General features: G+C 46.1%; 1 protein-coding gene across 1 annotated transcript; it reads right to left on the bottom strand.

Annotated features, from left to right (window-relative positions):
- Positions 1–56452: 56452 nt before the first annotated feature.
- Positions 56453–142013, bottom strand: BRINP1 (BMP/retinoic acid inducible neural specific 1). Its single transcript, XM_056505360.1, has 8 exons — positions 141619–142013; positions 113881–114148; positions 81298–81488; positions 75504–75673; positions 74158–74263; positions 67213–67449; positions 61823–62045; positions 56453–58202 (listed from the first exon to the last, which is right to left on the bottom strand). The coding sequence occupies exons 2-8, from the start codon at positions 114096–114098 to the stop codon at positions 57062–57064; spliced, it is 2286 nt and encodes a 761-aa protein (XP_056361335.1). The 5' UTR covers positions 114099–114148; positions 141619–142013; the 3' UTR covers positions 56453–57061.
- Between the last annotated feature and the right edge of the window lie 2166 nt (positions 142014–144179).

The following is a 144179-nucleotide window of genomic DNA, read 5'->3' as shown; positions in this document are numbered from 1 at the left end:
AGTGACTTGGGGAAAATCGAGTCACAGTCCAAAGCCTGCTTGGCAAAGCTGGCTGGAAGCATCCACTGTGGTGGCCTGCATGGCTCAGTAGTCCCTGCAAAGCAGGAAGCCTCATTTTTGCTGTTAAAGAGCAATGGAAGGGAAAAGAGAAAGAGAGAATGGAGCCAGGGAAAGGGAAGGAACCAAAACTGTGTTCACATGACAGAGCAGGAAAATCCTTATTCAAATAAACACCAAGGAAAATTCCTTGGGCCAACTTCAAAATTTTATCAGGTCTCAGGTCTATAGCTTGCCTTTTTTTTTTTTTTTTTTTCCCCTTGCTTATCTGCTTTATTCTAGCTATTCTAGCTTGCTTTCCCCCTCTTTTCTTTTCCTTGTTCCATTCCTTTTATGTGATCAGAGGCTGCAGGTCTCTTGTGTTTCCCAGAATCCTGGTTAAGATGTTGTTGGCGTCTGGAAGGCAGAGAATGGCAGGGGTCAGGAAGGCAATGAAACAGAAAAGTTGAATCATTCCTATTATTTGAGTCTTTCTGGGAAATGCAGACCATTGGGTTTTGTATTTCTGGGTTTTTTTTTTTACCCCTGAAATTTGCTTTCACCCAGGGAAATAGAGTTTGGGTCAAAGCACTGCAAAGAAGGTGATCTCATTGTTTGCTTCTGTTTTTTGGACCCAGACAGCTGGATGGAATCAGAGCCTCTAAGATGTTCCTGGCCAACAGAGAAGCTGCAGCATGATGTCCAAGACTTGAAAATAAAAACTCAACAGGGAAAAACGTGTTTTAGAAGAGCCCAAGCAATAAGATCCTCAACTGGTATTTGCAATCAGCCATGAGTAGAAATGCATCCAAAGCCACGTGTACTTATTTCTTAATTCTTGCTTCTCATATCAGTGCCATCATCAGTTATTTTCTATAACAAATTTTCCAGAGAAATGTCTCTCAGCAGCAGGTTGAATTCTTGATTACATCTGTTTCAGTATCAAACCATCCCAAGAACCCTTCTGAGATTGTGTTTTTCCCAGTGCATTATGGAAATGCAGAGCACCTTTTAATCAGGAGGGACATCTCTGTTTAGTTTGCAGACTTCAAAATTCCTTCTGTTCAAAATGCTGTGCTGCTACCTGAGTGAAACCAGAGATAAAACTCCAGCTAAGATCATGATTTCAGGAATCGGCAGGTAATTAATTTCTAAAACTTGAGACTGAGTAGTACATTTCCTTCGTGGTTTGATTTTTTTTAATCAGTTTTCTTAGAGAGTGAGCTTCATCTCCACTAATAACAAAAAAAGTAATGTATTTTTTGGAAGAGGATGGTGTCAGGACTAAAATACTCTGCTGGGGCCCTCTTGGCTCCTCTGCAGTCTCCTGCTGTGATCAGATTTGTTTAGGATATTCTCAGTCTGTGGGTCTAGAATTAGGAGACCAAGATCCAGAGAGGTTCAGTGAAAGTTCTAGAGGGTTGTTCAGTGTCCTGTCTTCAGGAGCTGAAGTGTTGGAGAAGGACCACAACCTCTCAGTGCTGACTTGCCCAAATGAGGCATTTCTCACATTGTCATTTTTTGCCTCTGAACTGGAATCCTAAAATAACAAATAGACAGTGGGGATGATCCAGTGATTCAACCATCAGCATCCACTGTAGTCACCCAAGATAGCTGATTCCATTAGCATCCATAAAAATACCAACCACTCCACGGGACAGCTTGGAAGCCAAAGAAATGTTCTCTTTATTGCAATTAAGCTGCCATTTGAGCCCTAGTTCTAATGCATGTCTGCTCCTTCATTCCTCATATGCACAAACTAAACTCCATTATTTCCCACCTTCCCAAATCAGGGTAAGTGTTTATCCAAGACATTTCTTCTCTCATTTTGCCCATGTGCAGCATATTTGTGTCAGAGCTGGGCCAAGGCAGCCCAGTGTCAATGACAGAGACCAATGCTCTTATCACATCACAGAACAAAGGAGAAAAGGCTGCTCAGGCTTAGATGTGGGATTTGGATTTTCCTGCCCAGACAAAGTACCTGGATTTAATGGCACAGAGCAGGGAAGAGTTCCACATACATCACCCCATCAGGAAAAGCTTCACTCTGCTCCTCTGTGCTTGCCCCTGTGTCAGTGAGGGATTGAATTAAGTGATGGAGGAAGGTGGATCTGCTCTGCAGTGCAAAGACCCAAAAATCAGATAATAATAGTAACTCCCAGTCCTGAATCTTTTCAGAAAAGCATTTACAAGCATCTTTCTGGAGCAGTAAAGATTTTTCTCTTTTTCTTCTTCTTTTTTTCCCCCCTTTTTCCTTTACTACAGAGAAATCTTTAACAAATAATCATTTTACACTGTACAGTTCATCAATAAAAGCAATAACATCAGGTTATGCAATAAATTAAATATGATGTGTAGTTGAAAGTAATCGTTCTTTCAGACATCAGCTTCTTGTCACATTAAGGGCTCTGGCAAACAGGTTTAATATTCGTGGAATGAACAGAATTATTGACAAGCAGAGGAGGAACTAGACAGCAAGTGAGCATCATATTAATTTTTCAAAGCTTGATATTGCTTTTCCTGCTGACAGTGCAACAAACTTCCAGGGCTGGCTTTTGCTGAAGTGAGGTTTGGTAGTGGTGGCTTGTTTCTCCTTGATCTTGGTTTTCTGCCATTCTGTCAAGCTGGAAGAGAGAAGGGAAAAGGGAGAAAAATTGTGGTGGCTCAGAGGTAAATGTGGTTTTATCTTTGGGTTTATTCTGGATAACTCAATTCAAGGTGAATTCAGACTAGCTCCAGTTCTGCCTTTTACTGTATCAATGGACATCTTTCATTACTTCAAAAATCAGTCCATAATTCCCATCACACTTCTAGAATTTAAATACTGCTCCTTGGCCTAGGGAATCTGGTGATTGAAATATTGGAGATTCTTTGGGACAGAGTTTCTCAGAAGGAGCAATTAAATCAGAGATGGAGGTACAAAGAGAGATCTCCTGGGTCATCTGAGCTTCCTGATATTTGGAACTGCTCAAGGGTTGTCCAGAAATGGAAATTGAAAACTGACCTTCCTGCAGTCCAAGTGGTTCATTGATGAAGTTGGAAATGCAGAAAGTGATGACAATTCACCTTTTTACCTAAGCATTCTCAAAGTGCTACAAAAACAGCTGAAGGGAAAAAAATAGCAAGTGTGAATGGCCACTCTGAGGCATGTGTTTTGTCTGAGGTGAGGTAAAAACAGGCACTGACATTTCTCTTTTCTCATATTTGAGCCCCAAACACCACTCCCTCCCTTTGCTTGTCTCATGGAATTTGTCACATAAAAAGATTTTAAAAGGTGTTAAAATATGTGTCTTTTTGTTGCTGGGCTATGGAGAGGCAGAGGAGAAGGTTTCTGTGGAGTGGTGGTCAGGGACTGTTCAGGTCAGAGGTGTTTTATAGAAATTGCCATTGGAGATTGACAAAGAGCATACATGGGACAAATATTTCCCAGAACAGCTCTCTGGGCTGCCTTTTCCATTGGGGATGGGATGGGATGGGATGGGATGGGATGGGATGGGATGGGATGGGATGGGATGGGATGGGATGGGATGGGATGGGATGGGATGGGATGGGATGGGATGGGATGGGATTGAGCTTGTCTGCAGCATATCTGACACAATGGATGAGATCTAATCTCATTAAATGAAATGCAAAGATCCTTGCAGGTGGCTGTTTGGGAATACTCTCCTTCATTAGGGTGGTCAGCACATTGTGTCTGAGCATTTTCCATAACCACAGGAACATGGGGAGGAGAAAATAGGTGGGAGGTGTGGGCAAAAGGCAGCTCTGGGCTGGTCAGTGATGCCCATGGGTTCTGTCCAGCCCTTTCTCTCCTCTCACCTCTGTGCAGAGCTCTGAGGATGTTTTAGAGCTGGCAAGATCATGGCTGCAGTGAGCTGGACAAGCTTTGCAACTTGGCACCACTGTCCCTTGATTGGGTGAGAACTCTTCTTTCAGAAGGGGATGGGTTTGCAGGCCTCATCAATTAACACCCAGGTCAGCTTTGTTCATCACACTGAGCTTTCATGGGCTGACCTTTGCACATGTGGCCAAATTTTCAGTGATGACCTCGTGTCTCTTCAAAGACCCATCACCACTGATCACCCTGGCCATAGATTCCTTTCAGCTGTGAAATGTGCCAGCTGCTTGTTTCCAGAATGACCCCATTTCTCCAAAGAAATGTCAGAGCATGAGAGAGCCAAAGGGGAGTGGGGAGAGAGCAGAGCTGTTCATCTGATCAGATCCACACATTCCCATGGGTGGAATCAAATCCAGACTCTGGAAGGGATTTCTTTTTTAATGAGAAGTGAGGGAATATGTGGGCCCCAGAAAGCTGGACAATGATGGATGTTGTCACCTTTAAGATTTGTCTGTGTATCCTTCCTCACTGCTCTCCTGGGATTTGTTTTGAGAATTTTTGTGACTCATTTGTACCCAAGACTGGAGAGATCATGGGGCTGAGAGAGTCCAGTAAAAAGGTCTCAAAAGCAATGGGAACATGTTCCTTTTTTACTTATGAGCATGTTCTGTCTCACACCCTCCATGCAGAAAAGAACCCAGAAGTGACAGGTATTAAAGGACCAAAAAGGAATCAAGATTCTTCTGAAAGTCTGAGAGAAAGTGGCAGAAGAGCTCACAAGAGAAATGTCAGCACAGGATCAGCCTTTGGTAATGAGCTGTTTTACAAAAGGTGGAAAATGGTAGAATTTCAGGCATCAGCTGTGTGTCCTAATGGTGCATCAGCCACCTAAAAGACCTTGGAAAATGGTGTTAGAGGCAGGTAACAGAATAAACACAGCAGCATGAAGATATTTGTATTTGAGGCAGAACCTGGAAAGAGGAAGCCTGGCAAGGGCTGCAGCATCCAGGGTGGGACTTTGCCAACAAATAAATTCCTCAGGCAATTCCTCAGAGCCACTGGGGAGGAAATTTCTGTCCTTGCAGTGAGAGAAAGCAGAGGGGGAGCTGATCAATGTGCTGAACCTGTGAGGCCATCCCAGCAGGACAAAGGCTTATGGCTTCAAAAGAGCTCAGCACTAAAAATGGGGCTGAAAGAGTCAAAATAGGAGCTGCAGGAAGCCTCTTGATAATCCAGACTAAAATATTAATAACCAGAAGTACAAATAAATCTTTGAATTGCTTTGGGTGGGTAAATTGCCTTTTCTAAGAAGTTCCTCTTTCTCTCCCTGCACAAGTGCCAGTGGGACAAAGCCAAAAGATTGGATTGTCATGAGTGAAAAGCAGAGAATTTTTAAACTTTTTATTTATTTTTTAAACCAAGCTCTTTCAAAGCTGCTGGTTATACCTGTCTTTAAATCCTGTGTGCACTATCTAATGATTTCACTCTTTTTCATGGCAGTTGAGGAAATCCTGCCATTCCCATCACTTGTGGTGCAGAGAAAGACAAAGAAACATGCAAAGAATGATGTGTGCATCTGCCAGGCTGTGAAGTGCATCTGAGAGTCCCACTAGGTACTTAACTATCTCTAAAAAACTGACAGCATTTAATTCCCCCAGAAGTCAGTGGAGATCCAGAACATGCATGTGGGTTCCTGAATCACAGAGCATCCTCTTCATCTAAGATGTGTTTGACTGCTGAAAGGATGGGAGTATTTCTCTAACAGTGATTAGAATTAGAAACAGGTCTGTTAAAGGAAAACAAAACAAAGTACAAACATTTGTGTTAAATCTTGCACAAATGATACCCCTGGGTTTCTTCCAGATTTTTCTTATTGTTAAAATAAATAATATTTGGGTTTATCCTCACACTTTGCCCATTCTATTGAACCAAGGTGCTATTTTTGAGTTAAAAGCATGCACACACAAAAAAAAAATGCAAATCCCACATTTCAAAGGCACCTTCCCCTTGGAATGGGATCTATTTTTGTCCCTGTGACTGTCTTGCACAGCCCTAATTGTCATGGCCTGCTCTGAAATCCACAGTACGTGCCTGTTGCCAGTGTATTTTTGGATTATTGCTCATTGTGATCAGCCTTTTGTGTTCCTCTTGATATGGGCCAAATTTTGACATGAGGTGTTGAATCACACACAATGTGGATCTTATATATGTCTCAAAGAAATCTTCCATTTTCTATTCCCCTGTACCTGAGCCAGCCCCTGGCAGAGTCTCCCCCATTTCCCAGACAGACAAGGGAAAGAAAACCACCTGAAACACATCAAAGAGCTGAAAAGCAACTCTTGAGCAGCTCAAAACAATTCATTTAATTATTATGATGAAATGTCTTAGGGAGTGCCTGCTTGGCTTTGTAGCTTCTGTTCTCATTTGTTTTGTGACAAAACTGAGCAAAGGAGAAGAGAAGAGAAGAGAAGAGAAGAGAAGAGAAGAGAAGAGAAGAGAAGAGAAGAGAAGAGAAGAGAAGAGAAGAGAAGAGAAGAGAAGAGAAGAGAAGAGAAGAGAAGAGAAGAGAAGAGAAGAGAAGAGAAGAGAAGAGAAGAGAAGAGAAGAGAAGAGAAGAGAAGAGAAGAGAAGAGAAGGAATCTTTTGAAACCATGGTCTCTGGGCTTGGGGGTGAAATATTTAATTTCTGCCCACGAAAAATAGTCATATCTGAGTGGGAATGCATTTTTAAAAAATTACCAGGAGATGATTAATTTTCTGAAGGCAAAATACATATTAGAAAACCTTCTAGGGAGTAATAGAGAGGGAAATGGGCACTTGATGTAATGGGATGGAAAACCCAAATAATCCCATATCTGCTGTAGGACTCGCTTTCCTGGAGTGCTTTCCCTACATCCCAGCCCTTGCTCTGGCACTGCTGCAGCTTCCAAATTTCAAAGGCCTGAATTCTGGGATGCTGAATGCAAAACGTCTGATATTGGTGTTGCTGCTTTCGTTCCAGCTCCTCATCAGGAAAATTTCCCTGACCTTCACACACAGGTGCCCTGGGATAGGTGGAGCAGGCAGGGGCTCCAGCCCTGCTCTTTAATCCACAGCCAGGCTGTCCCCTGAATTCCTGCAGACCTGTGCTTGCTCCTGGTGCTGAGCAGCTGTTTCACAAACTGTTGGGTTATTGGAGTTTTGTGGCCGTAATCACTTGGCTCTCTCAGAGCTGTCACCTGCAGATGAAAATGAAAAGCCTTGAAAATCAGGTGACAGCAAATGCAGCATGTCCAGGGATGTGTGTGAGCACAGAGCAGGGCAGGCTGCTGTCAGGAAGGTGTTACACACCCCAGAAATGGAGGGCTTGACACTGGAGGGTGTGTCTGGGAGAGGAGTGAGGAAACCCAGCCAAATGTTCTATTTTCTGTGATGGAGACCAAAACCCTTTGAAAGTGGGAATGTAATTGTTCAGTGGCCAAGGGCTCCTGGAACATTGTGTCTGCCTGTGCTGCATGCACAGTGCCATCACACAGAGGTCTTGGAACCACAGAGTCTGGGAATGGTTGGAAGGGAAATTTAAAGGTCATCCAGTCCCAGACACCTCCCACTGTCCCAGGCTGCTCCAAACCCCAGTGTCCAGCCTGGCCTTGGGCACTTCAGGGATCCACCTCATTGTAAAAATCTTCTTTGGGCTAAAGAACAGCAATTTGTGCAGTTCTGTCATGCAGGAGACCTGTGGAAGAAGGAGTTGTTGTTGAGAATAGAAGAAATCAGATTTACAGAGAAATGTGGTAAGGGGCAAATCTATGAAAATGTTCCCAGCTACTGTCACAGCAGCCTCTTGGATGGCTCCTGGTGTTATCAGAGATCCCATGGTAGTTTCCTCCTAGGAAGTGTTGTCTAAGGATGATTTTCTGCCTGCTACCTCTGAAGAGAATTCCTGACATCTTTCCCCAGACCCATGTTTCCTTTATGTGCAGCAGAGTGTGCAGACAGGCAGACCTCAGGCTTGACACAGGTGTCACTCTTTTAATGTCATTTTTATTAATGTCAATTACATTGTTTTATTTTGTACCTGTAGCAGAGCTGCTGTTGGTTTCCATCACAGGAGGGCCAATGCCATATTTCCATCCAGCTGAGAATCTTTGGCTGCATCAATGACTGGAATGGAGTTAATTTCTATTTACCCAGGAGATGGAAGGGGTAGAACTGAGCACAACAAGCTGAATCCTAGAATAGAAAAAGGCCACTGGAAAGGGAAAGAGTGCAAGGAGGAAAAGCTAACACCTCGGCCTCTGATTCTGTCTTTGCAGGTCCCTCAGGCAACATAACCATAAACAGTCTCTTCAAAAAATGTGAATGCTGTGCTCCCTTCTGACAGGTTTTTTTTTTCCCCAATTTCCTCCTGCCTTTACAAGTAGCTGAGGAAAAGAAATATTTAATGACAGGTTTTGATATTTTAATGTAGGCTCTTGGTTAAAACACCACAAATCTCTCTGTGGAAGGGCAAAACAGAATTACAAAGGAATGTGCTGCAGCAAGTGAGAAGTTTGTTGGAAAGGAAAGTGGAAAGAGGCAAAGCTGCGGAACTCATGGAGTATCTTCAGGTGGAAATCACCATTGACTCATTTCAGGAGCCCCCCTCCAGAGCTTGTTGGGGAGGAAAAGCCAGGCCAGTTTGGTGTTTTGCTTTTCACCTTTCTGTAAGAGCAGAGCAGAGCAGAGTTCCCTCCTCCATGATCTGGAGGGGATGTGTTCTTCTGGCAGGATCCCTTTCCTTGAAGAAATTCCTGCTGATGTCCACCCTGGCCCAACCTGAGGCCATTCTCTCTCCTCCTTGTCCCTGTGTCCAGAGCCACAAGGTTCCCCCTGAGCCTCCTTTTCTCCAGGATGAGCCCCTTTCCAGCTCCCTCAGCCTCTCCTGGTGCTCCAGCCCCTTCCCTGGACACTCTCCAGCCCCTCAATGTCCTTCTTGTCCTGAGTGTCCCAGAACTGGGCACAGCACTGGAGGTGTGACCCCACCAGTGCCCAGCACAGAGACAAAACCTAAGATGTGAAGTCCCCAACATGTCCCTGTCATAAAGGCCACATTCTCACTCATCCTGATCTACATTTGGGGTTGTTCTCTTGCCCAGGTGAGGGAGTTGTTCCCTGCACCCAGTGTATTGTGTCAGAGGCACCCATAGGAAGGGAACACAGAAAAATCCCATCCTTGAGCCACTGTGGAGCTCGAGCCATCCTGTGTGTCCTCACACACACAGCCTGCCACAGAGAGCACACAGTGCTGGGGCTGGCTCCACTGAACAGCATCCAAATTCAGCCAGGGATGCAGCACAGTGTCAGCCTGGAGCTTCTGGAGCCCAGGGAATGTGGCACTGAGGGGTCTGTGCAGAGACAGCCTGGGACTGGAGCCTTGGCCTGGCAGCTGCAGTGAATAGTTTATACTGCTCTCCCTCCCTCCCTGCTGGGTCTCAGCAGCAGTCTCCAGCCAACATAATTCTTTGTGAGTTACTTTCGTTAGCAAAACCTTTCACCCTATGAAGATGTTCTACTTAATTAGTAAAAGTTCAATTTTTTTGTCACCGACAGAGCTCCATACATCAACATGTCTGGAGAGTCATTAGCTGGAAAATTAATCAGGGTGGGTAACAGCTGAATAGAGTCAGAGCCCTTTATGTTCCTTCCCACATATCTGCCTCCAAGTTACGAACTTTTTCAAGGAGGGGTATCCAAAAGCCATCTCCAAATATCCAAGAGACCCATTGCTGGGGAGCAATGGAGTCAGGGGTGTCCCTGAGCCTGAAGGAAAGGATGAAAAACCAGAATCAACTTTGATCCACCTTGGCCAGAGAGGTGAGGAACTCCAGCTGAGGACTATGAAATGATGATGGAAGGCTGAGGTTTTCCTTCTACCTGCTCTGGGAACACACCAAACCAAGGTGCTTTTGTTCCCATGCATTCCCTGTGTATCCCTTGTGCAGGATTGCTGCCAGCAGAGTTTGCTACAGCCCATCGTGGCTCAGCCTTGGCTTCCTTCCCCATTGTGCATTTATTTTTGTTCAGGAAAACTCTGCTTGAGGTGTCTGCTGCAATTTCCTACAATGTCACCTTTTTCCAAGTGGGTTGACAGCCACAAGGAGTTCAAATAACCAATGGCTCAGCACAGATTTGCATGTCAGCTTCTTCTTGTTTTTTTTCACCTTTTTTTTCAGTTTATTCCCTTGCTATGGAGCCTGGGCTTTTTTTCTGGCAGCAGGAGCCCATCCATAACTGCACGCAGGTGGGGAATGTTTGCAGGAATCTTGGGATGGGTACATTGGTCTATGATTAATAAAATCTGGTGTTGTTCCTATCCCTTGAGCACAGGAGACTATACATGTGTCAGTCTCACAACACTTTTTCCTGCTTAACACTTCTTAAAATTAGCAGGGAAGTGTTGGTAGCAAGTTGTGGTGAAAAGCACTGATATCCTTTATTTACTTTCTGTTGCCATTATTATTATTTATTATTATTGTTATTATTATTATTTATTATTATTATTATTATTATTATTATTATTATTATTATTATTATTATTATTATTATTATTATTATGGGGAGCATAGTAGCTGTCTTTACAATTTGATTGGTAGCAAAGAGAAATTATTATGGACAATGCAAGTGACTACAATTTTGCTTAAAATTTTGCATAACTGATCACCAGACCACGTTAAAATTGAACTCCTCATGTTACATTTAATTTTTCTAGAGAGCAGAACCAGACAGCAAAGGAGGAAGGAAATATTTTGCCTGCACAAATATGTGTCTTCCCACTTTGTAATTTCCCTGCTCAGAAAGTGTCTGAGGAGGAAATTGCAGAGTCCTGGGAATGAGTTCCTGGCTCTGCTCTGCCTCCAGGACTTGCCAGTGCTTTGTTGCCTCTGCTGATGCTCATAACAAAACTGTGACATTCTGGAACTTTCTCTGACTAACAAGTGGCTCAGGGCCACCAGCTCTGTCCTCACACTCCTGTCCAGTGTGGTTAGCTGAGTGTCATCCCAAATGGGAAGTGATTTCCCTGCCACATCCCTGCTGGGGACGAGTCACACCCTGACAGAATGGCAAACACCAAGGCCTTGTCCCCAAGAGTGAGGCATGGGGCAAAAAATCCTGTCCTTGGTGTCTGATTGATTTATAAAGCTTGTTTTCTGTGTGTTTGTGAAGGGATAAAGGAGAAAAGAACAGTCTCATGCTTTAAAACTCCTTGATTCCTTGTAGTGGGGCCTCCTTTAGGAGCTCTTGTGCTTTCCTGGGCTAAACAAGGGGGTAAAACAAATGCTGAGTATTCACCCAAACCAAGAGAGATTATTCATTTCCCTGCCTCCCTTGTCATTCCTTCTGAAAACAGAAGGGAAATAGAATTTCTCTTTGGCTCAGTTGAAAATTTTTGTTTTCCATTAAGTATAAAGTTCTTTTCATCCTTGGGAATCCTTAAGCTCAAGACAAATACAATTTGGATAACAGAAAAACCCTGTTTTCTTTTGAAGAGGCTCTTCATTTCTAAAATGCCAGAATGGTATATTACCTGTCTTATTTGCTCTTGTTTCAGATTAGCTATTTGAGGGAGTCAAAACAAATTTGTGAAAATCTTTCTGCACCCTGAAATTACTTTTACAGCAAACAAAAAATTGGCCTCTAACATTATACCCAGCTATAGTTACAAAGATTTGTTTCAGGCTTTTCCTAAGCACGTTTCCCTCTTCAGTTTTTGTTAGCAAGGAAAGGAAAGCTCAGTTTCCAAATGATGTGGAGTTTCAGGCCACACATGGTCTGTAGTGTGGGAGAGCTGTTGGAATTCTGGTAATCTCACATATACAGGCAGAAAATGCCCCAATCCCCATCAAGGTCCCATTTTTAAAGCACTTAACCATGGACCATTAGCACTTTAAATGTGGTGCAGATCATCAGGGCTGATTTGGACAGGAGAATGAAATGGTATTGATTCAGGATTATGGCCAGGTAAAGACATCATCATGCTGTTTGTTTTGTGCTTGATGTTCATTAAATGAACTAATTTATGGATAGGATTAGTGTGATCTATAGAACAGAGGCCTGGAGTGGAAAGCAGTACCCTGAACTGCATGAACTGGAGATTGGATTAGGATTCAGAGGAAGAAAAGAAAAGGAAATATCGGTAGCCTGTGTACATTGGCCTGAATTCTACTGCAGTGAGGAAAAGATGGATTCTCATGAGCATAAATACACAACCTCAGGCTGCCAGTTTGGGTGGGATGGATCAGGAGAAGGTTCAGGTACAGAGCTGTAATTTGCTTCCCCCTGCACCCATAAATTAGCCCCAAATATCCCCAGTGTTCCTGTTCTCTCCTCTAAAACATCAGAACATTCTAGAACACAAACCAGAACAGCTTTCCCCCAAAGGTGCCCTGCTGCCATTTGGCTCTTGGGGTAGCCACTAATTTTCTCCCCTCCCCTGTGAACACAAATTTCACAATTGGTTTGGTATTTATTTGGGGAGCTGATGAGAACATATTTTAAATTACTACATCTCAATGGGGGAAAAAAGAAAAAAAAAAAAAAAAAAGTGAATTCTGTATATAAGGATTCCACAAGACACAGTAAATTGATTTGCAGCTTCTCTTCCCTTCTCCCACCCTCTGACAGTCAGCACCACTCCTGGGCAGGGGAATCCTGTGGTGTTGCTGTGAGTAGACCTTGACAGCCTAAGGGACAGTGGTGCTTGAGGGTTTAAAAACCAGCCTGTGCCTCAGGAGCCACATTTCCAGCCCCCCTTGTGTGATCTCTGCTGATCCCAGCTTTCCTTCTCCCATCTCACCTGCTCTGTGCTGAGCAACCATTTCAAGACAGGGATGGTCTCTTAGGGCCACAGTGGGAAGGACAAACCAGCCTTGATCTCATCAGAGGTGTCCAGTGTGGGATAACACAGTAGAGCAAGGCTCTCCATCCCCTTGCTCTTGGCTGAAGCTGAGACAGGAGTAAGCTGGTGTCATCAAGAGCCTTGGAAAACAAATCACTTTTGTTTTTGTTAAGTGCTGAACTTCTATAGTGAACACACTATAAGACAGGCAGGCAACCTGCTCAGGTAATTAAGACCCAGGGAAGGAAATAAAAAGGGTGAAGCTTCCACAGGAAGGCTGGAATAACTCACTAGTTATTAAATTCTAAAGAAATGCCAGCAAAGTCTCCCTTTCCTCCATCTCACAGCCCAGCATCATGCAGATATCACAGAGAAGGGAATCAGGTTTTCCCAAGTGTTTTACCTCTTCACTGCAGCATCTGCCCCAGGCATAGAGCACCCAGGCAATTTGATCCAATTTGTTAGCAAGAGATATCAGACTTCTCCATGGTGTCTTTAGTCTCCCAAGTTCCAGGACAAAAAAAACCTCTGAGTGCAATTCTGGAGCAAAAATGGCTCCAAGGCACCCAGGTTAGATGAATGTGCTTTAAAAGCATCTGTTAACTCTGTACTTCTATTCAGCTGTAAAAATTACTTCATATGCTGTGTGCAATGCCCATTTATAGGATTTCAGTACTTTGGTGGGTGGATGGAAGGAAGGATGCCTGGAGCATGCAGAGCACTGTGCTCAGCACATCTTGTAGTAATCCCTTGATTTCTTCTCAGCCTCTTCCCTACAGGGTGATGTCTGTGCAGGAGTCTGGGCCTGTGGTTTCCAAAGCAGCACTCATCCCCTGCTTGTTCACAAAACAGCCTGGAAGGGTTTGCTTGTGCTGCACTGGCCACAGAAGGCTTTGCAGACTCACATTTACCTGGTGGGCTCCCATCCCACCTTTAGTTTTCCAGCTGGTTCTGCCTGTTTTGTGGTGGGAGGGCTCCCAGGGGAGCCCAGCTGGCCAGCAGCTTTCCATCTGGGTGGCCCAAAGAGCCATGGAGGGGAGTGGGATGTTGCTGGTGCTGTGGAGCTGTAACCCTTGAGCCCACAGGGAGATGTGAAGAAGCCAATCCATGATCCCAGGGTGATCTGCTGCCCCAGCTCTCTCAGGACTCCTTCCACAAGCAAACATTTCACTGCCTCTCACCCGCCAAGGCTCAGTGGGCACTCGCCCCTTCCTGTTACAAATATCTTCAATTTGTTCCAGGTAACCCTCCCCACCAAAAATATTTCAAAAAGGCTCAACTGTTCTTTTTTTATTTACTACTCTCACTCCTCCTCATCATGCAAAACCAGAAGTAAATAAATGAACCCAAACTAAATTGTACACTCACACATGAGCAGCACAAAGGAGCCATGAACATAATCAGCAAAAAGCACTAACTCCAGAAGTCTTCCCTTCATGGGATGTGACATTGGAACAGCCACTGTCAAACAGTGCTCTGGGATGGGGCTGTTCCACCTCTCCCTCCCTCCATCCTCCTTTAAACCCTGGCCACCCTCTTTCCATGGCTCTCCTTGGCATCCCAGGGCTGTTTCCCTCTTCCTGCCTCTCCCTGTGCCCCCTGAGCTGCCCAGGATGTTTGGGATGGAAGGGGCACCTCTGCCCCTTGGGGGTGGAGGGAGTGCTGGGGGCTGAGCTGTTGTGGAGATGGCAGCAGGTGCTTCCTGGTGGAGGCTGTGCTGCCTAATTCGGGGCTTTGTGGCTGGAGACAGAACCCAAATCATTTCCAATTAGGAGGCTGCAGTGACAGCTGCTCTGAACAGGGCCTTCTCTCCCAGCTCCACGTTCAGCTGGGGCTGGATACCTGCATTTCCAGCACGGAGAGCTCAGCCTGGCCTTTATTAGAACAGCTTTTTCTTCCCCCTCTCATTAAGCCATTCCTCTCTTCCCACACAACACCACTTCTCATGAGGAATTTGGCAGTTGAAACATCCTTATCTCTCCCTCACCAAAATCCATCCATTTTCTCCTTTCTATATGCAGAATTTCATTTTCCTGTTGTGCTGTCCAGCTCCCCCTCTTCCCAGTTCCCCCATTACTTTTGCCTGCCCTGAGATGTATGGCCCTTGTCAGGCAGTTTGGGCCTGACCCAGGCAGCCAAAATCAGAAGAAAACCTGGTTTTATTTTGCCTGGGGAGAATTCATCACAGAAAGTGTCTCATTTAGGGAAATTAAGGATGAAGGAAAGGCAGAGCTGGAAATTTATTCTGGTTTGGTGTTAAAAATATATCTAAATACTGCTGTGTTAAAGGCTGATATTTTCTTTCCACTTTTCTTTCACTCTTGTCCAACCATATCACACAGTCCAGAGGCAGAATTTGGGAGAATTGGGCCCCTTGCTGGCTGGAAAATTCTGCCTGTGGTAGAGAGTGAAAAGGATAAGGAGCTGTTGAACAAGAAGACACGTCTCTCTCCATTCTGTGCCATAACTACTCATCAGAGGCAAATCTAATCCTAAAAATACAAACTAGACAAATCCTTTGGAAGGAGGAAGGGGAATATGCGGGTGCTGGCTTTAGTTATGACTCAGTTAAATCCTTGTTTGTTTGGAGACTGAGCCTCTTGAATCACAGCAGGGCTGAGCAAACCCAGAGCCAACCTTCAGTGTGCAGAGCCCTGGAGAGCCTCCTCCAGAACTGCTGGCTGCCCTCTCCAAGCACAGGGACCTGGGCTCTCCTGGGCTCCCTTTTCTGTCTCAGTGGAAAGTTTGTGGTTTCCTCAGGGAGGATTTCCAGGTGTTTTTTCTTATAGGGGAAGGCATCACTTGGCTACCCCACACCCATCCCAGTTTGCACCGTGGGCACCCAGGAGCTGCAGGGCAGGTTTGGATTCAGAATTCCTTCCTCTGCTGTAGAAACCCCACATCTGGAGGGAACCCAGGATCTCTGTCAAGAAACTCTTGGCCCAGGGGGACACCACCCATGTTGAGAAGGTGACACCAAGGGGAGGCCAGCTCCTACCTTGACACAGGGGATGCAAACAGCAGTGCTGGGCTGGGAACAAACCCTGCTGGTGCCAAATTCACTGGTACCTGCAAGAATTTTGACAGCAGCTTTTGGCACATGGTGTTTGTCTTGATCCCTTCATGGCTGTGCTCTTAATAGTGCTTTTCATTTTCCCTGGGATCCAAGAGGGAAGATTTTAGTCCGGGAGATTTTTCAGTGATATTGGGATGAGTGTTGTCTATTAATTCATGTGGAGCTCTTAGGTGCTCCAGAAGATAAGTGCCTTGTAAACACAGATAAATAGATCAGATTAGACCTTGACAGTGGTTCATGCAAAAGGCATTTTTATGTGCAAAAAATAATAACATTGTAGAGAAATAGCTGTTATTTGAAACCTTGGGCTAGAGCTTCCATAATTGATATTGTTGGAGGAAAGATGAAGCTAATGGAGAAGAGCTGCTGTGATTGCCCTTTTGTCATTCACTAATTCTTCCAGCAACCAAAGTGACATTACCCAGCTCCCATTTAGACCTCCAAGCAAGTGGCCACATTTTTCAGGAGTGCACAGCTCGATGAGCACTGAATCCTTTCACAACTCTCCTTGCCAGTGCTGTAATTGCAGGGATGAGGGAAGGGGAGTGATTTTGAAAACCTGCCCTCTCCTTTACACCCTGGCTGCTTGGAAATCTCAACCACAGCATGGCTTGGATAGAGGCATGGAAAATGTCATTGCCCTAGAATCTGGATGGATCCATGTCTCTGATGGAAATCTCATCCTCAGCAATTTCAAAAGCAGTGAAAGGAGAAGATTTTGGGTTCCTGTTATTATCAGCTCAATAAGAGTTCACCAAAACTTGAGTTTAACCCATTTAGACCCAAGCTTCCAACACATGGAAAGTTCCTTCAGTGGTGTAGGTTCACACCTTTCTAAGCTACAAATGATTCCAGCTACCCTGGATTTCAATTTATCCACACAAAAATAAAAACCAGAAGGGCAGAAATAAACACCTGAGTGATCTGGGGAATCCTGAAACAAACAGCAGTTTTGTTTCTCCAGCAAGTTACAATGAAGTACCAGCATCGCTCCCTCAGCCCCATCGCATTAGGTACAAAACACAAGTGCTTAAAAGCCAGGGGATGAATAATTAACAGCATCATACAACTTTTATTCCCTACATAAAGCATATAAAGGGTGAAATCCTGACCCACCCAAAGGCAACATCAAAGTTCTTCTGACTTTAGACGAACTTGTGTTTCACCTAAGTTTTGTCAAACACAGTGAAATGTGTCGTAAGATTCCTCCACAATCCTAATTCCCACCCCAGAGAGATAATTTTCTATCATCAATTCTTGAATTTAAACAGAAAACAAACCCTTTTTAAAAAATGTGAAACACACCTACCAAGTGAATGTTGATTTGAAGACAATATTATAGAAATCCCCTTTTTTTTTTTAGTATGAAAACAGCACATATTCACTTATTGCAAATTCAGTATCACTTAACAGTAATGGTACTTAGAAACTAACTAATGGTTAGTTTTTCTTTAAAAGAAAATGTTTGTACACCAAATTCAATGAAATAAAAATGCCACATAAAAGAGGAAAAAAAAATAAGAAAACAGGTTAAGCATAAGGTTGTTTTGTCAAAATAAAAAGTGCACTTCTTTGTACTCTGCTTAAAAACATATATTTATTATGTGGGCAGTATAGGTTTCAGGAGTCCTTAATCATTCATTTCCCTGTTTTTAATCGTGAGGGCTTTGCAAATGATGTGATAAGTAAGTACATTGTTGTCACTTAGCAACCTTAACTTGTCTCTGAAATGAGTTGTTTGTTTCTATAATAAATGAGACACTCAGATACCATGGAGATGAGCAGAGACCTTCTCTGCATTTCCAGAGCCCATCCTGGGAAATGGGATATTGCTTGGAGGGATGAGGTCCTCACACAGAGGAGCAGCTCCTCATTCCTGTCCACAGCACACCAAGGTGGGCACTGGCTGTGATTGTGCTGCTCTGAGGACAAGACTCATTCTCCTTTCGGGCAGAAAACTGGAATTTTGGCCTTAGCCATGGTCACCAGTGCCCAGGACATGGTGGGTTTGCAGCCAGCTCTCAGATGCTTTTCAGTGAGAAATTTCACACGAATTTTCACACTCCACTCTTGGAAAACAGCATCTTTTCATCTCCAGGCAGCCCTGCTAGAACCACACTGGGCCTATTCTTGGCCCCTGATTGCTCCTTTCTGCCCCTCTCCTGCTGTAACACAATCCAAGACCAGTTTGAGCACTGGAGGAAGATTCCTGCCCTCTGGGACATCCCTGATGAAGAACCTCCACTATGGTTCCTGCAGATGGAACTGATGCCACAGCTTGAGGGCTGTGTCTGGGGGAAGAGGAGAAAAGACAAATAGCAAGGCTGAGATAGAGCTCCCTCCCTCAAATCTGAGCTTCTGCTATCTGGGACTAAATTAAAGCACAAGGGTTAATAACCAATGCCTAAATATTTTAGGCAACTCTGTTCTCTTCTAAAGCTGTATTTAATTGTACAAGACTCCAGTAAATCCCTGGGCCCTGTTGATCTGCTAGGGTTCAGCTGATTTTTCCCAAATCTTCTCCTCCCTCACTCCTTTCCTGTATTTCCTGACTTTCACACAATCTGCTTGTATGGCTGTTACAGCTTCTTGACTTTAATCTTTTAAAGAAGGATGAACCACACAAACTTTCTTTTTGGTTTTAGAAATCACATCCATATTCATAATCCACTAATCATGTTTGATAAATCAGAATTCACTGTGAAACACTCTAACCCTTGGTGTTTCTTCACTTTTTAATCTCGCAGGGGAAGCAATCGTCGCTGCCAGGGGGCTGGGCTGGGCTGTCTCGGGTGTCTGCTTGACTCAGCTCCCTTGTTTGTACAATGCAGCTTGTGCTCCTGCATCTGAGCTATCATCTAAAAACATCATTAAGTCTTCAGCACTTCAGTGGCAAGAGGAATCTTCACAGTGTGAATCAAACAGCATCTTCTCAGTGGTGCTGGCCTGAGCCTGCAGCTCAGAGATTTCTTCTCACCCAGTGGTGTAACCACACTGAAACCTTGAGGTGCTTTGCTGCCAGGTCAGCAATGGGAAGAATTGCACCTGCAGCCAGAGAATAAACTGAGAGGTATTTGTAGGGATCAGCAGGGTGTGTTATTTTGCTGTGGTTGGTTTAACCAGGTGCAGTGTGTGGATAAGGGTGAGGAGGTGGCATTTCTGCCCCTCACATCACTTGGACAGGAATGTGCTTGTCTGTGTGTTTTCTAACTGTTTGCAAAATGGGATTTTTTGGCAACATGTAGGTAAGTGCAAGATTGGCTACATCACCTTGTTTTTGTACCTACCAGTCCATTAATCCTGAACTTTTCTTTAGAGGAGGAGTCTTCACATGAGTCCAGTTCCTCTGATCTATCCTGTCTGCTTCTCCTGCTGCCAGCTCCAAGAGGATCCCTTCTTCCCCACAGGCTGAGGCAGGACACAAGCAGCCCCCAGTGGGGGAAGGACAGTGACAAAGTGAAGTACTCCTGGCCACAAACCTCCTCCTGGGGATGATGTCAAGGTTCTGGCTCTGCTCCATGCACTGGAGCTGCTCTGCTTTCCCACAGTCCCAAGTTCTGGGCTCCCCTGCTTTCCCAAAGAAATATAGCTGTTATTTGCTGAAGCAGATTCTAAGCCTGCCACACTTAATAATTCAGTGGTGAACTTTCGAGCTGTGTGCAGGTTGAAAAATAACTTGCTTTAGTAAGTACAAAATCTCCATTTCTGCTGCCTGTGCTTCTCCTTCCCTCCTCCTCTTGCCCATGGCCTCAGCAGCCCCTGCAATCCAAACACTCCCCATTATTATATTTTGGAGCAAAAAGGAAAGGCAGGAGGGGGAGAAGAAATTCATTTCCTCTCTGTGGGATGTTTATTGTTTTTCCTGCTCTCAGCCATCCAAGGTCTCTGTCGTTTTACGTGATATTTTATAATGGGAACAGTTCTTGTGGGTACCAATGAGTTCATCTGCAGAGAACATGGAGCCTGGAGATTTAAATTTATGCCTCCCTGCCACAGATGTAATTGGGACTCCTGGGAGAGGAAACCCTGACAAGTGACACAAATAACCCCTGCCAGACCCCTCTCAAGTCCTGTAGCAGCAGGAACCCCAGGAGGATTTCCATGATCAAATTACACTTAAACAAATGTTCCAGCCTCTAGTAACTAAGGATGTCACTGCTGAAGGTCAACAAGGTGTGTGTATGACTTGATTGTTTGGTTTACTTCCCATTGCCTGCTCCCAGTCAAAGACCAGGAGCTGCAACACTGGCAAAACTGAACTCGAAGAAGCTGCAAAACTAATTAAAACTCGTTACTCCAATTGTCTAGGAATACATTTATTTAGGCCTTCCCTACCCCTCTAGCTATGCAGGCATAATTACACCAGCACTGTTTCCCTGAATATAAATGAATAAAATAAAGTACACACGTTTCCTCTCTTGTGAACTGAAATTTGGCAATGTCTGTGATATTCATTTGGGGAGCTGATAAAAACATTTTGAAGATGTCAGCATCTCAGTGGAAAAGAGGAGGTTAAGAAAGATTGATAGGCAGATAGATATGGATATGCAGATATATCCATAGATATAGATGTATAAAAATGATTTACAGTTTGCTTCTTTTCTCCCACCCTTTTGCAGTAAGCTTTTTAGGGAAACTACGTATTGTATAAATAGATGTAATTTCCATGGAGGAGGAAAAATAATTAATACTGATGTGTCAGCTGCCAGGGAATGTATTTCAGGTGCTACACTGCTTTAACTGTTGGTTAAAAGAGGAAAAGTCCCCATAACTGAGCCACAAACTGTGCTGGTGCAAAAGTTCTGTATTGACCTTGTTCAAAACACAAATAGCTCCTTTTGATAAAAATAGTGAGACAAAAATTCCAGATGTAATGCAAAAATCATGGGATGAAATTCTCAGACTGGGTTCAAACTCAAAGAATAAACAAGTTCATAATTATTGATTAAATTATTATTATTATTAGATGTTAATTTATTCTGGACTTCCTCCCAAAATGTGCTGGGTTTGAAACATAAATTTAGTTAGCACTGAGGTTTTTTTGTAAGCCCAAGGCCTGGGAGAGTCTGTAAGTTCCACAAAACTTGGTGGGACTCGGGAACTTCAGGAAGATTTTCTTAGGAAAAATCAGTGGTGGTGTCAAGGGGCTGCTTTGTCCCTTGTCCACTGTTTGTCAGTCACTGCCCTGGCTTTCCCTGGCATTCCCTGGCATTCCCTGGCATTCCTTGGCATTCCTTGGCATTCCCTGGCATTCCCTGGCATTCCCTGGCATTCCCTGGCATGCCCTGGCATTCCCTGGCATTCCTGGCATTCCTTGGCATTCCTTGGCATTCCCTGGCATTCCCTGGCATTCCTTGGCATTCCCTGGCATTCCTTGGCATTCCTGGCATTCCTGGCATTCCTTGGCATTCCTGGCTTTCCCTGGCATTCCCTGGTGCTCCCAGGCATTCCTGGCATTCCTGGCATTCCCTGGCATTCCTTGGCATTCCTGGCATTCCCTGGCATTCCTGGCATTCCCTGGTGCTCCCAGGCATTCCTGGCATTCCCTGGCATTCCCTGGCATTCCCTGGCATGCCCTGGCATTCCTGGCATTCCCTGGCATTCCTTGGCATTCCCTGGCATTCCTTGGCATTCCTTGGCATTCCCTGCATTCCCTGGTGCTCCCAGGCATTCCTGGCATTCCCTGGCATTCCTGGCATTCCCTGGCATTCCTTGGCATTCCTGGCATTCCTGGCATTCCCTGGCATGCCCTGGCATTCCCTGGCATTCCCTGGCATTCCTGGCATTCCCTGGCATTCCCTGGCATTCCCTGGCATTCCTGGCATTCCCTGGCATTCCTTGGCATTCCTGGCATTCCCTGGAAGTGCAAACATGCAAACCTCCCAGCAGCTGCTCCTGTGAAAGACAAAGCCCAGGGATTTTTTCCTGGCTGACATCCCAGGGGGTGGCAGGAAGGTCTCCAGCCTCACCCAGTGAATCCCAAAAACCTTTCTCAGGGTTCTGAGCTGTCCAGCAGGTGTGGCCATCCCCTGATGCCCTGCACAGCTCTCATCCTTCCTGACGTGCCCAACTTTTCCCAGTTTCCCCATTGCTCAGGGCCACTCTGTGCTACTGGTAACAATCACAGAATCTGACTTTTGTGTGTTACCCTGAGCTCACAATCACCAGCAGATTATTTAATTGCACGGCAAAATGTTCTCTTTAATCTTTTAGAATTAGTCATCTCTTCCTCAGTCATCTCTCTGTATTTTTGGTTAGATAGACTGAGAATCTTAATATATCAGTGACATTTATAGCACATGTTAATATTATAAAACGTCAGAGCTCTATTTGCAGAAATGAATACTGATGTGATGGCAGTGTTTTATTATGTCAATGACTTTTATTATAAATATGATAAAAACAGTGTCATCTTTTTTTTTTTTTTCCCCCCCCCAAATAAAAAATAAAACCACCAAATAATTTATCTCAAGGTTACTGCTGTGCTACCTGGTTAATTTAGTCAACAGCAGTGCTAAAAAAAATTCACCCTGCAATGGATTTTCACGTTGTGTGGTCATCTGATGGATGTTATCATTGACCTGAAGGTTTGTTTAGGATTAGAGCATGACAGCATGCACAGGAACAGGGCTCACACAGCAGCTTCATGGGGACACACAGCCAGCAGGTGAAACCTACTTTTAAGGGGATAATTCATCATTGCCAGAGAGTGAAAGGTGGCTGGGATGTCACAGAATCTCTGCTGCTGTTTCCAGGACTGCTGAAATTGCCAGCCTAAATCCCACTGCCCTGTCTGCACATGAGGCTCTTGAGGGGTTTCCCTGCTTGAGGCTCCCCTGAGCTCTGGGTGAGCCCATTTTGTGGGCTATAATCCCATTTTATTAATTAATCTTCATTACTACAGCTAGCATTTACTGTGGTGAGTAAATTGAACTTGTCACAACTGGTAGTAGCACTTCCAGACCCCCAAAAAATGGAAAATTCACAAAAAAATTAAGAGTTCATTATGAGGAAAGTGATATTTTATGCAAAAGATTAGTAAATAAGGAGAATTTCTATAAATTTCTGCTCTGTCTCTGTTTAAATTGCCTTACTGATCTTTGAAAATTGCAGGCCTATAAGAATAATCTTTAAAAGCAATCAAATATTAATGTGTTTAAAAGACAGAATGTGAAAGCCTGATTTGATTTACACAAAATAACATGACTCCAAGGGCTGGGATTTTTCAGAATAACAAGGAATATCGTGGAATTCCCTCCAAAGTGAAAAGCAGCCACAATAATGAAGAGGCACATCCATGGTCCCTGAGCTGACACACAGCACAATGAGGGATCTGTCCCCTGGGGAGAAGCACAGGGAGGATGGAGATTGCAGCACTGAGATGCTGTTGCTATGGTTAGTGGTGTGCAAGGCTTCAGGATTTTTATTTCTTTTAATTTAAACTTTTTTTTTTCCCCCTTCCTCCCCCTCCTGTTCTGCCCCTGAGCAAAGGGAAACCCAGGATTCCAATCCTTGCAGGAAAGTTGTCTGCTTTGGTTGGTGGCTGGGATTAGGTCAGGGAGAGGCTCTTGAAGATGCCTGTCATGCAGCAGTAGATAATAAACCCAGAGGGAAATTTAATTAGTGGCTGGTTTTAATGGCAGGCATCTCAATTGTGTGGTGAGACGCCCAGTCTGGATTTTCACAACTCCCTGGCGCTCAGAGCTGGCAGAGTCTCTGCTGGGAGGAGGAGGAGGGCACAGGCTCTGTGGTGGGCACTGCCTGGAAAGCTGAGGGGCTCAGGCCTCTTGAGACAGCAGCAAACTGAGCAGCTCTGGGCAGGGCAGCTCCTTCAGCTGCTCCTTGGATGAGAAACATCCCCAAAGTGCCTCTGCTCAGCTCAGCAACAGCAATCTCTGTGGGGACAGAAATTCCTGCTGGTGTCCAGTGCAGAGCTCCCACAGGGGCAGGGGTGGAGTGACCATCCCTTGGGACAGTGGGACAGGCTGGGCAGGACCCTCCTGCCCCACTCCTGAAGTGCTGCCAGGCTCCTCAGGTGTGTCCTGGTGTTTGTGGAGCTCACTGGGGACTGCAGTCACAGGGCTTCTCCCTTCCAGGTGACTGCAGGCAGAACAGCAGCTCTAGAAGAAAATGCTGCAGCTTCACTTTTCACTGTTTTCACGGTGTTTTTTCACTGTTCCACTGGGCTCTTGAGAAGGTTCTCAGACATCTGCAAGGCTCTGGAGGATGCAGTGATGAGCCCACTCATTCATAGCACTGCCCAGCTGCTCCCAGCAGCAAGGGGATGCAGTTTCCTGTGGCTGGACCAGCCAAATTGGTGGTGACCAGCTCATTTCATTGTTTAGTTTCTTCCATAAGGAGGGAGAGGGGATATAACCCTTCCTTCCTTGGATTGCAAATGGCTATGGGTAAACTCGAAGTAAGGAAGTTGTAGCAAGTTATTTACCTCTGGATTAAATGCCATGATGAAGAAGGATAAATTATGGTTTATTCAGAATATTTCCAAATTGGAAATACCTGATGGCCTTCCATTCCTCCTGCTCCCAGTATGACACCAATCTGAATCCCTCTCACTGCAACTTTCACAGGGGTCTTTTATTGGCATTTAAAGTGGAGTCTATAGAAACCCTTCTGTACAGCAGCCCTTTGCACTCAGGAGTTTAAAGGTGTACAAGAAATAAGGCTGGAAACAAGATCTCCTGAGGCATGTGTAGATTTTTAAGTCCCAAGCCCACTGTCACTTGGGCTGCTGAGGTCTGGTTACAGATCTGGCTGCAGAGGTGCTGCTGCTCTTGGAGCTGCTGTTCTTTAGCCCAGCTAAAGTTAGTATTGATGCAGTCCAGAGGGAGGAAGGGAGGGAATCTATCAATATTTCCTATAGCTCTGTATCTATCAATACACCTGTATATACCTGACCAGGTATCTAACCCTGAGTTTCTCTGCAATCCCCTCTGGACTCTTGCCTGGCTCCTCCCTTGGCAGTGGAGGATGCTCACCCTCCTTGTCCAGCTGCTCTTGCTGCTCACCAGGGAATTCCAGTCCTGTCCTCTCTGGGGCTGGGGTTTGTTTACATCTCCCTTCCCAGTGAGGTTTTTTACCTCCCATTTCCCCTAATCTCACGCTTCAGGAGCTGGCCACTGGGAGAGAGAAGGAATTCCCTTATGTGTGTGCTGGGATTTCAAAGCACAGTTCTGGAGAGCAGAGCTGAGCCTGAGGTCACCCAGGAGATGCCTTTAGTGAGCTCCAGAGAGAAAAGAGTGGTGTGATGGTGCATGTAATACCAGCAAAGCAGTGGAGCCTGAAGCAGAAGTGTCTTCCAGCTGGAATATAGAAAAGACTGGGTCTGAATGGCTGAAAGGGGGAAAGATGTGAGGGGCAGCTCAGGGAGGAGCTGAAGATGAAGGGCAGCCTGTGTTAGATGACAACATGGAAGAAACTATAAAATGACAGAAAATAGAACTATGGGATGAAATGAGCAGTCAGAGGGAATCTCTGAAAGGTCTTAATGCAAAGGCAAAACTGCCAAATCCATGATGTTGCTGATAAACATGAAGAGGGCAGGGAAGGAGTGAGGCATCTCAGGAACTGAGGGAAGGACTGGAAGAGAGGATTTTGAAGGAAAAAAATTCTGCACAGAGATGGTTGTGAAAACCAGAAGCATTGGCCTGAGGCAGAGAAGAAGGATAAAGGATGTAGGACCAAAGCACAGAGATGCAAGATTGATTTATGGAGAGAGGAGAGCCTGGGAGAGGAGGACAGCCAAGGGGAAACACTGGCAAGAGGAATTCATTTGAGGGAGAAGTAATGCCACAGACAGGGCAGCCTGCCAGATCTTGGTACTCTCTTCATTTTTGTTTGTCACTTTGCTGTAATTTCACCTCCATCTCCACAACCACCTTACTGAGCTCCTTAAGGATGACTCATTAAAAGGGGAGGAAAAAATGGAAAAAAGGGAAAAAAAACCCCAACAAAAACAATAACCATTTATTTATTATCTGTACTGAAAGGGCAAGATGTGTTTTTTATTTGGGCTTGAAAATACCTTTCAGAGCTCTGCTGGCATTTAATTTGTTTACTCCTTCTCTGGACTCTCACTTGCCTCTCTCTGCTCCTGTTGCTCACAGTTTCTCCTAAGTGGAAGCAAAGCCAATAATGGCCAGGTTGGAGGTGAACTTTTAAACCCACAATTTTTGAGCAGCTTCAGAAGGAAACAAATGGAAGGTGCTCAGGTATAATTTAGGAAATGGCTGGAGATGGATGTGTGTTTGGACCTGGAACAAGACAGGGAGACCGTGAACTTTGCTATAGCAGGAGGATTTTCTGCTACTTTGAAGAAGCCAGGAGTGCTGTCTCAGGGATTAAAAAGGATGTTAACAACATCTCCAGAGGTGTGATGGGCCCCAGGTGAAAGTGGCTGTCCCCTTCCTGGAGAGGTGACCTGGGCACTGTGGTGGCAGCGTGTGGCAATGAATGATGACAGCTTTATGAGCACATCTATAACTGTGAGGCTGAGCTCCTGGATGGCTCCAAATGGGAGTTTTAAATGCCATGAAACCAGCTGTGCAGCATTTTGTGTTGCACAAGAACAGCAGTGGGAAGGTCTGTGCCAGTTTCCAGTGTCAGGATGTGCATGAGGATGTGGGTGTGTGTGCTGTGGAGCTGGAAGTGCTGGAGATGCTCCCAAGCTCTCCCTGCTTCCCCAGGGAGAGGAAAGTGAAAAGGAGCTGCAAACACAGTGTCCTTTGAAAAGAGGAGCATCATTCCTGCTGGTCTTGTCCATAGAGATGGGGATCTGACAGAAAACTCTGCCTTCCTTGCAGCAGGGGTATCTGCAGAGCAGCCAGAGCTGCAGCATCTCCTGCTTTGGGCTCACTCAGCCTTTTCCTGGGGCTCCAGGGGTCTTGTTCCTATTAATGTAATTGGCAAACACATTGTTCAAATATTAGCAGTGGCAGCAAAGCCATTGTGTGGGACAAGGCAAGGCAAGCAGTGCCTTCACTCACAGCACTCAGAGCTGGGCACTGCTGCCAGGCCTGTCAGGTGCTGAATGTGATCCAGAAATGCTGCCTGAGCTCTCCAATCTTAGCCATTATTAATTTGACTGGGGATAAAACTACATTTAAAGGCCACTTTCTGCAGCTGAAAGCAAGTGAGAAAGCATTTGACATGACATTCATCTGCCTCAGGTGTAGTGATGAGGCAGAGCTGGGCTGAAGGAACCTTCCCATGGCCAATGTTTGCTGCATCCAACTCTCCCCTGGCTCCAGCATGTCATCCCAGGAAGATATGAAGCAGGAGAGCTGCAAAAAACTGTGAAAAGGTTTGAATCAGCAGCTTCCCCAGCACAGCAAAATGTCCTGATGGCTTTGCTGCTGCACCATGGTTAAGCAAGGCAGGAGTAAGGAGGGTTTGCAGGTTCTTTGTTGAATAGGACTTTGTGGGAAATGTTTATAGGAGTGAGCCAAATCCCACAACCCCACTGAAATCAATGGCATTTTATGCCAGGTATGAACAGGGTCAATATTTTTATGATGATGCCTTCACTGATATATTGTTTGCCTTAAAAAAATTGAATGAAAGTGATCGTAAAACTCAGGTTATGCTTAAGCTTCCAGACACGTGAATAATGCAGTTCCTATATGACAATAAAAAGGATGGAAGGAAGATCTTTTAAATTCTTTATTGATGAATTTAATGTAGCAGCTAACACCAAGTCAATGACACAATGAAGGGACTGAAGTTGCCAGGGCCACATCTGTGATTTGGGCCAGTGCAAGTCTTGAGGGTGATAATTTGGATCATTAACAATTCATCTCCCTGCTGAGGCTGTGAAAAGAAATGCCAATAAGATCATCCATGGCAAGAGGATTGGAATTAGATGATATTTAAAGTCCCTTCAAACCCAAACTGTTCTGTGATCACAGGGATCTCCAGGTTGCCTTCATGTAAATCAGAGTTCCAGTGAGAGGAAACTGGAGGGAGCATCCATGCCACTGAGATTAATGGGCATGCACTTCCTTACCATTGCCCTGCACACAGCAATCCCTGCACACAGCAGCTCCTCCTTCACCACTGCCCAATGGTCCCAGCTTGCTTTGATTTTTCAGATAAATCCCCTCTTCTTAAAGATGTACATTAAGGAAAAATTTTTGTTCTCTTTTTGGTCAGGAAAGCATGCACTGGTTCATTTTTTTTTCCTCTATATGCAGCTGGAGAAAAAACCCAACTCACAGCTTCCCACCATCATGATCCCAGCATATCCTAAAGATTTAAAATAGACAAGACACATAGATGAGAACTCCAAACAGGTTTGTAAAAACCTAATGCATTTTTTAGCCATTGTCACGCTGTTTGAACACGCAGAGCTGGGCACACTCTGGCTACAGCTGACATCTCTCCTGCTATAACTCTGCTGGAGCTGAGATGAGCTACATCAGCAGACAGCTTGGCCCATCATTTTTCTGGTGACCAGCGATTTCAAACATCACCTCTGAAGGCAGTGGGTGTTTGACCAGTGCTCCCTCTGCTCCCTCCCTGTGGACTGCTGGGAGCCTTGGCAATAGAGCCATGGAGATGGATTGTGCCTTTTCCACCCAGACCACACTTCCCAAATTACTGGCACTGAAGGAAAATCCACCCCAAGTTGTCTCTGCTTCATCTGTGTCACATCCTCCCTCTTCCATGGGTAAACTGAGCCATGGAGGGGACACCTGTACTTAAAAATATCAATAATAACAATACAGATTGCAACCCCAAACCCCACATCCTACTCACTGAAATAATTTTCTCCTTAAACTCAACCTTATGCTTTAGATGGAAGCCCATCTTTAAATGAGAAAGAAGCAAAACTGTGGTTTCAGCAGCCTTTCTGCTGGAATTAAAAACCCCAGAGCTTCTGTGTTCATTTAAAGTTTGTTAAAACTAATGGGGAAAAATAAGAGAACAAAAATCATTGCAGGAAGATTTTTTACTTCAATGTGCATAAATGCAAAGAGATTGATGGACTGATTTTGTTGGACTTTTTTTTATTCTGTTAATTAGGTATTTTGTTGTTTATTTAGCTTTACAAATACCCAAGTACAGCTTTGTAGCAGGATTTATATTACTCCCTAGGAAGCAGAAAGCTTGTGGGTCTAGAGAAATATTTTTATTTAACATTTATACCAGACCACAGACCTGATTCACATGCCAAATTTTTCCCCACTAAGATATTTCAATGTATCCAGAAGACTGATAGCAGAAAAAAGTTGAACAGAAATGAACAGAAATTTTGCTGCAAGAAAAAAAAAAAAAGTGATAGTTTGAAAATTAAAAAAAAATATTTTTAGCTAAAATCCTCCAGATATGTTATTTTGGCTCATGATAATGATATTTGGGGCATATGATTCTCTCCCACAGTCTTCAGAGTAGGACTTGTACCTGCCTACTTCAAAGGAAATCTTGAAGCAATTTCTGTGGCACTGGTATTTTTCAGCTGATTTTTTTTTTATTTTTTTTTATTTTTTTTTTTTTATTTTGATAGAAACCAACTACCACTTTGCAAATATTTTGATGGAAAATCCCTAGCAATTTCCCACAATTCAATGAACTCAATTATATTCCTTGCACGGTCTAAATTCCGTGAAAACCAGCATCCAGAATCTGTCTCCAGGGGAAATATGCACACATTTTTATTGGGTTTATTACACCTGGATCTTCCTTGGTCACGGCCCCTCTGATTTGTGCTGTTCCCAGAGATGACTGAGCTTTATTACAATTTTGGATGCTCCTCCTTTGGGTGTCCTGTTCATCCTGCAGACAGTGAACTGGAGAGGTGCAGGGAAACAGGAGAAGAGGAAGGATGGATTTTGAGGAGCATCATTTCAGATCCATGTCAGAATCCTGTGGCCACTCAGCCCTGAAAATGCTTTTGGCTCCCATTTCCCCATCCCACTGTTGTGAGCATCCATATTCATTCCTAACAGGCTGTCACTCTTTTTTCCTGCCTATATTTGCTGATATTCCTGTGCAAACATAGAAACAGGAAATCAGATGCTGCTGCAGATCCTGGAAAATCTGAGATGTTTCCAACAGGCTGCTGTTATCATCCCCACCCCCTTATTTTTTGGCACCAAAAGCCAACTAACCATGAAATAGCTGCTCCAGCCATTGGAAACTGAACACGTCTCACTCTCTATTTCCCTCCCTCCATGGCTCTGTTCATGTTGAGTTTTGATGAGCCTTACAGATATGTGCCCTTGGGTGATCCAAAGTTTATAAAATAACAATGAGATCCTCAAAGCAGCAGTAGGATAATGTTTGGTGAGGAAAACCAAACAAGAGACAATATAAAGGGAAGTGGGGGGAAAAGGGGAAATGGGAATAGAGGGATAGGCAAAAAAAATAGAGCAATGCAAAAATTAGAATGGGGGAAAGTCTAAAAGGGCAAAGTGAAGATGGAGGAGAAGGAATGGAGAAGATGAATGGGTGGGCTGAAGGAAGCAAAGGAAGGGGAAAGCTGGGTAAGGAGTGATGGAAGAGCTCCAGTGATGGGTTTGCAGGTGCATCTCAGCAGGTTGCCCCTGATGGGCTCTCTCAGGGACACAGCATGGCACCTGGGCTAATTTATGAAGGAAATGAAAAGGAAATGGACTTGTTATAATGAACACCATTAATTCACCTCTTCAGACTCCACTGTTTGAACACAGAGCATCAAACCTCTCAATTGTCATTTGTCTATTCCATTCTTCTCTGTTGCCTGGTGGGAAGGGCTGGTGAGCACAGACGCCCCCAAAAGGCTGCACAGCCACTAATTAGCATATATATTGTTTGTCCTGGTACAAATTTATAGCAAACAGCAATATTTTACACTCCAGTAAAGTTAATAAATGAGGATTTAGGCTATAAAAATTTCATGTTCTTTTGTGCAAAGGTCAATTATAAATAGTTAAGCTTAGATTCATCCAAAAGCTCTGGGCTTCAGCAGGGGAAGAACAGAATGTTTTTTGGTCACCCAGGTTGCAGCTGGACAAATGCCTCTTTCACAGTGCCTGAGACACCTCCCTGCAACAGCCCACTCATTTGTGGAGTGATTTTGGCTCTGAGGGGATGGATGTCCCATTTTAGAGAAAGAAAACACTCTGAAGTGTTGGAGGCAGGATCTCCTCAGCAAAGGTCACCCCAAACGGGCAGAGCTGTGAGTTTTGCAAGAGGCTGGAGAACAAAAAGAGGCCAGGCTTGAGCTGGGCTGCTCAGGGGCTTTCAAAGATGCCCCAGAACAGGGAGGGATGCTGATGTCTGCACTTGGTCAGGAGACAGAGCTCAGCAAGGAAGCCACCGCAGCTGTGACTGTCACGTTGGCTTTGCTTCATTTACAGCACCTGTTACCTGCCCCAGGTTTGTGTGGGGAGCAGCTGGTGAGGTGCCTCCCTCTGTCCTGTTCTGCATGAGCTGCCCTGCTCGTGTTCTCAGTGTGTCAGACCAGGAGCTGCTTGTTCTTGTGTGTCCAGCTACCCTTCTCATTTTGGCTCTAGTTATGTAACCTCCCAATTTTAAATTAAACTGGGAAACAATTTTGCAATTTCTTTTCATCTCAGGCCATAAAGGATGGCAAAATAATGGAGAGGGGGAAAGCATCTCTTCAGCTTAGATGTTTTCAGGACCCTTGTGTTCTTCAGCCAGTTAATTTCTGATCCCTCTGCTCCAAACCTTCATCCTCCATTTTGTCCATAGGTGAAGATGTTTACCCTTTGCACTTTTGAAATTACTTAAGTCAGAATGGAAAAATCTGCTGAAATTTAAGATACAGAACTTTTGTCACTTCCTCAAGCCCAAGGGAGATCATATTTATTAGGCTGTGCTATATTTGTGACTGGAGAGTGCACTTTCAGAAGATGTTTACACAGATTATTTCAGATATAACTCACTGGGTTTTTTGATATTTATATAAAGTTTGGTGAAGACTTCAAATACAGCCTGGATCTCATTATATAAGACCAAAGGTGCACAAGGAAAAATGACAAACCTTGTGACAGCACACACCTTCACAAGTTAGGAGAGGTCCTGCCAACCAGGAGTTGGCAAAGCAAAGAGAGCAGAAATATGACTGCAAAAGTCCAGGGAAAATTAATATGGTGATATTCTGCATTAAGAAGAGACTTGGATTAGGGTGATTCACTGACTGAGAAGGGAGCAGCCACTGTGATCCACATCAGCTCCTGAAGCTCCAGCTGTGCTGGTGTGGGCTGTTGATATACATAGCTTAGTTGTCCTTTCTCTCACCTGGATATATTAACTCCTGAGGAGTTCAAAATCTCATATGGATTCAGAAATTTGGAAGCTCAGGCCACTCTCATCAAAGCTTTCAATATTATTTTTTCTGTGAGTCAGAGGTGGATTCCAAACCCCCTCAGGAATTCACCTTTAATAAACACTTGTGGGGTGAGCTGGTGGAGAGCATCCAGCCAGGCCCTTGTTATTATATTTCCTCCTTGCTCAGTGCCTCTCTCACTCAAATATCTCTGAGCTGCAGGGGGCTGCTTGTGGAGATAGGGATCTTATTGCAATTAACTTCTCATCCAAATTAAAACCAGAGAGTTGTGTTCACCTTGCAGTGCTGTCTGTTCTTCATGGAGCAGAGTAAGGCCAGTGGTCCTTGGAAGTGACAAAGCTGGGAGGTGGAAATTCACTGTGGCACTATCTGAGAGGATAAAGGATCATTGAGCTATGGCAAAAACAAAGCTTGCCCTAATCCCCCACTGAATCCATAATCAAGCTTGGAAGCTTGGAATGCCTTCAGCCCCCCATCCTGGTGAGGAGGTGACAGAGCAAATGCCATCTGCAGCTGGCCAGAGCTACAGCAGAGCAAAACCCCAGAGCCATGGCACTGCCATGGGCACAGCTGGCCAGGGGAGCAGCAGAACAAAACCCCAGAGCCATGGCACTGCCCTGGGCACAGCTGGCCAGGGGAGCAGCAGAGCAAAACCCCAGAGCCATGGCACTGCCCTGGGCACAGCTGGCCAGGGGAGCAGCAGAACAAAACCCCAGAGCCATGGCACTGCCCTGGGCACAGCTGGCCAGGGGAGCAGCAGAGCAAAACCCCAGAGCCATGGCACTGCCCTGGGCACAGCTGGCCAGGAACTGCTGCAGAACAAAACCCCAGAGCCATGGCACTGCCCTGGGCACAGCTGGCCAGGAACTGCTGCAGAACAAAACCCCAGAGCCATGGCACTGCCCTGGGCACAGCTGGCCAGAGCTACAGCAGAGCAAAACCCCAGAGCCATGGCACTGCCATGGGCACAGCTGGCCAGAGCTACAGCAGAGCAAAACCCCAGAGCCATGGCACTGCCATGGGCACAGCTGGCCAGGGGAGCAGCAGAGCAAAACCCCAGAGCCATGGCACTGCCATGGGCACAGCTGGCCAGGAGTGCAGCAGAACAAAACCCCAGAGCCATGGCACTGCCCTGGGCACAGCTGGCCTGGGCAGCAGAGCAAAACCCCAGAGCCATGGCACTGCCACGGGCACAGCTGGCCAGGAACTGCAGCAGAACAAAACCCCAGAGCCATGGCACTGCCCTGGGCACAGCTGGCCAGGGGTGCAGCAGAACAAAACCCCAGAGCCATGGCATTGCCATGGGCAGAGCTGGCCAGAGCTACAGCAGAGCAAAACCCCAGAGCCATGGCACTGCCATGGGCACAGCTGGCCAGAGCTACAGCAGAGCAAAACCCCAGAGCCATGGCACTGCCCTGGGCACAGCTGGCCAGGGGAGCAGCAGAACAAAACCCCAGAGCCATGGCACTGCCCTGGGCACAGCTGGCCAGGGGAGCAGCAGAACAAAACCCCAGAGCCATGGCACTGCCCTGGGCACAGCTGGCCAGAGCTACAGCAGAGCAAAACCCCAGAGCCATGGCACTGCCCTGGGCACAGCTGGCCAGGAACTGCTGCAGAACAAAACCCCAGAGCCATGGCACTGCCCTGGGCACAGCTGGCCAGAGCTACAGCAGAGCAAAACCCCAGAGCCATGGCACTGCCATGGGCACAGCTGGCCAGGGGAGCAGCAGAGCAAAACCCCAGAGCCATGGCACTGCCATGGGCACAGCTGGCCAGGAGTGCAGCAGAACAAAACCCCAGAGCCATGGCACTGCCCTGGGCACAGCTGGCCAGGGCTGCAGCCAGGCTGGGCAATGCGATGATCAAATCCCTTTTCTCCTGGCAAAACCCATCCTGGGGCACCTGGGGCTGCTCCAGGTGTCCCCCCAGGCTCTGCTGTGCCCCTCTGCAGTGTGCTGCAGGACAGGCATTAACAACACCCAGCTGTCTGCCACAGCAACAGGTCCTTTGTGGCAGGTGCCAGTGGCAGCTTGAGGCAGTTCCCTCACTGGAGCAGGATTTGGCATCTCCAGGGGATGTGGAGGGGAGCCAGGCTGAGACAGCCCTGATCTGAGTCATGGAGTGACTTGCAGAATTCCTGTGACTCAGTAGCTGAAGGGGTTTGGGTTGCTGTTCCCAGGCTCATTCCCAAATCTTCTGCCACCACCAGCATCAGGAGCGCAGCCTCAGCATGTCCAGCAGCAAGGAGCCAGTGGTGGGGCTGCCCTGCATTGCTGCTCAGAAATCTAAATCACAAATGCTTCCCTTTGAAGCTCCCACCTACATGGCAGTAGAGGCATGGGCTCCAGGGTTTATTTTATGTTTTGCTTTTATTCCCATGTTTTCTTTCTTGTCTTCAAAAGGTGCTGCTCACAATGCAGAGGGAGGATCTATTTCTTAGTTTAAGAGGGAAAAATGTAAATGTGGAACAATACTTGACAAAATAAACCTGTAAGGGGGAATCTTCCAGCAGTGTTGCTTTTTGTTGCGAGTTATTATGTACACCTCCTGCTCTGATATTATTTTATAATTAAAAATACCACCATGCAGTAATAAAATAATTAAATACAAATATATTATTACATCTTTGCCTGTCTTAATGATGGACACCTTGGGCAGGGTAACCTGCAAGGCAGAGGCAGCTGGTGGCCCTGTTGGCTCTTGTCCCCTGTTCTGTCTGCTCATTTCTCTCTGCTGCAGGGCCATTTCCTTGGCCAAGAGCCACTGGCCTCCCAGCTGAGAGAGAAATCCGAGCACAGGAAGCAATTTATTGTCAAATAAAGACAACCTCTGACATCAGTTTCATTTCTTGTTTTTATTGACCCATTTCACGCATCTGAAGTCAATTTTCAGAGGCTGTCAGGGGCAGGTGTGCTCTTCTGTCCTGGTTAAGTGGCCTCACTTTGCAGGGCTCCCAGAGAGCACCAGCAGGCAGCATCACTGAGTCCAGGCTCAAACTCCTGGTGCCAGCTGCTGCTGCTTGTCCCTGGAGCCCAGGAGGGGACAGCCTTGGAGCCAGGCAGAGGAAAGCTGTGAGAGGCAAGCAGGAGGGGTGAGGACTGGAACTGGCTTAAGAATAAAGAATGGAAGCAAGAACACAGCTGGAGAATGGGATTTGCCCTGTCAGACCAGGACAGAAAAAAGTGACACAGAAGAAGAGGAGGGTAAGATGGTGTTAATATAAAATTGTGCTGCAGGGGATAGAGTTGGGGGAAGAAATGTTTATGGGAAGGAGAAAAGAGAGGAGGAAAAAAGAAGAAAATAAATGATGAATTAGTCTGAGGAAGACAAAGAAGCAAGAAAAAGTAAAGCAAAAAGGGTTTGTACTTCCTCCTGCAGCTGCTGGGTCCAGATTGTGATTTAACCTTTTGGGGCTGTGATTTAGAAGCTTTTCTTTTTCCCCTCCCACTGTCCCAGGTTGCTCAAGCTCTGTCCAGCCTGGCCATGGACACTTCCAGGGACCCAGGGGCAGCCCTGTGCCAGGCATCACCAGCCCCACAGGGAAGAATTTCTCCTTTTAGCAAATTTGGTCCATGGTTACATCCATTCCTGGGCCCTGAGAGCTGGGAGCCAGCCAGGGTTGATCAGAGACTCCAACTTTCTCCTGCTTCCTCACTTGAAATCACTACCTGCCACCTCAGGAGCTGCTGAAATATGTTCTCCACACCTCCTATGAGCTCCCACCCTCAGAAGCCTCCTTGGGTTTCTAATTTAACTCCTCCAGGGAGAGTGTGCCTGAAAGGAGGAAGCAGAAGCTTGCTAAATGAATCTCTTAATCACTGTCATTTTAGTCCTAAAAACCCAGCAAAAACAAAGGTATAATTTCTGCAGATAAATGGAAGTCCAGCAGTGAAATTCCCCTTCTGATCACATCCCTCTGGAGAAATCTTTCTTGATGAGCTGATTTTTTTACAAATGTAAAGCACATTTCCTTTGGTATTTTCCACATTCAGCAAGGTGAAAATGCTTATTTTCAGAAATGGCTTATTTCTGTGCAGGGAGAAAAGCTATGTGTGTCCAAGCTTTGAAACCTTGATTAAACATAACCACAGTGTTCTCAGGGGGAGCTGAGCCTAGGTTGTCTTGGTGGATCAGGTTTGAACCTGCTAAGACTGAGAGGACTTTTATGCTCCTGATGGTGTTAAAGTTGTCCCATGTTCCCAGCTGGTCAAAATGATGGTGCAACCAATATGAAATATCATAGTTAAATTAATCTGAATGAATAAAATGTGATTTATTCTGCATATTAAAGGGTCATAACACACTCAGGAGCCATGAGGCAGAAGGAACCCAGCTTTCTCCTCAGACTGGAGCTCACAGCATTTAACCATGTTCAAGGTTGGCTTGGGGTCCTGTGCCCCCCTGGTGAGTGAACTGTCCATGGTGAATCTGGGATTTTGGATAAACTGGCATAGATATTGTCTCCTTGCAGCTAATTGTCCTGAGATAAATCTCCTGCCTATAAAAGAAATAAGTGGTTTGTGAAGGAAAGGATGCAATGAAATAGCAGAGAGCTCAATAGTGCAGTGAGTTACCTGCAAATAAAGGATGAAATGCAGGAACTGAAAGCTGAGCCCCACCTTTCATCCATGCAGAGGGCTCCCCACACCAGGGGAATGTTCTCCCAGATCTGTGCAACAAAAGGAATGCAGAGAAGCCCCACCACCCTCTGCTTCCTCCCCCAGCTGGATTAAAATTGTGCATTCAGAAAGCGAGCCGGGATGGATTCCATGTAATAAATTCTGTTTGAAAGCTGGAAGGTTTGCAGCCAGCAGAGGAGGGAGGCTCTGGGACAGCCTTCAGCAAGAGGAGTGGGTGGCAGGCAGCAGCCTGATGGGTTTTATGATGAAGCTTGATCAGCTTTCGAGTGGGTTTGAGTGGAACAGTTGCCCAAGATAGCAGGGACTGGATGCTCTGACCTTTGAGGGCTCTTTCCATCACGTGTTCCCTGAAATTCCAGTGAAGTCATGGGGTATGACAGACATAATGCAATATTTTTTTTGTTTTGTGGAAAGTGCTTTAGTTTACACCAGCTGAGAACTGTCCTAGTGTGGCCAAAGCCAAGGCTGGCAACCTTTAAACCTTGACACGTGTGACAACACCTCAGTCCCCTCAGCCCTCACCTGGCTTCCTGACAATACCAAGGATAGCTTTATTCTGCAGGGCCTTTTTCTATTGTACAGATGCTAGAAATGGCCTATCTGGTGCCACATTCAAATAGATATTTCTCCCTTTGTCTGGCAATAAAAGATACCTTGAAAGAGCAAGGATGGTGGTGAGAGTGTCAGGTGAGGTCACAAAGCACAGACATTCCACAAAAGGGAAGAAAATAACAATGAGAAAATACCTCAAAATACTTTCCAGATATAGCAGCCTAATTAATACACCTATTGTTTGCACAGTGGCTGAACCTCCTTTTCCTGTGCTTGGAAATGACTGCTGGGGAATTAGAAGGATCTTGACTTTGTTTCTCAGCTTTAGCCCTAACAACCTGCTTTGATGGAGAAATGTGTATGAAATCAGGTGGCTGATACTCAGCATGGGAACTCTGGATTGTGTCAGAACCAACCAGCACAAAATAAACGTAGGATGCAGAGTACTAACAATGCAATGTCTATTTTATATATATCTATCTATATATATCTATAGATATATCTCACAGAGGGACAGTGTGCCCCAAGTCAGAGTGCTGGATGGACTACAAACAGAACAAAAAAGGCAACCTGCAGAACCTTACAATTCAACCATGTTATGGCAGGGAAAAAAAAATAATTCCACAAAAATATGTTTGGCAAATAAATGCAAAGAATTTCCCTTGTAGGAGGATAACTTGCCAAAAGGCAAAAAATTCTGAGTGAATTAGGAAGAATTTACAAAGCAAAATTATCCTGGTAAACCTGTGGCTAAAAGTTAACCAGAGCAGTGTCAGGTTCAGTGTCACTTCCCTCAGGGTGATGCTGAGCACGGGCAGTGGCTCTGTAGGGATGCATCAGTCTGGACAGGAACATCTCCCATCCTTCATCTCAGCAGAGCTCAGCTGTGTCCGTGTGTACCCACCCAGTTCTGCTGGGAGAGCACCAGTGGCTTTGTAGAACCTGCTGTTAAGCTTTGTAAGCCTTCCAGCTTTGCAGGGCTCTTTTCCCAGTTTCTGTGGTCAGCCAAAATGGCATCTGTTGTGCTGTTGTTCCTCTGGAGGCTGTCAGAGATCTGCTGTGCATGCACTGCTGGTTGAAACAGGCAGTGCTGGACTCATCCCTGTGCATGTCAGGATATAAAAAGAAGGATTTAGTTCAATAAAACCATAAAACAAGTTTGTCCAAGCTGCACAGGAATACAAGCCCAGTTGCAAATTTTTTGTGGATTAATTTATCCTAGAGGCAACGGCTCCAGGGTAAAAACATTCATGGTTTTTCTTGCTACCACTGAAAAGCACCTCTGTATCTGACATGGGATCAGAATTGAGGTGTCACTTCATCTTCCCCTGTGAATCCCAGAATTAGACAATGTTTTGGGTAAGAAACCTTAGAGATCATCTCATTCCCACTCCAGCCATGGCAGGGACACCTCCCACTGTCCCAGGCTGCTCCAGCCCCAGTGTCCAGCCTGGCCTTGGGCACTGCCAGGGATCCAGGGGCAGCCACAGCTGCTCTGGGCACCCTGTGCCAGCCCTGCCCACCCTCACAGGGGAGAATTCCTTCCTGTTATCCAATCTAACCCTCTGAAGGGGCAGGTTAGAACAGGGAAAGTGCCAGGTGAGTGGTCCCTGATTTGGCCCTGGAGGAGGGAATGGTGTCCCTGGACAGATGTCCTGCTCCAGCCAGCACACACACATTCTCTGTGCATCCCCGCTGCTGCTGAGGAAAGACTTGAAATGCTGTCTAAAACTGCACTTTTAAGAAACCTCAGCAGCTGCCCAAGGACAGGAGTACTTAATTGCTGTATCAGTGCATTCAAAGCTCCTCACTATCTCCCCATCACCCCAGCAGAACACGTATCATCCGTTTGTCCTTGGAAGCAGCCGTCCCCCTGCGCGGAGATTACAGCACTCCTGTGCCACATGAACCGTGCACAGCTCTTCTCCTCCTGCTCCCCCAAAGATATCATCCCCCTGCTTTCCCCCAGCCACCCCTGAGCTGCTTCTGTTCAATTTACAACGTTTGCACTCATTTGTTTTCCCTCAGACAGGCTTCAAGGCACTGCATCCAGTGACCTCTGGCAAAGGGATGGGAATAGCACACACTTTTATCCTGGCACCAGGCAGCAGCAGTGACAAATTGGTTTACTTTTCTGCCTGATGCTGGGGGTTCTGTGTAAGGAAAGGGGGTTTATTAGCCTGGACTTATGCATGTGAAATATGCTGTGTAAACTCTCTTCTCTGATGTTATTTAAAATATGTGTTTGGCCTTGTCTCTTACTGCCTTGAAATGCAGCGAGTTTTGCCCAAATGGATAGAAGATTCTGGTTGGAAATAAACTCATTATCATGATTTTTAATTTATTTTTTTTTAAATTTAACAGCTAAATATAAATGTTCCGTTGTGTATGGATGTATTCAGTTATGTTAGGGAAAAGAACAGCACATACATCCACACTTTCCAGCACAAAAATATCCAGCCATTTACCAGAGAAAAGAGATTAGGAGGTGTGCACAGCCACAAACATTTCTCCAAGCCTATGGGAACATTTTGGAAAGAAAGTACTGTTCCCACTTCTCTCCTTCTAGAGCGAGCAGAAATAACCCAGCAGATGGGGGATTCTGGGTGGTTCTTGGCAGCACACAGGGATAATAGCACTGAGTTTGGTTTCACTGCCAGCACTGCCCTGCCCTCCATGGGCACATCCACCTTTGGGAGAGTGGCAGAGGAAATAAAGCAGTGGAGATAACTTGTGTGGAATTCATAATACTGACCCTCTGCCTACTGATAAAGCACTAACAGGTGGCTCCTGTTGTCTTTGTTATGTTCATCACCGATTTAAATACCAAGGAAAGGTTACAACACTTGAGCTCTTTTCCTCAAGAGCCTGCAGAGCCATTTCCAAGAGGACACTGTGTGTGTGAATATTCATTTCTACCCTGGCTGGGCTTCTTGCTGTGGTTCTGAGGATGATCACAGTGCCCATCCCACCCTGGAGCACTATCACAGCACCATTTTCAGTGTTCCCATGTTGCTGCTATGTCCTGACCTCAAAAGGTCAGGCTCAATGCAGCCTCCCCAGAAAAATTCCATTAGTGTTCCCTCCTACACTCTTTTTTTTTTTTCATGGCTGATGTTATCTCCCGTTATCTTAATTACATGCTTTAAGGGTGCCTGCTGCACAGATCATTGATGGAGTTTGATGTTTGTTAATATCACATTGCATTATGAGAATCTGGTACATTAAGAGCTTGGTGTCTTTCCAAATTATTCTGAAGATATAAAAAAACCTTAATAAGCAGCCCACTTTAACTAATACAGACTAATAAGTTGGGAAGGCAGAGGGTGAGTTTGGGAACGTGTTTATTTGAAGGGTTTTAGGAAAATCATTTAAAGAGCCCTTGCACAAGACTTGCTGTTCAAGGTCAGGGTTAAATGTCAGGATTTGGGTTAGTTTGCTGGGGACACCACCAGTTTGTGGTCAGATCAAGTCTACCTTCCCACTTGTATTTCATTTTCCCAAAACAGCAATTTGTCTTTAAATACGAACACTTATCTAAATCAGATACAGATGGTTGTTTTTATCAAATGAATGCTGTTTTATCACTTTAAAAGCTTTTGTTCTTAGTCAAGTAAAGGCAGTGGGCAGCACTCCCTTGTTTTTGAAAGAAGAGCATATGCTTTTTAATTTGAAATGTAGCACTAATAGCATTATCCACAGGGGTATAGGCTGTGCTATTGTGGATTGTGGATAATGCATTTATACTCAAATATCCTTTATTCCCTCCTGAGTGAAAGAATTTAACAGCATATTGTATTATCATGCCATGGAGAATATAGTTTACTCCAAAAGTGAATTTTTTGACAGTATTAACTCTTCTTATAAGTCTGTGTTGAAAAAAACCAACAAACCTCAACCTATCATGAACAACGAGAAAGCACTGTTGAGGGGAGATCTGGAGATAAGGCAGACAAGAGCCAGAGACAGTTTCAGAACTGTCAGGCACATCCTTCTTTGCCTTTCCCAGTCCCTGCTCCCTTCTCACCAGGAGCTGGTGCTCGTGCTGCAGCAGTGCCACACTGGGGATGCAGCAGAATGGGGAGAAACAGGCTTGGGCTACACAAACTCAGCCCAGCTGGGACTTTCTGTGGCAAACTCCTTTTCCCCAGGGCTGGAAGACAAATGGTTTAATAACCCAGAATGCTGTGCTCTTTGCTTCTGCAAAGTTGACTCTGCATTCAGCCTCACTCAGGTATCTCCCACAACCTCCTGGGAAAATGCTGAACAAACAGAGATCACGGCTCGGACGCCCAGGGCTGGCCTTGCATTGTTTGCTTTTTATTATAAAGCTTATCTTGCTGTGTCATATGGTTAAAAACTGGAGCCTTGCCTCCAAGATAGCAGTGGGAAGGCAAGAAAAGCTTGTGTGCATTTGTCTTCAGGTCAGTTCTATAAATGAATATACTGATGCAGCCCTGAAAGAAAATGCATGGGAGAAACTGTGAGCAAGAGAAAGTCCTGACTTTGTTCCCATCATGTGGTTTTCTGGAAATGAAAAGTTTGGATCCTGCTCTCATGCTCTCACCAGAGGACTGGCTGTGCTCCAGTATTTGTGTGAAGTGCTGGACTGAATCCTTCCACTCAGAGACAAGGGAGTGTGACCACAGCCCAGCTGGAGGGGAAAACAAAACCAGGTCTTGCACCCTGTTCCCACCTGGATCTTGGGATATCCTAGTTAAGTCAGGAACGTGTAGCCAAACCTGTTAGAGCCATCAACATAGAATGAGGTGACAAAAGTTGAGGAGCTCAATGAAATGAAGGTAATGTCCAGGTGGGGCAGCAAAAGAGAGGGAAGAGGATTCTGGAGTCAAGCTGGACACTGAGTGTCCACCTACTGCTTTGAGGGAGGAAGCACAGGAGGAATTCCTGATGTCTCCCAGCCTGAACCTGAGCTGTTGGGCATCAATTACTCCAGACCTGGTTATGGCAGGACAGGAGGTCCATGCTGCAGCTCCACGTGCAGGGCTCTGCTGTCCATCCCAGTGCTTGTGAAGCACAGAAATAGCTGAGTGTCTTCAGCTAAGGGAGCTTTAATTTTACTCAGTTTTAGTCCTGTAAAAGTTTAAATCTCTAAGCAAGTGATCCAGCCCTCTTGTACAGGCTGTGAGGAGAAAGGGAGGAATCTCCAGAGCATGAGTCACCTCTTCTAAAGTACAGTGTCTGAAGTGGGTGGGATGAGTCATTCTCCAAAGGTAACAGTCTCTTTCTGGATTAAATGACTAGTTAAACTGAAAGCCTGACTTCGTGGTGGCAGAAGTTAGCCATCTTCAGTGTCACCAGCATTTGTCTCAAGTTTTTTTCACAATTAGAGCGAGGTGAGAAGGCTTTCTTCTCAGCTGATGGCACTTCAGTGGGCCGTTTTGTCCTTTCTCCTGGAATCTGAACATCTTTGCCCTTCAAAAATGGTGCTGAAATGGTTTGCTCAAGTTTCATAGAGTCAGAGAAATTAAAGGCTGTTGGAAACAGAAAGTCACTTGACCCATCCCTAATCCACAGACAGACCTGCAGTTCAGTTTTGTTATTCTTAATGTTTCCTTTCCCAACAGTCAGTAAGAAAATTTCAGTTGTTTTCAATGGGCTTTGATCCAAGCCTGCAGAGAGAGAAACAGAGGAAATTCAGCTGCAGAGGCAAATCAAGAGAGGGGAAAGGTAATGGCATGAGAGAGCTAAAAGACGTAATTGTGAGATGAGGGGAGAAAGGGGAGCAAAGAGAGGTGCTTTAAAGGCTGAGCAGAGGAGGAGCAGAGAGGCAGAGCTCAGTGGAGAGGAGATCTGGGCACGGAGAGAGGGACAAACTCCTACCCTTGAAACGCCTCTCTCCACCACTGCAGCATTTCTTCAGTTTGAAAGTGCCTAACTGCTCTTCAGTTTAATCATTGCTGCACTTTTGGGTATAAGATGAATAATTAAGCCTGGGAGTAGAATACAGCGAGTGTTAATAGGGCAGAAGGTACTGCAAAGTCCTTACAAAAAGCTGTGCTTGCAGCACGGAGTGGCTGCTGTTCTCTGCGTCCCCAATCACGGAGCGAGGAGCAGCAAAGTACTAAATTAAATGAAGTGCATCCCTATCCATTCTGCTGGACTCTTTTCCCCCTGTGTTTGCTACTGTTTCTTGCTAAATAATACCCTGTCTCTGGCAAAGGCTGAGCAGTGTAACTCTGAATTGTCCTCCCAAATCCAGCCAGGACTGACATCCTGCACATCCCTTCCTTCCATGCCTGCCCCTGAGGGCTCCCACAGGCACAGCCTTCTCCCTTTTGGAGCTCAATGTCTAGAGAAACTCATGGTGCCTTAAAGAGATAATTCAGTCTGAAGTGACAGCATTGTGGAATTCTTCTTCTTTGAGGAGCTTAAGATTTCTTCCCATGGAGAAATCTGACCGTGGTCAAATCTGGTCAGAAGACAAACTTGGAGCAGTAAATGCCACTTCATGGCATGACAGGCAGCAATTAAATGAGGTCTGAGAAGACCTCTGGGATGACCCTGCTCGAGCAGGGAGGCTGGGCCAGGTGACTCCACTGTGTCCCTCCCATTCTGTGGAGACCTGGGGCCATGCACACAGCAAGGGAAGGCAGAGCCAGGAAAAGCTGCACCTGGAATAAAGTCCAGCCATTCATCCAAGTGTAAAGCAAGAGATTGTGGTTTGCTGCTCTCTCTGCTCTCCTTCTGCAGTGTCTCCCTTTGCCTTAGCACCCTCTTCCTCAGACCAACCAAGCAGCAGCTCAAAGCACAGCAGTTCATATTGAATAACCCAAAATTCACTGAATTACCCAGGGACAGTGTGCAAGGAGTGCTGTTCACTCCTCTGGGAGGTCAGACCAGTGATGCAATGCTCCTCTTCCAGGTCTTCATCTTCCACACACACCCAATTAAACAGAGCTGTGTACATTAATCAAATTAGGTGGGGAGGAAGAAAGACAGATTGTTATTTTTAAATCCTTGGAAGATGTTTGGGAATGGGAGGTCATAAAAGTAAAGAGGGAGGTCGATAAATAGAAAGGAGGAAATTATTTTTAACCATTGCAGATAAGGTATTTTTAGAGCAATCACCTGAAAGCTCCCTGAACTACACAGAGTGATAAGCACAGCTCAAATCAGTGGCTGCAGCCTGGCTCAGACCCACCTTCCCTGGCTCCTTCAAAGTGAGTTTTCAGTGTAATGACTTCTTTATTTCCCTTTTTCTCCCACCTCCAGTCCTTCCTGCTGCCACTGAGGCACCTCCAAAAATCAGGTGCTTATATGGACATTTGAGGAGATCCCCAGTTGGTGCTAAGAGGGTATTTTTCCTCCTCTTTGATTGGTTTTTCATAATTTCTTTTTCTTGTTTTTGGTCTCCTCTCCTCTTCACAGGAGGTGGAAGGATGGCAAGCTGAGCCTCCCCAGGCCAACAAGTTGGAAAAAAAAACCAGAGGCTGACTTCCCTGGGGCAGGAGGACACAGCTTTGGCTGGGACATCCTGGACAGGGGCAGGAGCAGTGACTCCCCCTGTGCCACCAACCTCCCCTCTGGGGGCAGGGGACCCAGGCAGAGCTGCCTCAGGGGCCTGGGGGTGTTTGCCAGCCCTGGGAGATGAGGACAGCACTGGATTTTTAATTTTCTTTTCGCACACTCTGCCACACAGCTTCACCAATTATCCATGTCACACCTTGTCAGCAGGGAGATGGGATCAATACCATCATTTATCACAGTCTGGACAACAGTCCAGGCAAATTTAGATGTAGAGAAACAGCTTTGGGTCAGGATAAACTTAGGACAGGCCTCCCTAAAGCTGCAGACAAAAGACTGGGATGCACTAACTATACTGTGCATAAAACTCTTTTTTTGGCTCTCTGCTCTTCTAGAAAGGGCCAGATCTTCAAAATAATTCAGCATAAACCACTCGGTGCCATAATGTGTAAGCTGTGAATTTAAAACAGATCTTTTCTAAGGTAAGGGAAGATGTCCCAGTGTCTTCCTCAACCTGAATTAGCATTTTTCCTGCCAGGATGCCAAGCTTTTGAATGTGTCAATATGTTGACATGTTGCCATAGTTTGGGGAAAACAATGATTTTGGAGCCATCTTCCCATCTGCTGTGTGAATTAGATTGTCTTCCTGCATCCTGCTGGCCACTTCACTGAGAGCCACAGTGCTTCTGCCTTCGTGGTTTTCCAAGGAAAAGGAATTTTCTCTCTTTCAGGGATCAAAGTAAAGCATAGAAGATGCTGAAAGATAAATATTTGACTTTGAAACACGAAAAAAAAAAAAAAAAAGAAGAAGAGGATGAGCAGCATCATGGGAATAAATCTCTCAGGGTGTCCTGCAGATTGGTTGTACATTTGTATTGCAAAGACAGGAGCTGGGGATGTGGTGTGTGAAGATGTGGGTTTTACAAGAAAATAGAATCAGTTAGGAGACCTCTGGGAAATCACAGAATGTGTGTACACTTTATGGTTTGTATAAAATTAAATGGTTTTTTTTTCCTTTGAGATATTGATCCTTGTTCTTTTATTATTATTTATTATTACCATTTCTTTATTTTCACTCTCCTTTGATTATCCATGTCCTGGTCTTTCTGCTCTCTTGTTTGAATTGGGCCTCTTTAGGTGAAACAGGCCAATAACTCTAAACTCTTCTCTCTTATGCTCTGAATAATTATAGGTGTCCCAGGAAATCTGGCCTTCAGTAGAAATTTTGAGAAGGTTTTGAAAGATTTTATTAGAAAACACTTGGATCCTGCACAATTATCAGCTCTGAAAGGTGCTTTGCCCACCCCCTCCAGTGGAAGGGCTATTGATCATCTCACAAAGGCAAGGCAGGTACTCACAGAGAGGAGAGTTGAGGTTTGGTTGTCTTTTCAACATCAATGACAAAATTGCATCTAATGTTCACCTCATTCACCTTAACTCCAGTGGTCTGCACTAATTAAAGTGAAGCCAGCAGTGCTGGTTAATAAAGAACACTGTAATTCAGCTTGTGCTGGGCAGTGATTGCCACAAGAGGAAAACCTCAATAACTGATTTAAGAGATGGGCTTTGATTACCAGAAATATCTGGGGCTTTTGTCCCCTGATTGCAGAGCACACATTGCAAAACCCTGCCACCACCAATGCTCTAATGCCACACTCAAAATGCCTCCTCTGCCTTTCAAGTTGGGCTCCAGCTTGTCGAGTCGTGCTGTAAAACACTGCAGATGATCCTCATTGTCTTTGCTGTCTTTTGTTTTGCAGAAACACTGTTCAGCTTGGCCATGTGTGCCACCATCCTGCTCCCAGCCCTGCACCCTGAGCCAGCACATCCCACTCAGTAGCCAGCTCCTTTTGGAGCAGCCACCTTGCTCCCTCCAGCTGTAGTTTACAGGAAATTTTGCTGCTAGGTCTGTTTTGGATACCCATATGTCTGCCAGGTTTGGTTCTCTCTATCCAGGACAGGCTGTGCTCCTTCCTTCCCACCACAACCAGCCATCCCTGAGACCTGTCCTCTGTGCTGTGCCAGCAGGGCTGGGACACAACCTCCACTGAGGTGAAAAAACACACAAAAAATCATTTTCTAGAGCAGTGGAAGCCCAAGGGCAAGAGCCAATTTGGGTGAGGTGTGCTGTGTTGCCCTCATGGCTAATTCCCTCTCTGGAGCATGGAAATGTGTGGTGGAGAGCAGTTTTGTAGACTGCCTGATTATCAGGGTGGGAGATGGAAATATAGAAAACAACCCCGTGGGGTTTTCACCCCCTATCCCAGTCTGGAGCAGCACATTCCAGCTGTGTGGACAGGAGGCAGAGCAATCAAGGATCACTCCTTCCCCCAAGCCTCTCAGGAGCACTAAGAAAGGTCTACATGTAATCAGCCAGGCCAAGTTTTCACACCCCATTAGCCCAGATGGGATGAACTTCACTTCTCAACTCACTCTCTGCTGACAGAGCTGACCAATTCATTTTTCCCCAGCTGAACAGTTTTCTCTTACAGAAATGCAAATTCAGCAAAATATCATTTTTGTTGACATTTGTAATGGGAAATTATTGAAACACTTCATTTCCAGCTTAGCATTTGGCTGGTTCTGTCTCATCTGGCATGAAGTAATCAAAACCCAGCAGAGAAGCCCTTGCCTCTTAAATCACTCACCAAAGTTTCCCTTCAAGAATCTTGTCCTGAGATTCCTGAGATGAAATAAGATGGAAGGTTGCCTTTTACCCAAAACTTTGAGAATGCTGATTTCCATTTAGAACTTTAAAACTTCCCTTCTTGGAATGAAAGTATTGCTCCAGAAAGCAACGTTTCTAGGGAGAAAATGTGTCTTGCAGCAGCTGAATCACAGAAAGGATGGTTTGACTCAAGGCTTTTAAAGAATTAACAGTTGCCACAACAAGACTCCCTCTTATGCAGCCAAGGCAGTGCAGAGAGGAGCTGGTACAGGGAGTCCTGCGTGGTTCAGGCTTTTTATAGTGACAGATTTCTTTGCATAATGTATTTTGGGTGAAGCTTCAGGTTTATTTTGTACTTATCTGATGACAGAAAAGTATATGTTAAGTCTTTTAAAGAAAAAAAAAAAAAAGAGAAAGGTTTCTTAATCAGCTTATTACAGCCTTCCATGTCTAATAAAGCACTTATATGGCAGTAAACCTGGAATCCTACAGGAGGCTGCTGTAAAGTGACAGATTCAGGTCAGAGCTGTTCATGAGCAGCCAGATTGATTTGTGATGCATAACAATGGCAGAAATGGCATTATGGTTTTACAGGAGAGCACAGAAAGTTAGAACATGCCAGGGCATTAGAACAGCTGGGTATCCTGGTCTGAAATACCTTGCCTCTGGCCAATGCCTGAGATTTCAGATAAATTGGAGCTATTCCACAACTAGTCACACAGTAGATGTGGTTTTGGCTCCTCAGCTCCCTTCACCCTGGCAACAAAGCCAAAATTTCCCAGTTAACTATTGCTCCTTTAGGTACAGACTTTGAAAACCACAGACAAGGAATGGGTACAACCATGTCTGCAAGAGATGAATTTTTAGATTTTCCTTCCTTTCCCTCTGTCACTGCCTAATTCTGTGACCATGAGCAACTCTTTCAACATCTACTTCTGCCCTCTTTCTTGTTTCAAACAAATCCTTTTTAGAGCATGAGTTTGTTCTATCTGTGTCATCTGGTTGGCTTTTATGTTATTTCTTGTTCTGAATTTGTTGGCCTTTATTTTTATTAACTGGATTCTGTAATAAATGTACAAGTAATGCTGACCTGAAGGAAATGCTGCTCACTCTATCTAGATATCAGAGAGGTATAAAGCCACTTTCTGAATGGAATTATACTGGAATGGTAAAAGCAATGGCTCCTGTCCAACATTTCCAGGGCCAGCAAAAAAACACCCTAAAAAACAGATGAAGGACTGGTCCACCTTTATGGGACTGACCCTTGAAAACCTGCTGGGAACTTCAGATGGAGCCACATGCATCTTCCTCTTAATTAGTGCTCTTCAGAGAGACTTTGTGACACCAGTTCTCCTTTTTCTTACATCTCAGTAAAATGCCAGCTCCTCTGGGGTCTTGGTGTGTGATGGAGGTCCCTCAGTGCTACATCAGAGATATTAATTCTCATTAAGAAATGATGCAATCAGAGCTCATTTGGGCACGTGCTGTGCCCCTGTGATGGTTTATCTCAGGCTGAAAGGCTCTGTGCATCTTCCATCACAGCTGCTCAGGCTCAGCTCACCCAAGAGCTGCTGAGATGAACAAAGTAATTCAGGCTGGCCAGTTGGGTTTTTCATCTTGGGACTCGTGGGGCTGTACAGCCCTGAGATCTGAGATGCTCCCTGCACGTTACCAGTTATTGAGAACTCCAAATTCCAGCCAAAATGATATATGGGCATGACCTTAACTCTGAGGGGTTTGAACAGTCCCTTTGACTTTCATGCATCTGCCACCCACATTCAGACCCTCAGTGGTGCAACTCATCATGCTCAGCACCTTGCAGGACTGAGCCCTTCACTAATCCTCCTAAATCCAAGTCTATTGACTTTCAAAGCAACCTGCCAGGGTTCCTTATCTACATTTCCTGAACAAGCTGCTTGCTTAAGCTGAGCCCTTTTGCATTAGTCTTCAACCAGAGTTGATTTTGAGCAATGAGCATGATTAGATTTTCATATCAAGAGGGAATGAAAATCTGGAGATAGTTCACAAGTATCCTGGAGTGAAGCAGGAGTGATCTACCTTAATTGAGTAGCTTGTAAAAACACAAAAGGTCAGAATTAGTGTCTAAATCCAACTCAGGCAATATCCAGGTTTTTCTTTCTCACCCTGGATTGAATCTTAATGGAACCTTGAGTCTAAATGTCTTAGGGAGGTTTGAAAGCCAGATCTCAGCCCTTAGATGCCTGACATTTGTAGAATAGGATCCTGTCACCACATGGCAGAATAAGATTCAGTCCTAAACTACAGCACAACCCCACAAAGAGGGAGATGCTGAATGAGGTCAAGGAGCCTGCTCCAGAAAATAGACTCAAATAAGGATCGCTTCACCTCCAGGAAATTTCTGTTACTGGGGTCATTTTAACCCAAAATCAGGTGATGACTGTCTTTCAGGCTGGACCTGAGCATTTGGGATGTCAGGAGTCTGAAATAAAACCCACACTATGGCAGCACAGCATTGTACATCTTTGTCAAGGTCACTGGCACTGCCTGTGTGAGTGGGGCAGTCAGACACCTGAACTGGCTGTGGAAATAAAGCACACCTGGAATAACCATTCCCACTCTGACATTTTCCTCATCTTCATGCAAAGGCCAGGCTTAGGCCTGAGACTCCAGACAGACTCTGCTCACAGCTCTGTGCAGACTTTGCCACAGCAAGTCACTCTGTCCATTTTGGACTTCTTTTTCCTACTGTAAAATCAGAGCAATCCTAAACTGACCGTGTCTGTGTAAGAGACCTTGCATTAATTCAGTGTATGCCCAGGAATAAACACAATCAGACTTGGGATTGTCACAGAGCCCTCAAAATGTAGGTTAATAGAAAAATTAATAGATGTCTGTTAATAAGCTGAAAGATCAATAATATACACATATCAAAACTTTACCAAAAACTGTTTATAGAAACACAGAAGGTGTAATTGTGTTTCTGTCCTTTTGATGTCACAGTCACCTCACTGGAATTCAGCAGCACCATAATCCAGGTGTTCCTTCCTCTCTTCCTGGCAGCAGCTTTGAGAACTCCTGACCTTCAGCTCCCCTTGGCACTCCCTGCTTGAGGAGATGTGTGAGCATCTTGGAAAATCACCCCAGCTGAACCTCTCTTTCCTGCTTAGACAAATCTCTGTTCTAGACAACATGACTGACAGTATTAAAACACAGGGCTATCTCAGATTCTCAAAAAGTAATAACCCTCCCACATTTGTCAGTCAAGAAATCTTGAGTTTAATCTATTTTTTATAGCTAAAATTTCAGCCAAAATTATTCAGTTGGACATTTTCTACTAGAAGCTCTTGTGTAGTTAAAAATTAAGGTATCTCACAGCAATTTATCATTGGCTAAAACATTCCTAATAAACAAAATGAATTGGTGTGCTTTTCCCATTTCATTTTGCTTTTTTTTTTTTTTTTTTGTTCAATTTGATTTATTTGACTTTTTCAGCATTAAAATATTATTTTAAGCTGTGTTTGCATGATGTGTGTTATATATATATAAATAAAAATATTGAATGGGTTGGCCTTTGTTCATCACTGAGCCAAAACTGAAATGAGGAGGTGGCAAGAGCCAAGAGGGGCTGGGGGAGTGAAAGGAGTCCTCCCTGAGCACTGAGGTCACTATTCCAATTTCTTTTGTGCCTGCCTGTATCTCTTCAGGGTCACCTCACCAGATCTCACTCCTCCACAGATTCTGCTGCCATGGTGATTTTTTCCAGCTATACCTTTTGTAGTTCTCCTGGGGAGGAACCCATGGCCTGTTTGTTTTTTTTAAGGGCTCTACACAAAGTCAAATTTCCTTCTTGGCTTACAAGCAAGTGCTGGAGGTGCACAGGAGCCACCTGGAGATTGCACTGCTCAACAGATAAACACTCAGCATGGGGACACAAAGATGGGAAACAGTGCCTGGGGCTCTTCCTGGAGATGTCTTTAATATCCAAGGGGCAGAGACTTGGATAATTTGCCTTTTTTTCTTGTTACACTGAAGGAAGGTGTGGTTGAACAATATATTTCTACAAAGCACCCATCTTGTTCCAGTTAATTCAGGAGAAGGACTGAAGTGTCCAACAAGGCTTTATATAGTATTTTAGTCCTCACTGATTTCTATATGTATTTAATTCACAGATGAATAATAATTCTGGTGACATTAGGAGAAGTTTTAGATTAAGGCAAAGAAATTGTGAGGGTGACATAATTGATATGTGCATTTTTGGACAAGAAGTCTATAATTTGGCTCCAGCAGGGTTAATCAGGGTTAATCACAGACCATCCTCTGTGCCTGTGCTCTCAGACTGGCAGCACCTCCTCCTTGTGCCATTTCCTCCTTCCAGGGAGGGTAAATCCCCCAAGGGAAGTGCTTGAGGAGGCAGAGCACAGAGCTGGGGCTGAGCAGCCAGCCTGGGGATCTTGCTACACCCCTGAGCAGGAGGCACCATCTGCCAAACGTCCTCCTGAGCCATGCTTCAGCAAGTGGGCTAAAGAGCTAAAATGAACATCCCATCCGTGGCAGCTGAAGTCCATCACAGCTTGCTTACAGGATTCTGGCTCTGAAGGGAGGCTGGGCAGGTGGCCAAGAAGCCTCTCTTACTCGCCCATGTTTCTTTTTGGGGAAAGGGATTGGTGGCTTAGCATGGCCTGGGATGGCTTTAGGGAGCACTGGAGCTGCCTCACCCCAGGTGCAGCCCACCCAAGGTGCAAACTCCATTAATTGGATTTGCCAGGGCCTTGGGGCTGCTCTGACTTCTTCGAGGTCACTGGCAAAATGTACAATAGGGAAGGGAAGGGAAGGGAAGGGAAGGGAAGGGAAGGGAAGGGAAGGGAAGGGAAGGGAAGGGAAGGGAAGGGAAGGGAAGGGAAGGGAAGGGAAGGGAAGGGAAGGGAAGGGAAGGGAAGGGAAGGGAAGGGAAGGGAAGGGAAGGGAAGGGAAGGGAAGGGAAGGGAAGGGAAGGGAAGGGAAGGGAAGGGAAGGGAAGGGAAGGGAAGGGAAGGGAAGGGAAGGGAAGGGAAGGGAAGGGAAGGGAAGGGAAGGGGCAAGGAAATGGGGAAATTATCTCCATTCTTTATCTAATTCTCTGCTTGTTGTCCCCTCCCCTTTCTTGTCCACCTACTTCTCATCCCTTCAAGAGGACATTTCTCCAGAATGTGCTTGTTCTTGGAGCTGTGCAGGGTCACTGGGCCTGACTGGGGGGTCTCTGGGGCTGTGCCCTTTGCCTCTGAGGAGGCCAAAGCTGCTGAGGTCCAGATTCTTCCTGACAATTCCATGTGATAGCTAATTAATGGCATCCCCACGTTTCCATGGCAACTTCATGCTGTGCTCTTAGCCCTGATCCAAATGGACATTCTGCACACTCCTGAAGCCGTAGCATCAGCATGTTAATAAGACTTGCTGACGTCTTTTGCTTTCTGCCACACCGGCTGGTGAGTCTACATTTGAATAATTTAAAAAAGAGCAGATTTCTTAGGAAGCTCCCAATGAATTTCTGTCATGTGACTGGAGGAAAATGCTCTCAGAAGTCTTCTGCAACTGAAGGGAAGCAGGATTCTGCCCTGCCTGCTGCTTTTTCCATGCTTTGGCTTTGGGACACCTGTCATTGGCTTTTCTTTTTTTTTTTTCTCTGGGTTATTTGGAAGCTCCAGCTCTCATGTAGTCCCTAATTTAATGACAGCAAGGGACAAGGATCTGTCCTGAATTGGTAGGAGCATCTCTATTTTAGCTGAGCTGGACAATCTGATGGATTACTTCCTACCTCCTTCAGCCAAGGAAGGATTTTGTTCTCATACAGCCAGAGAATGGTTACTCTGACTTGAGAGTATGAGCATCCCTTTGATCATTAAACTCTACAACAATACCCACTGATCATGCAGGCTAGTGGGTCAGGTTTTATGGTGAAGGGGTTCTCTGAGTCCCACCCAATTCTGCTCTGTTAATTACCCTCCATTCCAGTCGTTCTCTTGTCAAACACATTTTTATGACCATCATTTCCTCAGGAGCCCATTAACCCCACTGTAGAACTGGTGTGGCCTCTCTGGGGGATCTGAACTGCTTCCTCTTGCTGAGATGTCAGATGGCTCCACATCTCCTACTGCCTGCAGAACAAATAAACCCAGCCTGGGGGATGTTTCTGGGTCTGGTTCACAGACTGCCCTGACCTGGGGAAGGGCTTTTGGGACTGAGCAGTGGAAGCAGAGCACATGCCCTGTTTGATTTACTTCCTAGCATCAAAAGCAATCATGCACATTTGATTGGCTTATTTGGGTTCTTTTCCATTTTCTCAATGAGCCCAAAATGGTGGTTGAGTTGCCAAAGAACTTCATCTTCCCTACCTTGAAGGACGTGGGAGTTTATTCTTGACATTTTTGCTGCATCCCTTCGCAAAATTTTGTGTAGCCACGTTGGAACGTGGCTCCACTTTGAGGTGTTGATGTTGTTGATGAGCCATCATATCCAGGGGAACCATCAGGTGAATTCCATCTGCTGACACCATGTCTGTGCCAAAACTCCTTCCCTCTCCTCACGCTCCAGCTTGCCCTTTCCCAGCCACGATGGCAATGTTACCTCACGTGCCTCTCTCAGCTCCACACCATCCACTCGGCTCTGGATGGGCCAGCCAGGATTTAATGTTGTGCTGGCACCCAAAACCTTGCTTAATGTTTGTGGAGTTGCCCCCATTGCTGAAGGCAGTAAATGCTGGGGGCTGCTCATCCCAAGGCATCATTAAAGATACATGAGGACAATTGATTTGAGGACAATTGATTTGATCCCTACCAGTGCCACAAGCACCAGGCGAGATTTAGGTAATGTGCTTCTGGTTACCCATGAGATCTGAGATTTAATTGCAACTTCTTTGGCTTCTACTCCCTAGACCTGGATTCTTATCTCAAAGGAAAGAATTTATCGAATTAATTTCGCTCTGTGTTGGCACAGCCACTATTCCCAGCCAGGAGCAAATGCCATCATTGCATGCAGGCTGCAGCCCAGGCTGCTCAGAAGCAGCAGTCAGTATTTTTAGAGCTATAACCATAGTTCTTTCAAGTGTCAGCTCTTTGGGTCATACATGTAATTTAAACAGTACATTTCTATTCCCTGCTTAGATGGATGTAACTGTCAGGAACATTATTTCTACTGATAATTACAAATTTGACATTCATTTCCCATGAATACTCTCTACTATTTGCTTAAAACTCACCTCCATGCATACGATTGCTGCCAAATGTTCTCTTATCAGAAAGCTGAGGCAGAAATGTCACATCTATAAAGAACACTCTTGGAATGGTGAGGCCTAATATGATTTTCTGCTACACAAAGCAAAGACCAAGCAAATGAAAAACAAACACTGGGAAAAATGGGCAGCCTGAGGCCTCTTGTGTGGACTGACCAGGGGAGAGAGCAATCTTGATACAAGGTAGGGAAAAAAAGCTACTGCTGAGGGAAATGTCCCTAAAAACATCCTTGCTGTTTAATTCACCCAGCTCTCCTTCTGATACCCATTCTTGGATAGACAGACTTTTGTGACTAATCCCCGTTTTTGGGGTTTTACTGATTGCCCAAATTGCTTCTCTTATGCCCTCAATTGGTAGCTCAGCAGGAGGGTTCAGTGAATGTATATTTTCCTTAAGGTATCCAGTTCCTTCTCAGGAAATTTGGATGAGAACAACCTAAATCATATGAATTAAACCTGAAAGCAGCCTTGATTGCCCAGGTCCCTGGTGTCACATAACCAACACCACAAAGCATTCAGGCCTTTCCAGAACTGATGTTGCTCTCAGAATCTCAGCCAAAATCTTCAAATAAAGTCAAAATTCCTACAAGACTATTTTGAACTCAGTTGAATCAAGATGTTTAATCTTGAGCCAAACCTGAATCTTGGTCTTTAGATCAGGACTGTGCCCCTTGCTCAGACCTGTTTTCCACAGGTTGCTCCTCCAGCTCTGGAAGCCATCAGGATCAGAGATTTATTTCTCCCTTTCTGGAGGGCAGGAATTCCAGGCTCTCACTAGCACTTCTCAATCAACTTCAACTAAAAAAAAGCCAGTGAAATTAAGAGAAACACCTCACTACTCACCTCCCACAGTGTTTAGGCTTCATCACCCAGCTCAGCTGATCCTGCATTCACACACTCCATTCAACATCCTATTTTTTGTTTAAATCCAAACACATGTCCACACACATTCCAAAAAATTTTACCATCTTTTGGTTATTTTAGTATTATTTTTTGATACTCAATTCTTTTTAATTTGGCTTTATCCTTGCAAACTCAGGATATGTTTGGTTGTTGTGCTCTTCCCTCCCACCCTTCCCTTTTACTAATTTTGCATATATTTTAATAAAATGTTCTCATATATTTGCTGTATTTTTTTTTTTTTGTGGACAAAGTGTAAGTGAGACAAGGATATTATTCACAGCCACAGAAACATAAGAAAGTAAAAAGGATTTTTCCCTCTTCCAGTGAACAAAAATGACCTATGTACCCTTCAGTGTTTCCAGGTTTCCTTGGAAATGTATTTTCCCTTGCATTGTGCTTTAGTTTTTGTGGTGATGAGGGTCACCCAGTGCTACTGGAAAACCCAGCACCTGAGGCAAAAAGACAAACTCAGCTTTGCCTTTATGGTTTTGGCTTTCTCTGCTTTAGGGACTACGTAGAAGGGCCTGAAAGATGAGTGAGTGAAGATTTACAGGTGCTGCTCCTCCTCTGGCACCAGCCCAGTGCAGGGCACAAACTGCAGGTCAAGCTAAACAACCCAACACACATCCCATTTTCCAGCATCTGCTGAGCTTCTGCCTCTGGTGAAACATCTTCCAAGATGGAAATCCCAAAGGGAGGACACCTGGGCCCTGCACCCACCCTCCATCTTTTCTGAGGAGGGATCAGTTTTACTCCCCAAGGACTGCCATCCCCTCCTGTCCTCCAGCAAAGCTCAGCACAGGCTGCAGGAATAACTCAACATAAATCTGGCATAAATCTCAACAGAAGAAATATCTTTTATCTTTAACCATTTACTCCCAGTATAGGAATAATGGTAGCTCTTTTACATTTACATATAACTCTTGTTTGTTTGTTTGCTTTTTTTTTTTTTTTTTTTTTTGTATGTCTCTTTGTCTTGGCACCTGCATAGCAGAAAACTTGACAGTTCAGTACAGAAGTTTGCCCCTCTCTCTGCTCCTCCCTTTATTTCCTCTGCTGCCCCTGAGGACTTGCAAGCAACACCCCCAAGGTCAAGAGAGAGTACGGTGTTACCCTTTTATGACGGATTATAGAAATAACAAACATGCCTGACAGTTTTATACAGCTGCTAGAACGGGTTTAGTTTTCAACAAATGAAGAATTTCCTCTTTGTTTTTCCTCTTTTGTATATTAATTACATTTTACAAATCTTATTTTTCCCCTTTTATTTCCTTCCTTTTCCCCCCACTTTTCCTTCTTCCTTTTTTACTTTTTTTCCTCTTTCTTTTTTCTTTTTCTTTTTTTTTCTTGTTTTCTTTTTTTTTTGTGTTTGTTTCATTTTTTATTATTTTTTTTTTTTTATACAGCAAAAGGATCAATCACCAAGGTGTCCATTGCTAAGTCCAGGGTTAGCAGAGTTTGGCTGTCATCTGGTCGGACTGTTTGAGGATCTCGGTGTTGTACAGGTCCAGGGCGTGGTTCACTCGGATGATCTCGCTGTTGGTGAGCTTCAGGCGGTGCTTGAGCATACAAGAGAACAGATCCAGCTGCGGCTTCCCCGGGGCCACCGGAGGCGCCAGGCGGTTGATTCGGTCCCGAATATCCAGCAGCAAGAGCATGACGGAGGAGGAGGAGTAGAACTGCCCGCCCTGCGTGTAGGACTGGTTGACCTGCTGCACGGCGCTGCGCAGGAGGTCGGCGTTGAAGCGCAGGCTGTAGCCGTAGACCTGCACGTCCGAGATCTTGATGTAGAACTGGCGCTTGGTGGGGTCGGAAAGGTCCACGGGCCCTTGGCCAGTCTCGTTGCGCAGGAGGGAGGGCAGCCGAGTCCGGCTGCGTAGGTAGATGTGCACGGTCTCAAAAAAGGTTTTCCACCGGTTGCCCAGCAGCAGGGTCCAGTTGTAGCACTGGCTGTTCTGGAGGCGCATTTTCTCCCAGCGCGGGTAGCCGTACTCCCCGAAGGGCATGTTCCAGCCCTCCGAGTGGCTCCCGCTGAACGGGTTGACGTAGACAAAGAACATGGGGTCCAGGCTGCTGTTGCGCATCTGGCAGATGCGCATGGAGATCCCGATCACCATGTGGATGAAGTCCATCCTGTTCTTGTTGCTCTTCAAGGTGAGGGACATGCGCTTGCGCCACCGCGGGTCGAAGAAGGTGTCCAGGCGGATCTCGTTGCTGATGAAGGTGGTGTGCACGTACAGGCGCGAGTCCATCTTCTGCAGCAGGTACTTCAGCTCCAGGTCCTGGAAGTCCAAGTCCGTCTCAAAGCTGATGAACTGCTCGCTCCGCTCCGAGTCCACGTTCTGGGGCTCGCAGCGGCCGCGGTAAAGCTTGTAGCCCTTGTTGCACGAGCCGCAGAGGGAGATGTTGGCGAGGCTGCACATGGCACAGCTGTTGTTGCCCCCTATGATGCAGGGGATGGGGCGCTGGCACAGACTGGTGCCGCCGTGGCAAACGCAGCTCCGTTGGCTTTCCAGAAAGGTCCCCCAGAACCCGTTCTCGTTGCAGTACAGCAGGGACTGGACTCGGGTAAGCCACTCCTGTATCGTCCTGCAGGTGGGGAGAAGGAAGAATTAACACTGTCAGGCCTCACTGGGACTCGGTGTTGGCATCTTGCTGGAGCTACAGAGATATGTCTGAGGCAGAGCTCTCGGAACATCGATGCCCTGCTGCGGCATCTGGGAGCTATTCCAGTCTATTTCTAGACTGAATCTTTAATCTGCTGTTTACTCCTTTGTGATGAGCAAAAGCCTTCTAAGAAATGCTACCAGTTAGAAATGCTCATCTGAGCTCTCTCTCTTCACTCTGCTCTAGGAGCCAAGACAGGCACTGTGTCCTGTGTGCTGCCAAGGATCCCAGCAATGCCACAGTGACATGGGAATGGAGCTGATCAAGCCATGCCAGAAGCTGTGGGGCTATCAGATATCACAAGGGCAGCAGAACTCCCAGGCTAGCAGGAAAAAACTGCTCTTCGTTGGCAGTTGTCCCCACTGTCTAAAAAACAGACCCATAACAGGATAGGCAAAGTAAGCAGCAACCTCTGCTTATGGTGCAGAGCTCAGAACAGTAGAAAAGAGGGTGGAAGCCAGGATGAACAGAGACAAAGCTGCTAAAACTATTTCTCCTTAAAGAAAAGACAAAAAGACTGCTGCTAATTAACCACCTCTTGGAGTCTCTCCCTTAAAATCAGCCCCACTCACCCAGCCCTGGGCCCCACCACTCCCACAGCTGCTGTATCAGCACCTTCAACCCCACATCCTGCAGCCCTGGAAAATGACACTGCAACCCACATTCACTTTTTGCACTACCCACTTGCCACGTTGCCTTGTTTCCCCCTTTTCCCATTCCCACTGCCCCAGGAAGGCTGGGCACAGCGACTCCTTTCTCAGCAGCCCCCAGCAGAACCCTCTGTGCAGCCGCTGCTCCCTCCCCTCCGCCTCCCCCTGGCTAATGAATACTTCATTGTCTCCTCTGGGCAAAAAGTTCTTGGTAGTGCTGCAGTGAGAGGACTGGCTAATGACAAATTAGGATTCAGCCCCTGTAGAACGAGAGGAGTGATTATGGACAGAGGCTCTCAGAGCTGGATTAGTGAAATTCATGGCACCTGCATCGCCTGACCTCCGAATAATCATTAAGCTGTAGGCTGTATCAAAGAAGGCATTAAATGATACAGCAGCAAAGAACAGCAAGATGATTAGGGGGAGGGAGCCAGAGGAGGGATGAGAGTGTAAAGCAGAGGAAAGCACTGGAAGGAAAGAAATAATCAAGGAACCGAAGCAGAAAGATTGGGAAAGAAAGAGAGGTAAATGTGCAGGTAAAAGGAAAAATGAGAGAGAAACAGTGGGCAGGAGAAATGTGTGGAGAAAGGGAAAAACTGCAACAGCAACAACTGAAAGAGACCAGGCAGGAATGAAAAGCAGCAGAAGAGGAGAAAAAAGAAGGGGAAAACAGGGTGAGGAAAAAAGGAAGGTCATTAGAAGAAAAATTCTGGAGTGTTGGATGTGGGAACAGACAATTTTCACATTCTTCCTGTGGTACAGGGCTGGCAGCAGACTTGCCTCTGTTTTAAACCTGTAAACTTTCCTGGGTTTTGACAAAAGAAGTACAGATCAAATATACTGGTATCTATATATCAATATATTTATATTTCTATAGATAATATATATAGATATGGATATATAGATATATATGGTATCTAGATATACAGATGATATATAGATATATAGATGATATATAGATATGTAGGTATATAGATAGATATAGATATAGATATAGATATAGATATAGATATAGATATAGATATAGATATAGATATAGATAGATATAGATGATATAGATATAGATATTTCTGTCTCCTTAGCCATTGCAAAGGGTCATGGAGAATCAGCCTAATTGCCAGAATCCCTACTCTTCCTTTCTTATCTTCCTTTTGGAAGCACCACCTCTTCCTTTCCCTCAGGACAATCAACAGCAATCTCACTTCTTTTTTTACACTGCTTTTGAATGTATAATGCAGGCTTACAATTATGTGTATTAAAGAGAGAGAGGCTTGCTCTTAATAGAACCATGCCATCCTTTCAAAGCCACTGGCATGCTTGATAAGCCTCTGTCATTCTGTACAGCAACAATTAGAAAATGAGAGTATTTCCCAGCTCTGTGAGGAGAAAGATGGGTTGCACCTCTTCCACTACAGAGCTGCTACCACACTGCTCCCCTGCCTAGCTGCAGATACAGAATGACAAACAAGAAAAGAAATGATAATCTGCCTGCTGATGTTGACTTAAACAAATCAAGCACATCAGTCAGTTAAAAACCCATCTGCCATCATCCATTCCACCCTCCTTCCCCCAGATTTCATTGTAGTATTGGAGGCTCCCTTTCTGCTTGGCTGGGTTTTTAAAATAGATGATAAATGCTGAAGACATATTTGTCTGAATGTTTTGGAGCAGCCTGGTTGGATGGAGATTTCCTTGCTGCTGCTTCACTTTGTTGTTGTTGTTGTTGCTGTGGCACAACTAAAAATTCCATGTTGGACATGCCTGTGGCTCCTCCAGCAGCCTGGTCAGAGCAGCTCAGGCAGTTGGCAGGGATGGGCCAGGTTTAGGAAGCTCTCCAAAGACTTTATTTCATAATCTCTTACATTTAATAGATATTTCTCCTCATCCCTAGTAAGTCCATCAAATCTTTGTCTAGAAACATGAGATTTCTTGGTAATTAAAGAGGTGTTAAGCCCTGGAAGAGTTTTCTGAGCTGCACATGATGAAATGAAAAGTCAGCATATTCAGCAGCCAGGATGAGAGCAGGAGGCAGCAGTCAATCTGTCAATTTACTCTTGAAACTGAATATTTAGGTAATGAAGGAAGAGGACAAACAGTTTCTCTCTAAATATTAACTTGGCCTGACCCTTTCAAGAGAAGCATAGAAGAAAAGGCACTCAGACTCTTTATTTTTCCCCCAAGATTTTCTGTATTGCTTCAGTCCAGGCAATGTAGAAAGACACAGCAAGAGATGTTTATTAAAATCCAGAAATGCAAGTCTCCAAAAATGACTTGAAGCAAACTCAGCTACAGGTTAGGGCTGAAAGGAGCCAGCAGGAGGGATTATTAGATATCAATAGTTGCTGGAGCAGTAATGGAAAATCTGCTCTCTCCACCTGTAATAACCTTGCAATGCTTCTGCTCAGTGAGGTTCATGCTGCATCTCACAGCAAAAATGTGATGTATTCCAAGTGAAACTAAAGCTTCTCCTTTCACTCTGGAGATATTGAGCAGCAGAACCCAAAAATGGACCGAAGCAGCTTGTGCTCCACATGTCTCTTTTAACAGCAACTGGAAGCTGAAAACTCAGATCTTGAGGGAAAGCCACAAAAAAGCAGCTCAGTCTGCAGAACAGACTCAATGTATTCTTGCAGGACTTAAAGAATAAGTGATGCCCTCACTCTGGGCAGGTAAAACCACATGCAGAGGGGATATGAGTGTAGCCAGGGATGTGAGTGTAGCCAGAAATGTGACAAAATTTCAGCAATTCGGCAGGAATTTCAACCCGCTCCCAGATTTCCCCGTTTCCCCCAAACATCTGCACCAACACAGCCTGTTGTGATTAGACTGCAGCCCAAGCTCAGCTCCAGCAGCCCCCCACAGCTCCCCCAAGGCCGAGGAAGGATGGAGTACCTTTCCCTAGGCAGCTGGTGGTTGGGGTTGTGCCGACAGCGGACACTGAGCCCGAAGAGTTTGCGGGCAGTGCGCTGGATCTTCTGGCGCTGGGCTTCCAGCGAGCTCTGCAGCAGCTTGTAGCGGGTCTGCAGGTCCCAGTCGTTCCCCCAGTGCTGGTGGATGCTCCCAATGGTCAGGAAGTGGTTGCTAGGTAGCCTTTTCATGAAGGATTTAAACTCATCTGGAACAGACACGAGAATTGGGTGATACGGAGGTTTCCGAGCTAAGGGAGTCACAGAGCTTTTCACAAAGAGCAGTGATGGACTGAGCCCTGCCAGGGGAAGGTGATGTGAATTAACTCACTGGTCTGTCACTCTGCCCCAGGAAGACACTAATTCCATGGCTGTTGCTGCTCCCATATAGGGAAAAAATCCCTATAGCGAATATCAAGGTGAAACAACACACTTAATGTGTACAGGGTGGAGAGAAAAAAAAGAGAAATAAATTCCTTGCAACATGAAGTTATAGTGTAAGGGTTATAAACAAAAAGCTGGGAGTTGTAATCATTGTCAGTTAAAGAGTTCTCATTTACATTGTTTTTCAGCTGCTGTGTGTTGTTGAAAGCAAAGCATTTTGCTGTGTAATTAAAAAAAAAGGTGGAGGGGGAAACAAAGCTTAAAAAATTCCCCAGAGAATAGGTTTGGATGCTGTTGAAATGTCCTGCTTTCACATTTTTTAAAAAGTGCATTCTGATTCTTACCTCTCATTTAACTCCATTTGAAGTTAAATGAGTTGCATTTTGTAATGAGAAAAATAAAATAAAATAGTTTGCAGGGCTCGGGTGAGAACAAAAGGTGCCAATTTTAGCCAAAGGGAACAAATTAAATTGATCGAAAAATATATTGTTCAATGTTGCTGTTTGTTGTGTTTGTTGTTTTTTGATCATTTTATTTCCATTTTATTTTGTTTGATAATGAAAAAACCCCACTGTTATGAAGGGTTTGTTTGAGAGGCATTTTTTTCATCACAATCAGAAATTCTTAATAGAATACTGTTATTCTTAATAGAATACTGTTTCTGTTTCTGATCAGCCTCTCCTTCCTACCTGAGAAGGGTGGTTTGCTCAGACTCTGATTACCAGGCTGGGACATCCTCAGATGGGAAAAATAAACAGATGGTTCCAACTTTCTCAGGGGAAAATAACTCAATTTTTGATGCTAGAAAACCATATTTGACACAGTGAGACCTTGAGAAATGCAATGAGTGGGACAATAAGAACTCCATAAAATGCAATAACAACGAGAGCAATGTTTTGTACCAGGAGAGAAAAAAAAAACACTTTTCAGCACAGGCTTGGGCACAATCAGCTGAGGAAGGGCCTGGGGGTTGACATGGGTCAACATCCTGTTCTCACTGGGAAAAATATTCATACTGGGCTGAATCCAGCTGGTTGGGGAAGCTGATATTCACCTTTTCTTGGCACTGCTACACCTGGGGCACCCACCTGAAAGGGGTGCCCAGAGCCTGGCAGGGCAGAGCTGAGGGACACAGAGCAGCTCCAGGGCACAAATTCTGCAAAGTCAGGTGTGGGGAGCTGCACTGGCTTCATTTGGTAAAGAGGAGGCCAAGGGATATTTAATTACAACAGCAGCTGCTCCAAAGGTACTCACAGATATGAACAAAACTCCTCTTTTGAGAGACACTTGCTATAACAAGGAGCAATGCACAGTTTGCAGCTTGAGAAATTAAAATGATTTACTGAAAAATTTTGTCACTTGGAAGTAATGCAGCGCTGGAACATGATCAGAGATGTATAAAAATCTCTCATTTTAGACTCTGCTAGACAAAACCAAGGCTGACCTGACCCAGTGCTGGCTCTGGTCCTGCTTCTAGAGGGAGGCTGGACTAGGACCCTGCCATAAACTTCCCAAACAAGCCAAAAAGATGTATAGCCATCTTTTCCTCTGCATTACTTCTGATCCTTTCCCAATCTTTTTTTTTTTTTTTTTTTTTTTAATTCCTTCATCCCATTTTCAGAAGGAAAAGGAGAGCTGGTAAAGGTTGAAACCTTTTCAAATAAAAAGAAATAATCCATAGAATTAGTGGAGAAAATCAAACCAGATAATTTACATCCTACAGTGCAAAGTTAAAGATATTGGCATATCAGATTTCCTATTATTCATCAACTTGCAGTTCATGCTTAACTGCCTAACAAAGGATATCTGTGCATTAGTCAGTCTCATCCTGACAGGGGTGCTAAATGGATGTTCACATCCTACTCATCACATGGTGGAACCCAGCTCCTCAAAAATAACCATCACTGCACTTCCAACATCCGTGGGACATCTGCTTGTCTCCTTTCTCCCCCAAAGATAACCAAGAGATATTTTTTTAGTCATCTCTCAGGTTTTCACTTTGTTTTTAATGCTGCTTCCAGTGCCCTTCTCCTCCCCAAACCCAACTCTGTGCTTTTCCACGGGCTCTGAAACCACCATCACGTGTAATTGCTTCTCTTGACCACGCTGATTACTCTGGGTACCTTTCAGCAGTAAAAGCCTTGCATTTGCTTCCCGCCCCTTATAAATCAATTTCCTCAAAAGCCTTTTTGTGCAGGAGCCCGGGCTCTTTTCCCTCTGATGATGAATGTGCTACATTTTTCATCGAGACGGGCAAGGCAGGAATTTCGGTGCAGTGTGCACATTTTGCTACTGCAGTGCAACGTTGGGGGAAAAACAAATGAGCAGCAAATCTGGCAAAATAAAAGCTGGATGGGGATGTTCAAAATTAGGGTGATGAAGAAAAAAACAAAAAAAAGTACATAATTTCTTCATTATTTACATTTATTTATAACTGCCTGGAAACCTGTGGTATGGATGGGGACATTCCCTGATTCTGGGAATAGCTCATTCTAAATCCTGAGAATTTCCAATTAATTAACAAGTCTGTTTGCATTTGTTGTTGTATTGCTCTGCACAGCAAACCTTGCTGATGGCTGGAACTACACCTCCCGTGATGCAGCTTGTCCCCTCTTTCTGCAGAGTCACCCCCTCCCTAAGGCAGTCCCAGGGCAGTGACTCAGCATCACAAGTGGCACCACAGGGAATTGGCAGGTCAGACATCTCTTCCACAGATGAAATTTTCTTTTTGCCATTGTTAAAAAGAAAAAAAAAAAATTCCATTTACATCAGAAAGCAATAGTCTTGAATAAACCAACGAATTAACAAATAAAACTCCACCAAATGGCTTAATTAAAAGTTGGGGTTTTTTAATCCACAATCACAGAATTTTCTGACCAGCCATTCTAAAATGCCAAGAATAAGACAGTGTTATTTTTCTCAATATACCCACAAGCAGTGAAGCACAGGGCTAAAAAACCTCCTGAGCTGATTCAAAGCAGCTTCAGTTCACTGCAGCCTCCTTGACTTTGAAGATACTGTTCCAAATCACAGCAACTCTTGATTCCCCCTGCACGATTTTTTTCAAATTAACAGAGGATCCAACACAGACCAGAAACAGAATACAAATGTTTTGGGCTTTCAGTAGCTTCCTGTTCAAAATGGTATTTGCTTTCAGAGCACTCCTGTGCCTTTCAGTCCACTTTATTGGAAAAGCCTTCAGATGTCATCAGAGATTTCTCCTCTGCTGTTCATAATGAAGAAAATCCTCTAGTTATTGGGAATATTTATTAAAACAAAGAAGCAAAACACTAATACTGCAGTCTTTTGTGATAGCAACTTCCATCTCAAAGGATAAGTTCACGCATGATGCATCAAAGTGATGAATCAGATGCAGCAGCTTTAGACATAAAGATAATCACTCCATCTAGCCCTGAAAAGCCTCCAGTCCTGGGTGGAATATGGTAGAAATTGCACTGCAATATGTCACTTTAACATGGCAAATGAAAAACACCTTCCCCCATTCAACTCTCAAGGGGAGGGAGCCTGAATACAATTATCTACCCCAGCCTGTGCCTGGATGGGGTGCAGCAAGGACAGAAGGTGGGACTGGAACTCCCCTCTCCCATCTCTCACCACCTCAGTGCCTGGGTTAGGTCCCTTGGGAAAGGAAGGGGTTTGATGACACCAATCTGTGACTCTTGAGCACCTCATGTGAAGATCCTGTGCCAGATCTAACAACAGCTAACACTTACCCAGTGGCAGAGCTGTGCTGGCAGACACTGCCAGTAATCCTTGTGAACTTGTGCAGCACTGAGCTGGCAGAAGCTCCTGAAATCCACATTTCTGGTTTGCCTGTGTTACCCACCCCATCTATGAACTCACAGAAAACATCTGACCTCGTTAGCTGGTGACCTGCTCCTGGAAGTGCCCAGGGCACACGGGGGGATGTGGTCAGGATGGGGATTAGCCTTGGGCCATTAACTCCCACCCTGGCTGCTCAGCTGAGCCCCAGGGTGACAGCACGGGTGGGACATGGGGAGCTGTGCAGAGGCACAAACACCAGCAGGGGCCACATGTTCAATATGAAGCAAATCCTCAACAGCCCTTCAAGGAAACAGCACAGGCTGCTGCATTTCAGCCTTTAAAGGGATCAAGGTGACCTTCAACATGAAGAAAGAGAGAAAACTTAAGAAGAATTCTTCTTGAATTGAGCTAGAGGGTCCTTTTCTCACAGTGTTCCTTCCTGACACTGAGATCTGGGCAGTTGTGACAATAAACATTGAAGAAAATGTGTTGGAAAGTGGCTGCTTAAGACTGAAAGATGAGAGTCAGCACAAGGACAAGCTCCTGATGGAGTTCTGCTTGGTGCCTGTGTGGTTTTAGGAAAGTCAGGCCACTTCCTAAAGGATAGAATTCACTGAAAGTGCTGCTCTTTCCTACCTCAAGCCCTCAGGAGTGTGAGTACAACACACCTACTAGGGGTAAACTCCGCTGACACCCCAGCCTCACCTGGGGAGAAAGTAGAAAAGAGAAGTGTTCCCTGCAGGACAGAGGAGTAATTTTCCCTTCTCCTCCCTGCCTCAAAGGAAGAGTCATCTCGCCTGTGTGCTCTTCTCCCTCTGAATTGCCTTCACCAAAGCAGAATAAAGCATTCATGCAAATCTGAAAAGCAATTTCTGCGTCATTCATATTGTGGAAGTTTCTCAGTAGAACTATTAAAAGAGAGGTTTGGAGATGGTTTGAGGAGAAAAATCAGATTTTTAACCAAACATATACTTCCATGGAAAATATCCCTGTACACATAATTCCATGTGTGGTGTGTGTTCCTGTCTGTGTGTTTAATAGAGAAAAAAGGGTAACAGAGGGAAAAACTCCCTCAAGACTAAGATCCTGGGTTTGGGTTCAATATCCTCTATTTTTCAGTCAAATTAGAGCATTATACAGAGGGAATAAAAGATTTTTACCCGATAGGACCTGCCACAAATTGAAAACGTGAGTTTTGCTCATTACCTGAATTCTCCAGATCTTTATAGGCTTCTGTCCAGGTCTTAGCCATGTTTGCCAGGGTGTACTCCATGATCTGGATGTCAGTGATGGGGCAGTTGCACTGGGGGAACTCCTCGGAGCACTGGCAGCCGCACTGGCTGTCCCGGCAGATGTACTCGCCCTCCCCATTGCACATGATGTAACTCAAGGCAGACTGGACAAACTTCTCTTGTAAATACTGAGGGAAGATGATCTGGAGACCTGGAGAGAGAGCAACAGGGTCATGGGAGGAAAAACAGTAATTGAAAAAGTCATTTCAGGTATTTGTTCCTCTTTTCAAAACCTGATCATTAACAGATTGGGAAGGTTATGGTGAAGAATTAAAAGCTGTTGTGAATAAGGAAGGTACAAATTGCATCCCTCCAGGGCAAGTAGTGATTTAGCTGAGAACAGAGCCCATCTCCTCTGTGGGAAAAGGGTGAGAAGAAACTTCCCCTTCCCCAACACCCTTTCATCCCATTCCCAGATCCCAGCACAGTACAAAGACCCTGAAAGCAAAGCCTCCCTAATTCCCAGGTGTGGCAGTTTTTGTCTCCTGAAACTAAATGCTAGTTCAGGAGCAATAAGCATGATGCTGCTCTGACCTGTTTCGAGACACTAAATGGGTTTGGTACCACAGAGAAAAGGAAAATACACAGTGAAAGGGAAAATAAGAAGGAACGGAAAACAGAAGAAAGGAAAATAACATGGGAGGGGATTTATGAAAGACCCTTGCAGAGTTAAGCACCCGGCTCCCACAGCATAAATACAGGAGTTGGGTACCTGAGCCTTTGCAGCTCGCTCCCTGCTAGGAAGGCTACTTGCCAAATCCTATAAAAGTGCAAATGGATTTAGTGCTGATGATTTCAGTGTTGCTTGGCTCACATTAGCAGGGAGATCTATGCCTTGCCCCTTTCTCCATGGCAAGTGTCTGTGCATCCATCCCCCTGTGCAGGCATCAGTGTGAGTGCACCCTTGCTCAGCTACCAGAGGATGTGACAACAGTTTAAGTGCTTGCCCTGTGCAGTGTAGGTGGTTTCCCATCCTGTCCTCCTCCAGACTCCCTGTGGATCTCCCTGAGGACCCACAGCTGTTTGGTTCCACCTGGCAATCCTGCCTGTCAGCCCCTGTCAGTGTCTGTGGTGCAGGGGGACAGCAGCTCTGAGCAGGGCTTTCAGGGACCCCAGCTGGAAAAGGCAGGGGCTGGGGAGGCAGGGAGAGGAGTTTATGGCCTGAGCAGCAGCTCTGAACTCGGCTGTAATGGAGGCAGGAGGGTCAATTACCCATCTGTTTGTGTTTCTGCTGCGCTGAATTAACAGATCCATGCCTGACAGCTCGCTGGAGTGGAATGGCAATCAGACAATAATTCAGAGGATGAGAGTGTGCAGGAATGGCAAAAAGGGCTGTGACCCCTTTCAGGAGGGCAGGCCCATCTCTGATGGGTTGTGTTCACCTCAGACAAGAGAAAAACAGCAGGTGGTGACCCTGGGACCCCTATTACCCTTTTGCTTTTGGATCCAGAGAAGCACCTCAGCCTTAATGAGGTCCCTCTGGAAGAGCAGGTTTGGGGGCTCAGCAGGCTGTGGAAGGCACAGGGAGCCCTGTTTCCTCTCCCTGGTCTGGGTGGCACCATGCCTGGTGGCAGCACGCTGCCCCTCTGCCCCTCTGCCCAACCCCACTGGCAGCCTCCAGGCAGGATGGGCTTCCCCAGCTGGGAATGTCTTTGTGACACTGGCACACAGAAGGATTTCCAGCCTGGCATTCAGAGCCTGTTTCTGCATAGATCCTGCTGCCTTTTCTGCATTGCTATTGGGGGCTGGAAGGAACACACAGAGAGCTGACCAGGACAGCATCCCTGCAAACACCTCCAAACTGGCCTGCAGAGGATCAGCATTTTGAGGTCCCTTTGGTTTTTTCTGAGATGTGTCTCAACAAGAAGCTCAACAGATTATTGTTTCAGATTCTCAACAGAGTCTCAACAAGATTTCTTCCTGCTGTCTTCAGGAAGTTCTGATGCTCAGCCTCTTCCAGTGTTTGTAATGATAGGACAAGGGGGAGTGACTTTAAACTGAAAGAGAGTAGGTTTAGATTTGACATTAGGAAGAAATTCTTCCCTGTGAGGGTGGGCAGACCCTGGCACAGGGTGCCCAGAGCAGCTGTGGCTGCCCCTGGATCCCTGGCAGTGCCCAAGGCCAGGCTGGATGTGGCTTGGAGCAACCTGGGACAGTGGAAGGTGTCCCTGCCATGGCAGGGGATGGAATGGGATGAGCTTTAAGGTCCCTTCCAATCTGGGATTCTATGATTTTTCTGAAAGAACCACTACAGAGGGATGGTCCTTTGTCAAACCCTCACACTGATATTAATGATGGTCCCACCTGCCAGGATCCCAAACTCTCCTTCAGGATGGAATGGAAGCTCAGTGCTATTGGAGAACTGATGCACAAAGGGCACTGGAGAGCCTGAAGGCAGCTGTACTCACTGAGCTCTCAAGCTCACATGAGAGCATAGCTGGACTTCTTGATGTGCAATGACTCTTCATTCATGGTCCAAGTCCCATGAATACATTTTCCACTCTGCTTCATGGAGGAGCAACCTGCTCTGGCTCTTTGAATATCAAATTTCCTCAGGCTCTTAAGTCCTCCATAATTTCTCTTTTAATTTTAACTTGGATAAAGCATAACAAGCTGTTTGGTCCCAGCTACAAATGATTCTGGCTTTGGAGATTTTTTATTTTATTTTTTCCAGGAGGTAATAGAGGTGAAAAAAGCACCTGAAGTTTCAGAGACTTCCCATTGCAAGGTACATCCACTGTGCATTCCAGCAGATGCAGAAACATGAATAATCTCCAAAACACAACATGTTTTAGCACTGCAGTGCTGCAAATGGATACTTGCTTTTTGCCCATAAAACTTGTGGTTTCTGAAAAAAAAAATAAATTTCCAGGAAAACATCCTCTTGTAAGAAATGATGTCATGTTTAAGGGGCAATCAGACCTCTGTACACTTAGCACCAACTCAACAAAGCACTTATACAAATACTTAACTTCATCAGGAAAGCAGTTTTGCTGAACCCATCAGCTGCCTGGAGCATTTACAAGAAGCCCACACTCATTTACAAGAAGCTGTGTTTGTGACAAGTGAAACCCAAATCCAGCCACTCATGGGAGCACCAGTGTGCACACTCCAAGCACAGCCCCTGACTTTCAAACAGGCTGCTGGGATTACAAGTGACTCACATCTTCCAGCCAGGAATTTCCTTGTGGAAGAAATCAGTGTTACTGAAATACAGCTGTGCCTGTTTCCACAGAAGTACTTTTATATATATACACATAAATATTCACAGATTTCTCACCATCCCCAGACAAGGGCAGATTCATAACATTTTGTTTTGCTTTAGTCTTGAGCATCACTGTGATCAGATCTCAGCAAGAGATTTTACAAGCCCTGTGCCAGCAGCAGCACCTCACCCAGCCCTGGCATCCTCTCTTCCATGTGTAGCACTATCCCATGCCCAAGGAAAAAATATTGCTGGAGTTCAGGGGGTTTGTTTGGCAGTAAAGCACAGGTGGCATCAATCTTTTGATACCACTGCTCTGGGTGTTTCAGTTGCTACCTGTAAAGCAGGAAAGCTGCAATCTCGAGGAATAGAACAGCCCCACTGAGCAGCTTGTGCTGGCTGGGAAAGCCCTGCTGCCAGCCACAACCCTATTAAAATATCTCAAATTCTGCCTTGTTCTCTAAGAAATTTACTTGGGTTTGCAAACATTTAAAAAAAATATATATACACACACACACACACACACATATATATACACACATATTCGATCTTTCACTGTTGTCTACTGATAAAACAACCTCATGTCAGCAGCCAAGAAGAGGGGCAAGCTGATCTTAAAAACTGGGATTTTGGACCATTTCCATGGGGAGAATCCCTCAATCCAATCCAGGGGTACAAGGAATGGGCTCAGCCCTCACAGCAGCCCCAGGAGCTGGTAACAGATCCACAAGGTAATTTTGCTGTTGACTTGAATATCCTGATTTTGAAGATAACTTATTGATCAGAGGAGAAATTCTGCCACTTTGTAAAGCATGAAGTTCCTCTTTCAAAATGAAGAGCAGCACAAATTTGGTATAGGCTTATCTTAGATAACTACAAGCAGAATATGAAGTATGTGACAAGGGAACATGTCCTTAATTCACCTAGAAAAACTATTAGAGAGAGATGTTTGGCTTTAGACTGCATATAAAAGGCTTCCTGCATTAAAAGAGGTAAATTTCCCCAGCTCTAAATTAGAGCTATTTGGAACATTTTCCACAGAAGAGTTCTCTGTTGAAAATGCAGTTCCATTGAAGCATTTTGTGAGAGCATGTTGACTCCAAAAGCACTTTTGACTTTCTAAATGTATTTTTTCATACTCCCTTATTTCACTGCACTGAAAAGCTGAAATGTTTTGTGTTGCCATTACTGTTCTGCCCATCTTGAAAAAAGCTTTAATAGTAATTTTAATGTAAATTGTAATGTTATGCTATCATATATACTATGTAGGTATATAATATATATCTCTATGTAGTTATATAGGTATAATACATAAGGGTATTTACACATACATAACAATATAATATTAAATACTAAAATATAATATATTTAATTGTTTAAGTATTGTATATAACATGCATTATGTACAGTATTGTAATATATGTTACCATATTTTATGTAGCAAATTACCTGATATGCAAAATTTCCTGTTTATTGTTGCACAGTTTAGAACAGCACAGAAGGATTGTACCCCACTGGAACAGTGCTATGCTCCAATATTGACATATACTGTCAATAACAGTATTGATACAACAGGATATGCCTTTGAAATTTGAATTTCCTGAAATTTTTCAAAGTGTTGCTTTTTTTTCAGTCAAATTTTCCAATTTCTGCCCAGGACACTTGTCCAGGGAACACAAATTCCCCTTTCCCAGCAGGTTGCTGTAGAGCTGCTGGGATCCTGCCCTGCATCACCACAGGGAGTGCTGAGAAAAAGGGAGACCTTCTGTGATAAATACTGTAAATATATATATATATATATATATATATATACACATCCCAGTGCATATCTATATATACACCCTTGTGCATCCCATAAGGATAGTGGTTTATAAATTACTCATTCTTTTTTGTCCCAGTAACCACAAGTGCATCACCAGACTCCTTACACCTCCCCCCCAAGATCAACCTGCCCAAACCCTGCCTGGGCTCCTGGAATCATTTATGTTGGAAAAGACCACTGAGATCATGAGTCCAACCTTTGACTGATCAGCACCTTGTCAATCAGTGCCACATCCCACCCACTGTCTCTCCTGAAAGGCACAGCTCTGAAACCCCAACTCCCAGGGCTGGGCAGCAGCAAGTTCAGGCAGAGAAATTCTCCCTGTCACGAAGAAGCTGCTCTTTTATTGAGCCAGGCTCAGAGCTGGAGTGACACAAAGGCAGGAACATGGATTTCTGTCAGCAGCTCATGCTCGGCTGCTAATCAGATCAGAGGAGACTTGGTCACAATCCATTACCTGCTGCAGCCCTGTGACTAATTCCTAATGAGGCTTCTCAGAGCAGAGGAAGGATCCTGGGTAATTACCCCAAGAACCACACTCCAGATTAGGCAGAAAACTCAGGTGGAGCTTTAAAGGTCACTTTGTTCTATTAGGAAGAGCTCCTGCTTTCCTCCCTTCCCTCCTGTCTCCTTTGGCTTGGCTCCAGCCTCTCCTGCACTGGCTCCAGCCATGGAGCTCCATGAATCCCACCTCTGGTCCTCTGTCTGCTCCCATCAGAGATCACAGCTTCACCCCCTCTCTCTTTATCTTTCCCTCTTCCTCCACCTCCTTCCCCCTCCTTGGTTTATCTCCTCTCATGTAGGATCAGATAACCAATAGAGGTCTATTGATTTACCCACTTGTCTGCCTATAACCCGAGCTGCCTGCTGATTTAGCTGCTTCCTCACTTATCTCATGTGTCATCCTTGGGTTTTCATTACCAGCAGTAATCATCAAAGTGTAAAAAACCCCTCAAACTGCTTATTGTTAATTAGGTAAGAACCAGAACTCAGTGATTTGGATAATCACTGGCATAGTGAAAACAACCTGCCTATTATTTTTAAAGGCAAATAATAACAACAATAATATTATATCCACATTATATTACTTGGTAAATGAAACCCAGTTTCAGTGAAACCAAAGATTAAAACAGCACTTGCCAAATTATACTCAAAGCAGAAGATGTAATGTAGCCCGTTCATCTGAAAAATTAAAATTTGTGCAAGTACAAGGATTCAAGAATTAAACCATCTGGGCAAATGAGCAATTAAATATCACATTTCCTTATTTTGTCAAAAACTTGGGAATAACCTTCATAAATTACATGCCCAGTGAATTTCCGCCTTCTACTGAAGTTGACTTCTTGCTAACCAGCATGTATTTATTTATTAATTCAGCCATGACCTCTATCTGTTGACTTCTGGACTAGCTCCCCATCTGGGACTGAAGCCATGGCTTCTAGCATCCAAATAAAACCTCTGTGACTTTTCCCAAAGATTATGGTCATTAGAGAGTCCCAAAAGCTGATCTGCAAACCTCTTACACAAATCAGCAGTTTGGGAGGGACGGGGAGACGTGGGCAGAATTCTCCTTCAATGCTGACAGAAAAGGTCGCACTTTTTTAGTGTTGGTGTGTGTATCATACACAGAAGTCCATCAAAATGCAATGGCAGAGGGCACTCAGACACTTCAGTGGGGTCAGCCCTGGCTGTGCCCAGCTGAGTCTCATGTGAAGCCACCAGAAGGTTCAGGGAACTTCCAGCAGAATCACAGCAAAGAGAGGAGGGGGAAAGGCTCAGAAAAAGGGCACCCCTCTGCCATTTCCATCCCCTCCCCGGTTCCTGGGCCCTACCTTGCAGGTGGAGTTTGCTCTCAGTGCTTTGCAGAAGGACAGAACTCACAGAGTCCAGATTGTCGTAGCTGTTACAGCCCAGGGGGCCAGTCCGAGTTTCTGTTACCTACAGAGGATGTAGAAAAGAGGGAAAGTTCCCTTTGACTGCAGCCCCACAACTTCCCCAGGCTATTATATATCTTTTAATTCAAGGACTCCTTGTAACCAGCTGATATAACCCAAAACATGTTCCCTAGTTGTGAAAAAATGCCCCACCCTGCACAGACACTGCTAATGTTTGGTGCAGTCTCAAGCTGAAAAATCAGAATGAATTGTGGCTGCTTTCTTCAGGGTACCTCAGGTTGCTCTGGACTTGGCAATGGGATCCTGCAGATTGATGTTTCTCACACAGGATCTCTGTTGGAGAACATCAGAAGCCTGTAGAGGAATTATTCCCTGGCTTCTCTTATTGGAAGGCAAGAAGCAGAGATGGATTGCCAGCCCCAGTGGTGCCTGGTGCTCCCACAGCAGATGTGAGCACCAGTGCTGTGCTGAGGATGGAGGGAGGCACAGGTGACCTGCAGTGCTGCTGCTTCCAGCCACGGAGGAGGGCTGCCCTTCTGGAATTCACCACGGGTGATTATCTGCTGTCACTGTTTCAATATCTCAATACAATTTCCCATCCAGGAGGGAACAGCCTCAGCCATGAGACAGCACAGAACAATAACGAGAGCTGAAACCTTTCAGAAATGGCTAACAATGACGACTCCATCCACATCACCTTCCCTGGAGTGAACTCAGCAACAATAAAATCCCTGCCCAGTGCAGGATGATTGCTTTCAGAGAAGGCAGCCTTTGCAGAGCCATTTTCCCTATTTTGTATTCTCTGAGCAGCTTCCCTTCCTTCCTGCTGCAACCCCCAAGCTGTCTCTCATTCGAGATGCCTCAGTAATGCCACACTGAGTTTTTCACCATTTCTTGTATTAAATTCAGCTGAGAGATGTTTTGTCTTACACCTCCAGCAGACAAATCCTCCTAGGTGGCACAGGGCTGTTCATTTCACAGGCCTGCCTTTCCCTTCCAACCTCCATCACTGCTCTGGGTCCTCTGTTCCCTCTCTCCCTTCCTGAAGTCACTGTCACCCTTAGTGAAAGTCTCTTATCCTACACTAAATTTCCAGACTCTTTCCAGACATTAGTGGCCCTGGGGAAATCAATTCTTCAACTGAGTAACAGAATAGCTAACCCTAGGAATGAAACAACTTGTGATGGAAGAAGACATCAGGCTGGCAAAGTCCTGCCCCAAATCCCTAGAGAATCCATGCAATGCAGACAATCATTTTGCCCTTCCCAAGGCAATATTGGTACCTTGATTGCTCCGGTAGAGATCTGGATCTCATGGAGTCTCCTCATGGTGCCATCACGATCTACAAAGTAGGAGGAGGCGAGCTGGTGCAAAGCTTCCACGCTCTGGGTGGCGTTTCCCGACTTTCTGTCGAGGCGGCTTTTGTCCATGTACATGGTCAAGGCCTCCTCCCCTGCAGCAGAAAGAAAAGGAGATTTCACCTGCCAGGCAGGGCCATCTGAACAGGAGCAAACAGTCTCATCTGCTGCACCTAAAGAAAGAAAATCCGACACCTAAAGCGTTGTTGGAGGAATCCACCCTTCCTCAGCAGCATACACAGAAACCTCCTCCCCCAGTCAGACAGCAAAGACAAATCCACCAGACCAGTAAAGCAGCTCTGATGAATTGAGTAGACGACATTCTGTCCATTTTTTAGGCAGCAGAGCTCTGCCACAATTGCTGGAGAGGATTTAGCCCCTCTGTCCCACTGGAGGAACATTCTCTCTGTAGGCAGTGCCTCTGGAATGATGCACAACAACAGGAGAACATCCCACTTTATGCAAAAAAGTCTCTGTCTGACCTGACTTCCAGAAGGAATAGATGATGATTGCAAATAGAACACAGTGTGTGGGTAGGTACAGTGGACAAACAAATGTTAGCTGGGCCTCTTCAGCTTCCAGTGGCTTTGCAAAAAGGGAGGGGAAAGGGGATGAATAAAGGGAATTAATCAGAGGAAAGAGCAAATTAGAAAGTTAATTTGAACTAAACACCTTGCTGCCTTCTTTCCTGTCCCAGAGTCTCATTCAGGGTTTAGAAGTAGAGTGAAAATACTGTACAAGATAAGGGACAAAAGCAGGTGATTTTGAAATGCTAACCACAGACAATCTGGGAGTGAAGCAGTTAAGAACTGATAAACATCAGCAGAGACCTGAATGCAACAAAACATGTCTGAAAATGACACGAAGCTGGGAAGGAATATTTGCCTAACAGTTCAGTTTGTGCTGGGTGAGGCACAAATTAAATCCATTTTTAACATAAGGCTGGCACTGTCAGAGGTCTCAAAAGGTGGAATGCCATCCTGCAACCTTAGCACGTGAAACTTGGATTTTAATAAATGAAGAAAGACACAACTAGAGGAGGAATGTGCCATTTCCACATAACTCTCTTAATGAGAAGAATGGTGCTTGTTCTGATTTGATAGATGAACCACTGATGAATACACTGCCTCTGGCAGTGATAGCATGGTCCAAAAAATATGTACCACTGCTTTCCAGGCCAAAAAATATTTCACTCTTCATCATCTTTGCATAATTTGTTTTAAGAGAACAAGGACTTACATTTCTTTAAAATTCTTATTAGCTATTTGATTCATCCAAATTATTTCTTTTATTGCATATATGAAAAAAAATAACCCAAAATCCCAGTAAGCCCTCCCTCTCACTATCCCTGGAAATTTTCCAGCTTTTTTCTGAAAGCCAAATGCCTGAAAACAACCAAAAATATTCTGGCTGAAAATCAAAATATTTTTATTAGATTTCAGTTTTTCAAGCAATAGTTGAGTTGAGTATTCAGCCTTTGGCTTTGAGATGAAAAATGGACTTTTTTTTTTTCTTGTGGAAATAAGGTACTTTTCATCAAAAGAATTGATCAGTTGAAATCTTTTAATTAGCTTTGCAGGACCTAAGTGGAGAAGTTAAGCATGTAAAACTTTGTCTTTAATATTTTTTTAAAAATAACAGACTGGCCTTCCACCAGGATCAAAGCTTTGGTAGCAACAATTGTTACCTCTCATAAAAACACTTTCCCTGGAAAATGACACCAGCTTTGATTTCCTTTATCACCATTACCATTTTTATGTGTTGGGCTTGTGAGGACACCTTGGCAGGGATGAAGGCTCTGCCACACAAAGTCAATCCATCTTCCAGAGGATTAAAAATGTTGTATCTGATGGGACACAACAGGTGAATACAACAAACAGCCAGCAAGGCACAGGTAATAAAATATCTGTGATTAGTGTGAGGAACAGTGGTCACTGCACTGACCACTCCCAATGCATTTTCAAGTTTCATCTCTTTGTTTTTCAGGGGGATTTGAAGGAATTTTTGTCAGTTTTCATGAGTCAACTCATTTGCCACTGAAGAGGCTGGATCAGTGAGAAAGAGGAATTTGAGGCAGAAGTTCTGGATCTCTCATGTAACAGAAGCATCAAACTGCAAGGAGGTGCAGCATGGACAAATGAGAAATTATCTTCCACCACCATTTTGTGAGGCTGTGGCAGGAGAGGAATGATTTGGGATTACTCTCCTTTAGCTGTGATTCACAGCCATCAACTCTTCATCAATTGCACCAATAATCGGAAAAAAAAAAAAAACCAAAAACCAACAAACCTTTTCCTGGAAAAATATTCCCTACACAACACTAACTAGGCACTAAGAAACACAGCAGAAATCTGTGAGGAGAAATCTGTGCCCTGGGGCAGTGGGGATCAGTTGTTTCCCACAAAAGTTGTCATTTTTTCTCCACAAGAAGAAATCATGAGTGATGATGCTTTTTCCTGAAGGACCAGTGCTGTCCCTGGGATTGAGGGGGGCTCAGCAGGGACACTGCTGCTGGAAACTTATTTTGTGTAGCTCTGTGCTGGAAAAGCACAGAATCCCCATGGAGGGGTCACATGGGAAAGGCAACTCTTGGATCAAGAGAGGTTAACAGAATTTTGCTGCATTATTAAGTCTTAATTTCTCCTTTATTAAGTGAATGCTGTGTTCAAAGTTGTTTTTCCTTGAGGGATTTTCCTGAAAATTGGCTCTCAGCTCTGTGTGCTCCATCCCAGAGCAGGGATGCCCTCAAAGTGACCCTTCAGCAATGCCTTTGTCAGAACCAGACTGGAGCAGAGCTTTTCCCTGGGCTCTGAGGGACATGGCTGCTCTGCTGGCTGAAAGGCACCAGAGCTGTTCCTGCTGTGGCCAGGTGTGAAAATGGCTGTGCTCAGGTGCTGCTCCACCTCCCACCCTCCTGGGGCTGGGGCAGCAGCTGCCGTTTCAAAGGCAGACAATTTCCTGTGTGCTTGTCACTGTCTGCCACCTCCTCAGACACCAGGCTGGGCTGCAGACAGCCAGAACCCAGGGCAGGGCTGCTTGTAGCTCTGCTGAGGAGACACCAGCTCCTGGGAGAGCCACAGTGCCAGGACATGATGCTTTTATGTCCCAGAGCTCTTGTTTAGCCCAGACTGTGATTAGAGCATGTCCTCTGTGCATAATGCATGCCCAGCTACATTTTCCCTGGGACTGCCATTGCCAGGATAAATCCTCTTTTCCTCCCTGCCATTGCTCACCATGCTCAGGGCTGGTGGGGTGCTCAGCCCTCCCCTCCAACACCAGTTCTCATTACAAGTCTCTGCATATTTAAAGTTGTTGTGTTGTAAAATCAGGAGAAGAAACATGCCCCTGTGAATAATTTACAACCTCACCCAGGCAAAATTAAAAATATATTTTACCATCAAAGGTCTTTCGTATTTTGAATTTCCATGGATGTGAGTGGCAAGAATAAGAGGAATGTCAGTGAAAAAAAAAAAGTAAGCCCACAAAAGAACCCAAAAAAATCTCATTTTACTTGGCTGTCTTGGGCTGTGTGAAACACAGTCCTGAAAAGTGAATTCCTCAATAAAAAGCAGTTTATCTTTACCCAGACTTCATTAAGGCCTGAAGAAAGCAGTCACTTGTGCTCTTCAATGCTTGGAAACCTCCTTTCTCTCAAATTTCTTGCTGGTGGAATGGACTTGTTTGGGTGCCTGGACTGGAAGAGCAGCCCAAGGATCTTTGAAGGACTTTACCACACCAGAGGCTGTTTGACTTCAGGGGAGCTGTGCCAATTTACCTACACCTCATTTGTGCATGAATCATATGCACACATCTAATCTCATCCCAGTGTCTGCAGAATGCTCTGGGAACAGACAGATGGCCAGAAATTCCTCAAAGTTCTCTTCAAACATGGCAACGTGGCAAGGCTGGAGGTGAGGTGCATTAGAAGGAGCAACAACAACAAATTCTGAAATAAAATTGAGCCTTTAGCTTCAAGAAGAATCCTTCTCACAGATAATTGTTCTTGGAAGAAAAGCATTTAAATGGAAGAAATGTACACCCCAAAGGGGGAAAAGGACCATGAAAATAACGGGAGAAAGAGGGGACAAAAAACAGGAGTAAATATCAATAGGAGCTGCTGATTTTCACTCCAGTGTTCAACAGTAACCACTCAAAATGTTCCTGCAGCACCACCAGCAGCGCCTGCTCAGGAGTTCATGGCCCTACAGGGCTCTGTCTGATGTCATCCCTGACACATTCTGTGCACCCCAGACCTCTCTGCAGCCCTTGCATACACATTTTGAATTTCACTGAACTGCTGTTTTTCCAGAAGTCTGCTCCATGTTAATGCATTCAGCCTTCTGGCCATCTCTTCCCCTCTGCTCACACTCCCTGCCCAGCTCCTTGAACTCCCTTTTCCTGGAGCTCTTTAAAATTCCTCCAGTTCCAGCAAGAAAGGATGTTTTTCCCCCTGCATTTGTTTTCATCCTGTAAAAAGAGGGATGAGCACGCTGTGCTGTGAGGCTGAGGGCAGTGCAGGGCTGGCAGGACAGTCCCAGCTGGGGGATGTGTTTGTCCTGGCACACACAGGGCTCAGAGCAGCACAGCTCCCACCTCACACTCTGAACTCACTGCAGAGGCTCTTTGGGGACCCAGCTGGGCTTTGGGAGGGGGAGCTGCAGCCTGGCCTGTCCCCCTCTGGTTTCAGAGTCACAGGGTGGTTCAGATGGGGAGGGACCACAGCAGGGTCTTTGGTCCAGCCTCTCTGCTCTAGCATCACCCAGAGCACGTGGCACAGGAGTGCATCCATTGGCTCTGGAATATCTTCTGGGAGGGACACTCCACACCCTCTCTGGGCAATCTGTTCCAGTGCTGTTCCAGAAATTCTTCCTCACGTTCAGGTGGAACTTCCTGAGCATCATTTTCTTGCCTGTTCCTCTTTTCTTGTGGTTGGCACCACCAAGATGAGCCTGGTCCATGCTCTAGGCACAGCCCTTTAGGTAATTGTGGATGGTTCAGACACCCTTTTAGAGACCCCTTGGAAACTTATCCCCTAAGAAAAGAAATTTTTCCTTAGGATGACTCATGCTAGAGAAATGTTCAACCCCCTGCAGACCCCCGTGTTATCTTTTAGAGTTTTTATTGGTCTTTATCTCTTCCAGGTAATTGGTCACTTCTTTACCTAAAACCTTAAAGTAATTGGATAGCTTTGAACTTGTAACTCTATTGGTCACTTTTGTATCCACCTCAACCCTATAAAACCCCTTTGATATTCTATTTATTTGGATTTTCTGTCTGACCCCTTTGCAGAAATAAAGTCACCTACGGAATTTCTGTTCAGTGGTCCTAGATGTCTGCTTCTCTTGCTGGCTAAGAGAGAGCTGCAAGCAGAATGAAATCACAAAGAGCTGATGGCCTGAGCCCAGGCCTTGCTTGCACTTTAGCACTCTGTAGCTGATTTCTGCCTTGAAGCAGCAGGAGCTCTGTTCTATTCAGAACATTTATCTGGGCTGGCTGTGGCAGCCTGGGGCTGAACCCCAGCCCTGGCAGCTACAGATAATTACACTCATTAATGAGCTCTCCTCTCAAGACTGAGCAGCCCCTCAGTTTTCCCCCATGACAGACTCCCTGCTCCCCTCACTGCCCTGAGCTGCAGGAGCTCCATGCCAGACTGGACACATCCCCAGCCCTGCCCAGTGCCCCCAGATCCCCCTCCCACCACCAGCCCGGCGCCACCTACCTCCCAGGGTGGCAGAGATGAGGAGGTGGGTGCCGTACTTTTTGATGATGGTGTCGATGAACTGCTGCGTGGTGGGTCTCCTGCCCAGCAGGCGGATGCTCCTCTGGAACTCGGGCATCAGGGGCAGCGGGTTGTGCAGCAGGTCCCTGCGCTCGATGGCTGTGTTCCTCACCTTCCAACGGGCAAACTCCCTGTGCCACAACACACAACACAGCTGGGTCAGCCCCCCCTCTGCAGGGGCAGCGAGGGAGGATGGAGAAGGGCCAGTCCTGCTGGACACCCCCTCGTGGGTAACACACGCGAGGCTGGGCAGAGGGGAAGGGAGGAGAAGAGGGAGAACGAGACATTGCTGCACAATGAGCACACACTACAAGGCTGGTGAGGAGGTGCTCTTGGAGTCACCAGAGGTGCCTGCCAGAGAGCTGGACTTCCCTAAAACCAAAGCAGGATGGTCCTTTCCCACACTTTGGGGTCTTGCAGTTCCCCATAAAGCAGCAAGTTCTGGTCTCTGTCAGCAAACGGTCTAGACCACAGATCTAGCCCAAAATGATCATTGTCACATCCCTGCTGCCCACAAGCCTTCCTAGCACACTTTTGCAAAGCAAAGCTGAAGAAAATACATTTTCTCCAAAGATCTTCATCTTTCAGCACCATGAGCATGGCAAAAGATCATTTTGGGAAACAATTTTTGAGATAAACCATGTAAAAGGACAGATTCAGTTATAAGCAGAGTCCAGGATAAAAGCAGATGTTTTGTTCATGTTTTTGAAAAAAAAAAGAAAAAACAAAACCAAAGTGATTCTCAAATCCATGCTTTTAAACTGAGAGAACTGGGGAAAAAATAAAGTTAATGTTTGCAAAAGCAGTTCTTTATTGCAGGAATCCATTTTGAAATGACACAGAGGGAAATGCCTAGAGAAAAGCTTGCACACCTGCAATCTAAAAATCAGGCCTCTGAAACATCACCAGCTGAGCACCTGAAAAATGATAAACCTATTAATGTCTTTCAAAAAATATTGAGCAAAGCCTTCCTTAAAGGAGAGAATGTTATTTATACCCATTCTCCTACAGTGCACCTGCTCTATCCTGAGCTGTCTCCCAGACCATCAGCTCACAGGCTTCTCTTTCACTTTTCATTCATCTTTTCCTGTAACTTGGGTTTAAGACAAATATTTTATTTAGATTATAGGTGTTGTGGTTTAATCCCAGCTGGCAACTCAGCCCCACTCACTACTCCTAGAGAGGAAGAGAATGGTGAAAGTGAGAGAACTCATGAGTTGAGATAAACAGTTTAACAGATAAAGCAAAAGCTGCATGGGCAAGCAAAGACAAAGAGGGAATTAATTCCCACTTCCCATCACAGTCTGGAGTTCAGCCATCTCCAGGACTCCATCAGAATGACTGGGGAAGACAAACTTCCTCACAGTGCACATCCCCTTTCCTCCTCCTTCCCCAGCTGCACGAGCTGAGCATGATGTGCTGTGCTGTGGGATATCCCTGGGGCCAGCTGGGGTCAGCTGTCCAGGCTTTGGCCCCTGCAGCTCCTCGTGCTCCCAACCTCATCTCTGCTGGGGTGGGATGAGAGGCAGAAAAGTTCTAACCTGTGTAAACCCTGCTCAGCAGCACCTGTGTTATCAGCACTGTTTCCAGCAAAATCCAAAACTCAGCCCCATACCAGCCTCTATGGAAAAAAAATAATTTAAAAAAAACTTTATCCCAGAAGAAATTTAATAACAGTGTTCTCTTGTTCAGCATTACTGTGCCTCAGCAGCAGCAGCCAAAGCAGAGGGAGCCCTCATGTGCAAGAGCTGACCAAGAGTAAACTTCTCTGAGAACATTAATGCTGCCAACAAAGAATGAGCTGCTTTTAGCAGAAACAAGTGGAATGAAGATAAGGGCCAAGGAGACTCTTCCAAGAGAATGAATTTCAGAAGAAGGCAGCCCAGTGACTGGTAAAAAGAGTAAGAAGTTAAGGGTCCACTGATCAAAATTAAGGATTTGGGGTTAGATTTGAGGATTGGGTGATTAAATGGCAGAATTAGATAATTCTGAGGCATGAACTGAGACAGAGATCCTCTCTGCAGGCACCAGCTCAATCTGTAACCCAGGAAAGACTAATTGGAAATCTTGAGGTGTGGAATAATCCATAACACCCAGTCCAAACCAGGAATGACAACACCTGGCCCTGAGGCAGCACTTCCCATCATGGAGTGTCCACCCAGCACAACCCCCTGGCTGGCAGAGACCCTGACACCCAGGCAGATTCAGGGCACTCAGCTGCAAAGCCAGGATCACAAAACCAGATTTTTTCTGCCCAGCTTGGCTTTATACTCAGTCCACTCTGTGGGTGTTAGGTTATATGGCTTAATGTAATTATTCAGGTATTTATTTTGATTGTGCCCCTTCACAGCACTCCATGCTGCCTGACAGCAGTTACATTCATCAAAATAGCAAAGTGCCAGCTATTTACCTCAAAATATCTCCTTACACCTGAGCTAATGCCCCCTCTGTAGTTCCTTGCTTTCACAAGCCAAGTGGAAATGCCAAAACAAAACACACCTCTTGTTATGTTACAAGAGTCATTAGTGTCAAACCTTGAAGAACCATCCATCTTTCCTAGAAAAACTCAGTCAAAAGGCAAAAATACCTCATTCAACAGGTTCTTAACGTGAGGGGGGACAGAAACAGATCACTGGCTCCCAGGTTGTCTGCAGATAGCAAATATATCACCAATGTATTCCCTTTATGGAGCAGAGGGTGTTCTCTGCTGTCCCACAATTGTGTAAAAGTTGATTTTAATGACAGATAAAACTTTAAAAGTAAAGACAAATAGCTTCTCTCTGACACTACAGAGAGGATTCTCTGATCATTCCAGATGAGAGTTTCAATCCCAGACCTTGCTACACAAGGAAATCCCCTTTGAGGAAGGAGCAGTTGCACTGCATGGCAAGAGGCAGAGCTGGATGCTCAAAGACAGGCAAGGTTTTATAATAAATAGTCATGCCCATGTTTCCATCAGAAAGACCATAACTAGCAGGCATAGGAAGAATGCCATCTGTGCTTCCTCTGCAAAGAGATGGTTATTGTTTCCTTTAAAACTCAAGCACACATTCAGATTCCTGCTTCCTGCAGTACCCATAAAGTCAGGAGAGAGCAGGGCACTCCAGAGCACATTTTAAGAAAGGGCTGAGGGAATGTTTCATGTCCCCAAAAAAGTACAGACAGTTTGGTTTTGCTGCTTTGCAATAGATAATTTAGCAGCAAAGACCACAGAGTTGAAATGTGCAATCGGTCAGGTATTGATTTCTGTTCTCCTTCAGAGCAGCTGTGGCTGCCCCTGGATCCCTGGAAGTGCCCAAGGGCAGGCTGGACAGGACTTGGAGCAACCTGGGATAGTGGAAGGTGTCCCTGCAGGGGTGGGACAAAATCATCTTTAAAGTCCCTTGTGACTCAAACCACTGCAGGATTCCATGATGTATGAACAGGCAGACTCTGGGGGTGTCTCCAGTCAGGGTGTGGAGATGGACAGGGCAAACTGGGAAGTGATGAAGGCAGCAGAAGGCAGGAAAGGACAATGACATTTTGATAAACAATGTGCCCAAAGGAAAAGTGGGTTCATTTTTCACATCAGGTCCAGCATCACCTTTTGACACCACTGGCAGGAGGCAAAGCAGGAGCTGAAGAGAAACCACTGTCATATCTTCAGCTGCCAAGGGACAATCCCAGCCCCATCCATGCAGCAGATGAGCCTGAGCAGAATCCACCTCTAAAGCCTGACAGTGAAGGAGATTTTTCCCACCCAGTTTTTGTGGATGCCTTCCCTCCCTCCCCAGGGTTTCCTGCTCCAGGGCACACCAGGGGGGTGAAAGCCCAGCTCTGCTGTGCTCTCCCTATGCTTGGATGTGTGGCTTTCCCAGCTGACAAGAAAAGCTGAGCAAATATGTTATGATGAATAATTTATGCAACTAACTTAGATGTTTATCTTCTACTCATAGAATATCCATGAACCATTGCAATTCCCTCTAAGTTATGCATTATTTGGATTTACTTAGTGACATTTTTCAAGCTTTTTTATAGGTTTTACATAGCATTTGGCTGTTTTATTTCTTTATGTGCTATTGATTCATTGGGATTGGAATCAAAGGAGGGTGAAGTTTGGAAGGGAACACCCATGGGGTCATCTGCTCCAACCTCAATGGTCAAGCAAATGATATGACCTTGTTAAGCTTCCTTTTTAATGCCCAAAAAATACATTTTAAACTTGGCACACTGAATTCCAATATTTTACATGGAAAGCAAACCTATAATTCTAGCATTCATCCATGCAACCTACAGAACTCTCCTGCAAGATGCACCTGAGGCCAAGATTATGGTACAGTTTTGGAAAATAGACTTAACATTAATAGATATGGCTACTGAAATCATTTAGGATTATTGAGGTCATAAAAAAAAATTATATTTGCAGGGAACAGCATAGATGCAGCCTTAGGGAATGTTCCAGCCTGAAACTCCTGAAGTCTCTGAAGAAACACCTCCAAGAACAGGTTTTCTATTAGCTTTCAACTCTGGATTTAATTGCATTTTCTGCAGAAGCAGAAAATCAGCCAAAATGAATTCAGGGTGCTGGGTCAGGTAAACAAAACTCTTGTCTGTTTGTCACCACTGAATCCTTCCACCTGTGACTCTTGGGAGGATTTACCAAGGCCTTGGATTTGTGGATAATGGGTGCAAAGGGTACTGAAAGCTTTCCTCACAAAACCACCCTGCCTTTCACTCTTTGCTTCCCTGAGCCACCAGTGGCACCACAGTCTCTGTGCCACCACCTGGGACACAGAGGTGAGGCCTCTACAGGTACTGAGGCATTAGAAATAGAGAAATATTGCCCTGGGCATCACTTCTTTTCCAGGTGAAGAAGTTGCAAAGACTCCACCAGGATTAGGGGTCACCCCATGGTACAGCTGGGATTGGTACAGAGTCCTCTGACCCCAGGGGAAATCCCAAGCAAGGACCTGAACTTCTGCCAGCAGGGAAGCTTGGAATGGATTTGGAAAGATGAAAAACCTCTGAGGAAGGAGGAGAAAGGGTCAGGATCCCTGAGGCAGAATGGGATAAGGAGAAATTCTGACCCAGAGTAGTGGGAGAGGCAGTGGCTGGTGCTCTGTCCCAGGAGGGCTGAGAGGGGAATTTGGGCTGTGCCAGGAAAATAGAGGAGCTACACAGAAAACAGAGGAGCTTCTTTAAAAGCTGAGAGGGGTAGGAGGTGCTGAAGGAGGGAGGTGAGAGGGATGAGGGTGCAGTTCTGTTCTGCCTCAGGGAGGCACATGCACATACTGAAGGCTTTCCTCCCTGTAACAGCAAGGGGACACACACTCTGTATTTGAATACATCTGAGGATGAGAAAACACTGCCCCTTCAAGCCTGCATTAATGAGCTTCCATCAAGGCCAGCATGTCAGGGGCAGAAGGAGCCACTAGGAATGTCTCAATGCTCATTAGCACTATGACCCCTCCAGGGAAACAGAAAAACAAGGAAAAAAACTACTGAAGAGTGAGGAAAAGTCAAGAGTCTGGAATAGGTACACCATCAGAAAGGACAGCAGGATCCTGGCAGGAACATGTCTACCCAGGGAGGGAAGTTTGAGGGAGAGGGGCAAGCAGGGCAAATTAAATTCTCCAAATGGCCAAGACAACCAAAGCATGTAAGAGAAGAAACAAGTTCAGCACAGACCTTGGGGTGTGGTGCTTGAAACAAAAGAGAAATTAAATGTATTAAATAATGATCAGGACAGACACAGTTTTAAAAAGGAAAAAAAAAATAGCAGAGGAGGAAGGCACTGAACAAAGCCTGAGCAGAAGAGCCCAGCCCCTGCTGGTGCTGGATGTGCATCTCCCAGGGTACATCTTCCAGGGCAGCCAGAGCATCCCACAAAGAGCACACTGCAGCAGGAGCAGCCCCAGCCCTCCCTGGGACCTGGGCAAGGACAAGCCACCAGCTCCTTCCTGCTCAGTGGCTCTTTGCTTTTTTAATAAAATTTATCCTTAAAGTCATCAGCTGCTCCCAAAGGTGATGGCCCTTCCTGAAGGCAGCACTCTCCAGTGACAGCAGGACACAAACATTATTTCATGCCCTCCCCTTGGCATATTGCCCACATAATTGACTGTGATGTCACCAGGACTCCCTGGTGTCAGAGAGATGTTCCCTGGGATTTTGGTGTCTCTGCCCCCATTTTCCTACAGGCACTTCACCATCATTAAGACAGAATTTTTGGACATGTCTGTGTATGCTGCAGACAAACATTAGTAGCTGTCAGAATGAGTGTGAACCAAACCAGACAGATTTTAGGCCCTGTCTTGGGTAAGAAACAAGTTCTGTGTTAGCTCTAAATCTTCCAGAATCCTCCCAGATGCTCCTACCAGAGCTGCTGGTTTGGGAGTTTTGTTTTGCTTTGCCTTTCCTTTTTTTCAGCCCGATTGTCCCAGCCACTGGCTGCACAAAGTCCTGGTTATCTCCAGTGCTCAGGATGATGGCTCTTCCAGGTTCCTGTGAGCCCTGGATCCTGCAAACAATGCCAAGGGACAAGGTCTGAGCATGACAAGAGCACTATAGTGCTTATCTTGTTCTGCCAGATCAGGCTTTATCCGAGCCTGTGCGGGGTATCTGTGATTATGGTGGGGTCAGTGATGTTTCATTTCCAGCCTGTGCCCTCAAAATGCCAGACAGCCCCAGGCTGAGCAGTGCAATATTCTTTCAGCACTTTCCTCTGCAGCTTGGCCTCCTCCCTATCTAGGCCAGCATGAAGAAGTCACTCTTCAAAGCTGAGCTTTTCAAAGGACCTGCAAGAATTAGTTTCCTGTGAGGGTTTGGCACTCATCCCCCCTAATCTATTTAAAAAACCTCCAGTCTGTAGATTTAAACTAGTTCCAAATTAGACAGAGGCTGAAACTCTGCCATGAAAGAAAGAAAAAAAAAAAAAAAAAAAAGAAAAAAGAAAAAAACAACCTAAAAATTTCATTCCAGAGAAGTATGAAGAAAAAAATCACTTAAGCTGAAAGTCCAACATCATTTTGCATAACAACCAGGCAAGCAGACAGGATCACTCATGAGAGCTGGCAGGTGAATGAGATAAATAAATTGACTATTGATCTATTGATAAATGCTGTGCTGTCTGCAGCAGCTTTATTGCTCTAAGGGCATTTACCTGGATAGGACTGAACCAGGGGGAAGACAATAAGAAGTTGAATCATTCAGCAGAGTCCTGTGGCAGAAACTGAACAATGCTGTTGGACTGCTTCCCCCTCCAGCTGGCTCCAAAGGACAAAGGAAGAATCTCCTGTTGCTTTTCCCCTTGCTCTGTCCTTTGGCCATGTGCTTGGTGTTGGCTGAGGGGTCTCACACCTCAAATGCTTCCCCTTTTTTGGGCAAGCAGCTCAGCCTGCTCCAGAGTTTTGTTTTCATCTCTCTAATCATTTTCTTAAAGATAATAAATTGTTCCAGAGTGGAAAGCTCTGAGGTTTTTTTGGTTTTTGTTTTTTTGGGTTTTTTTTTGTTTGTTTATTTGTTTTTGTTTTGTTTTGGGGGGGGGAGAAGAGGAGGTAAAAAAGAAGTCCAGAGCAACATGACAATTGCAAGAATCAAAATGAAATGAAATTACTTCAAAGTTAGAGGAATTTCATGTGACCTTGAAAGCCCCTTGGTAAACAAGTTGTTCCAGCATTGAACCAAAATCCAGTCAGACAAACATGATTCCAAGCCTTGTGCTCTCTCTTAGTATAGGACTGCATTTGGGTCTCTTAGGGAGCAACATGGAATTGTTGGGTGCCCAAAAGATCAATTTGTTTAGAAAAAAAGCTGAAATAAATTTATTATTAGAGACTCAAAAGCAGAGTGATCCAGCATAGGTAAGAACAAGTTATAAGATCAGTCATCAAATTTGATTGTTAGTAAGTTTGTTTATTATTAAATTTGATTGTGGAAGCAGCACTGACATCTCTCCAAGAGCTCCCAGAGCTGTTCTGGCCGCTGCAGCTTAACAAACATTATTAACAACAGCAAAGGTTCCTCTCTGCTGCTGAGCTCTCCCTGAAAGCTCACCAGGGCAGACATGGTTTATTGAGCTGCTGGGGAAGCTGTTCTGGGATGGACAGCACAGACACCCAGCCCCTCACTCTGAATTAGGGTAAAAATCACAGGACAGGCAGCTGGAAGAGTCCTCCCACTAAAACCCCTGACACAGCCTGGAGAACCCACCTGTGAATCAGCATTCTGAGCTCTCTGGTTACCAATACAGTGACACAGATACCATTTTTCTTAGCAGGGTCTCCTGGATTTCTGTTTCTAGAAGTTTGACCCAGAATTCACAGTCAAGCTGATCCTGGAATGTCAAGGAGCTGTCAATAAGAAGATTTCAAAGACCAGCACTTTTGAAGCAATGCATGGAAACATCTGAGTCATTCAAGGAATTTTAGGTATTGCTGAGGAAAGATGGGATAAATGGCATGATTGTCTTCTCCACATTTCTTTCACTTCCCTTCATGGACACTCCTATGCACATAATCCTAATCCAGAGGGTGAGAGCAGACATCAAACAACAACAGGTTGGAAGGGAAGCCAAGACACAGGATGCTGAGACAAATTATAGGAACGTGTGGCACAGACAGAGAAAAAGCCCCAGACTATGCAGGCTTGTGCTGTAGAAATTGGTTTGGGGAAACAATAAAAAACTACAAATAACACAAAAAAAAAGAAAAAAAAGAAAAAAAAAGAAAAAAATAAACCAAACAAACAAACACAACACACAAAAATAACCCAACAAAAAATCCTCAAACCCCAAAACAAACAATAAATCCACAAAAAAACCACCCTACAAATTAGACCTTTTCACATTGATGTGTTTATTAGGACTCTAAGTCAATTAGAGGATTACACCCTTGATGAAGTCCCTCCTCTTGTGGCTAAGTAATACATGAGAATATTTAAATATTTTGTAAGCAAGTTTGCAATGGAAGACAAGCAGGGAGAGTTTAATTTATAGAGCAGATAAATCTCCCAGGGGTGTCTGGGTCCTGGTGAGCCCTTGTCACCCCATGGCCCTGTGAGGAGGTGCCTACCCTGCCCCAAAATTCACCACGTGGACTCAGAGCCTGCAGTGCTCCCAGGAGCACAATGGCACCAATCAAAGGCTGCAACAAGGGCACAGTTTGGAGCAAATCATTTCATTACACTGCACTTGCTTCATTTCCTGGAGATGGAGGTGTGTGTGGACCACAGGCTTTTTTCCTAATTTTAGCTGTAGCAAGCTGATAACCTCAGCCTGTGACACCACAGCCCCAAACCTTGCTCTGCACTTATCGTGATTCACAGTTTGCTCAGATGAAAAAACTGAGAAATGTCTCCTTGAACCTTAATTCCTCACGTTGCAGGCAAGGGTACCTGGCTGCTGCTGCACTGCTGGCAGCTTAAGCACAGTATTTGTCAATACTGGGAAAGTAATATCAGAAGTTTAGCCTTGATTGCCCTTTTTCTCAAAAAAAAAAAAAAAATTAAAAAAAGCAGCACCATATTTTCTCTAGCACAGCATGCAACCATGTTTCAAAACTCGAGCTGTTGTTAGAAAATGGAGCCATCACCCCTCCTGGTCAGTAGTGCTCCTCACTTGGCAAAGGATCAAATCCACTGGTTTAAGAGGAGGGGGAAAAAAATAAAAATAAAAAATAAAAAAAAAATAAAAATAAAAATAAATTAAAACTATGTTTAAATACAAAGCTGCTCCTGCCTCCTGTAGCCAGCTGAGCCCTCCAGGCAGTCCTGGCAGAGGCACCTGGGCTCTGGGCAGAGCAGGCAGTGATGGGAAACTGTCCCCTGCTGCCCAGCCCTCGGCCCTGAGTCATCCTCAGCTGATGGAGACACCACTGAGCGCTCGAGGCAGGAGCTGGTGGGTGGCTGGGATGCCACAAGGCAACCAGCTGGCAAAGCCACCTGTTCCCAGCAGGATCCTCACTGCAGGGCAGCTGAGGTGGGGTTTGTCCGGATGAAGTGAAGTGAGGAGGGCCCAGCCCCTTCCCTGCCATCCTTCAGCTGCAAGGGTGTGCTCCAGGCTGCACAAAGAGGATCTGCAGGGAACTCAGCTTGCAGGGCAGGCAGACTAAGCACTGCTTGCTCACAAAGGCACACCCAGATCCAGCAGATGGCCAGCAGGCTGAGAATGGCACAGGGGATGGGATAAGGACTCATCCCCCATCATCTCATGTAAGGCTAGAAAGCAGCAAAGAACACAGCAACAAAACTCTTTCCAGGTAGCAAGAAGGAGTGATTTATTGAAAAAGCCATGCTATTTATATAAGGGAGATTGTGAAAAACAAAGTAGAAAAGATTCATTGGTCAAAGAAGGCAACACCTCTTTGAAAACATGCTTTCTGCAAAATATGAGACACTTATATGGCTTGGTGGTCAACACCAGGTGTCTATCTGTGTTTTATTTCTTCCTTTCCTTATTTTGTCTCTGAGAAAGATCCTCAGCTGGGAAAGATCGTGGCTGGAGCTGAGAAAAGTCAACAGCCTGGGAAAAAAACAGATTAGATTTCTCCACAAGCCTTCAGCAGTGTCCACAATCTCAGCCATTGCAAAGGGTCTTGCAAGAAGCTTCTGGGAGTACATGGCAGAGGTAGGAGAGAGCAGGTGAACAAAAATTGTGTTAAAATAGTAAAACAAAGCTGCACTTCCCTCCCACTTTGACTCTTGCCACTTAATTTGCATATGTATATGTATATATACATATATATAATGTATATGGATAATGTTGGGACATTATTCCCTCTGAGCTGGTTTAGGAGGAAACAGTGGTTCCTCCTCATGGTCCCTGAGGACACTCAATTCAGTGCCTTCACCTCAGAGCTGGGGTTCCACATCCCTTTGGTTTCCCAGCTGTGCTGTTGCACTCAGGCCAGCTGAAAATCAGGGCTGATTTTCAAGCAGTGGCACCCAGCAAGCAGGAAAATCCACAGTGGCTGTGAGCAGAGGGTGTCCCCTCTCAGTATAGGATTCACATGTGACTGGGTCTGAAATTACTAGCAAATAGCATAAGATAAGAGGTTAAGGGCTAAAAAAATTTAGGCTGCAGAGTATAGCTGCAGTAAAATTCGAGTCATACATAATCAGAGACATTTGTGCTTTGCTCAAGATTAAAAAAGAAAAAAAAGGTCCCCAAAAGCCTATGACATTTCAGAATTATGGTAAAACTGAAAAAAATTTTCTCTAGGAAAAAGGTGACCCATTTCCTCAGACTTCATTCCTCTTTAGCAAAAAAAACTGAACACAAGCTGTGAGAAAGCCTTGAATATTCCCTGGTTGCTCCAAAATCTCATTTCTACAAAAATCAGTTTTGATGTATTTAATTTTCATTCCTAGTCATGCCATTTCAAACTCAGGCATGTTTTGATGGAGGAAATAAAAAGACTGCAATAAAATAAAAATTCACAAACTCATGAAGAAAGGCAATCTCTTTGCATGCTGCAAAGTGGCCTGCAATGAAAAGATAACCATGCTTTTTATGCAACACTTCATAAAGAAAAAGCTTTATTTTTGTCCTGTCCTAGCCAGTGAACAGGGACTTGTGAATGCAAATGCTTTTGTTTCCTGGGATCTGTTTGTGAAGCTCTGAGGCACTTGGTTATTCAGGCACATGCTTGGCAATTTCCCCATCATGAGTCATGTTTTCTTTAGCTGATATTTGTGACTTTGATATGTGGATCTCAAAGCACCTTTAAACAAATGTGTCACTGTAGATGGAGAAGCTAAAGCAGCAGGAGATGAAAACTTTTCCAAGGAAGAGATCCAGAATATAGCACAATATAGATGTAGAGACAGGACAAAGTATTTCACCAGCAAGGACTCAAGTAGGTGGTGGGGTCATGGCTGAAGTTCTGCCCTGTTTTTCCTGCCCTGGGCTCAGTTCCTCTCTGCCTCCACAGCTCACTCAGGGTGCTGATGATGGGCAAACACAGCCCCACATCAGCTAGAGAGAACAGAAACAATCACTAAATCATTAAATTTGGTAAAGACCTCCAAGATCATCCAGTGCAACACTCAAGCAGCAATGTGGTGGCACCACATTCACCATTAAACCATGTCTTTAAGAGCCATATCTGCACAGTTTTGAACCCTTCCAGGGAGGGTAACTCCATCACTTTCCTGGGCAGCCCCTCTAATTCCTGCTGTTCCACAATTCCTAATACCTAAAACATGCCCTGGTGCAACTTGAGGCCATTTCCTCACATCCTGTCAGAAATATGGCTGTTAAAAAGCACCACTGCCTAGATTCCCAAATCCCAGCCCTTTATGGAGGACACAAAAGCCATGTGCAAGCAGTGGAGTGAGCTGCAGTCACGTTGGACCTGACCAAGCCCAAAAGTGAGAGGGGCCAGATGCACACCCCTGGTTCTTTTCATCTCCCATGTGCTGGTGTGGGAATCCTTTGCTGAGTCTGGCTGGGAACTCCTGCAGGGTTGGTTCTCCCCCTCTCTCTGTGCTGCTCTCTTTCATGGCAGACTTCTTGGTTTGTGTTGAGTTAAAATACAGAATCCTTCTGAGCATGAAAATTCAGTCTGGGGGCATCAGATGCTGCAGAAAATCTGAGGAGAGACCCCAAGGTGTTCCTCCCTGTGACAGAGGATTGGAACTGGGTGATTTTTAAGAGCTCTTCCAACCCAAACCTTTCTGGCACTCCATGAAAAACCTCCCCTCATGGCTATTTCAGGAGGGGAGGATTGGGCAAAGTTAAATTATCAGCTCCTATTCTAATTCAAGGTACACACACACCTGAGTTAGGGATTATGTGCTATTGCACATCTGAGCCTCTGCTCCCAAAGAACAAACTGAACCCCAGAATTTAGAAGCACATGCATATGTATATATTTATCTACTGAGCAAAACAACAATATCTGCAATGCTTTTTATTTGCCTTCTGTGTATTGAGATTTAAAGACTTGTATTTTCTGGCTTTCCTCCGCAATCCTAAAAGAGGACTTATTCTTATTTTTTAAATGGAAGTTGTGAGTTATACAATTATATGACTCAAGCCTGGAGTGCTTAAAGAAGACAGGAAAAAAGCTAATGTGAATCCCCCAACTCTTACAAATACCAGAGGAACAGAAAATGAAAAGCAATATCTCTGCAGTCTGGTAGAGAGGGGGTCCTGGTCTTTTCTCCTACTGCCTGGAAACCTCACAGTCCTCAGTGCCTGAGTGCTAGGAGGAAGGGGGACAGGAGAACAGCTGCTTCCTTGCCCTGGGCTGGGTCATTATCCTTGGGATACAGCTCTGCCCTCTCTGGACTAGGAAAAATCCCCAGAGTAGCTGAGTGATGCTCCAGCCAGTGAGATGGGTTCCAGCACTTCCCTCCACACCGAGCCATCCAGCTTTCTCCTTTCTCCTTCTTTTTGGTGGAGTTCCTTCCCCTCCTCATGATTCCCATCCTTCCTTTCCATTTTTCCCTTCCCAGCTCCTGCAGTGTGCAGAGCAGGACAGACATAGGGCCCTACACACCATATTCTTTGGCAGTACCTAGAACCTGATATAACCTTATCCCAACCTGAAAACCTAATGGAGGGCAGGAGGCTCCTAAAACCGTGGGAGGAATGAATTATCCGGCTCTGTGCAAGAGCAGCACCCAGAGGCCTCCACAACAAGTGCATGTTTATCTCACTGAGATCTGTCCCTGCCCCAGCCCTGCCTGTCCCTGCTCCTTGCACTGGCACTGCCCCAGCCCAGCTGCTGCCAAATCCCATCTCCGCACCCAGGGACAGATGACCCCGTGCTGAGGGGTCTTTGTGCAGCTCTGATACTGCTCCTGGTTTAACTTATTCCCAACAGGAGATGCACTGGGGATTCCCACTGCCCTGCCTGCCTCTCCTTGCCCCACTTTTCCCTGTCTCTGGAAGGGCAGGTGGTGCCTGCACTGAAAGCCTCAATCTTCCTGGGCACTGGACCGTGCCCAGCGGCGCACTCATCACCGGGGCTGCTTCACTGACTGATTGCTTTCTGATTCTGTTTGGCATTTTATCCTGGCTGCATAGAAAACTTATTATAAAATCATATTTGTGTTCCATAGATTATATCTGTGGCTCACTGCAGCGGGAGTGCAGAGCCTGACAGGCAGAGTCAGAGACCAAGGTGACAGGGACAGAGCTGCAGTGCAGGTGTGGTGCTCACAGGGGACAGAACAAGAGCCCCTTGGTCAGCCATGGGTTATCCTGGGGGTGGGAGGGGTGGGATAACTCTTAATAATTAGCTGTTGTCATTCTCCTGGCCACATCCATGCCATATGCTCTAAACACAGAATAGTTTCATGTTAAATGACTGCAACAGTCCCCACTGCTATTAAAAATCTGTCGGTCTTTCTGCTAGATAGTCCCAGCTTAGAGTTGCTGATCATTTGCACCTGTATAGAGTCCAACAGCCCGTGATAGAACCAGAGAAAATTATTATTTGGTTGTTCTTTGGGTTCTGGAGAGATGCAGACTGCAAAGAGAACACCCCTATTGTCCCAGAAGTTTAGGATTTCATGGTGTCCTGTGAGTTCAGCCAGAAGACACCCTTGGCACAGAAATGGAGGTAACCATCCCTTCCAGCCATGGTTTTGCCATGTTCCTCCCAGCTCCATTCCCTGCTCGCCTCCCAGTCATGCACAGAGGGTGACTGGTGCCATTCCACCTTCCTCCCCTTGGCCTCTCTCCTGGGGACAGCTAAACATGCAGACTCACATTCTGCTTGGCAAAAACGTTCCCTAAGCAGGGAAGGTGTCCACAGAGAAAGATCAAGGAGAAAAAGGAAGTTTTACCGCTGGAGAAACAACTAGACATGGTGTGCTGGGCTTCCTGAAGAGGTGGAAAAATGTCCAGTCTCCTTCTCTCCAGAGCTGTTTCTGCTCTCTAGAATATGCATTCAGGAGGGAGCTCCTCTATTTCCTGAGCACAGGCAGGTCTGCTGGATTTTCCTGCCCACTTCAGCTAAAAACAGGAGATACCCCCTTGTTCACAAGTTCATCACAAGATGCTGGTGGTGCCAGAGGCTCCATGTCAGTGGAGTTGGCCATCTGGAACAATCCCCATGTATCTCTCCATCTCATTGACTCTTTGTTCCATTTCAGTCTCAGCTGAAATTGAATCTTTTATCTCTCCTCCCTTGCCTGTGACTCTTATTTTCCCCCTCAAACTGTATCTGCTGCTATTTATGATTTATTCTCTGTCACTGTCCTATTTAATGCTGCAAAATGGTGGGGATGATGGGTTCTGTGGAAGAAAGCAGAGGGATCCTGTCCTTTACCCATCACAGAGGAATGACTGAACATGTCCCAGCACCGTGGGAGATGGGAATCCCACAGCAGCACCCTGAATTCCTTACTGCCCAGGACTGTGAAATGCCACAGAGCCTTGAAGCCCTCAAGGGACAGGGTTTTCAGGAATCCCGTGAGCTTGGGGCACCAGCTGGCTCCAAAAGGACTGAGTGCCCTTCCTGAGCCAGCAGCTGGGATGTTACCCTGCCAGTGAGCAGCCTTCATGCAGGCTCTGGAATCCCACAGCTCCTCAGGTTCAGGAACCCCTGGGATGGGCAGGACTCAGAGCAGCAAGACACAACGAGTGTCTCTGGGAGGCTTCTTCCCACACTGGGATTTTTTATCACGCGAACGCCACGCTGCAGCTGGCTCTGGGAAGTCTTCTGCCCACACACTAAATAAATTCTGGTGTGGTGCTCTGCTTCTCTATGGAAACTGTACCCTGCATTTCTCTCCATAGGATTTTTCTCATTTCAGGCTCCATAATAAATTAACGAGAAGATGTTTTCTTTACACCAACCATAGGAGAGACACTTTTCTGTACTCGATTAATCTTTAGTGATCTATATTAAATATTTATCTGAAGAAACGAGGCCTGTATTGCAGCAACATTTTCTATTATGAGACTTTATCATATCAAAAGATATTTTCCTGGTGCTGACTCCTTCGTCTGTACCCAGCCAGCATTTCCAATGGAAGGGAACTTTTTTTTTCCCCCTTTCTCTCCCAGTGACCTTTTCCCTCCATAACAAGCTGCTGATATGTTAGAATTTACTGGGTTATAAACATTTTTTATCGAGTAGGAGGGAGCTGGGTGATTTGGCACCAGCTTCCCTAATAAAACCCAGGGGAGAGGCTGTGATGTTTGACTCCAATAAAGGCCTGGAAGGAGCTGCAACCTTCTGGGATGCTGGTCACGAATGCCAGGGGAGTTGGGGAGTGTCAGTCACGTAGCTTCGCTCTGCTGAGGCACTTTTGGAAGGAATCCAGCTCACTGGCACAGGAGAGGGAGCTGGGAAGGACCTGGTAAAAGACTGCTCTGTTCTCCCCCAGTGTTTCTGAAATTGTGTGATTTATCACACGGAGCAGTGAGCTGGGAGCCCTAAATCCTCTTGTGCCACAGCTGTGAGGTGGGGAGACACTAAACAGTTGAGATAACTCAGAAGGGATGAGGAGCTTGGTGTTGGGATTAGACACTGGTCCTGCAAGAAGGCAGAGAACTCAGATCACAGATTGATTTTGAATAAGTGACGGATTTTCCCACCTGAGGTAGACCCAGCATTGGCTAGAGATAATCAGAATTAAGGCTGATCTGTTGAGGCAGTGCCAAAAAAGAAACCCAGATGCAGTATTCTGCTTTTTTTCAGGTCCAGAACAAAACCACAGCATAAAGAGATGGTCCAAGTTCACCAAGAGCTCCCAACCTTCTACATCTCTGCCCCCAAGGGAATGGAGCTTTAACTGGTCAATAACTAAAACACCATTAGCCTGAATAAATCATCTCAGGACTAGATATACACACATTATAAATGTTTAGTTCTGATGATATATGACTGAGCTGTTATTTTGACAAATAGCTAGTGAATAATATATCTGATGAACTGCATAATATTTTACTAATGATTAATTTATTCATTGCAAACAAACAAACAAAGCCCAGCCTTTTCCTCCACTATCCTAAAGAACTCTAATGGCAGCAAAGAGCTTTGAGATCCCTGGATGAGCCATGTCTGTTATTGCTCTTTTCATCATTGTGTATTTGTAATGATTTATTACCAGGGAGAATAAATTCACAGCTTATGTTATGGATGGCCTCATTTCAGATCGAAGCAGATCCTGCTTAAAAATTCCTGATTTTGTAATGCCCCCTAAAATCTACAGGAATTTGGTGCCTATGCAGTTATTTACCCACACAATGTGCTTAAATACCTTTTTTAAGTCTGGGCCAAGCTTATCTGAAACATTCTGACTGGAGAAATGTTATTTGGGATACTGTCCCTAGGGTTAGTTACTATTTACTATTTACTACAGGATGGAGGTCTGTGAGATTTAGTTGAGGATTGCCCTGGATGTGCTTTTCCCTCTCCCTCCCTCTCAATCCCATTCAGAAATACAATTTCTGTGAGTTCTCAGAGAAGATAAAGGACCAAAGAGCAAGAGCTCTTCCTCGGAGCTTTCCTGTGAGGGCGGGCTGATTGATTACGGATCAGAGGCTGCTCCAGCTTCCCTTCCTAAATGAAAAATTGAGAGCCCTTAAAAATTGAATAAAATATGCTGTTCTGAGAAGGATTTCCACTGGCACGAGCACAATAGGAGGTAGTAGTGGGCTGCTCAATATTTCTGTGTGCGCTGGCTAATCCTTTACTCGTCAGTCCCCGTGCACTCTCCCCGTGGCACCTGAGGATAACTCATCTGTAATTGGTAAGGGCTCCAGTTCTGTGTCTCCAGACAAAGCTGAAATCGCTCACGTTTGGGAGAGCTCCAGCTTCAGCTGTGGCTGGAGCTGCCCAGGAGAGGATTCCTTTTGCTTTCAGGACTTCAGAATCTGGCTTTGTACCATGTTGGAAGAATCTGGAACAGCTTGTAATGTTTTCACTAGACACAATTTTGTCAAAATAGCTCATTTCTTAGATCTCTTGCTCTCACCATAGTCAGTGGTGAACCAGAGAGGCTAGGATATCAAAAATATGTTGAACCCAATTCATCAGCCTGAAACACTCTACTGCTAACAAAATTAAGCATTTTGACAAAACCTTACTGCGGAGAAAATGCTTTTCTACCTCACCAAGACAATTTTATTGCACCTAAAAGAAAAGACTTTTCCATTCTGTTATTTGTTTTCCTCCACCCAAGTAGAATTTCTTCAGTTCTGCTCCTCTTTAAGTGCACAGTCCCTACCACGAGTGAAAATCCTACTTCAGTGTTACAAACACTTGTGAGACCTTGACAGGGAGCTGAGATAGCTCTGTGCCAGCTCACAGACTGCCACTGTGCAGAAAATCTTTTCCTTTGGATTCTCACTCACAATCGTGCAGGAGATGGTCACCAACAGAGCTGGTATGTTCAAGGGGGAGATAAAGCACTGTCTTTTTTAAAGACCTGATCCAAATATCTCAGTTCCCCCGAGTGAAAACAATAAACTTATTTTTTATGACTCTTCTGCAGGAGAAAATTAAGTCCAAGTACAGTTGGCAATTATCCTGTAAGCTTATTATATGGTAGCATTCAGCCTCTTGCACACTCTTGCTTCCTCTTTTTTTTACTTGCTGGAAGAGCTGGTAATTTCTGTCCCTTATTACAGAGTCATTTCACAGAGAAGCATTCTCAGATTTCATTTAATCCACTGCAGGCTGTGCAAGATGCTGCAGACACCCCAACAGCTGTGTGCTCCTCAAACATCAGTGGTTCTGTGGGCACAGAGTGGTTTCTGAGAGACCAGCAGAGCCCTGCTTGCTGTCACCTCCCCACCCTTTAGTGTGTGTGGCTCCCAAACAAAATGACCCAGCCTGAGGAAACCTGCGTGGGGAAGGCAGGGAGTAGTGGTGATCCTTCCTCATCATCACACCAGCATCCCTGTTCTTGTGTCTGCAAACATTCCAGGAGCATTGCTGTGGCAGGGTGTTAGCAGTGCCCAAGGACAGCTGGTCTGGTGGAAAGTGTCCCTGCCCATGGCAAGGGGATGGAACTGGGGATTTTAAAGATCCCTTCCAACCCAAAGTATTCTGTGATGAATAAAGAGTGGTGCATGTACCCACAGAAATATTGGAACTATTGGTTTCAACATTCAAAGGATTTTTTCTCCTTTCAGATCAATCCAGTTCATCTGAAATCATCAAAAATTGGCAAAATGTCAGTTGTGGCATTGCTAACTTAGCCACAAGTGCCTGTTCCCTGTGCAGCCCTGTGACAGGATGGAACATTCTGGAATATATTTCTCTCTGGGTTTGCAGTGCTATTGCTCTGTGGCCTGCTCTCCCTGCTTATGCATGCTGAGGAGATTTGCTATTATGAATCACACCACAAAACTACCTTCAAACTCAAATTTAATAACCTAAGTATTACGAAGATCAATATTATGGCTATTCTCATTCATATGATTAACATTAATATAATTTGGGGAAATATTTATGCTGCAGTAGTGACTGGAGACCTGGATTAAGAGGAGATCCTCAGCAACTCCACAGAAGGAAAGACACTGTTGTCTCCAGATGAGCACTGAAATGCAATATCCATCTCTGAGTCTCCATGGGCTTGGATATTTTATGTAAGTTACCTAATAAGATAACAAACCAGCCTTACAATCCCTACAGCCACACTGGTGACAGTTTGAATATCATGAGTCAAGCTCAAAAAAAGAATTAAGAGATTGGTTTTAAAATTCATGAGACTTTTAAAATCTGATAAACTTCAGGGGTTTTTTTCTTTTTTTTTTTTTTTTTGCCTTCTGCTTTCTGAGTATGTAGGAGTCGTATTATCAAGTTTTCCTCTGCAATTATGAGGGCCGTAAACTTACTTTAAAAATTGAGTTGAGACATTTACATAATCACAGGACTCTGAAAGTGTGGGCTTTGAAGAGACATTAAATAGTCTTGAGATACAGTTCATCATGTGACTTGGCAACACTCACTGCTGAACAGCACAGCACAGACTCCAAATATCAAATACTCCCAAGGAACAGAGAGGAGTCTTTTATGGGTGGGAGGGGGGAATCTGACACTTTCACAGTCTGCACATGAATGGGGGAGAAGGGGAGGAAAACAGGGGAAGGAAAACAAGGAGAACAAGGAGTGTGGGACTATTCATTCCTCTTTAATCAGAGATGAAGCTAAAAAACTTCTTGTCTTATTCCTATATTTCCTGCTTGCTCTTAACCATGCAGCACACGCTTTTCCCTGTGTACCAAGCCCTCTGATTAGCCTAACCCTGGCTGTGCATCTGCACTCCCCAGGGACAGCCCCAGACATTTGGAGGGGAGTAAAAGTAATGCTCTTTCTGGGGTTTTGACTCAACAGCTGGAAGCTAACGCTGAAATATTTAATGCTGAACACTCGCTGGGCAGGTTTGCCTTTGCTGGAAAGGAAATAACCAGTATGAGAGAAAAAGGGGAGGGAAAGCAAAGTGAGGTTGGGCAGGGGTGCATGGGCTATGGAAACACCTTTCAGGGGTGCATGGACAATGAAAACAATTTTGCAGGGATGCATAGGCAATAAAATGCATTTTCTCTCCCGACAAAACACAGCTTCTTCCACCTGCAGGTTGCCATGGGGTGGAAATGTCCCTCACTGCTCAGTGCATCCTCATCCAACCTGAATGCCCCGAGTGCTCTGTGATGTTCACATCTCAAATCAGGACTCGAACCCAGCCCATGCTCCAGCAGAGCTGCCAGTCACTGCCAGCCCATGAAACCTGTGTTTGCAGCTTGCAGAGGCACTTTTATTGCAGGAATGACAAGCTCCAAGTGCCAGGATGCTTCACTGAGTCAGTCCAGAGACTGATCCCAGCTGTTAGTAACAGGGGAGCTCTTCCAGTGGCTTTTCCATGGCACTCACTCAGGGGAACGAGAGGTCGCTGCAATATCAGGCATTGTGGAGCCTCCAGACCCTGGTGAGAGCATAGCTGTAAAAGGGGGCTCTCCTTCAACAAGCCTGGTGTATCCCTGGGAGATGGAGGGTATCCAGAGGCTTTTCCTTAACTGGCCCCTAAAATGCCTGGCTGTTCCCTGCCCTTGCTAAAACTGATGGCAGCAGAAAGCACAGAGTGGGGTATTGGGTCAGCAAGTGTTGATCCAAGGGCACGTCAGAGGTGTCCCTCCAATTTGGGCTAAGGAACTCCAAGAGGCAAAACACCTCCAGAGCAGAGAATTTCCATGCTGCTGCCTAAAATGTGCTGTGCACCTTTGGCAGGTTCAGTTAGGCAGCTCTCAGACCAGATGTTTTTCCTGAGCAGGGGCTGTGTCAGTGTGAAAAGCTGCAGGACAGCCCTGACCAGCTTGATCTCATGGGTGGCATTCCTGCCCATGGCAGGGTGTCTGGACTAGATGTCTTTAAGGTCCCTTCCAACCCAAGCCTTTCTAGGCTTCCACAATTCTATTTAATTCTGTCATAGCACAGCTTTTCTGGAATCTCCAAAAAAAAAATCTCTTTCATTGCAAGCAGAAGCACAAGCTGGCTTGACCTGATTGAGAATTTGATGGAATGGTTTCCTCTCCCGGCTGCTCACCCCTCTGCTGGGAGCCATCTGCACATTAAAGCAGATGTTGGTTGCACTCAGGTCATGTTTCCAAGCTTTCTTTTGTAGCCATAAGGACTAGAGACTCTTCCCTCCCTGCCTGCACTCATTTCTTAATTAAAGCTTAAATTCTGATGTCGTCACATGGCTGTAGGAGCAGATCTCCAGGCAGACATTTAGTGCTCTGTGCTGTCAGGGGGACTTTGATTTAGAAGCATCACAAATCCTTTAGAGGATCCCATCCCTCTGGAAGCCCCAGCCTGGCCCTGCTGCCACTCCAGACCTCAAGGCTTTCCCACGACAGAGTGTGGGGATGGGGAGCATCTCTGTCTTCTTGGAACAGTGGTTCCAGAGCCAGGCAGCTGTGAGGATTCTGGCAGGGAGGGAGGAGGAGGAGGAGGAGGAGGGGGAGGAGGGGGAGGCAGTGGCTGCCAGCAGCCTGCACTGCAGTGCTTCAGCCCAGAGAGCTGGGTGGGTGTACACACCATCCCTGCCCATCTCCTCTCCTCCCTATCTCCATGTTTTTCACTTGATGGGATATATTTGACCAGTAAAAAAATAAATCCATGGAGAAGGAAACCACACGGCAGCTTCCTGTAAATACTTCATGGTCACCATACCAGTGCTGGAAGGGTGAAGGGCTGCAGGTGTGAAATGGGTTTGGTCACAAGAGCTCCCAGCCTGGGCCACGAGCAAACAGAGCCCTGGTGCACACCCCTGGCAGCCAATTCCTGCCTCCATCAGCCCCGTGCCTCGGAGCAGAGCAGCTCCCACCTGCCCAGGCTCCCTGAGGGAAGCTGGGCTGTGCCAGGACACCTGGGTGCTGAGCCAGCTCCTTCCCTGGGCACGCGTGGGCAGTGGCACAAAGGAAGTGCTGCCTCTGCACAGCAATATTTGATACCACACTGCCTGAGAGGAGATCCTGGCACAAAGGGCTGGCCCAAGCCCTGCTGCAGGCAAAGCTGATCCCAGGGTTTCTTTGTGTCCTTGGGTTCTGTACCTGCCCCTGGCAGCTCAGCCCAGGAAAGATGCCTGGATGGCTCTGGCTGCCCTGGTGGGACACATCTTGTTCCATTTATAGACCCTGGTGGGTAGCAATCAGCAAAAAAGAAAGGGAAAAAAATATACTTTCTGGAAATGAAGGGAAACATTGGAGGGATCCAGAAATAATAATTAAAAAAAACCCTATAATGCTTTCTCCCAGTGCTACTTGTGCCAGAACAAAATTATTCTATCTATCTAACAGGATGACTTTTTTTATTTTAATGTAACAGTTCCTCAGATGAAATAAGCATCTCCTGGTTTGAAAACAGAATTAATAAGATTATTAAAAAATAATTTTATAAAACCAGCTAAAAATACATTTTTTAAGAAGGAGAGTGAAAGCTTCTCTTTGCCTTGTTAGCCTTTAAAATATGTTCCCAAGCCACTGGACCATAGTCTGCTGCTCTGGAGGAATGTGAGATGAATGTGCAGAGTCATTGCTGTCACAGCATGCTGGGAGCAGCCCTGCTGGGCACAGCCTCCACTTGACATGTGGAGGGGAACATTCCCCCACCCGCAGGAGGCCTCTGTGGGACAGGATGTGGACATCCTTGTCCAAGCCCAGCAGGATGCAGATCTCTTTGGAAAGGTTCAGTGACTAAAATATTTCTGTGCTGCTTCTGGGATTCTCTGGGAGGAGGATCAAAATATTTCATTATGGATGGAGAAGGGGAATTTTCCTGCTGGAAGATGCAGCTCCAGAGATCTGTGCTAGCACTCAGTTCAGCTAAGAGCTTCCCTGGATCAGCAGGCAGGGCAGGCAGGCAGGCACTGCTCTGCCTTTCCAGGCACACAGTGCTGGGAATGAGGAAATAGGAAAACCTTATAAATATGAGTGCTTAGCAAAAGATTTGGAAACCATAAGTGAAGTAGAAATGATAGCAGTTTTCAACTGTAGGGCTGAGAACAGCCACATGAAGGTTTAAAGCCTCTTTGTTTAGGTAATGCCAAATGCCACAAATACCAAAGAGCCAGCAGACATCCTGTTCCAAGTATGGCAGGAAAGGTTTAGAGAAAGGTTTGTAGACAAGAAAGCAATAAAACATGGTAATATAGTGATTCCTATAGGTTGCATGCAAATATTAGGAAATTAGTATTTTGCAGTAGATTGGTTAGTGGAAATTAGAATATTCAAAATAGAAGAATATTTATTGTATTGTAAACGGGAAATCGTTCTCTTGTCCTCTACTCTCTCTTATCCTCTCTTGCTCTCTTGTCTCTTATTCTCTCTTACTCTCTCTCCCTATCATACTTCTCTCTCTGTCCTGCTCTGAGTTGTGGCTGGCAGCTCTTAGCAGGACCCTATACCCACGCCCTAACAATAAACTACAAACTTCAAGACCAGAATATAGAGAGCTCCTGAGTTTGTCCTGACAACCGTCCTCCCGACAATAACCCCCACAGCACAGCTCACAGGAGGGCTTTTCTCCAGAGGAACTGGCATGTCCTAACCACAGGAGCCTCAGCAGAATGTGAACTTATCAACTGCTTTCCTCCATGCCATCCCTGTGGGCTGCCACCTTCGGATGCAGGGCTGCCCTTCCCCAAACCTGGAGAGATTTTCTGCTCCCTTATTTCAGCAGCTCCAGCCATATTAGAGGCTGGTGCCACGTGTCCTTCCTCTTGCCCTCTGTTTGCAGGAATATCAAGAGAAGGAGAGGTGTGTCCTTCAAGCCCTGCAGCTGCCAGGGATGCTCCCAAGCCATCACCACCAATCCAAAGGCAGCCAGAGCAGCTGCTGCTCCAGCCTGAGCTCTGTGCCTGCTCACACACCCCAGCACAAAGCTCTGCACAGCTCAGCCCCAGCCATTCCCTGCCAGCCCCAACTCCTGCCTTCATTCTGCTTATGCAAATCCATGGAAAGCTGCACATAGGCAGGGAGTTGCATTATGCAGGGGATGTAACACAGCAGTCCCTGCACTGCATGATGAATGAAGGCTGGGGCTGAAGGAGATGCTGTGTGATGGAATTGTCTGGTTTATGCCCATCACTGAATGGCTCCTGTTTGCCAACTGCTTTTAGGGATGCTGAGGCAGGAATGTAAATTGTGGCTTTTGTAAAGTTGCATAAACGTGTAGTAATGTCATTTTTAGATGAGCATTTACACTGAAGACAACACTAGGAGGCTTCCTTGTTTACATGCACTATGGAAATGGATTTCAGGTTTTGGTTTACACACTTTTATTTAAACAGCATTTACTGATTACAAACCGATGTACATCACTTGTTTACAGGCATAATATAAACTAGGGAGATTCTGTATTTTTGCCTCTATGGATTTCCACTGCTCATCCCACACAGAGAGAAGAACCTCCTTTCATCTCAGCTCCCTCTGTCCTTCAATTGCCATGCTGTCTCTCCTAAAAAAGCCTTGCCTCTGACTGGAAAACAAAAAAGTTGATGTCCTCTTTAAACACATAGCACAAAACCCTAATAAGAAAACCTTGTCAGCAGAACTTCAGCATGACTAAAAAAGCCCAAGCAAAGATTAAAAGGCCTAACAGTGCCCATCAATTCATACCTGAGCTAAGCATCCCCTCAATGCTGTTTGAGGAGAACGTTCACGGTGCTTTCAGTGCTTTCTTGGATGCTTCAGACATCCAATCAAGTGGAACAGGACTGCAAACCTGCCAGGGTGTGTGAGAGAGGATCTGAGTGCAGCCATGGAGAGCAGTTTGTCACTGTCACAGCACCAGTCCCAGCACCCAGCCTGCCTGGGAAGCACCACAGCTGCATCCCTGCTGCTCATCTTGGCTCTCACTCCTATGCCCAGCCGTGCTGGGGAAATTATTACTGGCTTTTTTCTTTATCCTGAGATGCTGAACCCAGGGAAAATCAAAGCTGGACCCTAGGGAATTTCAAGATTTCAAAGTCACAGACTGAACAAGGACAGGCAGTCTTTTTTTTTTTCTGTCCTTCCCTAACTCAAGGTTATAAAAAGTCCTTGCAATTCAAACTGAAGAACAAACAGCTAAACACAATACACTCAAAATGTTCCTCTTTCGACATTTTGGAAGTGGCACTACTTGACTTCATGTCTTGAGATGAACTTTAGTGCCTTAAAAATAGCAATCCCACCCCAAAAAAACAACAACCCCACACTGGATTAATAAAGTGAAAATAAACAGCAAGGCTTAAAACTTTCACTGAGCCTGAAATGAAATGTTTTAATTTTTTCATTTTACTGAAAAGTTGAACAAACATCCATTTCATATCAACCCTTTTTTAATGTTATTTTTGTTCTGTACAACCAGTGAACCACAAAATCAATTCTTCGTCCTGCTCTAGTGACCAGTAGATTAAATTCAACACAATAAAGAGACAGCAGAAACAGTCAATGAGGAATGGAGAGAAGAACAGCCTGAAAAGATGATGGAAGCAGCTCTAATAGATTTTGTCTGTGCTAGAACTTAGCACAACCAAAACAACTTCACAACCCTTTAAAAGAATTTTAATGCACATTGCTGCTGAAAGAGCAGCATCACCAGTCACCCTTTGTCACCCTCCTGCCTCCTGTCCCTTGACCACAGAATGAATGAGACTAGAAAGTGATCTAGTTAAATTTTTTTTTTTTTTTTTTTTTTTTTTTTTTTTTTTTTTTTTTTTTTACCTGTCACACTGTTTTTCTGCAGGTCAGTTCCTCAGCTCTGGAAATCACAGATTTACATGAATTCTGCCTGGAAGTTCCAGTCAGGAAAGGCCAAACTTCTGCAGGTTGGAGTAAACTTTAGCCTGGAGAAAAGGAGGCTCAGGGGGAACCTTCTTGCTCTCTACAACTCCCTGACAGGAGTGACAAGTGACAAGAGGAAATTACCTCAAGCTGTGCCAGGGGAGGTTTAGGTTGGACATCAGGAGGAATTTTTTTATGGAAAGGGTGTTCAGGCATTGGAGGGGCTGCCCAGGGAGGTTTGGGTCTCCATCCCTGCAGGTGTCCAAGGAAGGGCTGGAGGTGGCACTGAGTGCTCTGGGCTGGGGACAGGGTGGGCACTGCGCACAGCCGGACTCAATCTTGGAACTCTTTTCCAGCCAGAACAATTCTGTGATTCTTTTTCTAATATAAAACCAGCTATAAAACCCTCACAATCACTGACCAGGGTGGCCAAGCCCAGTGCCTGATGTAAGAGTCACATTTTGCTTTTGTACAGAACTAATAAAAGCTTGTTGCCCTCCCAGCCAGGGCAGGCACTGCACAAACCCTGCTGCTGTGTGTGCAGCTCTGGGCACTGGGCAGTGCTGGCTGTGCTGGAACACATTCTCCAGACAATAAATTGGTGAATTTACCTTGAAGTCAACAGTTTCATGCATTTATGTCACAGAGAATCTGGCTCATTGTTTTTAATTTGTGGTGCCATAAAACTTTGAAAGTTTTGTGAGACAGTTTTGTGACACCAATCTTTTTTCCTCCTTTCTTTATTTTTTTTTCCCCTCTAAGGGAAAATTCAAGCAGCAGAACCACATATGCATTTCTAAGTCAGTTGTAGCCTGTGTTATGTGCTCAGCACAGATCCTGGCTTCAGGATCCTTCTCTCCCTCTTCACTGAGGGAGTGACACATTTAGGGAGCACGTAGCTCTCAGATTTGTGGGTTTTCTAGGACTAAATAAAAATCTCTAGTGTGGCTGAATGCATTCACCAGTGCAAATCCCTTTATGAGCACAGAGTTTAGTGTCCACTCTGAGCTGGAGAAACAGGGAAATAACAGAAATGTTGGTTAGATGGGACCCTGGGGGTCTCTAATCCAACCTCCCACTTGAAGCAGGATTAGCTCTTGAGTAGATCAGCTGAGGCTTTGTCCAGCCAAGACTTGTGGAAGCCACCAAGGATGGAGACACCTCTCACCTCTCCACTGACTTGTCCTAGACCTGCACTGTTCTCCTGAGAATACATTTTGGGAGGGGGAAAAAAAAAAAATCAGGTTTTTTTCCCCAGGCAGCATCCCAACCAATTTCTATCCATCTTCTGCTGCCACTTACTCCCAACATTTCCTGTCTCAGAATCTCCTTTTCCTTTTTATCTTTCTGGGACCTTGTTGTACAAGTGTATGTGAGCAATTGGCTCTGCCCTGTCACTCTACAGAGGGAGGGATGGGCAGGACTGGCTGCTTTGGTGCCACCTCCCCCACTAAGTTTTGATTCTGCTGGTGCATTTTAAGCAGACCTGACAGAGGTCTCAGAAGGATTCTCTATTTGCAGGTTTCATGAAATTAAGAAGCCTCTAACTGGTCCCACTGCAGGAGAAGTTACAAGATCTCCTTTTTATACCCAGGGTTTCCCTGCTCTCTCACAGAGAGCCAGATTTCCCTGTCCCCACTGTCATCTCAGAAAATGGAATTAAACTCCCACGCATGGAAAATACGCATTTCTTCCTGCACATGCACATTCCACTTGCAGCCCCGTGTGATCATCCATTTTATATTGCTGTTGTCCCTTATGTCCAAACATCTTGCAGCTTTTAATTAAGTCTGCCCAGCAATGCAGAGCAGGCCAGTGCTGTCATCTCCTCATCTCCCCTTCTCAGGGCTGGGGAGGGAATTGAGGCAAGCAGAGATGAGCTCACCCACAGCCACAACACGAGCCTGGGGCAAAAACCCAGATCCTGCCTGTGTCACCTCTCTGCCACTCTATTTGTGGGCTCCTCTTTGCAAGGCACTGTGTTCTGCCCCTGCTTTCCACAGAACAGGCAGTGGCAGCTCTCTGCTCAGCTGGATGAGCCCATCTGGCCCCTCTTTGCCTCCCACCTCTGACACTGAACAACAAAGCCTCATTTTATTTTTTTTTCTTTTAAGAAAATATATTTTCTGTAGTTATTTTTTGTTTGTTTTTTTTTTGTTTGTTAGTTGGTTGGTTGCTTGGTTGGTTGGTTTTGGGGGTTTTGTTTGTTTTTTCTAGAACTTGCTTCAACTGAGCAGCATCACCAGGGAAATTCCTCTGTCAGTGCCTCTGCCTGGCAATTTGCATCGACTATTCCAGTGCTCAGCCCACTTTTTGCTTTGCCTTATAGCTAAATAACTTCTGAGGGAAGCAAAAAAAAAAAAAGACAATATGACAACACACTTCAAAGCAGTGGGCTGAAGCTGTTAACTGTTCAGTGGTAACAGGGATGTTTTCTGGTCTGGGCAGGACCCCAGTTCCAAAGCCAGGCTGAGATTCATCTGTTTCCAGCCTTCCTGCAGTACCTCATACCCAAGGCTCCCATGACTAGGAATAACAACAAGGATGGTGATAATGAATATTCAGACATCCTACAAACCACTCTCAGCATCTGCCATCCTATCTGCATTAGCACCAGCGTGCACAGATAATGATCAAAGCAGCATTTTCCTGCCAGAGGCCCCCCTAAACCATCCTTATTAGTATGAATCAATGCTGACTAATGTGCTTCCCTAATGCAATTGTATCCACTCCTACTGTTCATGATTTAATATAAAACATCTCCCCCTTTGCTTGTCTTCCTCCTGCCACGTGCAAGGTGTGAGCCTTGACTGAGGGGACCAGGAAAATCAGTGATCCAAGTTTTACAAGAAAAAGACCCAAAATCCACAGAAATGAAGTGCATGGAAGGAGGCAACAAGATTTTGGAGATTGTAAAGTGAACTGTCTTTCCATGCTAGGATGCTAGACCTGGATCCAGGCTTCATAGGAAAGATATCATCAGCTCTGAGGTTCCACAGCAATCCTGCTTATGCAGAATATAAAACAGCCCTGCTCACTGCAGCAGGATCTGTGATTGCTGCTGACAAGCTCTGGACTTCAGTAGTGATGGAAGCAGGACTCCTCCTTGATTTTATGTTGCTTCCTTTTTAGCATCACCCACAAAAATGAGAAAATTCTGCATTTTGCCTTATGCTGCTCTTAGCACCACCAGTGTCTTTGCCTTGGTGGTTTTCCAGTGTAAATGACACAGTCCTAATGTGATGTGTCCACGTTCTCACACAGCAGGACACCAGGGAAATCACCACTAAACAGCCAGCAGTGTTTCAATTAGGGTTGGGTGAAGTCCTCTGGCCTGATTTCACATCCTGTCTAAACCCTTGGTCACTGTGGCTGGTTTGAGATCTGCTGCCATCAGCCTTGGGAGAAGAGCAGGAGTCAGGCCAAACCTCACTCAGCAAAATCACAAGTGCCCCAAAGAACTGCCTGACAGAGCAACAATCTAAAAACCAGCCAACCTAAAAAAATATGGGAGGAAAGGGGCATTGAAGGAGAAGATTGCACAGAAAATTCCCATAATCCATATCAGCTGCTTTTCTAAGGAAAGGATTGATATCCTTAATGCAGGAAATGTGCCTCCCTTGGGCTAGTCTAGTGCAAAGAGCAATTGAGAGACATCTTTTGGTAGGAAAGAGGCTTCTGTGTTGGAATTAAAGAGTTGACAAAATCCCAACAGCTTTACAGATTCTCGAAGTCAATTTAAGGAGCCCACAAAATGAGATTTTACCCCTGTGGCTTTCAGTAAAACGGAATGTTCTGGGGGAGTGTGTGCACAGTCTAGCTCTTAACTGTGAGAATTGGCTGTGGCTCCACTAATTCTCCACAGCCAGACTGAGCCTTATATCCCTTCAAAAATGCATGGGCTCAGCTTTTAAGTGACCAGTTCTGCCAACAGGGCCAGATATTACAAACAAACAGCCCTCCAGCATCCAGCCAGACTCCCACCTGATCATTCCATCTGCTCTGCTGAAGCACCTGAAGCTTTTCCCCTCCTCAGCTGAGTGTGGTGGGAGCAGGTTTGTCCCACACTTGTATTTCCAAATACAGCTCCAACACCACACACAGGACTGGGGCTCCCCAAGCACTCAGCTCCTTCCTCCAGCTCAGCCAGTGCTGTTTGGCCATGAGATGCCCTGGTGCCCTTGCATTCCTCTCTAAACTCTCCCCTAACTACTTCCACTGGATTTTGTCTTATGTCCAGTTTCTTTTGGGAATGGTGACTTCTCCAGCACAGCCATTGTCTGCAAGACCCCTCTCAGACACCTCCCATGCACACAGAATGCTGATGCCTGTTTTCTGCCATGCTGGAAGGAGGGTGTTGTGTTCTCCACCATAAATGGTTTAGCAATATTTAGTATAAACAGAGAAAGCAAATCCCTTTCCACTTCCCATACACAAAGCTCATCTTGAAGTAAGACTTCAAATTCATATTAGCTACATACAAACCAAAAGGAAATTTGTTCCTTACCCCCTGACAGATAAAACAACAAATCACAGGCTTCACATGCAAACCAGATTTTGGCTCCTTTTATAGAAGTGGAGGAGGCAAAGCCATGGCACAGGCTGCCTGCTCAGGGTGTGAATCCTGCATCACCAGAGACCTTCCAGGTTCCCCACAAACCTGTCAGATGTGGCACAGGTATGTCTGAGCCTGCCTTGGGGAAGAGGCACAGATTAAATGACCTCTCAAGGTCCTTCCAGACCCGTTTCTCCGTGATGCTTAGAGACAGGATCCCAGGCTTGATGGATCTGTGCCTGAGCCACAGTGACAGCTCGGAGCTCTGTCTGAACACATCCATCGTGTGGCTCTGCCCCAGCCCCTGCAGACTCCGTGGTGGCATCCCTGGCTGCACAGCTCTTTAGCAAAGGGCAGAGCCCGTGCCAGAGGCAGGAGCAGGGCAGGGATCTGCAGGCTGGGTCACTGTGTGTGTTGGCAGGCAGGGCAGCCGGGGAGCTGGGCACAGCACAGCCAGGGAAAAAGGCTTTTGTGAAAAGGCATTTTCCCTGCTGCTCTGTGCACAGACAGTGAGATCTCACCACTGGAAGCAAGGCAGCACAGGTTTTAGTTTTGGGGGCTGTCTTCCCCCTGAGCTGTTCTGGAGAGGACAAGCCAGGACAATATTTTTAACCTGCCCTTGCTGCTGCAGGGGGAGGGTGTGCTGTACTCCCTGGAGGCTGCAGGGCAAGAACAACTCATTTTTCTTCCCCACACAGAGCTGATGCCTCACACACCTCTGTTACTCTGCCTCTGGCTCCGTGCCCACGGGACAGCACTCTCTGCACACAGGTATTCCCTGTGATTCCTGTGATTCCCTGCTCCCCATCCCCATGGCCATGGCTCCATGTGCACAGTGCCATGGGCTGCTCACCAGCATCTCCCTGCCCACCACTTTGCATGGCTGTGCTTGCAAGTGGCTTTCTGAAGCACAACAGGACCGTATAATTATGTAAATGCACACATGGCTGGGAGAGTTTTTCAGTCTCTTTGGGTTTCAGCACAAATCTCCTGACACTTGCTGGCTTATTCCCCTTCATTCCAAAGTGCTTGCTGCTTTAATTGGATGTTCATGTGAGCACCCCAGCTTTTCAGATTAAAATGAAGAGGAGAAAGTGTGGTTCTAGATAGCACAGCTGGCAAGAATAGCTGGAAACAAGCAACCACTAAGGCTTAAAAACCTAGAAGGCAAAAGAAAATTCGAATTCTAGCTATTCTCTGTAGGTTCTTTTAACTCTCTGTAGTTTTTTAAACCAAGATCACAGTTCTCGTGGCCAAGTCCAACTTACACATGGAGATAAATCCTCAAAGATGTGTGGTAGGCAGCACACAGCCAAGGCTCCTCCACAGCAGTGTGAGAACTGTCACACTGACGTGCGTGGTGACATCTTTATGTGATCCTGCAGCTATTGGCAGCTCACACGTACGAGTTTGGTACAGAGGCTTGGGCTGTCCAGAGCTCCATTGATTTGAAAAAGCTGCTTGGGAACCTGCCTGTGAGCTGTCTGTCACCACAAATGAAGAACACCCACCCCCTCAGCTCCTTTTCATCTGGCTCTGCGCTGTGCACATCGCCACGCCGCCGCAGTGCCTTCATCTCGCTATCAGAGCGCTCCACCCCAGCCTTTGAGGCAATCTGCACTGCCAGCTGAGAGCCACGGGGAGCCACAGCACCGTTTCCAGGTGGAACAGGGACAATGGTCCATCTGCCATCGACTCCCAGCCCTTGGCAGAGCTGCCAGCGCCTGAACCTCACGCGAGCCGCGGGACCCCGCCGTACCTGTATATTTTATATCTGGTTGTAAATCCTTGACGATGTCTTTCCACAAAGGATAAGTAGCTCCGTGAGTGGTGGAAAGGCCCCCTGTCTGAAATAAGCCAATCAAACTCCTTGGAGACATGTTGGTTGGTAGCAGCTGGGTCCTGGTGGGAGGGCTGTATGAGTATATGGTCCCATATAAACAGGAGGTAGAGGAACTCAACAAGCCTCCAGTTCATGCTTTTCTGTCTGCCTTTTTCCTCTCATTCTTGCTCCATTCTGTGGAGTCCTGTTGGAAGAGAGAGGGGATAGGAGGAAGGAGAGAGAGAAAGAAATGGAGGGGAGGAGAGGGAGGAGGGAGAGAAAAAGAGAGATTAAAAATGCTCTGATCCTTTGACAACCTTCTCTCAGGGTGAAAACAGACATGAAAAATCAAGTTTCAGAAGACTTCGGTTTGCCTGTGTTACAGCTTAGAGTATTTGGCAGTGTTTTATTCATGTATTTAAGTGGTGCCTTTAACCTCCTGAGCATATATCACCTTTGAAATAACCAGGTCCTGACCTGAGACATCCTCACCCCAGCTTCTCCATCATTTCCCTCATGAAGTTCTCCACAGTGCTGCAAAGGCGAGTGAAGGCCGGGTGCAGGAGGTGGCTGCACCCTAGGCTACAATTACCCCTTTATTGTCCCTTTAATGCTGTGCCAGAGAAACGTGTCTTCTGCTTTCATGTCTCTCTGATGATCTGTAATCCATACTCTGTGCAACCTGAGCAATCTATAAAGACCCAGCTCTTACTTTCAAGTGCTGCCAAAAAAAGAAATAAAACAAAATAATTACCCAGGTTTGGCGACGAGCACACACGGACACACAGGCACACACACACACACACTCTGACACACACAGCTATGAAATCCTGCCAAACTCTGACAGATAAAAATGTCCTCGCCCTGCTGTCCTCCTGGGGGAGGTGTGTGTGGAGCAGGGGATGGGGTCTTTGCTATTTCAGTTATGGTGGGACCTCGAGGCTCTTCCCAAGATCAAGGCTCTGCAGGGTGACAGGCTGAACATGCATTTTCAGCAAGGGAGATCCTTCCCAGCACCTGGAGCAGGGCAAGCTCTCCCTGCCATGGTGGGAGAGCAGCAAAGCCAGGCTGGGGACAGCCCTGTGCTGAGCCAGCTCCTCTCCCAGCATGTGACAAGACACCTGATGAGTGGGAAGGGAATGGGGGGCAAGGTGCATTGCCAAAGGTTACACAGCAAGCCATGGGTACAGCTGGAAGAGAGCCCTGCTCTCCTGACTGCCATTCCCAGGGTCTCAGCTGGCACTGCCCCTCTCAGCCAAAGCCATGTGCTCCCATGGGAGCTGCTTGGAAATATTTTCTCCATGCTCACAACTGGTTCCTCCTCCTGCCTTCACGGTTTTGTGCAGGGTATCCAACACTGTGAGCTGGCAGCGATCTTAAGGCTGCTCCCCCAACTCTGGGAGCACAACTGTCCTCAGGACAGGTGATACCCGCCTGTTTCTGTAAAATACAGTGCAGAGAGACTGCAGGTACTTTTTAAAGCAGCAGAAATGAGGCTGCTCAGAGCTTTGCCACAGTGAGATTTCATGTCGGATTTCTTTGTACATCTCTGGTTTTGAGCCCAAATCCACTCTAAGCACTCTAAAAGTTTGTAACTCCCAGAAAGAAAATATTTTGCTGAGTGTAGAGAGGTGTGCTAGAGTGCATCCAGCCCTGTGTGAGCCTTGGCTGGTGTGAGCAGCAGAGCACAGAGCAGAGCCCATGGGTGCTGGTGCTCAGCACAGCCACCCCTCTGCCCCAGGAGCTCTCCCTGGAGCATGGCAGGGCTGCACCCCTGGCAGGGAGCTCTGATCCTGTGCAGGTGGGCTGGAGCCCTGGGTGTGCTGGGGAGCTCAGGAGCCCTCTCTGTGTGCCAGAGTGTGTGGGAGCCTGCACGTGTGCTCAGCATGTGCTCGAGGAGCTGCAGCAAGCTCACAGCACTCGACAGACCCGAGTTGTGTGAGTCTGGTTAAAGATGATGCTCAGCTGTTGCATTACAGGAAGAAATGGGGGGGAAGAAATCAAGTATGGGAAAGCCGGGCAATGTTTCATTTGTCTGTTGGTCCCATATAAACTTGTTTCTAATCGCAGATGGAATATCACTGTGGTAAATCTGGTGGTACCTGCAGCTCCCTGAGGACTGAGGAGGTTGTTCCTTTTCTGGAGATGTTTTTCACACCAGCTTTCACCACTGACTCCTATTTTCCCCCTAAAGAGGGCAGTTCTCAGTGCTTAGTCCCTCACATCACACAAGGACTGGCTGTACTTTTACCTTACCCAACAGGGGAATTTCCAGCCCTACTCTGGGGGCACCAGAGCAGATCCCAAGTGAGCCACAGAACAACCCTGCTTCCACTCACTCATGAGCACCAGGTGATTACTGGGGAGTGCTCCCACCTACATCCCACCCTCAGCATCTCCAAATTCCAGTGCAGAAGTGCATTTCTGCTGCTTCTCCACCCAGGCTCCTTCCCTGCCTGGTTGCTCTTGTCCCATGAGGGCGAGCAGCTGCAAACTCAGCATATTCACCATGAGCTGGGTGTGCAGATAGCAATCAGCTGCTCTGTACATGTTGTCCCTTGGTTTCTGCTCATTAAACTCACCCATAGTTATTCCCCTCATCTGCCAGCCTGGATCAGTTTTCCCTTAAATATTTCACTGTCTATTGGATTTCTATTGCAGAGAGAGGAAGGGAGCTCTTATGTACCCAAGTGGGGGACAGCCCCCTCCAGTTTCCAGCACAATGCAAGTGAGAACTGAAATATGAGAAGAGCCAAACAAATGGGCCTCAGAGAAATCCCAGTGTGAATATTATACATTGGGGAAATATCAGCCTGTGAAAGACAGGAGCTCATTGCCCACATACAACTCTTAATCCTCTCTTCCTTTCCTTTGGGGGAAGCTGGAGTCAGGATGATTTGGGCTGTGATGTTCTCATCCAGGAGGTAAGATATGGGGAGGACATGCCTTGAGAAAACTGAGGAAATGATCACATCTCCAGCCTGGAAGCTGCCTGGATCAGTTCTGAGAGCAGGGAATGGTGCCTGAGGCAAAGGAGGATGGTGGAGCACAACTGGGTCCAGACTACTATCACACCATCAACTTTAATTTTTTAGTAGTATCTTTTTCCCCCCTGTAGCTGCTGTAGAGATGTTGTTTCACATTAAAGATTAATCCACTCCACAGGGCTGGTCCCCATGGAAGCTATAAAGCTCACTAAAGTGGGATTATCTTGTGTCTACGACAATATTGTGAGGTACATTCAATCTACCTCCTAACAAGCTTGAATCTGAAATTAATTTTTCAGGTGTCTTTATGGGGCTCCACTGATGTGAAATATGTTCTGTGAATTTGTCAAAAGGAGCCAGGGAAGAAGCAAGGAGGGGATGCCTCCAAGTCTAGAGCCCTTGGTGGGAGAGCCAAGGCTAACTAACAGCTAAATGTGGCACAGAAGCAATCTGTGGACTAAAGGGCAGGCTTGGGGGAGCCAGACTCTGAGTTTTGATCCAAGAATCCAGTGTTTTGCTCAACTCTGCCGCAAACTCCCCCTATGATGTTGGGAGTGCCAACCTGTGGGGTCTTGGCCTCCCTGTCCAATTATCAACTTAGAGTCACAATGGTGTTTGTGTGACTATTTAGACCATGGACTTGTTGGAGAGACCAGAACTGGGCTATAGGACTTCCCAAAACACAAACCTGCTGGTTCCCAAGGTATTCCTGTCCTACAAGCAGTGGATGACAGCCATTTCAGCAAGCTTTGCAGTGCAGCAGCTCACAAATGCACCTGTACAGGCCATTCCCAGTGAGCAGCAGAGCAGAGCACTGAGCGAGCTGGGTCCTTCTGGCTCCTGTCAACAAACACAGCCATGCAATCCCCACATCTGTTCATGAACACGATCCGTGGGTGGGCCAGGACATGGCTCCAGCTCACAGCAAACAAGCAGTGGGAGAAGAAAATGTTGGATGTGCTGACTCTGAGTCATGGTACAGTCATTTTCCAGCCCCATCCAGCGTGGAGGCTCATCCCCCCATGCACATGGAGGTCTCTCTTGAACCCTGGCAGTTTGTTAGGTGGCTTAAGGTGCCCTTTTTCTAATACCAGTTCAGCCTGGAACATTAAATGCTCCTTATCTTATGAGTCTTCAGGATTCTTGGAGGAAAAATAGGCGAGTATTTTCTGTAAAGTGCAAGTTGTATTTGAATGTACATTTAATTTCTTTGTGATTGATATCTGTGTGTTAATTATATTCTATTTTCGGCAATACCTTTGCTGTCACAAGGCAGTGCCTTTTATCCAAGGAGTTCAAATTGAATTAGAGACATTAATTAAAGCTCTCAGCACTCTAGTAAGGCAGGCAAGTGCTGTTACTCCCATTGTTTCTTGAAATAAGAAGAAAAGAATAGAGCTGGATGTCTACTTAGCCACTTAAAAGGTAATTTTTATACAGTGGGAGAGCTCAGAGTGATAGATTTTGCACAAAATTACATTGCAAGGTCTGTTTCATCCAAAGGAGGCTATGCAGCCCCACATCCCTGCTACAAACAGGCAGAGACAGGATGCAGGTGCTCTGACTCTCCATCACTTGCTGTGAAAACTCCTCTGCCTCCTGGGATTTTCTACCTTTCCCCTAACCCCTGTACCTTTCATTTATCCCTTCTATTAGATCCAAATTGATCTCACACACATCCTTTCTGTCCTCCCATTCTCGTTGTTGTGAACTATTTCCATCAGAAATGCAGACTCAGGAAAGAGAAATTACTGAACACATTATTTGCAGCACAGGAATAAGTCCCCTATCTCTTTAAGCTTCATGCACCAATAATTCTTCCTTGTGTCCCACATTTGGTTCTTGGCAGGTTGAGAGAGGTTTCTGCCTGCTGCCATTTACCAGAGGGAAGAGGCTAACAATTGCTATTTGTATCTGAAACACTTCTGCTCTTCAGCAACTTCACACACGGCTTTAGGATGCTGATAAATTAGTAAGAGACTGAAGTGTCAGGGGAGAGATGAAACAGCTTATGTTAGTTTAGAGCTCAACCCTGGAAAGTGACGAATGTCTGACCTCATTTCAGCAAACAGATTAAGTGTACCCTTAATTTTTAGTATGGGATGGACTACTCTAGATTTTATTCAGCTGTGCCTGCTTCATGTTTGTGCATTCAGATTCCTGGACAGCTAATTGCTGCCCCACACTTTTAGGATTTAAATTGTGGAGCAGTAATATTTCTGTCCTGCCCATGAAAATATTGGAAAGACAACACCCAGGAGCAGCTCTGCTTGTCCTTTGGAAACCCTGCCCAGCAACCCAACCAAGCTGGGGACACCTTTCCTCTGTCAGGGCCAGAGGAATGCAGGCAATGTGGATGGAAAGGGAAGTCAATCTGTCAGAGCTGAAGTCATATGAACTGCTGTGGATAAACCTGAGCTCTGGGAAAACAGAATTTGGGCACTTCTGACCTAGATGTCTTTATAGCTCAGACTGCAGACACTGATATCTGACTGAGTCAGGGCTGGAGCTGCAACTCAGCAGTGGCTCTGACTCTCTGGGTGACTGTGGCATACAACATCATAAAATCCCAAATGGTTGTAGAGCTATTTCTTTAGGGAAGTGGGATTTCACTGTTTCAGGCAGTGATTGGCTAGTTCCTCCCCAAATGTCAGTAATTCTGCTCTGATCAGTGTCTAAATTTGCATTATTCTTTAACTACTCCAGTTTTAAATATGCATGAGTGGTTAGACCTGCAGGATATTCATCAGCCAAAATATCTTTTGGGTGAAGAAAGGCAAGGAGAGAAGATGAGAAATACCTCTCAAAAAATACAAACAGATTCCACAAATTCACTTCACTTTTGCCAAATTGCTCATGCTGAAAAAAATTATGATTGGGAGATGTCAGTGCTTGGGTTGTGAGAGCTGCAAGGGGAAAGGTTTCCAAATCTCTATTTGAAACTATTGGAACTTTTTCTCCTTTTGATTTGTCTTTCCACCCCTTTATGATGGACTAGTGATAAAAATATCACTTTTGACCCCAAATGACTTGTAGGAGAAAATATTATTTTTCTTTCAGCTTATCAACATTTTGCTTACAACTTGTCAGAATATTCAGCAAACCAAAACCATCCCACAAACCCTCTTTTATTAATGCAGTTCAACCAGCAGCCTAAAGGGAGCAGTTTTTGTGCAGAGACTCCAATTACTCCGTGTCTGTAAGGAGGTGAGAATCACAGTGGTAACAGCTCTGTACCTGCTCTCAGCTCGTCTGTCCCCACACTTCAGCTAATTATAAACTCCTGGTGTGATGATGAGGAGGATGAGAGGCAGCTTCAAACCAAGCAAGAGTAGCAGGGCACTCCACCAAGCCACAAAATCAGGTGGTGCTGGACAGAGGGAGCCAAACCCCAAAAGTCCTGATGATAAATCTACTGGCCAAGGTGCCAAAGTCACTGCTTTGAATTCCAGGTGAGAGATCCTTCCCACAGCGCTCCATAGGTTGGGAAAAGAATTACAAGGAACTTCTGCTCGTGCACACACACACATGCACAGGTTTGTGGTGAAGTGTCACAGGGTAATGAGAAACCATTGCTGAGGTTTGTCCAGACTGGAGAAGAGGGGACTCAGGAGTTGTGGTATTCAGGTTCCTCACAAGGGCAGGTGGAAGGGGAGGCACTGATCTCTTCCCTCTGTGACCAGTGATGGGATCAGAGGGAATGGCTGGGGCTGGGCCAGGGCAGAACAGGCTGGAGCTCAGGGCAAGGCTCTTCCCCCAGAGGTGCTGGCACTGCCCAGGCTCCCCAGGGAATGGGCATGGCCCCAGAGCTCCAGGGGCGTTTGGACACCATTCCCAGGGTGCCCAGGCTGGGATTGCTGGGGAGTCCTGGGCAGGAGCTGGACTCTGGTCCTCGTGGGTCCCTTCCCTCTCAAGACATCCCCCAATTCTGCCATTCTGAAACCAATCCTGCTCAATCCAAGACTGGAACAAGACACAACGAGCGAGGCAGTCCATGCCCCAAAAGCTCCCCATCTATTTAGGAGAGCAAGGACAGCAGATGGCCGGGGACAGATGGGGAAGGCGAGGGAACAGTGAGCTAATCCCGCTCAGCGGGCTGCGGAGCAGCGGTGTCAGCACACCAGCAGCCCAACTCTTGGCAAGAGTTTGACAGCTATTGTCACAAATGAGAGTTAAAAATAGGGAGACTGGATAATGAGCTCGCTTTTGTGGATGTTTGTGAGGAACTCCTCTCATTTGTGAAGTGGCAGAGATAGAATGAATATAGATGATAATAATAATAATGATAAATTGCACTTTTCTGAGCTGCTTATTAAAAAAAAATATGGAGGGTGTTGAGCAGTGATTTCTATTAAGCACTGTCCTGAACTTGAAATTATTCCTACTATTATTAAAGTGTTGTCCTAGCTAGTCCACTTCCCCATAATTTCTTTACACAAAAATGCAGTTCTATCTTCTGTCTTCCTCAGTATTTATACACCTCATATCAAAGTCCAGTAATCTTACAAGTGTTAATAGATTTTTATCCTTGCAGTAGCTTTAGGAGAATGGGGAAACACTGCTTTTTTTCCATTCAGCAGGATGGGAATTGAGACACAGGGTAGATTAATGGCTTGTCCCAGATCATTTTCTAACTGCTTCAGGAATTCAACCCAAATCTCTTACGTCTCCTTGCAGTACCCTTCCTACGCACCTTCATGCTACTATTCCAGAATTAGCTGGGACTTGCCACAGAGCTGCTTAGAATTATTTTGGATTGCTCATTTCATGTCAGGAAAATGCCAATTCATCAGAGGCAAAACACTTTGTAGAAATTTGTTGATTTAAGGGGGGAAAAAAAAGGCGTTTTGATAAAGTCAGCTTTTCTTTGGAACAGAATGTGTTGAGTGTTCCGTTTGGAAGGGATCGGTTCAAGATTGTGTTTTGGTTTTCATTACATGTTGAGTAACATACATTCAAAATCAAAATCAAGTGTTTTCTTAAGCTGTGTTTTGACTGAGCTGAAAGAGATTTTGTAATTTATGCACAAGAGGAAATATCCAAATTCATTTAATACTTTTCTTACGGTTTGGAAAAAGAAACACCTGCAAACCAGACACAATAAACTGAATAAAAATCATACTATTCCCTGCAATTTTTACTGGAAATTTAGGAAAGAGTAATCTGAATGCTCAGTTTAATGAGGCCTGTGCCAGAGTCCAGAATTCCTGGTTTTTGCTTTCACGACTGTTCCATCCTGGTGCCAGTCCTGCCTTTTTAACATATTCCATTGCAACAATTGGGACCTGTAATCTAAGAGGCTGAAGAAAAAAAAAAAGTGATGCCAAAACCCCTCTGGAGAGGAATAATGTAATATTCAGTCCAAGAAAATCAACTCATATCCCACACCTGACAGTCTGTGCAATATTTCTGTTCTGAAGTTCATTCCTGGGAAGAGACTGTGTCACCTAAGCCCCACATGGAGTGATCCCACTCCACAGGGCTTGGGAAATGCAAGCCCAGGGCCAGCCCTTTCTGCAGCCCTGCCACCCCACAGAGGAGAAGTTAGATGCACTGCACTTCAATTCAGGCTAGAAATGTGAGCTAGAATGAGTATTAGCCCCAAATAACAGCATTTCATGGGCAGCTTCTGCAGCAGAAGTCAGAAATCAGGAGCACAGGCTCTGCCATTGCAGATTCTCCTAGAAAGTCTATTGAAGTCAATGAGCCTTGGGTTGGATCTCATTGCAAAAAGATAATCAAATACCATATTAACTCTTAATTTGGAACAGTGTATTAAATTAGAAACTCACATTAACCTGGAACTGCATTTATATAATGAGAAGATTTAAAATCTGTGTATCATGAAGGTGGGAGAGCTCCTACCCAAAGCTGCTCTCAGCAGCCCTGAATCCCAAGCCAATCTACCTGCAGCATTGCATTTCCACCTATTCCCCGAGCCCTAAGCCTGGGATTTCCACTGGGACAGGAGGATGTGTGGAAAATAAAGCCATCTGATCCTTACCAGCATTAATCTGTCAAGCACAGAAGGCTGGTACCAGCTAGACTCCAACCAAAGCCAAGAACTAGAAAATCCCAGAGGATATTGAGGATCTGCACTGGCATCACAAACACCCTCTCCCATCAGTGCACCAGCTCTGCAACACAGATATGCTAAAAAATGTTAAAACTGGAGGAATTCAGTCCTGACTGGGATTCAAGTCAGATCTGAGCATCTCAAACATTGCATCCCTTTGTTTCCCACGTCTGAGGCCACCTCTAGCTGTGAGCTTTATTTATTTCCTTCTCTGAGACTGTTCTGCTCTGTGCTTAATCCATCTCCTGACCACCTGGAGCGTTTGAGAGTCTTGGCTGTGATACTTGTCTGTTTAGATAGACTGTAAGTAGAGCTGGTCAAAAAAATTTTGACAGAAGAGTTTTTTGCAGGAAAACGCAGTTCCTTCAAAATTGAAACGTTGCATGGGAACATGTCAGTTTTGACAAACTTTTTTCACGTTTAAAGTGTCAAAACAAATCATTTGGATTTTCTCTCTTCATTTCAGTCATATTGAAATGTTTAATTTTGAGGAAATAAACACATTATTTTCGTATTGTTTCAATTAATTTGTTTTGACATTTTTACATACTGTGTATTGTATTGATATATGTTTAGAATGCCTGATATATTGCAGAAATATTTGGTGCTGTTTATTTTATGTATTATCATACAATGCTAAATATTTCCCATAGCATCTTAGTGCTTCAGCACCACAGGAACAGAAGATATCAATGATCTCAAATTATTATTGCTTTTAAATTTTTAAGTCATAAGAGCCATGTGGGATCATGGTTCTCCTTCACACTGAAGTTTAAAAAAAAAAAACAACCATCTATCAAAAGGCAGGAATTTCCCAAGGAAATTCTCCATTTCCAAGCAGCTCTGTCAGCTCAATGACAGCAAAGTACAGCTCCTCTCCTCTCTGCACACCAGAAAACCAACTTCTCTACTTGCTTAAAAAAAAAAAAAAAGAGAGAAAATGCAAATTTTTCCTAGAGTGGAATTTGTATGCAATGTTTTCATGAGCATCAGGGATTTAAAAGTCTGAATACCATTGACCTCCTGGGACCTCTGTCCTCCAAACCACTTACGTACTTTGAAAAGATATATTCCACCTCCTTCTTGGAAGTCTACCTGATTTCTTTTTTCTTTTTTTTTTACTTCTTTAAACCACATTTCTGCTCCCCTGCACACAGCAGAGGGGAAATGCTCCCTGTGAATTTCTGCTACCATGTCTGGGGAGGTGGTGGGAAGAGTGGGCTGAAAGGAAGGGCAAAGCAAACAGCAAAAGAGAGAGAGAACAGCAGCACAGAGCTGAGCCTGCAACGAGGCAACTCCATGGATCCCCCATTTCGGGGAGGAAAACATCCCTGAGCTCCCCTGTGCAGCCACAGGCTGGGTAAGAGATGGTGCTGGGTGGCTGGAGGTGGCAGAGCCCATTTTTAACGTGGAGAGAGGCTGGGGGTGATGGACACAGAGCAGAGCACGGCCGTGCAGGAGCGTTCTCCTTCCCTCTCCTCCCCTTCTTCAGGGTTAAAGAAATCCCAACATGCTGCTCCTTCCTAAGGAAGGCTCAGCACCCTCGGAGAGAGGGATCAGTCCTCAGTACCTCTCCCAGGTATTAGAGTTTAATCTTCTTTTTTCCTCTGCCTTCAGTCAGAGTCAGGATTGAAGCACAAGAGATGAAGTTTCATGTTCGGACTCAGTTGTTTATTAATTCTTATCTATAGTACAGTGAGTGCTGCAGCACTTCTAGCTAACAAGCTAAAAGTGACAAAATGGAGCTGGATCTCACTTGTTACAAGGTATTTTAAGGCCCAACTATTCAATTAAAAACTAACATCTATATTATTTTTACTTTTGACCCAATGACCAAACACCCATGACCCTCAGTAGGGCACTCTCTATCCAACCAAAAACTACTATCTAAAAAAAGAAGAAGGAAGAAAAACACAATGCCCCAGAGCCTCTATGTTGTCCCATACCTACTAATATATTCCAAAACCCCAAATTCCAAACCCCCCACCATGGGATATTACACACCTCCATTCAATCTATACACCAGTGACTCCAACCACCCAAATCTGGAAGCCTCTCCAAGGCCTCAATTCAAAAGCAGTGTTCCCCTGGGGGTCAGTGCCAGAAAGCACAGAAAGTTTAAAATTCCAAGGCTTCAGGGTTCCAACACCCAGGGAGAACTGTGTTTGTGCAGTGGGAATAGGAAGAAGCATCCCCACCTTTTGGAGATTTATTTGCAGTGGAAGAGGGGCTTTTCTCTCTGCTTTTCCTCTGGAGGGGACATGCCTGGTGCACCAGCTCCATGGTTGGAAACGTGAATTCCCCCACGCAGCTGCCGGGATGCACCTCTGCATGCAGATCTGCCTGCAAGTGTCCTGGTGCTCCAGCTGGCCTGTCACTCTGGATTACAGCTCTTGGCTAACAGTGAGCACTGCTGGAGCCTGGGACTTCCATTAAAAGCTGATGTTCCACCTCCCCACCCCACAAACGGCTCCATCCCATCCCAGCTGGTTTCTGTGTGTACAGCCTCGTCTCTGGGGTGGGGAAGGAGCAAAGTGCCTCAATTTGTCTCTGTGTCAGGCAACAGTGGAACAAGTCATGGCAGGAAAGGAGGTTTGAGGATGATCAATTTTGAAAACTGTGGATAATTTACTTGAAAGTTGACCTTACCCCTTGTCAGCAGAGCATCTGTAGAATTGGAGCCCCATCCCTCTGACAGCAGGAGTACAACTGAGCATGGAATTACCCCCTGGAAGAGTCCTTGAGGGAAATGCTTCACTACTCTGAGTTACACTGTGGAGTGTCTTTGGAAAGGAGGAACTCTCCTGCAGGGAGATCTTGCCCATCCGTGCCAGACACTGCAATCATTAGCCCTCCATCGCCAGAGGGTCCGAGGGCTGCTGACAGATCCAAAAGAACTGGCGTGGACACTTGACCTTTCCTCAGTGCCAGGAGGAAATCACTGACCAGGAAGAACAGCACATGTTCAACCAGGCTCTACAAAGGGAGGCAAGAAGGTCTGGAAGAACTGAGAGCTATTTGTAAAACAAACACTGCAGTTTCAGCACAGCCTGTGCAGTTGGCCGGTGCTGCCATCACTCGTGGGCAGGCTGAGGGGTGACTTCCAGTTTGGCAAGTGCCAGGTGCCATCACAGGAGATGATCACAGCTCCAAGGGAGACATTCAGAGTGAGTGCCTACAAGGCTTGCACAGGAATGTTGAGAGATTCACACCTCTGTGGGCTGGGGGAAGGACAGGACATGGTGAGTGGGACTTTAAACTTTCCCCTGGCATGGTGTCCTGCCAAAGGGAGCGAGCAGCCCCCTCCACCAGCCTGCACACATTCTGCTGCTAGAACTCCTCACCCTGGAGGGAATCCTGAACACCCCTGCAGCTTCCCAAAGTGACTTTGAAAGCAATCCAGAGCAAGTGTCACAATTGTGTCTCCAACAGCCTGACTCCCTGGAAGATCCTGTGCGATCAGCTGGCCAAATCCAAATCTGAAAAGCACCTCCATGCTGGTCATGATTAATTAATTCTGCCTTGACATTCCCCAGGGCACCTAGCAGATACTCAGAGCTGCCAGAGAAAGAGACACTGCTGTGGGAAAGGATAAATAGTCTTTCCTCAACTGCAGACATCGAATTAGATAATAAATAGCTGGCTAGATACATAATTTTGTATGTGTTAAATTAAATGCAGAACAGAAATACAGCTGGCTTATCCCTGTGAAATCAAAGGTGTTGGGAAAGAGTTTCCAAAGAAAGAGGAGTATGTAGAGTCTGCTGTGCTCAAGAAGACATAGCCTGAAGTTATCTATCATGGCTTATGTGACTGTTTACAATGACAGACAGCTATTCTTGAACATTTTATTCCTGGTAGAATATTCTCAGATCAGAGCAGCTCAAGGAAACTTCTCTCTAATTTACACCTCTGTTTTGTCCCTCCTCCTGCAGACTAAGCATCTTTGTTCCCATAGGACCAACACAGCCTGTCCCCACCAGCTGTTGTGGGCTTAGCCTGTGCTCCTCAGGAGCTGCAGCTGCCAGCCCAAAGCAGGGGCTCTCCCGTGTCCCCCCTAAACACTTCAGTCCCCTAAACCCGCAGGTCCTGCCCAGATTTTGCCAGTGAGCACACAGCAGGGGCTGCAGGACGAGCAGGGATGCTGCAGGATGAGGAAGCTGGCAGGAGGTGAGGTGACATCCTGGGCTCAGGTGGGGATGGCAGGTGGCTGTGAGCCCCTGCCAGCACAGCCAGCACAGGGACAGTGTCCCCCTGTCTCACTGGCTGGCCACATCCACGGCTGATGCTGCTGCAGCGCCACAGGTCCCTGTGCACAAAGCCAGGCACACAAATCAGAGCAGGATGCTCTTGTCTGAGCTCCTGCCACAGCACAGGGCAGGGCTCTGCTGGCTCCCCTCACACATCTGCCAGGCCTGGAGCCCTTTGCTTTGCCCCTGTATCCCTGAGGAAACAAGTCCCACCTTGCAGGTGTGTTGATGTTCTCCTCCTGAGACATTCAGTTCAGACTCTGCTCCCCCTGCAATGAGGTTTCTGAGTGTGCAGGGGGTTCCTCTGCCTTCCTGCACCTTCCTCCAGAGTCTGAAATCAGTTCAGATCATCCCCTTCCTCCTTCTTTGCAGCTTTCCTTCACCCACCTTGCTCCTCCTTTCTCCATCACAGCAGGCACAGCCAAGACATGTTATTAACACTTGCCACTTCGTTAGCAATCTTCTCCAGGAGGAGCAGAGGAGAAAAGAGGAAAGTGTGTAAAAATTGGAGAGTCAGGAAAGCTGGATTAAAGGAAGAGTAGCAAAGACTTGAAGGTGTGAATGAGAAAGTGCAGGAGTAGAAGGAGTATGAGAAAAATCTAATGGGTGAGAAAGAGATTTATAATTAATCCCCAGGCTGGTGAGAAAACAGGGAAAGAAGTCAAGACCATACTCATCTCTATATGGTTCTGCTCCTGATTTACTCTGACTTCAGACAGATCTTTTTACTTCCTCCTTTTATCTCCCATCACTCTGGACCCTTTGAGTATCTGTTATTTGAGGTAGGAATTGTCTTTAACTGTGTGCAGCATAAAGGAAACTGCAGTCATAGGCACTAAAGGATGTGAGACATTGTTTTTAACACGTCCTAAAATTAGGCTCAGGAAAGTGCTTGGGGATTGTCTGTCAATGTTTATTAATTCAGACTGAATTCATTAGATACTTACTGTCAAAAAGTGGGATGGGAAAAATTAAAATAATCAAAGTACATGGCTGCATTATTTCATAATGTAGATGCTTCATGATGAGATGTTTATAAAGTGGATCTAGAAGGAAATGCTAAAAAAACAAAACCAACCAAAAGTGAAATAATCTGGTTATGAAAAAAAAATATTTATTCATTTATGCAAAATTTAAGTTTTGAAGTGATTTTCTACTCTCTTTTCCTTTTAGTCTCAAATATAAAATCGTTTCATTCTTCCCCCGCCAAACTAATTATATTTAAATATCTAAAAGTAATTTTTTCCCTTCATTTTTCTTCCAGAACTAAAATGATGAATTAAAAAAAAAAAAAAAAAATCATTATTCACCTATTCCTACCAGGAACTCCAATAACTGTCTGTCAGATCTTCATAACAACATGAGGGATCTAAGCAAGGCTGAGTTTCTGTGAGCTCCTTAAGCTGACGACTTTCAGAGTCCTTTGCTGTCTTCTAGTCTAAACCTGCATTCAACAGAGAACTTAAAATGAAATAATTAGATTTACAGCAAAATAGATGAGCAAAGCCCTGCATCAAAACTGAGTGAAAAGTTCCCAGGAAATAATCTGAGAGTGAATTTACTTTTTCCATTAGAAATTGCCATATGCTGCTGGTTTATTTTAAGACAGTGACACCATCCCTTTTCACCTGTTATTTCACTGAATTCTTCCTTTTCACTTCTCCTGGCTTAATTTTTTTTTTTTTTTTAATCACCACAGAACCAAACAGGCTCAAATTCCCTACAGAAAATTGGAACGTGTGATATCCAAAGGAAAAAAAAAAAAAAAAAAAAAAGGAAAGGAAAAAAAAGGGAAAAAGGAATTAATGAAAGGGAAAAGAAGGGGAAAAGAAAAAAAAAAATAAAAGAGAAAAAAAGGGGGAAAAAAAGGAAAATCAAGGAAAAAAAACAAAAACAGAGCTCTTTCCATCAGCCATCCCTGACTCAAAGCCTGAAGAGCACTCGGAATGAGACACAGGCAGGGATGGGAACAGTCCCAGGATCCTGCTCCTCAGGCAGGGTCTGCACTCATTTTTGTGTCTGGTTTCTCCAGCACAGGACCCTGCTCACAGCAGCCTTGCTCCTGGAGGTATTTAGGGAAGCAGCACCTGCTCAGCTTCCTGCAGCTGAATTTAAAGAAATTCTGCCACAGAATTTAAAGAAAATTAGGTATGTGTATAGAAACTGAGCCTCTAAATATCTCTGGAGTTTCCACATTGCCAAACATCTCACCTCCCTGTATTCATTTGTTCTTGGAGTTCCTCCAGGAGGAAACAAGCTTCCCCTCAGAAGTAACCCAATTCTGGGGATATTTTGCTTTATTAACATCAGTGTTGGGCCATATGAGCAAGCACAAATCCTCCAGTGGTTTATTGTCATCTCCCACAGTCCTGCAGCACTGCCCCAGCAGATGCTGCATGCTTGAGCACTCTGCATGTGGGGCATGGAAAATGCATCCTGAGTCTCAGAACACAAAAACACTGCTTTATTGAGCTGGGAATCGATCCTCACATCCCTTCAGGTGCCTGGAATTTTAAACTAAAAATGACCTAAAAATTAAATGCGGAGTGTGTCTCAGGTGTCCTGTTGGTTTCCTTTTCCCTGAGTGCAGGTGTTAGTGATGCAGAGTGTGCTTGTCCCCAGCCTTCCACCTCCCCTGCCACCCAGGGGAGGTCATGGCCAGCATCAAGGAGTGTCCCTGGGATGTGGCACACGAGGGTTTGGGGACTGCACTTCACTGGTGTCAAGGCTTTACAGAAGAGCTGCCTCAGAGCAGCAGCAGTGAGGAAAAAAAAAAAAGTGTAGCCACAGACAAAATCTCTGTCTTCAGACTTAAAGTAATGAGAAGCACTGCAGGAGGATGCACTAGGAAGGACCTAACAGCCTCTTTTGCTCTTCTATTTAATGCAAGCAGCTTTATCATTGATTGCTATTTACTGCAAATGCTGAAGTTGGTGAAAAGATTAATATGAAACAGCAGCCTTGATTCAGTGTTCTTAAATCACAATGCACATATCTGTGTGTGTGTGTGTGTGTGCACTTGCAAACTTCATTTTATATTTTGTGTATGCAAAATACTCATTTCTGTGTGCAAGGGAGGCAAATAGATACAATTAGCATGTTCTTCCCTTATCTATTCCAGTCAAAGGCCAGCTCTGCAGTGATCTTAGGCAATGAGGAGAGAAATTAATTCAGGCCAGATTTCTGAAGAAGGAGCCATTTTACTGGGGTGGAGGGGAGAGAGAGGCAAAGCAGCTCTGCTTTTGCCCAGCACTGGAAATGCAAAGAGTCAGCACAGCTGAACACCAGTCTTTGGGGGATTATATTTCCTGAGGACAGGGATTGCTGAATTCTTTTAAAAACCCGGATTTTCCCTCATGCCAAACTTGGATCCAAGTTCCCTGGGTAGCTCCCAAGTGCTGTGTGAGTGGAGGCTCAGAGCTGCAGCACTGAAGGGACTCAGCTCCTGTGCAGGCAAACACATGCATTTAAACAGCTCTTCTGCAAAGCTGCCAGCCTAAGTGACCTGCTCAAGGTCGTATATAACATGTCAGTGACAGCACCATGATTGAACTATCTTGCTACAGCTCTGCTTTATTCACTCAGTGCTGCTGCATCCCAAAACAGCCACTGCTGCCTTCCTCTCCTTATCTCATCCTCCTTAGAGACACATCTGTCCTGTGCTCTGTAAACCATAATATACCTGTAGTCTTTTATTCACTACCTGACACTGGGCAGTTTTATTACAGATCTCTGAATTACCCAGCCTAGACTACAATCTACTTATTCCTGTCAGCTGTTCTCACTTTCGACCCTCACCTCACCTTTCAGCCCTGCCAGTGTTTTAAGGCTTTCAGGTACTTGAAATGCAGGCACAATTCTGATTCTCGAGGGAAATCCAGCAGAATTTCACTGAGGCCAGCCTGCTGGTCCCCCTCTCTTTTCTAAATGCAGATGGTTGGAGATCAGAGGCTTGCACTGGTCTCTGCAGTTCCATTTGAACCAACCCTTCAAGAATACTAACAGCTGCCATTTTAGACCTCTGATCCCCATTCTTGCCATCCATAAAATTTTATTCCCTGCCTTTCTCTACTCCTTTCATCAGAAATCAATCTTCCAATAATGCAGGTAAATTGCAGTCCTACCTCATAGCTTTTTTTTTTTTTTTTTTTTTTTAATGCATCTTTCTGTTGAATTTTGCAGAACAAAAACTCCCTCATCCATCCTTCCCAGGCCAGGCCATGAGCACAGTAATCATCACACCTCCACAGCACCTCACTGGCAGATTTGCACCTGCCACTCACATCCCTCTCTTTGTGCCATGCAGGAAGCAAAGGAATCGTTTGTGGCAATTTGTCTGAGCATTCACACCTGCCCCACCAGCAAACTTTGTGTTCCCAGCAGCCAGCTCCCCCTCCCTCCTCCCAGTCACACACCTGTCAGAACCTTATCCCATCTATTGATGTGTTTTCCTCACTGCTGCCCATCCTTCCCACCTTTCTGAAGAAGTACAACTTTGTTACCTGACCCTGGGAGTGCAGTGGCACCTGAATTTCCCTGTCTGTACTCAACAGCCTTGTTTCCTCTGTCTTCAGCAACAGGAGCAGAATGGCTGATGGGAGAGGAAAGTTTTGGAGAAAGGCACATTCCTGCTCCCTCCCAGCAGCATGGTGATGGGGATGGCCCTGGGCAGGAGGCAGGACTGTGCCCAACACAAGGCAGACAGGGGGAGTCACTTTGGGACCTTCAGGGGGACGGGACTGTGGGGAAAATACAGGGAGAGGACACAGCTCCATAGCTGATCTCTGCCCACCATCACTCCTACCAAGCTGCTTTGGTTAAGTCTCAGGATTTCATGCACCCACTTATCTCTGTCACAGCCTACCCACATCAGCTTGGGCAGATTCTTTAAGGTGACACCTTACAAACACCTTGGAGTTCCCTATATCCCATGGTGGTATTTAAGGTCCTGTTTTCCATAATGTTCTGCTACCTTGCCACCAACTGCTTTCAAAATCTGTCAAGGCAAAATTTCAAACTGAAATGCTTCTACTGACAGGAATTGAATGGTTCTCCGAGCCTCTGGCACTGTGCAGAGGTGACAGCACTCCCTGTTTCTTTTCCTCCTCCTCAGCAGGCCCCTGGGGACAGGGAGCTTGTATCCCTGCAGAACCTGGTGCTGGGAGGCTCCAGGCTGATCCCAGCTCTGCAGCATCCCACAGATGCTGTGCTGATAGAGGAAACTGAGCTGAGCAGCTCAGGGTCACTGCTGCCGCCCATAACCACCCGTTTCATGTCCTCCTTCAATACCTACTCTAATCACTGAAATCACTTGTGTGGGAGCTGACACAGAAGAAGAGATTGCTGGATTGATATTCTGTCTGGCATTGATGAAAACCTTTTTAGAATGCCTTAATCCAGCACCCACAGAAGCAATTTGCTAATCTCTTGCTGATTTAGCTTCCAGCGGGATCGACCATGGGCAGTCACATTACCTGGCCAACCATATTATGTTCTTTTTATGCAGAGAGAAAATGTCCTTCCTGACCCCAGAAGATGGTCATCCTTAGCTTTGAAGCCTGAGACCTGATTACCATTGTCCCAGATTGCAGGGCTGCAAATGCTATTAATTGCTACAAAGTTATGTAGCCTTTTACACTTCAAATCCATCCGGGCTTTCATCTCAGCGACATCCTGCAGCAGGGAATTGTGTGCCTTCACTATACACTGAAGAAAGGACTATTTCCTTTTAATTTGCTTTAAAAGTTGTGCCCTTTAATTTTGATGTGCCCCCTTGTTCTTCTATCATCAAAGTGTTAAAATACTTCTGATCACTTTTCATTTTAACCTTCATATACCTTTGTGCTGGAGCCCGAATGTCCCTCCTCACTCCCAGCTTTCCCAGACTAGATGAACTATTATTTCCAGGCTTCCCTTATTTAACTTGTTAATATTTGTAAAGCAATTTAAAATGTATTAATATGGTTCAATTATAACATCACTTCTATTTTCCATCCTTCCTTTTAATGTCTCAAGTGTCCATCTAATTTGCCATCAATCTCCATTGATTCTCCCTCTGATGATATGTTAGTCTTTATAATATCCCAGGGAATATTTCTTCTGCCTTCCTGACCAGCATTTTGGAACAAAGAAGCTGAACACTGATGGACCATAAACATGATTCACTCTGCACTCGGCGTGTGTATGGATTTGCTGTTGCTTAGGCTCTGGTCTTGGCAATCAGTTTCATTATGTCCATGGGGCTGTAATTAAAAATTTGTCTGTGTGATTCCAATTGCAGGATCAGGCTCTTTGTGTTTCTGATTGCTCTGGGTTGGTGACAATTGAGCCCAGGTGTGAAAAAAAGTCTGTGTTTGGTAAACTTTGAGCAATATCTGAGCACTCAGTGACATATCCTGCAGCAGCAGGGCCTTTGAGACAAGAGGAGTGATTTTGAGATCTATCCAGTCCCAAAGAGGGGAAGAGAATTGAGATATGGTTATTCACCCCTTCTCTTTCCCATAGGAAACTGGGAGACACCCAAAGAAATTATGTGGTACTAGATCTAAACCCCCCCACCAAAAAAATATTTCCATAGATGACTTGAAAATTACTCCGTTACTGCAGAATGTTATGAGAACAAAACATGAAAAGAATCAATGAAGAAATAGTCACACACAGGATATTCCATCTGGCACTGCAGGTGACAGTCCTCAGCCAGCCACTGACTCTGCTGAAAGGTTATCCCAGGAGGGACAGCCCTCACCCATGTCTTTCTGACCCCTTTACTGTCCTACTGTTGTGGTTAGAACACTTCTCAGTTTTTTCCAGTCTTAACAAGGCCCAATCCAGCTTCATCAGCAAAATACATTCCTCCTTCATCCCTCATCCTCCAGCAAATTCCCTGAGCAACACTTCCAGCTCCAATCAGTCTTTTCACCTTACCTCTTCCCCTCAAGAAGCAAATAAAAGGATTGATGCACATGTATCTCTAATTGCACAGAAAGGGTTTTATCTAAATATTTCTAGAACTCAAATTTCTGCTCTTTGATTACTTTAGGTAAATATTGTGGGAAAATCCTAATTGGTCTCTTTTCCCTGGTAGACCAGATTTATCTATTCACTGGCCTATAACATGGTCCATCATTTTCAAATACTTTACTGTTCTCTTTTAGGAGAGTGGAAATGGCAGATAAACACATTATCAGCATTCTCCAGCATAAAACAGCAAAGCCTGGAGTTGTTTTGCAGAAGCAACTCCGAATTTGGACGACATGACAAGAAGAAATTCTAGAAATAGCTGCTCGTCTTAAGGCTACGTTATAGGGATCCTTGTTGCTGCTTTCTTCTCTCTGTTCACAATTTTAGCACAAACACTGTGCTCTTTGTTAGCTCTTCCCTTTGACTTTCTCTGTATTTCTTAGGCATTCTTCAGTCTCAGCTTGCACCTCCAAACACACCTTTGATTTTGGCTGCAAACCTCACTCAGCACAGAGCAGTGCAGGGAATGGCTGGAACAGCATCGCTGTTCCAGGCAGGGAGGTGGTCTGAGCCAGGAGGGACCCAGAGCCACATATGTAGCCCAGCATATGTCTGAGGGCTCAGCTCACCCGCTCACCATCTGCACCTGCCTGCAGAGCTGGCTGCTCCAGCACCCGCGCCCTGCCTCGCTGCTTCTGCTCCACTCATCCCACAGGTCCAGCTAAGGCTTCACACCTGCTCAGCCTGGTCCTCCAGCCTCCTCCCTGGGGTCACAGCTCATTGCTGTTCATTCTTCCCTGCTTAGTTCTAGTTGCTGTGTCATTTTGCACAAACTCCTTTTATTTATTTTTTCTGGTCCTGCAGCCTCACTTGCAATGTGCTGCCTGCACGAGGTGATGGTTTTAAAGCTCTCCCTCGCTGTCTTCCACCCTGCTTAGCAAGTCAGCATCCACAGCTGCAAGGATAAATTACCACAGAGGTCTCCAGTGTTAGCAATGTATCTGACAGCCACACACGCAGCTAGGGCAGGGTAAGGAAATGGCTAAATGGGATCAGTTGTACCGACTCAGGACTTCTGGCCAAAACTGCATCCAAAACCATGATGGACACAGTGGAGTCCAGAGCACAGGCCAGGTTCTAAATCACACTCTAAATCAAAGCCTAAGAAAGAGATCCTCACTCACCACAGAGCCAGTTAACAGCCCTGGCTTTGACAGGCTGTGATGATTTACAGCAAGAGGCTGCGAGCTTTTCACAGGAACTCACTGTACAACATATTCCAGCTGTAACATGCAAAGATAGAAAAATCCAGGCTGAAGAAGACCTGTTGTAAGGCTTCAGGATGTATCTTCTCTACATGCCAGGGAAAAGGACTTCCTATCAGGATAACAATGAGACAGGCATGAAGATTACAGGATCCAGAGCTACTCTACTGGAAATTGGGAGTATGGAGGATGGATAGGAATGAGAGCTCCCTCTATTCCTATATTCTTTTTTTCATATCCAACCAAAAGTCCTGGAGCAAATCTTTGGGGTTTTATTGGTTTTCTGGAGCTTCTCTTACATGTGAGAACCTCTCATAGCTCGGTTTGCAATCTTGGAGTGTCAGCTCTGAGCTGACTTTGCTCAACACTCTCTGGGAGGGAAGATGTCTCTGTGATGGAAATACTCCACAGAATGGTGCCCACTGCTGACACACACACACACACACACACAGAATTGTTCTAGGGCTGAAAAGTTGTTCTGGTGCTTCTGGCTCTGCCCAGCATTTCCATCAGTGAACAGCAGCATGTGCCTGGCAAAGGCAATTCACTCCATCCTCCTCTGCAGGTGACCCTCTCTAGATTATTCACTCCTCTAGGACTTACTGTAACTCCTATTGCCACTGGAGGAGGTGATCCATCAGCAGTGCAGCTGGTTGTTTTTCTGGAAGAGGAGTCAGGAATAACATGTGTGAGAGTTCAAGCACTGGGGAATGCTATGTCAACACCCAGAAACCTGCCACCACCACTGCTGCCACCGTGGGTCCCACTCAGCCAGCACTGCAGCAGACACAGCAGCAGCTCTGTGCAGAGCTCAGCTCTGCCAGCTGCACCGTGCAGGCAACAGTAAAATGGATGTAGAACACATGACTTCAGAAGAACAAATAGCAAAAATAAATAAACATCTTTCTCCTGTGAAGCTGCTTGCAGGTCCTGACTCAAGGCTGCAGGAAAACAGCTCCCTGAGCAGGGGGCTGTAAATGTTGTGTTAAACTCCCCAGCCAGGCTCAGGGGAATCCTGGGCCTGACTCCTCTTTTCCTTCCAAAATGACATGTTCATATACCCAGTTTATGCCACCTCCACCCAGGATGTGATCCAGCACTCCTGAAATAAACTTAAGTCCTTCCATAGCCTTCAGCTGAGTCTAAATCAGCTGCTCCTCTGATTTCTGCTCTTTCTCCCATTCCTCCCTCCCACTAGTCAGGACTTTTCCTTCCTTGGCACTGTATAGCTTAACTCATCAAGCCAGCAACAGCTGTCCTGTGCCTACTCCAAACCCTGGGAATGTCACCTCATTTGTGTTGTTCATCTCTGCCCATCCTCTCTCCAGAGAGGAATACCCAGTTTATCCAGTTTGCTTCCCCAGGTCTCTCTGCTTGATAACATTTCAGCCACAAGTCCACTGCAGCCCTGCCCAGACATGCTCCAGGCCCAGCACATCAGCTGGACGTGGCCATGCAGAGGCACAGCAAGCAGGGAAAAACCCTCCCTGGCATCCAAGAGCACTCTGGAGTACCACACATTCCCGGGAGGAGATGTTTGCCCCGACTCAGCTCAGCACCATTCCCTAACTTGGCATCCTGCTCTGGCAGCCATCTTCCAGGGCAGAGGGAGAACCACAGGACCAGACCCCAGTCCATGGATCTATTTAGAGGCCAAATCTGTGTGTCTGTGGATATTTTCCCTTTCTGAAAAGCCGCTCAGTGTGGCCTGGAAGGAAATGGGCCAAGGTCCTTACGGTTGTTAAAAATCTCATGATACTTTTGCAAGCAGGATGGTGTAAATCAAACAACTGGGCACAAGCTCCCTCGGTCTGGGTAATTTATATTCTGCCTCACTAAGTTCATCTCTGCACTTCCAATGCATGAAGTGATTTTTCACTTCCCCTGTAGTATTTGCTGGCACGGAAAAGCTGCTGGGCTCTGTCCCAGAAGTAGCCGCATTTCATCACCGGGTGAGCGATCCCTGCACGCCCCGGGCCGGCCCCCGCAGGCTCCGCTCGCCCCGCGGCTCCGGAGCGGGAGGAGGCGGCCGGCACCGTCCAGCCGCACCTGGGCTCCGGGAGCAGAGCCCCGGCACCAGCGCACAGCCCGGGTGGGACAGGGGCGAGATGCGCCGGGGATGAGGGAAGGGATAGGGGCAGGGGATGAAGGAAGGGATGAGGGAAGGGATAGGGGCAGGGATGAGGGAAGGGATGAGGGAAGGGATAGGGACAGAGGATGAGGGAAGGGATGAGGGAAGGGATAGGGACAGAGATGAGGGAAGGGATGAGGGCAGGGGGTGCGGGCAGGGATGCAGGCAGGGGATGAGGGCAGGGGATGAGGGAAGGGATGAGGGAAGGGCATGAGGGAAGGGATAGGGGCAGGGATGCGGGCAGGGGATGAGAGCAGGAGATGCTGCTGGGGAATGCGGGCAGGGATGATACAGGCAGGGATGGTGCGGGCAGGGATGGTGCGGGCAGGGATGGTGCGGGCAGGGATGGTGCGGGCAGGGATGGTGCGGACAGGGATGGTGCGGGCAGAGATGGTGCGGGCAGGGATGGTGCTGGCACGGATGATACAGGCAGGGATGGTGCGGGCAGGGATGATACAGGCAGGGATGGTGCGGGCAGGGATGGTGCGGGCAGGGATGATACAGGCAGGGATGGTGCGGGCAGGGATGGTGCGGGCAGGGATGATACAGGCAGGGATGGTGCGGGCAGGGATGGGGCTGGCACGGATGATACAGGCAGAGATGGTGCTGGCACGGATGATACAGGCAGGGATGGTACATACAGGGATGGTGCGGGCAGGGATGATACGGGCAGGGATGGTGCGGGCAGGGATGGTACAGGCAGGGATGGTACAGGCAGGGATGATACAGGCAGGGATGGTGCGGGCAGGGATGATACAGGCAGGGATGGTGCGGGCACGGATGGTGCGGGCAGGGATGCGGGCGAGCCCCGCTCCGCTCCGCTCCGCGCCCGGCGCTGCGTGGAGCCACAGCGCCCCCTCCTGGGGCCCGGCGGCACCGCCCGCCCGCCGCGCCGGCGCTGCGGAGCTGAGCGGGGCTTAACGGGGCTGAGCGGGGTTTAACGGGGCTGAGCAGGACTGAGCAGGGCTGAGCGGGGCTGAGCAGGGCTGAGCGGGGCTGAGGGGGACTGCCCGGGGCTGCGCGGGGCCGAGTGGGACTACGCGGGGCTGAGCGGGGCTTAACGGGGCTGAGCGGGGCTTAAGGGGACTGAGCGGGGTTTAACGGGGCTGAGCAGGGCTGTGAGGGGCCGAGCGGGACTTAACGGAGCTGCGCGGGGCCGAGCGGGGCTCAGTGGGGTTAAGCAGGGCTTAATGGGGCTGAGCGGGACTGAGCGGGACTGAGCGGGGCCGAGTACGGCACGGACTGTGTTTCCTTCCCGGGTTGTCCCTCCCTGATTTCTCACCTCTGAACCCCATGACTCGTGGTGCTCGGGGAGTTCTTCAGACTCATTTATGTTCTTCAGCTATTTTTGCTGCCTCCCCCAGAACCTAAATCCCTTTTTTCCTACTTTCTCAACATCTCTGCATCAGCTGTAAATACCAAGTCCTGGATAAAGTCTGGAAATTCACATCATTCCTGAAGGTGGGCAGGGAGCTGGGTGCAGATCCCTGGTTCTGGAGTCAGTCCCTGCCGTGCTTTCCAGAGCAATGCACCTGGACAAGGTGGTGGGGCTCCTGCCTGAGCAAGGATGAGAGAATTTGGCTTTGAACTATTTCTGTCACACAGACAACAATGACTATTGTCTGCTGGCAGACCCATTCCCACGGAGTGTTTAGCATCTGCCTTACACACACTTCCAATGTAGTAAACAGTGGTGGTTAGGAGGGAACGGAGACACATTCGGTGCCTTTCCTTTTGGGACACATTTTACCTAAAACAAGCCAATTCACCCTGTGTTTCCCCCCTCCAAAGTTTTAACACAGACTTTAGTCAGCCTCGTTATATTCCTGCTCTTGGAGGCTTGTCTCCTCACTAGGCCCTATGCAGAGGGGAAGAGAAGGAAGGTCGGAGAGGGATGTTAAACACCTCTAACACCAGTGACATCATCTCCCCTGTGCCCACTGTCATTTCTGATCAAAGGGGCATGCAAAGGGAGTATCTGTTCCCTGAGGATGAGATGGTTTTTCTCTGAACCAGGGTGAGACTGAAGTGGAACCTTACATTGTGTGTTTTAGCCATAGATGTGTGTGTGGTTCTGCTCCCACACACTCACACCCATTAAAAAGCTATGTAACTCCAGCAGAGCTCTCCCCATACTCCCAGACTCCAGCTCCTGACCAGAGAAGGCATGATGAGTATGGAATTGCCACTGCTCCCCCAGCCATTTCCCTGCTTCCCTGTCTGCTGCTCGTCTGCCTTCCCAGTACTGAAACCAAACCCGAGCCCTGGGAATCTGCAAAGAGCCATAAAAGAAACCCAGACACACCAAATGTAGAGGGTTTTCTGCTGAGTTGCAGAGGGTTTTGGAGTCAGACAAACCCCAAATCAATGCCTGGAGCCAACAGCCAGAGAGAAAGCTACACTGGAGGCACAAACCCCCTCCTGCGAGCCCCGCTAAGACAGCACGCGTGTGCTCGTGTGAACTTCTGAAGGTTCGATTTGCATAATAAGAATATCAATGCAGCTATTTCTGCACGCCCCAGTGCGTGTGGATCCCACCTGTGTGGCTGGGTGTGCGGGAGCTGAGGGCTGCAGAGCTCAGAGAGGTGTTTGCATGCACGGCAGAGCGAGCCCGAGCTGCTGTGTGCGAGCATGGGGCGGGCTGTGAGTTCCACGGCGTGTGCTGCCTGTGCTTGGCGTGTACATGCTCCAGGGAGACCACAGAGGCTTGTCTGGGGTGTGTGGGAGGGAGAGAGTCCAGGGCTGGCTGTCTGCTACTCACAGGCAGAGCTGATCGATATTTTTCCTTTATAAGGAATTTTTATTTTTTCAAAAACCTTTCATGTTCCTTACACCAAAGCCACATCTCATCTTTACTCGCTCCCACCTCCTCTCACTGTCTCCCAAATACTTCTCTAGAACTCCTGGGAAAGCAGATTTATTGCCATTAACAAATTATTATTATGCAGCCAGATGAGCAGCCAGAGTAAAGCATGAAGGACCCTTCTTGTCCTGCCTAGTGCCGATGTCAATCACACGGCTAAATTCAAACGCCAGTTCTGCCAGCATTTCATCTGCTGCTGGGTTCCCTCCATGAAGCTGAGACTGCATCCAAGAAGTGACACCTCCTCCCCTTCCCGAGTCTCAGGTACCAGCACGGGGGAACTCTCCAAAGCCAAAACACACACCTATAACCCCCCTCCTCTCCCCAGATCGTCTCTGGGGCTTTAGACCCAGGCTGTGCTGGACCTCGGGGATGATGCAATGGCACGGAGCTGCCCTCCGTCCCGCCATCCCCCAAGGACTGGGAAAAGGCAAAGTTATGTTCCACACCAGCCTGGCAAGCAGCACCGAATGGGGAAATGAATGCGGGGAAAACCCATCTCCAGCACCGTGGGGTGCCGCTCCCCGCCATCCCTGCCCTCCCCGGCTCTGCCGCGGTCTCCCATCCCCGCTGGAAGTAGAGGCAATCAGCCCAGTGTGGGATTCGAGGCGACAGACTTTCCTTCTCCTCCGCGATTTGCTTGTCACTTGCGAAAGCGGAGCGGTGGATTAAGTGGAGATGACACCATCTCCTTGGGGACGGTCCCCCCCTGCTCCGGGATGCACCGATACTCCGGAATACTGATGGATCCCGGCTGCCTGCCCCCCACCGCCAGCCCCGCCGAGCCGGGGCTCAACCCCAATTGCCGAGCAGCCTCCGGGGGGGCTGCCCCAGCAGAAAGCAGCGCTCCCCGCCTTCCCAGTGCGCGAATCTCGGCCCCTCGCCCAGCACCGCGTATGCAGAAGGGGCAAGGGAGCTGCGGGACTTGGCCATCCATCCATCCATCCATCTATCCATCCATCCATCCATCCATCCATCCATCCATCCATCGTCCATCCATCCATCCATCCCCCGGGCACCCGCTGCCCAGGGCAGGGTGCGGGCGGGCAGGGGGGCGGAGGGGCCGCGTTACACAACCGCGGCAGGACAGGGAGCCGGCCCCGGGCAGGGCAGCGCCGCAGAGCAGCGCAGCGCTCGCCTTACCTGATGCTAATGTCCCTCTGTGGCGGAGATCGGCTCGCCCGTGCGTTTTATACGGCTCGGTAGGAACTTGTGGGAGAGCTTCTCTGTCCAGCTCGCATACTGGGTGCGGGGCTGATACTGCAGGCGTGAAAATCCTGGGGCTCTAGCAGTCCTTTTCATGCTCAGACAGAAAATCCCCTTCCTTGATCCAGATCGCGGGCATTAAGGGCAGAGGCAAGGAAAAAAAAAATCCGCTTCTCCCCTTCTTCCTTTTCCTTTTTCTTGCTTTTTTTTTTCCCCCTTCCTGTGCCCCCCCTCTCTTCTGCTGCTCAGTTCGTAGCCATCGGGGGAAAGAGCAGAGGCAGCAGGGAGAATGGAGAGGGGGTTAGAAATAAAAATGAAAAGAGCTCCAGGAGGGAAGCGAGAGGCTGGGCTTGCCACCAGGGGAGGGGCTTGGAGCGGGCTGGAGAGGATGAATGGGGAAGAGGAAAGCAGGGCGGAGCCCCAGCTCGGCTGTTTTATTCTAAGAAGTGTTTTGTACATAATTAGAGAAGGGGCGGGGCCGGGGGCAAAAAGGAGGGACTAAAGCTCCGGCCAGACGGAGCCTGGGCCGTGGGAAGGGAGGGTGAGAGCGGGAAGGGCCGCGGGATGGGGCTGCGGGAGGGGCCGAAACTTGTCTGCAGAGGGGGATCCGAGGGGATTTGGGGAGGAGGCGGCAGCGGGGCCGGTTGCCATTCCAGAGAGACCCCATCTATTTAATTTTTTTTTTTTTTTTTTTCTTTCCCTACACCCACACGCCTTCAATTTTCTCCACCCGGCCGGCGCCCGGCTGGCTGGGCCGAGGCGATGGGAGAGAAGGATGAGAAGGATGGGAAGGATGAGAAGGATGGGAAGGATGGGAAGGATGGGAAGGATGAGAAGGATGAGAAGGATGGGAAGGATGCTCCCAGCCGGATCCCAGCGCTGGGGATCCCGCAGTGCCCGGGGAGAGAGGCCGGGCCGGGAGCGGTTCAGCACCGCGGACAGCGCCGGGCGGCGGAGAGCGGAGCCGGGCTGGGCTGGGCTGGGCTGGGCTGGGCTGGGCTGGGCTGGGCTGGGCTGGGCTGGGCTGGGATGAGCCGGGCTGGGCTGAGCTGAACCGGGCCGGGCTGAACCGAACCGGACTGTGCTGAGCCGGCCTGTGCTGGGCTGAGCTGGGCTGCGCTGAGCCGGGCTGAGCCAGGCTGAGCTGAGCCAGGATGAGCTGAGCTGAACCTGCCGAGTTGAACCAGGCTGAGCCAGGCTGAGCTGAGCTGAGCTGGGCCGAGCTGAGCCAGGCTGGGCTGAGCCGAGCTGAGCTGAGGTGAGCAGAACCGAGCTGAACTCACTCTGGAATAGCCAGCTGCACTCCCGGCCTGGCTGTGCCCCCCAGCGAAAGTCCAGCTGCTGGGATGAGGAATGGAGATGGGGCTGATTCAAGGGCATGATCCACCCAGATAAACCCCAGCACATCAGCAAAGGCAGCCCAGTGCAGGGGCAGAGCTTAACAACGCTGTGATGTGCTGTTTTCAGACAGGGACCCCTAGGTTTCCAGACACTACCCCTGGGCAATGGCTGGGCTGGGCTGGGCTGGGCTGGGCTGACAGAGGAAAAAAAATCAGCCACCTCATGCAGGTTATGTGTGCAAGGAGTGCAATGGGAGACAACCTTTTTTCTGCAAGGACAAGCCCTTCTCTGGCCTGGAAAGACACTCTGTCCTTCTCTCACCCATCCCATGTGGCTAGAGAACATTGTCTTAAGCTAAATCTTCAGCAAATCTTTCATAAGCAGAATTAGAAGCTTTTTGGTTAAACTCCAAGATGCTCCAAGAAGGCTGAAGCTTAGCTTAGCTTATGTCAGTTACAGGGTGCCCAAATCTCCCGAGTTTTGCCTTTTCCCAAGTGACTGCTCAGCCACAAAGCACATTTCCTGGTGAGCCACTTTGGATTCTGTCACACTGGCTCGAAAAAAAGACTGAAATTATTCTCATAGATACCCCTGGTACCAGGCCACAGAGGAAACTCCACAGCAGGGAAAATTCAGGAATCAGGTCTTAAATGAAACATCTAAACAAGGTCAAAGCCCTTGTTTAAACAAATAAATGGCACTTGGGGTTATCTTCAGTATGTTCTTTCATTGATGCTCTGGCATTTACCAGAAATAGAAGGGGAAGCCTTGTGTCCTACATGAGGCTGTTTGAAATTAAAGCAAAGGCTCTGTGAACCTGCAGTGCAGCCAGATGGGAACTGCCAACTCAACCAATGCAGCAGTTCTGGGTGTCTTTCCTCACTACACCTGAGAAGGCTTCTGTGATTGGTCTGGCAGGATTTGGCACCACCCAGAATAGTATTTCTTATTCCTGTGAAGAGGGACAGAGAGAAAAGAAGCGACAAGATACTCTTAAGGCACCCAAAGGTCTCACAGACCCAGAGAACATTTCATCACCCAAGGGCTGGAGCTGAGGGTTAGGTTGGATACCAGGGAAACGTTCTGCCCAGGTTCCCCAGGGAATGGGCACGGCCCTGAGGCTGCCAGAGCTCCAGGAACGTTTGGACAATGCTTTG

The sequence above is a fragment of the Oenanthe melanoleuca genome, chromosome 17, assembly GCF_029582105.1.
Source record: "Oenanthe melanoleuca isolate GR-GAL-2019-014 chromosome 17, OMel1.0, whole genome shotgun sequence".
In the NCBI taxonomy this organism is placed as follows: domain Eukaryota; kingdom Metazoa; phylum Chordata; class Aves; order Passeriformes; family Muscicapidae; genus Oenanthe; species Oenanthe melanoleuca.
The sequence above is the reverse complement of the archived record's forward strand: the minus strand, read 5'-3'. Positions and strand labels throughout refer to the sequence as shown.

What these genes read in the sequence shown, in the direction of transcription:
- BRINP1 (XM_056505360.1), bottom strand. Translation starts at nt 114,098, where the DNA reads ATGAACTGGAGGCTTGTTGAGTTCCTCTACCTCCTGTTTATATGGGAC. An exon ending in ACCAGATATAAAATATACAG is followed by an intron (nt 81,489 to 113,880) that starts GTACGGCGGGGT and finishes GTTGTGGCACAG; the next exon opens with GGAGTTTGCCCGTTGGAAGG. An exon ending in CACCAGCTGCCTAGGGAAAG is followed by an intron (nt 58,203 to 61,822) that starts GTACTCCATCCT and finishes CCCCACCTGCAG; the next exon opens with GACGATACAGGAGTGGCTTA.